General features: G+C 37.8%; 2 long non-coding RNA genes across 2 annotated transcripts; one reads left to right on the plus strand and one right to left on the minus strand.

Moving 5' to 3' along the window:
* Positions 1-32422: 32422 nt before the first annotated feature.
* LOC141553384 (uncharacterized) lies at positions 32423-68284 on the minus strand. The gene is made up of 4 exons (XR_012485441.1): positions 67985-68284; positions 67548-67704; positions 34539-34703; positions 32423-32883 (listed from the first exon to the last, which is right to left on the minus strand). It is a non-coding gene; the product is annotated as an uncharacterized LOC141553384 (long non-coding RNA).
* On the plus strand, positions 65946-94047 carry LOC141553385 (uncharacterized). The gene is made up of 3 exons (XR_012485442.1): positions 65946-66002; positions 93705-93777; positions 93896-94047. It is a non-coding gene; the product is annotated as an uncharacterized LOC141553385 (long non-coding RNA).
* The last annotated feature ends 10698 nt before the right edge of the window (positions 94048-104745 follow it).

Genomic DNA, 104745 nt, shown 5'->3' on the forward strand with positions numbered 1-104745 from the left:
GGCCCCGCTCTAGCCCCCTCGATCTAGACTTTAAAAGCCATTTCCCCAGAAACAAGTTGCTTAATCAGTATGGCTGTGCCTTGTTAACTCATATTTGGTTAAGTCTGTGAGCTATTCCATGTAATGAGAGGCAAACCTTTGTTATCTGTGATGTCTTTATCGTGGTTTTTCCATGTCATGAATCACTACACTCTCCCAAATCTAGTTTCTATTTCTATTTGATACAATCACTTCACAATACTACTTCAATTAGTTCTTGGGTCAGGTAGCCTGGTGGTTATCCTCACATCAGGACATCACATCACATCAGGTTTATGACCCTGTTATCACAAAGCCTGATGGCCCCACTTATAATTTTGATTTATTTCAGGACTGGACAGAAGTTTAGAGATGGAAAAGAAAGAAGGATAGGGATAAGGATTAACATTTCTGGTTCCTGGAATTGTTGGTGTGAGGGATAGAAAATCCTATCCAAAAATGACTACTCAGAGATCACTCATAGAAAAACAGAATTATTTATTAGAATCTCGAGAAGCGGACCCCATCCTGGTCTGTGAGCCAGATTCACAGCAGGAGAGAGCCACTCCCTTGAAGATGCTCACGACTTTTATACATTTCAGACAAAGAACCTCCAAAATCCCACCCTCCATAGGTTGTGATTGGTCATATTTGGTCAGTGGAATGCAGCTGGCAATGTGATTTATAGCTTCTTCTGCCATGTATAGGTTAATCCCTATTTGGGCAAAGGAATGCAGCCTAGGCCTTCACGTGACTGGGGCCTATAGGCCTGATTTTACATTAGCTAGCAGTCTCTGATCAATATGTGCTTAATCTGTAAGTTCTTCACCATACCTTACTCCACACAAGAAGTATGCATGAGAGTCAACAGTTTGTAAAAGAAAGGGGGAAAATGTCTGAAGGAAACAACTCCTTAAAAAGTAAATAAAGCAAAAGGAAAAAGAGATACAAAAAATAACGAGAAAATTACATTAGAACAGGGCAAATGGAATTGTGAGACAGCATGAATCAGTCAAACAAATTAAAAAGAATGAAAAAATGGAAGAAAATGTGAAATGCCTCATTGGCAAGACAGGCGACCTAGAAAACTGATCCAGAAGAGAAAGTTAAAAAGGATTGGCCTACATGAAGGTCATGCCCAAAAAAGAGCCTAGATAGCATTCTACAAGAGGTCATTAAGGAAAATTGCCCTGATATTCTAGAAACAGAGGTTGAAATACTCATTGAAAGAATCCATTAATCTACTCTAGAAAGAGATCCACAAGGAAAACTCCAAGGAACCCTATTGTGAAATTCCAAAACTATAATCTCAAGGAAAAAATGCTGCAAGCCGCCAGATAAAAACAAATGAAATAGTAACAGTCAGGATTACCGAGGATCCTGGAAGCTTCTACGATAAAAGATAGGAGGCTCTGGAAGGTAAAGGACTTGGGGTTACAACCAAGAATTAACTACTCAGGAGACTCAGGGGATGAGATGGAGCTTCAATGAAGTAAGAGATGTTCAATCATTTATATTGAAAAAAAAAAAAAAACAGAACTAAAAAGGAAATTTAAACTACAAACACAGGACTCAAGAGGGAAAAGTACATATATATTAGGTAAAGATTAAACTATTTACATTCCTAGATGAGAAAGTGATTTCTGTAACTCTTGAGAACTATATCTGTCATTAGGGTAGACAAAGAGGAGCATCACATGGACTGAAGATGTTGTGAATGGACTCTGGTGGGGTGACATCAAAGAAAAAGACATAAAGGGGTGGGAAAATGTCTGTACCAGAAAAAGGAAAGGGGAGGTATAATGGGACAAATAGTTCACATGAAGAGGTGCAAAACACCTATTTTAATAGAGGGGAAAAAAGAGAGGGGGAATGAACATTAAAGTTCGAGCTCATCCCATATGAAAAGATGCTCCAAGTCATTATTAATTAGAGAAATGCAAATTAAGACAACTCTGAGATACCACTACACACCTGTCAGACTGGCTAGAATGACAGGGAAAGATAATGCACAATGTTGGAGGGGATGTGGGAAAACAGGGACACTGATACATTGTTGGTAGAATTGTGAATACATCCAGCCATTCGAGAGTACTTTGGAACTATGCTCAAAAAGTTATCAAACTGTGAGTATCCTTTGGCCCAGCAGTGCTACTACTGGGCTTATATCCCAAAGAGATCTTAAAGAAGTTTGAGCTCATCAGTTTTAGTTTTAAGAGGGAATAATTTAAACATTCAGTTGGATATAGAAATTTATTTAACTCTATAAAGAAGTAAGAGGAGAAAGGGGAAAAGAAAAGGGAGGGACAAGATAGAAGGGAGGATAGAAACACTAGGGGAAAAGGTAAGAGAAGGGAGATGTAATTTCTCTCATTTTACCTCCACTTTCCCTTTTTTTCTGGTACAATCCTCTTTCCACTTCTAGTTTCTTTTTTGTATTATAACAGTAAAATCAGATTATACATGCACTCTCTCAAGAGTTTATAGTTATATAAAAAAATACTTTAAATCACTATTGATTAGAGAAATGCAAATTAAAACAACTCTGAGGTACTACTCCATACCTCTCAGATTGACTAAGATGGCAGAAAAGATAGTGATAAATGTTGGAGGGGATGCGGGAAAACTGGGACACTGATGCATTGTTGCTGTAGCTCTGGAATGATTCAATCATTCTGGAGAGCATCTGGCACTATGCCCAAAGGGCTATAAAACTGCATAGCCTTTGACCCAGCAGAGCCATTACTGGTCTGCATCCCAAGGAAATCTACTTTTTAAAGTAGAGAAAAGTAGGATGTACTATAAGATATTTAATATGTATGGGAATGCCTGCCATCTAGGAGAGGGAGTGAAGGGAAGGAGGGAAAAACTCAGAACAGAAGGGAGTACAAGAGATAATGTTGTAAAAAAAAAAAAAAATTTACCTATGCATATGTACTGTCAAAGAAAATGTTATAATTATAAAAATTAATTTAAAAAAAAAAGTAGAGAAAAGGTCCCACATGTGCAAATATATTTGCAGCAGCTCTTCTTCTGGTAGCAAAAAATTGGAAAAGGAGTGAATGCCCATCAATTGAGGAATGGCTGAACAAGTTGTGGTACATGAGAATAACGGAATGCTATTATTCTATAAAAAATGGCGAGATTTACATGAACTGATGATAAGCGAAACAAGTAGAACCAGGAATACATTATACACAATAACAGCAAGAATGTGCGATGACCAGCTATGAAAGGCTTGGTCCTTCTCAGTGGTTCAGTGATCCAAAGGAATCCCAATAGACTTTGGACAGAAAATGCCATCTGCATCCAGAAAAAGAAGGAGACTGAATGTAAATCAACACATGCTATGTTCACTTCTTTTTTCTGTTTTTTTTGTTTGTTTGTTTGTTTTTTTATCTCTCTCATGGTTTTTCCCATTTGCTCTGATTTTTCTTAGCCAACATAATTCATAAAACAATATGTATTAAAAACAAACTGAAAAATAAAAATATATCTCCTAGGAAAAAAGTAAAAATAAAAAGTTCATCGTGTTTCAAATGGAGCTGAATGACTAGCTTTTAAACCCAAATCATTCTGGCTTGCATCGAATGGCCAATAACAACTCCCTAGCCCAATCTTCCACTCATTGTTTAAGTGATGGCTTAAAATGAGTGTAAATAGCAGTTGCTTTCTAGTCTTCCCCCTCCCAGATTGATATTTCTGTGAAGGCAAATTTGGCTCATTTTTTGTCTCAAAAAATTGTCTCAATTTTTATCTAGCCCTTAGTCATTAAACAGGCATTGTTTTAAGCAAACTGAGACTTGGAAAAGAACTTAATTTAGAAGAGCCTCCCCAGTTGTCTTGACTTTTGCCTTGCTTTGATGACTGGAAGAGAAAGTGAGTTAGAGCCGTACTGCCGGAACTGAGGCTTTGCTGCTCTGACTCATTTGGCTAATTCATTCAGGAGTGAAGACATTTCCCTGATGCCGTCATTGGTCCTCCTCTAGAACAAAGAATGGACAAAAACTAAGATGAGAAATTGAAATCAGGGGTACGCGACTTATCAAGGATCACACAGCTTCCAAGTGACTGAGGCCAGATTTGAAGTCAGGAAAATGAGTCTGTCTCAAGGTCCAGCCCTTTATCCACTGGATTACCTAGCTGCCCCCTTTCAGAGGAGAGTTAAAAAACAACTACAAATATACTCCTGAGTTTGGAGTTTGGTGAGGGATGGAGTGGGGAGCACTAAGTGCTGATTAATCCTTAAGTGAGCCAGATGAAAGTAAATTCCCTTTCAAAGAAGAGAAAAAGGACAAGTATATTCTTATTCTCCAAGCATCCTTCTCAACAAATAGTGCCTGAATTTCTAGAGGGAGGGTTTCTCTATCAAGAATTTTTTTTTTAATTTGACATTTGCTGCAAGTGAGACCCCAGCTGAGAACTGGCAGCCTAGACTTTTAATAATAACTTGAAACCCAAGCTTGAAAAACCAGAGAACCTCAGCATAATTCGATAGTGTTATGGAACAAGGATTGGATTTGTCATTAGAGAATTTCAGCTAAAGTTTCATCTCCTATTGGCAAAATCTTGTGCAAATCACTTTTCTTGTTTTAGAATGTATGTGCTGTACATGTTGCCTAAGGTAGTCTATGTGTGTATACCAAGGTGGAACTTCTAAATGCAGCACGAAAAAAAGGCATGAATAAATATCTATGGAATCTCATCCACCCTTCTTTAAGGGAGCTTTGGTTCTTGCCAGGAGGAGAACAGATTAGGGTTATGAGATTAATCCCCTCTGCTCCCCTCAGATAGAGGATACTGGGCTAGAATTACATTGAGCTACTTCTCTAAATATTGCTAACAAATAGGAAGTAAATTTTAGCTTTCAGCTTTTTTCCTTGGTTACTATGCCTTAATGGACAAGGGGCACCCCGGGCTATATCTAAAACTTTGATTCCTCTCCTACCAAATACCAGTTACACAAATACAGTCACACATATTAAACAAAATGCAAACTCACGTGAAAATGGGAAGATTAATGACTTTCTTAACCAGATTGATTTGCTTGAGCTTGAAACACAAAGGAACTAAATTTTAGGTTCTGGCCTTTTTCCTTGGTCACTATGCCTTAAGGGGCAAAGAGCCCCCTGAGCTCTATCTAAAAATTTGATTCCTTTTTTATCAAATACTAGTTACACAAAGACGATCACACATATTAAATAATATGCAAACCCATGTGAAAATAGAATGGTTAATGACTTTATTGATCGTCTTGATTTGCTTGAGCTCCCTTACTAGAGGAGGCCAGAGAGACCTGGGAGTCAGAACCCCCAAACAGAAGGCAGAATGGGTACCCCCTAAGCTAAACATAGCAGAGATCCTTCACAGTGTTCTCTTGTAGAATCTGGCATTGTGTCTGCCCCGAAACTCTCACTCTCTGGGACTTTGGGGGAAAAGCTTGGGAACTCCCTCAGAAAAGCTCTCCCCTGAGAGACCCGCCCAGGGAATCAAGATAAGGTAATTTCATTCTGTTATTTAGGTGGGGCTGATTGAGTACCATTCCTATTTAGCCTGAGCTAGAGATTCCACCCCCATTGAATTGTAAATTAAGAGACATTCAATTCCAAGCTTTTCTATTCTGATTCCAGCTCAAACTGCTCCAAGCCCCCATCAAGAGCAATCCCCAGCTTCCAGCCAAAGCTTTGATTATAAAAAGAGCCAACTCGGGGCTCAGTCCTTGCAGGGGACCTAGCATGCCATGCCATGCTATGCCAAGGACCCGCTCTCCCCTTGGCATAGCAGCAACTCTCTGCCTGCTGAAATGTTGCCTTTCTGCGTTACCCCTTCTTTATCTCTCTCACCTGTTTCCCTAACAAGACTTTATACCTCTCTGTTGGGATTTCTCTTCTAGAAATTTTACTTCTGTCAGACCTTGCCACCAAGGAATTCAGTCTTTCTATCCATGCACAGCAAGGGCTGACTTCCCAATGCCAATAATAAACCTCTTTTACCAGTCTAGCTTTTCAGGTTCGTAAATTCCTTTACAAAGAACCCCTGCGCCAACCAAAGGGGTTCCCCCAACTCCCTAAACCCGAACCTCATCATTCGGGGACACAAGCCCGAACCTCTTCATTTGGTTCCGTGACCGGGAATCGAACCTGGGCTTCGGCCTCTTCACCAGCATCCACAAAACCACTTCAAACTGGCTCATGTTGATTCCCAAAAGAACTAAGAAGTCCCAGGGGACCCTCCACTCCGACCCACTTCACTGTACCTAGAGAGTGTCTTATAATCTCTACAAATAGCCCAGCCCAGTGGCTGACACTGATTAAGCCATGAGGCCATTTCTGAGAAACAACCTAGCCCCTAGGGACCAATAGTCCAAAGTGATCAGGCCATGACTTCCTTGCCTCCCCCTCACCACCAGACTTTATAAACCCTGCTGCCTAATTCTACCCTAAATTCAGTTCTAACTGCAGGTCTGTATCTTGCCTGCCTGGTTAAGAGAAATCAAAGCATGTATTCCACCTGATTTTGTTTGTCTCTCCATAGAATTCTGAGATTGACACTCATTTATCTGAGGAGAAAAACAGACATCAAAGAATTTATACAAATGAGAATATACTAGACAAGACACTGAAGTGAAATCTCATCAAAAGCAAGGGAAAGAATTCTTAATTTAACCCAAGAAGAAATTCCCCAAAGACTCTAGTGCAGTTGTTGAGGGGTGAGGATACCCTAACAGGGATGGGGTCCCCAGGCCAGTGTCACAGGTTTTGTGAAAGAATTCACAGTCCCAGTCTGTGAGCGAGGTTTGGCAAAATGGGTTTCTTCTCACTGAGAGTCTCTTTCTCTCTGTGGGATGCTTCCTGATTAGGAAGATAGCAAATATTGGAGTACAGAGTTTTGATTTTATTTAGCCTTGGGGCTAGAAGCGATCTCCAGATGAATTGAGGGACTAATTTCTAGCTCAATAATGGGATAATTTTTAGGAATTTCCCCAGGCCAGGTGGCTCACCCTCCACAAAGATCAGGGGGACAGAGTCCTATTACATCACAGTGAGCTAGAAACAGGGAGAACTTTGCAGGTTTTTCTGAGAGCATCCTACTCATCATTTCTTATAGAATAATAGTATTCCATCATAATTGATATGCGTGTGCTTCATAACTAAAACTTACATGAGCAAGTATTTGATTTTCAAATTTAAAAAGATGCTTCCTTTTCACACACAAGACTTTGAGTCTTAGACTTACTTCCCATGCCCATTCAAAGGAATATTTCTTTATTCTCAGAAGTCCCTCCATTAGAATCACATTACCACCCTTAGTAGAAAAGTCATAGAGAATTACAGGAAATTCAGACAGGTTAAATAAAACCTGGTCACAAAGTTAGTGTCAGAAGTGGGGTCTGAAGCCAGCATTTCCCTCCTAGCTGATATTAAGCCATTGCTGAGGTAATTTGATGGCGTGACGGACTCAGGAAGAGCTAGATTCAAGTTCCACTGTGATACTAGCTCTGAGTGGTATTTGTGTCTGTGCTTTTGTGTGCCTGTGTGTATTTAAGCAAAAAACAAAAACCCAAAGCAATCCTCCCAGGAAGTGGTAAGCTCTGTTTGCTATGAAAATCACAGAAGTCATTGTGAGAAATAGCTTTTTGCACAGCTGAGAGACTCTGGCGTGCCTGCTTGGGGAATGAACACTTCTTTCCTCCAAAGGAACATGTCAGTAAAGCATCTCATCAGTGTCAGGCATCTGTCTGAGACTTCCTGGACATCATGTTGATAATTGAGCTAATGTGCAAAGGCTTTTCTGCGTGGATTGATAAATTAATGAGCATAAAACAGTTTGAGAATAAAAGCATCTCATCATGAATTCTGTCCTAAAGATCAAGATTTGCCTCTAAATCTGACCATTAATGAGGTTTATTTTGACTTAGAAATTCCATGACTTTGAGCCCCTAGGCCTTGGACAATGAATGGGCTTTGATTGTGGGATTTTGGGTGATAAGATTTCAGTCAAATGAGAAAACATATAACATAGTGGAAAGAAAACTGGATTTGAAACCAGAGGACTTGAGTTCAAATTCTGATCCTTTCCCTAAGTAGTTGTGCCAGTTTCCATTTCCTGTTCTGCCTCAGTTTCCCTAAATGGTCCTGCCTCAGTTTCCCTAATTGTTCTTCCTCAGTTCCTTGAATTGTTGAATTTTCCTCAATCCCCCTGGTTGCAACCCCCCTTCCTGACCGTTAGAACTGAGATTACTAGGGCTGGGACCCTGACCATTATCATTCCATAGGCAGATAAGTTATTTAGAGATATCTTAACATATCTCTTGTTCCAGACTTTCTGTCTCTAGCTAACTACCCCCTTCACTTCCAATTTATCAGAATTTATGGTCCTACCCCCAGCCTGTCAGAACCGAATTGATGGTCCCTTACTGGAAATTCCTGTGCTCACCAGTGTTCGGACTCCACCTCTCGCCTTTGTCTCCCCTGATCTCTGGAGCCATACAAAAATCATTGGAATCTGAATTCTTTGAGACAAAAGTCCAATTCAGGCTGGGGGGACAAAAGGATTCTAATCTGCCCCCCCGAAAATCTCGCCCTCTCAGAAACCCAAATCAAATATTAAAAACTCTCCGATCTCTATCTTGCCTCAGTTTCTCTGGCATTACCTAGTTGGGGATACTTGAGCAGGTCACTTCCTCTCCATCGCTCTGTTTCTTCATTTGTAAAGTGAAGTGGTACTAGATGGCCCCTAAGGTACTTCTAGCTAATAGTCTGTGATTCCATGTTCCTTAGAAATTAATCAAAGGCTTCGGTGTAAAGAAGGGCTTCCCTGTTCCAAAAGGATTGATACATGATTAATGAGCAGTTATTAATGTGCCAGACACAGTAATAAGCTCTCTGAGCGCACTGCTCTCTTTTGGTTCTCTTAGAGAACCCTCATTCTGAGGGAGGGCCCGAGGAATGGCACTTCCCTCCAGACTTTGCCACCCTGCTTTGGTGGCCTTCTCCCTCCCCCTGCGGCCTCCTCTCATTACTCTCACCACCATACCCTTGCAAAGGTACCCCCCACCTTGCCTGCCTTTTAGTTCTTTCTTATGTGCTGTTCTTCCCCATTAGAATGTAAATGCCTTAGGCACATTACAAAGTAAACTATCTTTCTTTTTGCTTATATTTGCATTCCCAGAGCACTGGCTGGCACATAATAAGTGATCAACTATGCTTCTTGTCTTGACTAAAGAGAAAGTCCTCGCCTTCCAGGAGCTGGCTAGGGAAGATCCTATATACATACATGGCATATACAAGGCAAACATAAGGGAACCCTGGATGGGAAGTGTCAACTCTAAAAACAAATAACCAAAGAGTCACAGAGATTATGCAACCTCTGCTAACTCAGAAAAATAAAATGCCAGAGAGCTCTCAGAAGTTGACAAGCACAGTTGATGCTAGGAAATGAAATACAATGAAAACAAAATTTAAAATAGAGATAAGAATAGAAATAAGCAAAAGTCTTCTCTATCCCACTGGAAAAGGGAAACTGGACACAAGTGCCAGGGCCTCCGCTTTAGTGAGACCAAATCCCCATACACAGAGCAGTGATTGCACTGGCTGTAGCCATGACAGTAAGGGTGTGATTCATAGTGGAGCTGTAGGACCGGCTCCTTCAGTCTGAGCTCAGGGTGTGAACCACTTCTAGGACTTAGCTGCATCCAAAGGGTGAATTTGTTGAGGGGTGAGGATACCCTAATAGCAATGAGGGTCCACAGGCCAGGGTCGCGGGTTTTACAAAAGAATTCACAGCCCCAGTCTGCAAGGTTTGGGGCAAAAATGGGTTTATTTCACTGAGAAACTATTTCTCTCAGTGGGCCACTTCCTGATTAGGAAGATAGAGAAGTTTGGGGTACAAAGTCTTGTGGTTTGGGGCTAATTTTCAAATCAATAAGGGGTGGTGATTGTTTCCCAGACCAAAGTGATTCCCAGATCAACTGGAGGTGGGAGTTTCCCATGGGTACCAGGGGAGGGTGGGGATCATTTTTAGGGATTTCCCCAGGCCAGGTGGCCCACCCTCCACAAAGATCAGGGGGACACAGAGTCCTTCCTATTACATCAAATTCAAAGGGTTATTCATAGAGAAGAGCCGATCCAATTCCAATTAATCAATGATGGACAGAATCAGCTACACCCAGAAAAGGAACACTGGGAAATGAGTGTAAACTGTGAGCATTGTTTTTTGTTGTTGTTGTTTCTCTTCCCAGATTATTTTTACCTTCCGAATACAATTCTTCCTTTGCAACAACAACAACAACAAAATTCGGTTCTGCACATATATATTGTACCTAGGATATACTATAAGATATTTAATATGTATGGGAATGCCTGCCATCTAGGGGAGGGGGTGGAGGGAAGGAGGGGAAAAACTCGGAACAGAAGGGAGTACAAGGGATAATGTTGTAAAAAAAAAAAAAAAAAAAAAAAAAAAAAAAAAAAAATTACCTATGCATATGTACTGTCAAAGAAAATGTTATAATTATAAAAATTAATAAAAAACAAAAAAAAAATTCAAAAGGTTATTGTTATGTCAAACTCAAGGCACAGCATGCTTTCCCAACTTGGCTCTGGAAATGGGGAGTCTCCTAATTGTAAAAGAGAGAATTAAAAGGAGAGGCCGCATCTTGGTATAGGGATCCTGAGAAGGCATTCACAGCTAGTAAGGCGGGAGAGAGAGGATTCTCCAAGGAAGACCTCCTACAAAAGGGAGCACTCTGGTCTTGAAGGAAGTTGGTGAATCCAAGAGGCAGAGGAAGGGACCATTAATAAGGAAGGATTAATGTATTTCTCGTACCTCACAAATTCTTAACTCCCTCCACTCAGAGAACTGGCATGTTGGTTGGATCCTCCAAGGAGACTTACGAAATGCCATGGATAAGAATCATAGAGGATGAGAACGCATGGAGGAGTTTTAATGTGTACTTATTATTTGACAAAAGCTGCTAGGAGAACTGGAAAACAGTTTGAAAGAAACTAAATATACACCAACATCTCAAACTGTATACCAAGACAAGGTCAAAAAAGGTTTATACATGTATATGGCATATTATAAGCAAATTAGGGAAACATGGAAAATTTTTCCTGTCAAATCTACAGATAAGGGAAGAATTTATGACCAAACAAGAGTTAGAGAACCATAGATTGTAACACTGATTATTTTGATTACATTAAATTAGAAAGGGTTTGCACAAAGAAAAGCAACATAACCAAAATGAGAAGGAGAGAAAGAAACTGAGGGACTTCATCCAAGTAGTGAAGATAAGCTATTCAGTTGCCTCAGTAACCTTTGATTTGTTGTATGGCTCATATCAGACAAATGTTGATGAAAAAAGTAATTTAAAAAAATGTTCTTTTCACGATGAACTGTCCCATAGCCTAAGTGCTTTGACGTATGTGGAAGTTACTCACAGAACCTCCCAATTTTGGTCAGGACAGAACCCTGAGTATGTTGCCCTTGAAAAATCCAAAGGATTATTGCTTGTTTTAGTCATTGCCATAATCTTGCAAATTTATTTTTATCATATTCTGGAGGAATAGCAGTTACAGTCATTTTTAATCAACAGGATGAAGCTGATGAGATCTGTTTGTTTTGCTCCAACACAGTCCATCAGAAGTGAGTACAATTATTCCAGAGCAGCGAGGGTCCTTTAAACCATTTTTTATATACTTTATGGTTCAGAAACAGAAACTCAATCATTGTACCTGGCATAAGGGTTATTCATAAAATAAGAAATTCAGTATTAGGTAGAGACATAGCAGCACTTTTCCTCTTCCTTTTCTTTCTACAAACTCTGAATACATGACCCCAAAAGAGGGCAAACCCCACAGCAGTGATAAGTCTAAAAGAAATGGAAACAGAGCTGCAAAAAGTAAAAAACTTCCTTCCTATTCCATCAAATCCCTCCTGCAGGTAGGCAACAAACAACAATTTTTCTCTTAGAATACCAATTTCTTTAGCTCCAAAGAAAGAAATATGATGAATGATGACAATATATATTATTTTTACTCTAAAACTATGTGTTCAGTGTGACCACAGTACCTTCCCAAGATTTCATCCCTTTTATGTTTCCCATTAATTACAAGGATCCAGAGTCTCTCTGCCCGATTTCTCCAATGATTTCTGATTGAAATGATGAAAACTCTATCATTCCCATTGTCCAATATTTACCACATTTGCATAATGAGTAATTTTAATAAAAATGTAAAAGATTATAAATAAAATGTTTTCCATTTCAGAGACAGGGGAAGAAGGGAAGGAGGGAGAGAGAAAGAAAATCACTGCCAAAGTTCCTTCTCTGCACTTCTGCCAGCTCCTCGAGGGTACAGAGTCAATCTGGATAACTATCCCAGCAAAAAAAAAACACAAGCAATAGTGTCCAGAGATCAAGGCTGAAAAGGAAAAGCAATAAACAGAGGCTAAAAATGTGATAACATTTCAAAAGAAGGTTCAAGTCACGCAGGGCTCATTGGGCAAGCCTAAAGGAGTGAGCATTAAACCAGAGGAGGGGTCGAGAGAGCCAGAGATGGGAGAAAAAGTGCTAAATGTGGAGTCAGAACATTCTAGCTCAAATCCATCCTGCCTTTCTACTTACCACCTATATCCCCCAGCACAGATAACCTCTCTTCTTCCTCAGCAAAATGAGGGGGCTTAGACTCTAGTTCTAAATCTATCTTCCTAAAGGGCATCCCTGAGAAACAAGCTCTTTGAATGGTAAAGCTAGAATGGACTTTAGAAATCTTTTAGTCCAATTCCCTTATATTTCAGGTAAGGAAACAGGAATAAAAAGGGAAGTGGGTCTGTCCATGTTCATGTTCACATTGGTAGCAGAATCAGGACTAGAATACCAGTCCAAAGCCCTTTTGCAATATATCATCTGGAAGTGGCCCAAACCCTCAGGCTGGTCCCTCCAAGGAACTGCTGGAATCTCAAGGGACTAATAATCACATTATCATTTTGTTGTTGATGCAGTGGAGAGAAAGCTTGGTCTTTGCATTCTGTATTCTCTCATTAAGGTATTTTTTCTATACGGAGGCTGGCAAGAATGAATTGTGAGCAGGAGGTAATTTCTTTTTGTACTGGCTCCATTGTGCTGCTAAACACTTTTTCTTCTGAATGAAGGAATGTCTTTTGTTTTGATATAATAAACTGTCTCCCTGACAATATACCTGGCAGGATCATCTTGAAAAGCTTTTCAAAAGGAGCAGAGATGGACAAATCAAACTAGCACCTTCTGAGAAATAACAACAAAGAAGCTTTCTCCTTGCCCATTCCCATTTAATTGTGGGCTGCACACAGGAAATAAAGAAATAACTTTTCTTCTTTTTTAAACCCAGAGTTGCTCTACTAGAAATCAGAAAAGTTTTCTACAAAAGAAAAGGTTGATGGGGGAGGAGCGTAAGCGCCTCTCTTCTTTTCGCAAGTGTGGTAAGAAATGTCAAATATGTGATCAGTCAGTTGATGTGTTGGCTATTTTTGCTGAAGGACTTTTTCTCTCTTTTTTTTTTAAATTTTTTTCAATGATTGGTTTCCTATGTATCAGAATAGAGAAGAAAACATTTAGAAATAAAAGTGATAGCAACAAAAGATAACACAATTTCAAAAAAAAAAAAAAAAGAAGAAGGAAGAAGAGAAAGGAGTAAGTAAGGGAAGAAAGAAGGAAGGGAGAGAAGGGGAAAAAAATTCATGGAGGGAGGGAAAAAGGAAAAGGGGGGAAAAGGAGGGGAGGGAGACAGGAGAGAAAGAAGTGTAAGAAATGGATGAGTATTTGTTTGTTTTCCACAGTTGTGAAGATTACATTGGAAAAATGAGACTTGAATTGGAGGATTGAAACCCACAGGGACATTCATGGGTGGTCAAAATGGAGATTCTCTCTCCCCCAAAAATGTAAGAATGCAAGCTCCTTAAGGGCAGAGACTGGGTTTTGTGATGGGGGGTGACGTGGCCTGAAATTTAAAAGGAATCTTTTGGTGTTTGCTCCCAACTTTGAATTGTTGAAGCCCCCTCAGTACATTCATGGTCTTTTACCACACCTCCCCTTGTGACTCAGGATGGGGGAAGGGTGAGACTCCAAGTCCCCCTCCCTGTTTGTCCATGTTTTATTGTTGGGGAAAGTTCCCAGGTAAGCTCTGAAGAGCCAAAGGGTAGTTAGGGGACTCCACTTTTGGCTCTTTATAAACTCTCTGAGAACTGCTCATCTCTTCCCTGGACTCCCTGGCTGATGCTGTTTTGGTCAACACTGGATGTGTCCTTTCGAATGAGAAAGAAATAAATTCCTTTTTGCCTCTCCTAAGATGTCTCTGATTGATTATTGGAAAACTGGGGAAGGGGAGCAGTGACCCTTACTACGAGAAAGGAAAAAAGGAAGGAAGGAAGGAAGAAGGAAGGAAGGAAGGAAGGAAGGAAGGAAGGAAGGAAGGAAGGAAGGAAGGAAGGAAGGAAGGAAGGAAGGAAGGAAGGAAGGAAGGAAGGGAAGGTAGGAAGGGAAGGAAGGAAGGAAGGAAGGGAAGGAAGGAAGGGAAGGAAGGAAGGAAGGGAAGGAAGAGGAAGGAAGGAAGAGGAAGGAAGGAAGAGTAAGGAAGGAAGGAAGGAAGGAAGGAAGGAAGGAAAGAAGGAAGGAAGGGAAGGAAGGAGGGAGGGAAGGAAGAGGAAGGAAGGAAGAGGAAGGAAGGAAGAGGAAGAAAGGAAGGAAGGAAGGAAGGAAGGAAGGAAGGAAGGAAGGAAGGAAGGAAGGAAGGAAGGAAGGAAGGAAGGAAGGAAGGAAGGAAGGAAAGAAGGAAGGAAGGAAGGAAAGGAAGGAAGGAAAGGAAGGAAGGAAGAGGAAGGAAGAAAAGAAGGAAGGAAGAGGAAGGAAGGAAAGAAGGAAGGAAGGAAGGAAGGAAGGAAGGAAGGAAGGAAGGAAGGAAGGAAGGAAGGAAGGAAGGGAAGGAAGGAAGGGAAGGAAGGAGGGAGGGAAGGAAGAGGAAGGAAGGAAGGAAGGAAGGAAGGAAGGAAGGAAGGAAGGAAGGAAGGAAGGAAGGAAGGAAAGAAGGAAAGGAAGGAAGGAAAGGAAGGAAGGGAAGGAAGGAAGGAAGAGGAAGGAAAAGGAAGGAAGAGGAAGGAAGGAAAGAAGGAAGGAAGGAAGGAAGGAAGGAAGGAAGGAAGGAAGGAAGGAAGGAAGGAAGGAAGGAAGGAAGGAAGGAAGGAAGGAAGGAAGGAAAGGAAGAGGAAGGAAGGAAGGGAAGGAAGAGGAAGGAAGGAAAAGGAAGGAAGGAAGGAAGGAAGGAAGGAAGGAAGGAAGGAAGGAAGGAAGGAAGGAAGGAAGGAAGGAAGGAAGGAAGGAAGGAAAGAAGGGAGAGAAGGAGGAAAGGGAGGAGAGGGAGAAAAGGGAGAGGAAGGAGGAAAAAAGGGAGAAAGGGAAAGAAAAAGAAAGGGAGAGAAGGAGGAAGGGAGGAAGGAAGAAAATGGGAAGTGAGAATAAAGTCAGTATGGATAAAAGAAAGCTGGGTTTAGAATCAGAAAACCAATTTTGATCTGTTCTTTCCACGGCTACAATCTAAGTGATCTCTGGCAGGTCACAGCCCCTCAGATCTTTCATCTGGAAAATGAAGGAAGAAGTCTTTGGGCTTCCTTACATCTCTAAATGTGAAAAAATAATTCTCCTTACAAACATTTTTTAAGAACCCACAAGTTCAGATTCTGTGGGAAGCCCTCTCCCCATCAGAGCCCTCTATCGGGAGTTGGACCTGTCTGCATCAGAACAGCAAAGCCTCAGAAACCATATCCTTTGTTGAAGAGAAAGAAAAACATGTCATTGAGCACCTGCCTTTGAATGAGCTTCTCATTGTTTAGATTGGGAAGGGACTCCAAAAAGTCAGAGGTCATAGACAGTGTCTCAAAAAGAATTTGCAGACTTGGTCCAAGGGGCAGAGTTTATTGTGATTGTAATGCCGATTGAAGCAGGTTACCTTCCAAAAGGATTTAGCAAAGAACCAGAAGGAAACACATTTATCCAGTTCTTCATGTTAATGCTATGGCCCAAAGACAGAACTGAGGAGTGGTCTCAGGAACTTGGTTATCACTGACCAGCAGATTATGTGTCTGACAGTCAGCAATGTTTGCTATAAAAGTACAGAATCACAGATTGTTACAACAATAGCATTCTAAGGTCTGAGAGACTTAGGGAAGAAATATTAGTATGTTCCTAGGCCAGAAGACTTTTACAGTGATTGATGGACAGATTGACAGAACAATTGCACTCTAAGGTGGGGGGGGGGGAAACCTCGGGATCACTGATTCTAAAGACAGAAGACTTTAGAGTCATTGACAGATTGTTAGAACAGAAGCCCTCTAAGGTGGGGTGGGGGCCACCTCCTTACTGCTGTTTTCTCTAGAAGCTATACCCTATCATCATCACAAGTTATGAGTTCTGGGGACTTATGGAAGCCCAGTGCTTCCTCTGCCACAAAGTGGAAACCCATAAACTATTGTCATCTCACAATTCCTTCTAAAACGCAGACTTTTTTTTTTTTTGAGATCATCCCTGAATGAAAATGTCTCTATGAAGTAGAACATGAATGAGATAGATCAGTGGAAGTGATTAGGTATACCATACACAGTAGTAAATGACCATAGTAATCTAGTGTGTGATAAACTGGAAGGTCCAAGCTTTAGGGACAAAAACTCACTCTTTGACAGAAACTCCTGGGAAAACAGGAAAGCAGTTTGACCAAAACTAACATCTCACACTGTATACTAAGATAAGGTCAAAATGGGTATATGGTATTTACATAAAAATAATATTATAAGCAAATTATTACCTATTGTAATGTTGGAGAAACTGAGCAAGACAGAGATTGGAGAGTATTTAATATTTTATTTGAAAGGGAGAGATTTACTGGGACCCAATGTATCCATGGTTGGTCCCAGGGCTGAATGAGACAATTGTCTCTAAGAATGCAGCCCACATGAAGTTCTCAATGACATACATACACACTCAGATTCAGGGTAGACTGAGGCAGGCTCGGAGTCAGGATGCTGAGAGCCAGAACGGGACTCTGACAGGGTGGGTGAGCCTCCGGAGAGGGATGACATAATCAGGAGGAGGCACCCGGAGATGGGGGGAGGCATCTTGATAAGACGGTATCTGACATTCCGATAGCTTGGGATGGGGAGAGGCATTCTGATATTCTAAAACATAAGGTCTTTTACCTTTATCAAGTATTCTGATAAAGAGAGAGGGGAGGTTTTGCAGGACTGAGAAGTAGGGAAACTGAGTCAGGCCTGAGTCAGGATAATTAGGGAGACCGAGAACTGTGGCATAACACTATCAGATCTATGGATAAAGGAAGTATTTGTGACCAAATGACATAGAGAACCACAAAATGTAGTATTATTTTGATTACATTAAATTAAAAAAGAGATTGCACAAACAAAACCAATATAGTCAAAATTAGAAGAAAGCAGGTAACTGGGGAAAAAAATTAATAGCAAGTTTCTCTGATAAAGATCTCATTTCTCAAATATATAAAGAACTGAGTCAAATTTGTGTCCTTCCCTAATTGATAAATAATCTAAGGATATGGACAATTTTTCATGAAGAAATCCAAGTTATCTATACACATGAAGGGAAAATGCTCTAAATCATTACTGATAAAAGAAATGCAAAATAAAACAACTTGGCTAATATAACAGAAAAGGAAAATGACAAATGTTGGAGAGAATTTAGAAAAGTTCGGAGAATAATGTGTTGTTGGTGAAATTATGAATTGATCCAACTATTCTGGAGAGTAATTTGGAACTATGCTCAAAAGGCTATAAAACTATCTATCCTTTAACCTAGCAATATCACTACTAGGTCTGTCTTCTAAAAAAATAAGAGAAAAAGGAAAAGACCTATATGTACAAACATTTATAGCAGCTCTTTTTGTGGTGTCAAAAAAAATTAGAAACTGAATTGAAATCAATTAGGAAATGGCTGAAAAGTTGTAGTTTATGATTGTGATGGAATACTATTGTGCCATAAGAAATGATAAGCAGAATGGTTTCAGAAAAAGCCTGGGAAGTCTTATATGAACTCATGCAAAGTGAAGTGACCAGAAGCAGGGAAAGAGCAATATTGTAATCATGAATAATTGTGAATGACTTAATTATTCCGCTCAATACAATGATCCAAGACAATTTTGAAGAATTTATGATGAAAAATGTTATCCATTTCCAGAGAAATAATTGGTGCAGTCTAAGTGCAGATTAAAGCTTTTTTTTTAATTCTTTATTTTTCTTGCTTCTTTTTTATAATATGGATAATACATAAATAAGTTTTGTGTGTTTTTTCATGTATAACTGATAGCACAACGAGTGGAGGAGGGGTAGGAGAAAAGGAGAGAATTCAGAAATCAACATCTTTTAATAAATGTTTTAAATAAATAAATAATGTGTTTGGGATTTTTTGGGTTTTTGTAAGTAGAGCATTTTTAAAAGGTGGAAAGTTGCAGTCTGACTAAAGTGTAGATACTAAAGTCTGGGATTTGCTGAAGTCTACGGCTGTGACTGCCTGGGGAGACACTAACAACTATTGAGTTCTAGATTCTAATTCAAAATTCAAAAAAAAATTTACTCAGCAGAGTGGACAGAATTTTGTGCCTAAAGATGGCAAAGATGTTAAGTTTAGATTAATGGTCCCTATTGGTGACTGATAGCTATTCTCATGAAACTTAACAATCCAAGGAGAAGTAGGCTAGGGGAAGGGAGGTCCTAGATAATAATAACAATGCAAAATAAAATGATATTTATATTAAATAAATACAGGAGAAGCAACTAGGTGGCACAATGGATGGAGCACCAGCCCTGAATTCAAGTTCAAATCTGGTCTCAGACACTTAACATTTCCTAGCTGTGGGACCCTGGGCAAGTTGCTTAACCCCAGCCTCAGGGGGGGAAAAATACAAGGTAAGAATTACGTGAAAAGTAAAGATAATGCATGATCCACAAACCTGGTGAATTAATTAAACTCTTCAGAAAACGTGTGGCCATGAGTAACCTGGCAATCCTGGGCCAAGGAGAGTGCCCACCCTTACCCTCACAGCACACCCTAGCCGTAGTCCTGATGTCTCTCCCCTCTCCATAATACCCCTCCCCCCTTCTCCCCCCCCCCCCCCCATCCTCTGGTATTTCTGAACACGGGCTTCTACTTCACAAGACTTGGAAGCTTCATTTCATCATTCTCCCTAACACTTTTGAAAGCATTCATCAAATCTGTGAACAAGCAGAAGGCAAAAAGCTGTTTCCTGTGGCTTTAATGAGATTGTTGCCAGGAAAAGAGCTGGGACGCCAAGCCTTTAGAACACCAGCTTTTGAGCAGGCGTAAAGAAGGGCTCAAGGTTATCATGTCTGTACCTGAAAAGGAGAGTTTCTCAAAGGCTTTCTCTACTTTCTTTGGGCTAAATACGGAAAAACCTTATTTTAATATGGGAGAAGGAGCTCATCCCTTCCTCTAAGCTCTCTCATTAAGAGAGTGAATTGTCATGTTCTTTGCAGCCTCGATGGCCTTGGATTACTTTTTAGTAAATATGGAATCGCTTTCGCATCCCTTCGCCACCTGTTCCACTTTACTCATCCTTCAAAGCTCTGTACTTTATCCTACCTCCCTAGGACACCTTCTATCTCACAGAAATCTAAGTATAGTAGTCATTAAGAGTCTGCAAACTATGCACCAACAACTAAATGCAGTCTATCACCTCTTTTTGTATAGGCAAAGAACCAAAAATGGTTTTAATTTTTAAATACTTTTATTGGATCTAAAAATATAAAAACTCTTCTTAGCTAGGGGCCCTACAAAAGGTGGCCAGATTTTGTGCTCACTTTGATGACTCCTAATTCTCTACAGACCACTTGGGCACATAAGTAATTAAATCACTTAGTTTTATTATTTGCTACAGGTATGAGTTTTCTTTGTGGTACAGACTGTGAGCTCCTTAGGGGAAGAAACTATATTCTATTCTTTCCTGTGTCTCCAGATCATCCAGCTGAAAGCGGCACATTTACTAATACTTAGGAAACACTGAGTCATAGCATCACAAAATCTCAAAATCAGAAAGAGTTTCATGTATCTCCCAGTCTAGTCTCCCACTGAATAAAGATTTTCTAATCCTACACATCGGTAACAAGTGATTATCCATCCCAAATCCAGTTATTCAATTGAATGGGTTATGCTTAATGACAAAAGATCATAAATCATAGAATTGTAGAGCTGGAAAAAAATTTTAAATCATATAGTTATAGATGGAGGAATTGAATCCCAGTGTGAGGAACCTATTTACCCTAATAACACCTAACAAATTTGTGGAAAAGTTAGAACCAGACCCCAGACCCATAGACTGAATTAATGAATTAAAAAGTGCATCTACAGTAATGAAAATAGGTCTGGGATATTTTCATTACCATAAATGCATTTTTTAATTTATTAATTCACTAGCAAACATTTATTAGGAACCTATGACATGCAGAATATTGGACTAGGGAAGGAGGCAGTGTGGATAGATATAAACTTAGTCCTTACCCTCTTGTAATTTAGGGTAATGAGAAACAAAAAATAATAATAATGTACATTATTACATAATAAGTGAAAAAGATTCAAACAAAGCATCATGTGAAATCCCAAGGAGAACAGCATTACCAACAATAAGTTTCAGGAAAGGCTTCAAGAATCAGGGAATAATTGACATTTAAATTGAGATTTAAAGGATAGGTAAGAAATCAATGGAGAAAAAGGAAACCATGGATATAGGAAAAGGCAGGGAGACTGCAAAATACAGAATTTTATCTGTAGGCAGCAAAAGTCCATAAAGTCCATAGAAATAAGTAGTATAAGCTAAAACTGTTAAAGCTGGGTTAATGCCAGATTATGGAAGCCTTGAATAAAAAAACAAAAGAGTTGGAACTTTTATCAATGGGCAGGAGGAAATCATTAAAAGGACCCAAAAAGAAGAGTGAAAAGCCCAGATCTGTGCATAAGGAAGATTATTCTAGCTGAAAGTGATGGATTAACTCAAGGGGATGGGAAAGAGAAAGAAAGACAGAGAGAGAGGAAGGGAGGGAGGGAAGGAGGGAGCAGAGGGAGAGAAAGAAGGAAGAGGAGCAGGAGGAGGAGGAGAGGGGGAGAGAGAAGGAGGAAGAGCAGGAGGAGGAGGAGGAGGAGGAGGAGGAGGAGGAGGAGGAGGAGGAAGAGCAGGAGGAGGAGAGGAGGAGGAGGAGAGGGGGAGAGAGAAGGAGGAAGAGCAGGAGGAGGAGGAGGAGGAGCAGGAGGAGGAGGAGAGGGGGAGAGAGAAGGAGGAAGAGCAGGAGGAGGAGGAGGAGGAGCAGGAGGAGGAGGAGAGGGGGAGAGAGAAGGAGGAAGAGCAGGAGGAGGAGGAGGAGGAGCAGGAGGAGGAGGAGGAAAAGGAGGAGGAGGAGAAGGAGGAGGAAAAGGAGGAGGAGGAGGAGGAGGAGAAGGAGGAGGAGGAGGAGGAGAGGGAGAGAGAGAAGGAGGAAGAGCAGGAAGAGGAGGAGGAAGAGCAGGAGGAGGAGAGGAGGAGGAGGAGAGGGAGAGAGAGAAGGAGGAAGAGCAGGAGGAGGAGGAGGAGGAGGAGGAGAGGAGGAGGAGGAGAGGGAGAGAGAGAAGGAGGAAGAGCAGGAGGAGGATCACCGATGTGGCTATTACAATAGTCCAAGCAGTAGATAATGAGGATTGTGATAGTAAAAAGAAAGGAGGGCACAGATAATAACACTATTATAAAAGCAAGTCCCCTCAAGGCTCAGTCCTTCTCAAGTGCTATTCCCTACAAGAAACATCCCCTCAGTTATTAATATTTACTCACTCCAAGTTGCTTTATATTTATTTATCAGTGTCCATGTTTCCCTTCCGGTGGAATGTGAAAGCAGCTAAAACAAAGCAAAATTTAGCTAGGAGAGAAAGGAAATCCATTTTTGCTAGGGAGAGAGGAAACCCATAATATTGTTTCCAGAATATGAATAAGAAATAGAAAGCGGGCAGGGACCTGAAGCAGAAAGCGTGATTGAGGACAGAAAGGTTGGTTAGCAATGGAGTACTACACAGATCTAAAGGGCAGAATAACAAAAAGAACTGGTATAAAATTTCTCACACTCGACAGGGTGAGCACACTTAAGCCCAGCATGTGCGGTTTAACCATGTAGGACTTACTTCAGCGAACTTTAGCCACACACAGTTCCTGGCCACTACCTGCCATTTCCCAAATAGAAAACAGCTGGGTCTGCGTGGTAGCATCCAAAAATCAAGAAAGACAGAAATCCCACTATTCAATGATATGCAAATAGGCCCAATCACTCTTAACTGTCTGGATTTCAGCCTCTATCCTGGAGCAGTTTGAGGAAAATAAACCAGAAATATTCGTGCTAATCAAAACATGTAAGCTCCCCTAAACAGTCAGGACAGGAAAACTGAGGGAGAATCTTCCTACCCTTGTGCTTTCCTGACCTCAAGGATGACACGAAAAAGAGGAAGGTCGCCTTTGCCCCCAAGGGTGGGGGGAAAAATCACACATCTGTCCAAGCATACACCACACACACACAAAATAATTATTTAAACTTGCAAATATTAATAACAGTTCATTAAATCTGGCCAATTTTGAAAAAACTCAAAATCACAATGGTTTCTAGAAAAAGGAAAAACAAGAATTACAGGTCCCAACCATGGTGTCCTCGTGTTGAACAAAATTTGTTAGAATTAAGTGACTGGATGGGGACAACAATGACTCACTCCCTGGAGATCCTGGTTATCGAATTTAAGCCAAATAACACAAAGTGTGCTACTGCAAAAGAGATGAAGAATAAAAGTTATTAGAATGGGGTGGGAAAACTCAGGGGAAAAACTCTAAAAAAGACGAGGTGAAAGTAGTACTTAGAATCAATGGTCTCCTCCCTGATGTCATGGTGCTCTTGGAGAATGAAGAACAAACAACATGAATAATAAATGACAAGTGTTATGCAATGATTAACAAGCAGGAGGAGTGAGTGGGAAAGGTCGTCCACAGGCAGACGCATATGTGTGAAATCTAAGAGAAGAACAAATTAGATGGAGTGGGACGAAGGGACTATGCTGAGGGAAAATGAGAAATGACACTGGTGGCTGCCTTCATTCAAGTACTCTTCCGTTCTCGCATCAGTGGACTAGAGAGAAGTCTGCGCTCTTGGAAGCTAGGCCAAAATAGCATAAGTGCTAGGAAATCCTGCACAACAGAAAAACCTTCACCTGTAGCTTCCAATATGTCTATTGTTAAAGAATCAGCTTCACGTTTCAAGAGATTTGTCAACCAAGAAATGCTGGTCATCAGATGTGAAATTTTTGTTTACAGAAACTCATAAAAGTTACTTTCTAAGTCAGAGAGAGGCTATTAGTGCTTCAGTGAGGGAAATACCCACAAAAATCAGGTCTCTGGCCCTCTTGAAATGACAAGAGTTGTTGTATAGTTGAAAGAACATTGAAGCTTTGGTCAATGAGCTATGACACCTTGACTTCCTCTTTTTGGTCCGTAATTTCCTCGTCTGTGAAACAAAAAGATCAGACTAGATAATTTCTGGGACCCCTTCAGCTCTGAACTCTTAGAATTTCCTAACTTGGGGTCCCACCAGTCGTATTGACTCTTTGGAAGTTTTCTGCTTTTGAGAACTTCTGACTCGCGGTGATCAGGGGAAGGAAGAATATACCATTATATTGGCATGTTTGTGAGGTTCTATTAAAATATTGCTAAGCCGTATATAAAACTTGCAGACAATTCCATACATTTTAAAATGCATTTTTTTTTAAAAAGCCATAAGGTTCACGTGTATCTGAGACACAAAGAATTAATTTGCTGTGTAGGAAAAACCTCCTCCCTGCCTAACTTACCTCTCTTCCCTTATCAACCCCTTCCCATCATGATTTAAATTCTAGTTTTGATTAGGACACCATGGAAACCATGTTACAGGCTGAATTCATGAAAGGAACACCGCCACAGGGAGATGTTTATAAATTTCACTGAGAATAAATAAACAGGAGAGAGGAAAAGATAGAGAGGAAAAGAGAAAGAATTTCTGTGCTTTTCTTTTCAAACCTGAGTCATTCCTCTTGAATGAAGATGGGAGGCAAAATTGGCAGCCACTGCAGGCTGGGATGAGAGGAGGGACCAAGAAGGGTCCCTTATCCAAAAGTATCTCCTCCATGGTTCTACTCCACTTCATATAATATAACCGCAAGTGGTGGTAGTATTCAGTGCTGGATGCCATACTTTGAAAGACATTGATAAATAGCAGCAAGCCAGGAGACAGTCACAGTTGTAAGGAGTCTGGAAAATATAAGAAAGATAGATAGAACTGAGGATGGAGTTGGAGTGGGAAGGAGGACCTGATCAATCTCATCAAGTATCTAAAGGTTTGTCCCAGAGGGAAAAAAAAAAAAAAGAGAGAGAGAGAGAGAAACTTGGTCCATGTGTTTGCTGAGGCTAGAACTAGAAGCCATAGATAGAAGTTACAGAGAGGCTAATTTTGGCTTGATATGAGGAACCTAGAGCTATCCAGCAGTGAATCTAGTGGTTCATGTGCAATTTCTTAGTGCTCAAAGTTTGTTTGTCTTTTTAATAGAATCGAGATGATTACCAGTGCAAAAAATGATTAATTGAATCCAGACCCCTATTTTATTGCAATCAGCATTAACCAGTTTGAGATGATTACATAGGGGTAGTGATTATAAGTTCTGATAATAGGCCTGTGAACTGAAGCTTGTTAACGAGATTGTTAACTAATTTGTTACGAATTCCTTTTTAGGGTTACCAAACGCAGCATGACGGTAACTCAGTTACATGGAAAAGCCCCTGGTTCTCTCTTTTGCCCCTCCATCCCTTATCTCCTTCTAGTGCCCAATATGGGAAGATGGCACACAGCCAATGAGCGATCTTGTGGCCAGCCTGTAGCCTGCCCTTCTACCAGCCATTGCCCCACGTAGATATTTTGACCTCCCCCCATCAGTCTAACCCCATAAGCCTGATCCTCAGTTTGGTAGGACCTCCTCGAAGGTCAAGATAGGTCTGCTCACTGTCCCATTTGTCAACCAACAGGAGTCTCTATTTTGTGTAGCTCCTCCTGGAGGAGCAAAGGCAAGGCCCGCCCACCAACTAGATTCTGTATTTTTGGTCTGCTCCAACTGTATTGTCTAGCACTATTATAAACCACTATAAAGTGGATGTTTCAGATATTGAGGAAGTACACTCCAGGAGAATAGACCATGGACTTTAATAAAGTGCCATTGACTCAGTGAGGATTTTTCTTGCAGATTGGATAATTTTGAAGATCCCTACACCAATCAGAGATGATGTAGAGAGAATTCTTGACCAGATTACAGAGTTAAACTTTTAATGTCCCTCCCATCTCTAAACTGCTGTGACTTCCTTTCAGTCTTAATGACTTTCCTGTTTCTAAGATCAAAGATGCCACTGGTTCAGGCCACCTGAGTTTGTGGCCTTAAAAGCCATTGTGGAAAAAAGGGAGGAGGGAATATTACAGGTGCTGGCGAAGACTTGTTTCTAAAATCCCCTGATGTGGAGTGAGTTCATAACCACTCAGATATGGATTTTGGCATGGTTTCCAAAACCTGTGTCTTTAGGGGAAATATAAAAAATGAGATAAGAAAGATCTTTGAATATTTTAGATAAGAAAAATGCTTGTTTTTTTTTCCATGATTCAAAGGATTGAATCAGAAAAATTCCAGAAGGGCCCAAGCTCTGATCCTCAATCCCCAAATTGGGCAAATGAGGTCAAAGACCTCCCCTCTCCAATCTGTGTACCCCATTAATATCCAAGAGTCACACATCAATTATGACCCATGTATGCAGCAGCTTTCAAGAACTAAAACCCTAGCAGAAATTTGCAGCAAGAAAGGGGCTCTTCATGGTTCATTGACAATGAAAGGAAAACATGACTCACTCCTTTCTATGCAAGTTTCTTCAGAATAGCCAGCCAACTTCTGAAAACTGGCACATTTCCCTCTTCTTTTCTACTCTGGTCTGAAGCATTATGGCCATCAGACTCCAAAGTGAAGATTCTGTTGGTGGAGAGTTTTTCTAGGTCATCACCACACACACACACACTTTCCCAACTTTGCTACCCATCCTCTGACTACCTCATTTCTTTGATCTCTTTGGACAATCACTGTGACCATGGGTCAGATATCAGGATTCAGTTTGCTTACAGAAGACCATTCAGAGATATTTCAGTGGCAAAAAGGAAATGTAAAAACCTGTTGCCGGGCCCCATCCTTCACAAAGGCTAGAGTAGGAACAGTGAGATTAGCCAGAAATCATTCTCCTGGCTGTGAGAGGAAGTCCCCTGCCTGCCTCCAGAAGCAACAGGTGTCCTTTTTCAGAAATAGCTCCTCAGAATGTAAGCTTACCTTGAGGGAAAAGGAAGAGCTAACAAACTCAGAGGGGAGTTTTGTCTAATTTAAAGTGCCTCTAAGGAAAAGGGTACATCATTATAATTACACAATGCCCTGCTCAGAACTACATGCAGATAACTGTATTCTGTTTCATCACACTTTGAGTCCTGTCAGATTCTTCCTTCAAAATGTGTTTCACAACTGCGTGAACTGATAACAGAATTCAGATAATTACAATTTCTAATCTTGATTCCTGGGAGATATTGCTTCCTTCTCCTTTTGTTACAAAGGTAATGAAATAAAGGTGCAGATTGTTGCATATGCTTTCAGATGTAGTCTGTGTCAGTTAACTGTTCTCTATCACAAGACAGGTGTATTATCAATAGTATGGTGGGTTATCATGTGACAAAGACCAAAAAACTAATAAAATATTTTAAAGGTGTACCTCACACTATTCCTCACTTGTATTCCCACTGCAAATATCCTCATTCTCATCTGTCTTACTGAAATGGCTTCTGAAAGGGTCCCTTTCTCTTTAGTTTCACTTCCCACCAAATCATTCTCTATTTGCTACCAGATGAAACTTTCTAGTTCTTAGATTCAATCTGCTCAAAAATGTTCAATGGAAAAAATCTTTCCAGGGCCTGCAGAAGAGTTCCCCAAGGGATTTGTGTCAGGGGTCCTTGAATTTGGACAGGGAAAATAATGATATCTTTTCAGTAACCTCTAACCGAAATTGAGCATTTTCTTCAAGTATGAATGTAACCAACAAACATCATCCTAAAAAGGTAATTATAGGCTTCACCAATCTCACAATGAGCTCCATGACACGCAAAAAAGTGAAGAGCTATGATTGTCTACAGGATAAAGTCCAAGTTCTTTATCAAATCGCTCAAGGCTCTCCACACTCATTCTTTATCGAGTACCCAAACATTTCCCTCTTTTTCTTTATACTAATTTTCTACTCCATCTAGGTTATTTTTTTTCTTTGTTCCCTGGATATCGTAAATTAATTTACCCTGTAAGACTTAGCCATGCTATTCTTCAGTGACACATTGCAAAAAATAGTTAACTTAGAATCACAGGACCTGAGATTGAATCCTAATTCTTCCACTTTTCATTTTTATGATTTTTTTGCAAGTCATTTGACCTCTCTAGTCTCACATGTTTCCTCACATATAAAGGGAGGGACTTGGATTGAGTAATATCTAAGATCATTAAACTGTGAGCTCCTTTGGAACAGGGATGGATCCTCAATGTTTACCACAGTACCTGGTACATAGAAGGCACTTAATAAATGCTAGTTGATGGACTAATGTGATCTTATAATTCTATTGAGTCTCTTCTTCTCTCCATGTACCACTCCTCTTCCTCCTCCTTTTCTCCTTCTCCTCTTCCTCTTCTTCCTCCTCTTCCTACCACTACTGCTACATACCCCTGACTTATTGAGATCCTACAAGTAATTCTTAGCCCACCTCAAGTCCAACCTTCTCTTAGAGTCTAACTTCTTAAGCTCTGCATCACAACTCCATATAGAATCTTTTAACTACATGTGGGGGTCGTGAAATACGGATATATTATCAGCAAATGTTAGATTTTTATACTTATGTGTGTGCCTGTGTACCCAAGGTACACACATAAAAATGTCTTGGGTGAAAAGGGGTCAAGAGAGAAAAAAGTTTAAGAAACCTGTCCTAGAAGACTGAGTCCTCTCCTGGCTTACGTGTCCTTCAGATGCTTATCAGTCATTCCTCTAGGAGTCTTGCTTCCCCTAACAAGACTGTAATGGAAGGCGGGGATCAGATCTTCTATCACACCTCACGCAGTACAGAACTATATGCAAGCAAAGCATTCCAGGAGCCTGGATCCAGCCTTGTAATGATGGAAATGGTTTTCTTTCTTCTGCATTATCAAAGGAGGTCAGAACAACATCAGAGTAAGTAGATGATGTCCTTTGTTCTCCACGAGGACTAAAATGACATCGCTGTGTTAGAATTGGGCTATAGTGTGTCCTGCTGTGGCTGATCAGACCAGTATCAGCTCAGACACAAACATTTGGGGTGCACTCCCTAACTTTGAGCATCTCACGTTTCTTCTGGGCTAATTTAATTCTTCTTTGCTCATAGAACACGGCACCTTCTCTGACAAGGGCAAGCCATTCTGGATGGTCCCGTGCCAATGTCTCCCATGTCGTACAAGCAATTCTAAAGTTTATTTTTTTGAGGCAATCGGGGGTAAGTGACTTGCACCCACTGTACCCCCCAGCTGCTCCATTTCTAAAATTCTTCAGAGACTTGGAGAGTGTCCTTTTATGGCTTTTCCTGACCATTTAGTGACCCTGTGTGAGATCTCCACAAAACAGTCTCCTAAAATAATTTCTTATAGCTACGGTCGATAATAGACAATTATCAAACAGCTTATGCTACCTCCCTCACCACAACCACCAACAGATTCCATGAAGATTATTGAAGGCTGCATGCACAGGCCGAGACAGAGAAATGTCAGGAGAGGTAGGAGAGAGGCCTGCAGGGCCAAAGAACAGGCCAAGACCGCCCCAGGACTCAGAACTCCCCGGGCCTGCAGGCCCTGTGTAACAGCCTCTGTCTTTGTCTAGTGCAGGATTAAAAACTTGGAGCTAAAAGGGATTTTAGAAGCCATCTAGATGGTGCCATAGTGCCCAACAGCCTGGAGACAGGAACACTCCCTCATCTTCCTAAATTCAAGTCTGACCTCGGATACTTCCTAGCTGTGGGACTCTGGGCAAATGATTTAATCCTGTCTACCCACAATGAGCTGGAGAAAGGACTAGTAAACCGTTCCAGTGTCTTTGCCAAGAAAACCTCAAAAAAGGTCACAAAGAACCAGCCACATCTGAGAGTGACTGAACCATAAAGTTCAAGCTTCTCGATTTGCAGAATTTGTGCCCAAGGTCACAAAAGTGTCCAACAACAGTCAGGATTGCATTCGGATCCTCTGCTTCCAAAGGCAGCATTCTGGTCTCTGTAGCACACAGTACAACCTCTCTACCACTTGCCACTGAAACAGTGGACTCCTCTAGGACCTCACTGGGAATTCCGGGTGTGGACCCTGCTGTGACACTGACTTCCTCTGATTCTGAGCTTTTCCAGAAGATTTTTTCTGAAAAAAACTAATCAAGTTTTATTGGCACCCAAACCATGACTGTTTCCACCACAAGACAAATTGTGTGTGTACTGACTGTGGCCAAGCACATCAAGAGTATCTGGGATGAGTCCTCGCAGACCCACGAGGAGAAGATGAAATAATTCCTTAGGTTTGGGCTTAGCAAGCTAGGAATAACAAGGAGGTGACATAATCAAGGACGGAGGAGACCTCAATATTGTTGGGTTTGGAACAGGAGTGATCAACAATGCAGAGTGTAGAGCAAAGTTTGGGATATTTCCAAAATCTCTGACCTCAATGCTTCCCCCATCTTAGTTCAGATCCTATAATCCTGCGACCTGGACTATATAAGAATGGCTTCTAAAATGGTTTTCCTGACTCCAAATTCTCTTCTCTCTCATCCATCTTTCCCAAAGTTTCCACAGAAATATTACTCACGTACCAGTCTGTCACTGGCTTTCTCAAAACCTTCAGTGTCTCCACATTGCTTATTGAATAAAATACAAACTCTATTCTGGTAAAGTCCTCGACAGTCTCACTCTATTTAACCCATATTTACAGGTTTATTTCACACTACTTTCCTTCACACATGTTACTTGGCAACTAGCTATGAATTTTTTAAGGAGGAAAAATGTACAGAGGGATATACATTTGCTCTGAGTCAACATGCCTGGGGACTAATCGTGACATTTTTAGCTCTTTTGCTCACAGACATACCCAGAAAGCCTGCAAAGGGCCGTTCAGGGGCTTATCAAGCCACTTAAAGACTAAAATCACTCAGAAGGAGTTTCCAAGTCCATCATTTTCTGGTTGGATTATGACCAGGGAATTTTTTCTAACTCTTCTCATGTTTCTAGAAGCAAGGACCTAGGGCGTTCAAAATGCTCTGAAGCTTTGATAAGTCTCAACTTAGCAACACTGAAGAGAAAGAACTTCTTTGCTGCAATAAAACACATTATTAGCTTTTTCTCAATCACTTTCTCCTTGTGTGTCTTTATGAAATGCATCTTCAATGTCTTGAATGATCTTCTGTAACATCCCTTTTTGTTGAAGTCTTTTCTTCAGGATCTGGTGCCATTAATTCTATGAAATGTTCTCCTGTACATCTCACTTACAGGTGATTTTTCCCTCCAAATCTCTCCTGACACTGTTTGATCTTTTCGCTGCATTTACACATTACACTATAATCATCTGAGTATTTTTGTTATCACCATTATCACATTTCCATTAGATTTCAAGCTCTTAGCATGATGAATATGTAAATGTTTAGAAGAATTGCACCTGTTTAACCTATATCAGATTGCTTGCTGTCTAAGGGAGAGAGGGGGAGGAGGGAGAAAAATTTGAAACAAAAGATTTTGCATGTATTTGGAAAAATAAAATATTATTTTTAAAAAAATCTTGAAATCTTTGAGCAATGTTTTCTTTCACTTTTGAATCCATACACTAATCCAATTCATCAGATGGAATCCAATCAAAGGGTGTTAAACAATTCACAAGCATTTATTAAGATCTTTCCATGTGCCAAGCATTTGAGCGTATTAAGCTGAAGAGCAGTCCAGTCCCTCCCAGTTTCTCAAGTCTTCCCTTCAGTGTATTTGATTTCACAGAAATCATATTTTATGGGTAAGGGGAGCAAAGGTTTTGAAAACTGTTTTTGAAAACTGGGTGATTATTATTCAGAATGTCATAAATGCTGAAAAACCAGAAATCATCAAATACTATAATTCTCTTATTTTCTGTATATAAATTCCTTCCTGAATTGTTGACTAAAGAAAAAGCCAATTGTGAGGCCGAGAAAAGGAGGAATTATATGTTTCAGAAAATGTCTCATTTTATACCCAGTATGTACCTATGTTATTTATTCATGCTTTCCAGGTCCCTAAACTGAGTATTAAGAAAAAACTAGATGACTGCAACTCTCAAGCACTAAATAAATTAATATTCATCAAGGTTCAGTCTTTTTGAAAAAGCCATTAGTATACAATTCCAGTTAAGTTAAATTTATTTTGCTTCCAAGCATTGTGACAGTATTTTCACAATATCTTTGCCAAGGAGATATTTTTCTGAGAAATTTACAGATGAAAAACTTTTCAATGAGTTGCTGAAAAGTAGCCAAGCTGAACCAGTAAACCTCTCAGGGTTCCCATTTCCCAAGATATGTTAATTGACATGTTTGCTAAAAAAGAATAGAAATGCTGTGTTCTCTCTCACACTGTGGGTGTCATTGAGGGACGTAAGTGAAGCTTCAAGTCAGTAGCTAAACAGCTTAGGACTATAGGGAGTTATGATTAGGGGAAGTGACCTGTGGGAAGCCTGAATCCATGGTATAATGAGTGGATATTGAAGAATTCTTCTATATTTATGCTTCACTATTTCCAAAAATTTATGATTTCATCAGCATAGACAGGTTATTCTCTCCACCATTCTTCCATTTTCCCTGGTTTGTAAACTTGGTGTGATTCTCAACTATTTATTTTCTCTTACCCTACATATCCAATTATTTGTCACACCTTGCTGTTTCTACCTCTGCAGGATTTCTTACATCCGTCCTCTTCTCACTACTCATATCACTACCGCCTGAGGTCAAACCCTCATGGCCTCTCATCTAGACTATTAATTGGTCTTTTCAATCTCCAAGCTATCTTTGGCACAGTCACCAAAATGATTTTACTTAAGCACAAATCTACTGTTACTCCCCTCATCAATAAATTTCTAATGGTCCCTGTTACCTCTAGGACCAAATATTAATTCTCGTTTTTAGCTACATTTAGTTTTGTTTTTTTATTTTATTTATTTTTTATTGTACAACTATAGCAATCTAGTGTTTGATACATTTAGTTTTTCAAGCCCTTTACAACCTAGCCCCCAGTCTTTTGCTGTGTGTGAGAAAAAGGCAGTTGTTTTTGTTTCTATCAGAAACGACAACGATCTGCCCTTCCTAGGCTGTTTTTTGTTTTTTTGATTAGGTAAAAAAGGTCATTCTTTGCCTCATCTCTTACCTACCCTTAGTACCTGAATGAGCAGTGCATCAGTCAAACTGATTCCTGTCAAACACCTGGATTCAGGGCCATTTCCAGTCATCATGATCTGTATCTGATCACGGCACCCAGATGATTCTGGAGGAACTGCTGACCACAACAGAGGTTCCCAAGAGAGTACTTTGTGGATTAGGGGATGCTTAGAAATTGCAGTCAGAATAGGGTAGGGGTCCAGAAGTTTCTCAAGGATTTCCAGTGAAAATCAACAGAACTCCTACTCCTCTAAGAAAACCTCCAAGAACATGGGGTCATCTAGGAATAAGGAAATATTGGAAGACAATATTATTAGAGATGGAGAAACAAATAGATACCACATTTATTCATTTGAGAAATCCAAGGCATTTTTTTTTATTGACAATATTGACTTGGAATATAAACAGCTTGGTACAATGGAAAGAAAACTCAATTTGCCATAAGGAAAATATGAGTTCAAATCTTCTCTCTGATGCATAACTAGCCCTGACCTCTCACTGTTCTCAGGCAACTCTTTGATGAAAAATGTCAATATTCCTTAGTAGAAAGAGTTTCCTCGTTGAATGTATTACGGTAATGAAATCCCAGAGAAGAATCTCCATCCCCCATAAAACAGTAAATCCACAGATATTTCCATTCCCTTTTCATCTCCTCATGCATGGCTGTGAGCATTCACACTTCTAGCTATTTATTAATAGCCAATTTCAGGCTTTCATGGTGCTCAAATGTTTCAAAAGAAGAGCCAAAAAAGAAGGGGAAGGGGGGAGGAAACTCAGCAATTCTAGAAAGAAATGACATTTAATCCAAATGGTACATAAACTATCAGTGAATTTAGCCCAAACCCAGACTAACTACCAGATGTTTGCAGTAATGTCAGCAGAAGGGGCCAGGGCCCAGTTTGCTCAATAAGTGGTATCTTTGATTAAATAAGACCAAGCTGTATGCTAAAGAGAAATCTCTGCTTCAGCTCTCTCCAATAAACCAGCTTGCAATCCCAACAGGAAAGGGGATGTTTGGAGTTATAATTAGAGATAGTAATGACAAGGATTCAGCATAACAGAAAACATACAAGGACTTGATTTTTTTGAATATTTAGAACAGTCTGTATTTTACAAAAATCCTGCTCCTCTCCCCACTACCTTTGCTGCTCAGTTTCCTACAAATCCCTACCAATACTCAATTGTTAATTTAATAATTGGGGGGAAGTGTGTTTGCAAAAGAAAGAGCCTTCAATTTAGGGGGAAAACAGCAAGGATGACATTAAGTACTGATCCTTGGTCCCCCAGAAGCCACCCGAATGCCCAGAAGTAAGACACATTCTGCATTTATGATTTCTCACTCCCAAAGATCCTCTCTTGTGTCCCCACCAAGCAAAAAAGGAGTTGGGACTGTGTGATCTTGGAAAGAAAAAAGCTAGGTGATAGCTCAATTCCTGTCTGCAAACGTGTAGGAGTTTTTAATAAAGGGGATGCTCAGCAATTGTTCTTGTATATGGAGGATTTAACAAGAAAGGAGCTTAAATTAAAGGAAAGCAGGAGAGATTATACTTACCACAAGGGAAGACTTCCCATTTATTTAGAGAAATCCTTCTCCCTTTTATCCTTCTCATATAATAGACTTTCAATAAATCTAATTCAATTCAACAAGTACTTATTAAGTATTTACTATGTTCAAGCTACCAAGGACACAATAATCAAAAGGAAACAGTCCCTGCCTCCAAAGAATTTGATTCTAATGAGAATGTGCAATATATAAAGATGTGAGTAAACTGTGGTACTTTCAGGAGAAAAAAAGCCCTAACAACTTGTCCCTCCAATTTCCCATCTGCAGCTCTGCCAGGTTTCATCTCCACAGAACAAGATGCCCCTCCCAGGAAAAGCTGGACTTTTCAGATCTCATCACCTGCTGCTGATTCTACCTTGGATAGTCCACACCTTCTCATCTCAGCATCTTCTCCCCTTTGATCGGAGCACTGCATGGTGGAACACTGAGCTCTCCCAAAACTTTCCTTCCCACAGGGCAGGATTTGGACTCTAGGTACCCTTTGGAGCCATCTCCATCCTTTTGTTTGTTGTCTTCCTCCATAAGACTATATGCTCCTTGAAGGCAAGAGTTGTTTCCTTTGATTATTTGTATCTCCATGGCATAGCACTGTGCCTATCACATATTAAGTGCTTCATAAATGTTTTTGAATTTGTTGATTTGAATCTGTAGGGGGTAACACCTTAATTGGCTTTTGAAAAAGCTAAGGATTCTGAGATGAGAACAAAGTGAATTCTAGGAATGGGGAGAGAAGGGGGATGTTTATGCAAAAGTATAAAGACAGGAGATGGAATGTCAAGGTTGACAAATGACTAGCTAGATTGACTGAAATAGAAAATCTGTGAAAAGAGAGCAATCTGAAATCAATTTGAAAAGCCATATCATAGTAGAATATAAATACCAGTCTGAGAAAATTGTATTCCATCTTTAGGGCAATAGAGATCCACTGAAAAATTTTATTTAGATAAGTATCATAGTCAGACTTGAGTATTAGGAATATTAATTTTGCATCTGTATGAATAGAGAGGAATACTGTAAGCTGGGAGACTAATTATCAGACTACCATAATCATCCAAGTGAAAAGCAATGAACACCTGAACTATGAAAATGGTTGTTAAAGTATAGGAAAAGGAACAGATGTGAAAAATGTTGTGGTGAGCGACTCAGAACTTGGTAAATGTTGAAAATGAGAGAGGGAAAAGTTAAAGATGTCTCTAAGGTTAAAAATGTGGGGAATTGGGTGGACTACAACAACCTGAATAGAAATAGAGGGGTTTGGTTGAGGGGTGATTTTAGGGAACAATATGAGTTTCATTTTGGACATATTGAGTCTGAGATTTCTCTGGTACATGAAGAAAATGTTCATCAGGAAAGTAACAATATGAAACCATAATTATAACAAATTTCCCATAGAAGTAGAAAGAAATCACCTATCAACAACAACAACAACAAAATTGAGAAAAAGAAAAATAAACAAAGTTTCTTCAGGGGGGACATCTCCACTTAAGAAGGAGAGAGATAAAACCCTATCAAAGGAGACAGAAGAAGCTACCAGCCACATAGGAAGCCAGATAAAAGAGTATTGTCACAGAAGCCAAGTGAAGAGAAAGGATCAAGGAGAAGAGGATGGTCCAGGAGTCAAAAGCTGCCAAGAGGTCAAATAGACTGAGTGCTGAGAAAAGAACTAACGTTAGCATTTAAGAGATCATTGGTAACCTTGGGAAAAGCAGTTTCCGTAGAATAATGGGACCTGAAATCAGATTACAAGTAAATGAGAAGTCTTCTTCTTAGGAGTTTGTCTATGAAAGGAAAGAGAACTATAGTTTGATAGAGTAACAGGTACAAGGTTAAGTAAAGATCTTTTGAAAAATAGAGGAGATCTAGGGAAATAAGGTAAGAAGTACATAGATCAGCAGCAGCAGAAATGAGGTGGGATCAAAGGAAGAGGCAGAAAAGTTGGCTTTGGAAAGAAGAGCCACTTTTTCAAAATGGAACAGAGAAAAGAAGGGAAGAGAGAACTCATAGCAAATGGCCTATGTTTTCTCAACAAAACAGAACATTGTCCTGTGCTGAGACAGAGGGGCAGGGGCTAGTGAGAAAGTTTGAGGAGGGGAAAAAACAATTTAAAACAGCCCCCTTAAAGAGTGTGATGGAGAATCAAGCCAAAAACAATGAAAGAGTCACCATGCAGCAGCAAGAAAGTAACTGTGATGAAATCATATAAATTTGTAGTGAGCTCAGTCAGCGATTATGTAAATCTACCTGTGTTCAACAACATACTACTGGCAGGAGAGAAAGCAAATCTTAATGCTAAGCAGGACATGCTGGTAAATGCTTAACAACAATCTCTCTGAAAAGGCAGGATGTACTTTTAAGATTAAGCTTCACATTTTTTTCCATCGTATTCTTAATTCCATACAAAACAATAAAGCAATTCGTAGCATTTGCTGATTTCAAAGGTATAAATGCTCACATTAAAATTTTAACAATCAGCTCTCTTGAGCTGTACAAAATGGCACAAGCACATTCCTGGAGCTAATCCAAGCTGGGATTCATCAGGCAGAAGGACTGATAAGACAAAGGATCTGAGAGTAGACCACAAAATGTTATTTATTTATGTGGTTGTTTGGTTCTTTTTCTCAGTCTGTACCTATTTATTAATTACCAGCTTTGTCCCAGACACTTTGCTAACCACTGGAGATGCACAGAAAGGTTAAAAAACAAACAAACAAAAAAATAGTTTTCACTCTCAATGAGTTCACAGTCTAATGGGGAAGACAAAATATAAACAAGATTTTGACAGGATAAATTGGGCCTAACAAGGAAAGGCAAATGTTCTCTACAGATTGAGACATTCATGTCATATGAGCTCTCTGACCCTCTGGCTGACCAGCACAATAAAAAGTGCCTGAGCTAAAAGCTATCAGTACCCCAAAAGAAGGTCATCCTCTTAATGAGGAAGTAAAAATGCACTGCTTAGAACAACTGCTGGGATAACATGTCAACAAATTTCACATTTCCCCAAGCAGGATGCACTTTGAGTCCATAGTTAATATGCTATCCTGTGACAGCTTGAACTTTGAGAGCAAGCATCTGATTGGATCTGCTGGAGCACCGAAACCCTTCTATATCAAAAGCTTTTAAAGGATCAAGGGATGTTTTGACTGCATAATTTGACAATGGTAATTCAGCAGGAACATTCCCCAGTCAATGACAAAAAAACAATCCACACTCTGCCACATCTTCTCCCTTTCCTTATCTGCAGCTTCTCTGAAATAACTGGATGGACAAAAAGTAAGTGGGAAAAGAATGGGTTTTCAAGTAACTTTCCTCCTGGCTTGAAAAGCCTCTTTACCTACACAAAAGATGTTTCTCTCTCAGCAAGTTTCCAAAATACCCCACTTTATTTGTAAAAATGATGTTGTCAAAGGTTACACAGGTATAGCCCCACCCTCATTTGCCATTGTTGACCCAACCTGGAAAACAAAAAGGCCTTAGAGGCAGGGAAAAGACTGCTTTTCCTTGAAGGCTACCCCAGGGTTTTTTTCAGTGTGAAGTAGAAAAAATTTTAAGTCTAAGGGAGAGAATGGATTTAAATCTGAATGTAGCAGGGTCTGTCTAGTTTCTGTAAACAAAAGATTTCCATGGGCTAGATGATAATGTCTAAAACAAATTCATCTTCAGAACTTCAAGGCTGCAAGTAAGAAAAAAGTCAGTTATCCCAAAATAATAAGATGGTAGGTACCAAAGCAGGGAGGTTTTTCTATTGAGGTTAGCAAAGGATCCCAAAAGGTTGGGGTCAGAGATTAGGTCCAAGGTGTCTCAAAAAAATTAGCAAGCTTGAACCTCCAAGTCAAGGGGCAAAGTTTATTGTAATTGTAATCTCAATTGTAATTCAAAAGAATTTGGCAAAGAAACAGAAACAAGAAGACAAATTTATCCCATTCATATCATTGATATGCTAATTTTATGGCCTAGAGGTAGAACTTGTTGTATGGAACTGGGGAAGACCCCTACCCAAAATGACTACTTAGAGATCACTCAAAGTAGAAAGCAGAAAGATTGTTTTTTATAGTACCTCATGAGAGGTGGGCAATCCAGCTACGAGATAAGGGAAGTGCTCACAGAAGGAGGGCAGAAGAATCAGTGTGTGACATGGCCTCCTGGCAGTTACTATTACCAGTCTGTCCTAGGCCCAACAGAGTACCTTTAATCACTGACCTTTGCAGTGTCAACTCTACCCGGCTCGCCTCCTCTGAGGCCTTCAAAGGTCTCTGGCCATGAACTCTTGAATCTATAGCTTAATAACCGGTAGCATGCTCAAGAACAGCCATGTGTAATCTTAAAAACCTTTATTATACCTACTCATATAATGCCCTGACTGATGCCCTGACTTATTGGTTCCCTAGTGAACACCTGGTCTGAAGACCCACGTGTTCTCTACCAAACTCCTTAACAAAAGTCAGACAAAAGTCAGTCTGTCACTTAGCTGCACTTTCTGTGTATGCCCAAAGTGCATTGCTAAGGTAAAATGAAAAGAATTTAAAAATGTAAAACCAAAATAATTTAAAAGTGTAAAACCGAAATAGATTAAAAATGTAAAACCAAAATAACTTAGTAATGTAAAATCAAAATTTTTAAATTGCAAGCAATCACATATATGTATTGCCACATTTTGTGCATATCCCAAAATTCCCTTCTCTTATTTAGAGAAGATCTCGGTGATATCGTCTGTCCAGTAATGACTTGGCTAGTAGGGTTATAAGAAATGCCAATGGAATGGACAAAATCAAATTTAATGCAAAAACATCTAAAAGCAAAATATTCACAAGCCAATCCATAAACTGTCTTAAATGCATGTGAGATTTCTACAATGGAAAAATGGTTGATCACATGTCTAGCTGCTTCTCCAGATTGGAATGAATGAATAACGACCATTGGTCTTAAAACACTAAATTTCAAACCATAAGGGTTTTGTCCTTAAGGAGCAGGAGAGTGAAAAGAAAGATAAGCTGTGTAGCCTTCTGCCATGCTCCTACCTTCCTCTTTAGTGATTTTTAACCAATTACCAGTCCAGCTGGCACATCTAATAGCTATATTACTTACATCTGTTTCTACCAACCTTTTCAGTGGTCTGCCACTCATACAGTTAATGAGAAAAGGACACTCGGCTATGAAAGCTTCAATCCATGATATCCCTGAATTCTTTTGCCTAAAATCAAAGTTTGAATTTCTGATACCGAATTGTACTTCAGCAGTATGAATCAATAAATCTGATATTACTTTTCCTCCTGGGTCAAAGATCACACACTGTCTATTTATTCTAGTGATTAAAACAGCAATTTTCCAAACCATTCTAAACATAAACACTGTTTTATAAGTACTCCTAGGGGGTTGGGAAATCAAGCCCACATGTGGAAGTAGAAAATCCACAAGGTAAGAAAAGGAGTTCCAACTCTCCAAAGACGATCCTAAAGGTTTTATAAGTATAAAACTCCACTCTCTCTAACTGCAAGGTCTTATCCTTGTAAGGTTTCTTAGAAATTAACTGAACTGTATTTTTAAAATTTTTCTGATTATAGTCAATACACCACAATTCCTTTCTGCCTTGGGCCACAAAGCCTACTCCTGTCTTTTGAAATGAAAACACAGAGTTTTGAATGGATTAATGGGCAGTGCTGATGATATTACAGCCCTTCCTTTTCCTCCTCCTTCTCCCTGGGCCCAAGAAGGTGGGACTGAAGAAGAGGGTCAGGAATTGGAAAATTCCCCAAAGGCTGATTTAAAATCCAACCCAAACTTTGCATATAAAAAGAACTAAACTTCTTCTCAATGGAAGGGTTATCAATAAATTCCTTAAGACAATAATGCACAAGGTAAACCAACAAAACGCTAAGAAGAATTTCTCCAACTGAAGTCCATGTGGTTCATTTATTTCCCTCCTTAGCTTCAGCCACTAGTTTGAACTCTTCCTGTTCTAACAGTAGTAACCTAGCTTTTTCTTCTTTCTCTATCTCAACCTGTAATTTAACCTGCAATTCCAGTAACTCTTTTTTAATTGTTTGCCATTCTATATTTAACTCAACTTCTAGTTGTTGCATTTTATACTCTATACTGTCATACATACGCATTAGCTCTAGGTTGCTCCCTTTCTGAGTTATATTTAATGGGTGTGGGGATAGCCTTCTCAGAGCTTGATTACAAGCTTCCTGCTGTTCTTCAGTGGTGATCTTTGTTAAATGATCTTCCATCTGGCTCTTTAACCTATTTATATAAGCATTATGGTTCAGCTGTATCCTTGAGCCTGATCCCAGAGTTACCTGGGTCCATATTGCCTCTGCCTTCCCTCCTAAGTGGCATTTCTACCGGATCTTTCAGAATCTTAATTCTGAATACTAAATATTAATTTTCAAAACCTGATAATTCCTGATGCCCCACGTTCAGGCACCTTTTGTAACATGGCCTCCTGGCAGTTACTATTATCAGTCTGTCGTAGGCCCAACAGAGTACCTTTGACCACTGGCCTTTGCAGTGTCAACTCTACCCGGCTGGCCTCCTCTGAGGCCTTCAAAGGTCTCTGGCCACAATCTCTTGAATCTATAGTTTAATAACCAATAGCACGCTCAAGAACAGCCACGTGTAATCTTAAAAGCCTTTATTATACCTACTCACATAATGCCATGACTTGTCAGCTCCCTAGTGAACACCTGGTCTGAAGGTTCTCTATCAAACTCCTTACCTCTCTGAGCTATCCATCCACTTGGCTCAGGGAGCCAGGTTAAAGAGCGCCAGGTTAAAGAGAGCGACTGCTGTCTGCAGTGGACTTATAAAGGGCCTGTGAGGTCACACACACAGCCAATCAGTGAGAGAGCCATCACTCATTAGGAAGCTATCTCAATATGGACAGGATCCCACCCACAGGGCAGTCTTATATCCACAGAGAATACTTCTGAGCAACTCAATCTCCTGTTGCGCTGTGCCCGCCCATTTAAAGGACCCTTACATCAGTGAATATACACAGCTTTTGTAGATTTTCTTACAAGAGATTATGTCACAAATTAAAGAGCATGGGGGTGAGGGGGTGCATCTAATTGGTTGTTGCTATCCAGAGAGATTGGAATGGAAGATTTCTGGCTTAGGCTTTCAGGATTTAGATTATTGAGACGACAGTGGTCAAGCTAATGGACTAAATACCATTGATTGCAGTAAGTCCATACCATAAGAGTTGCTTCCACCAACTGCCTTGGAAACAGTTATCCCAGAACAGATTGGCATTTGGCAGACATAAAAATACAAAGATAAATTAACAAAGATGACAATCTAGGGAAACTGAAGCATAACATTACACACTCTCCTTCTGAATATTTGAATTATTGAATTACCCCCGCCTAGATTCCTGGGAGGTCTCAGCACCATAATTTTGGCCAACCCAATGTGAAGCAAATAAATCAAAATGAAACTAGAAAATGCAAGGACTTATGGCAAAGGCAAGTCTTTCCCTGACAACCCCAGAGTTATCAATAGTACAAAGGCCTTTATCTCAGCCCTCCTGTTTGAGATGGGACAGTTCACTGTGTTAAGTGGTCTGCAGTCATTTGTGCCTTTAATTCAGCTTCTGTTTATATAGGGAGTAGCAGTGCTCAACAGTCATGCTGCCCGTGTTAGGAGAGGCACTTCAAGTCTATCAGGGACTCCAAAGGAGGGAAAGAGTGGGGCCTGGAGTAGCTCCACCTGTCCCCACTCAGAAGAACAGGAGCTGCTACTAGGATCCAGAAAGGATCCAGATTTCTGAGCAGAATAGTCACGGTTAAACCATGAAGGCAGGCAAACTCCAAACTTTATTTTTTTTTTAATATTTTAATAGTTTTTATTTACCAGAAAAAAATTCATGGGTAATTTTACAACACTGACAATTGCCAAACCTTTTTTTCTTTTTCTTTTTTCTTTTTTTTTTAAGGCTGGGCTTAAGTGACTTGCCCAGGGTCACACAGCTAGGAAGTGTTAAGTATCTGAGACCAGATTTGAACTTGGGTCCTCCTGAATTCAAGGCTGGTGCTCTATCCACTGCACCCCCTAGCTGCCCCCGATTGCCAAACCTTTTGTTCTAATTTTTCCTCTCCTTCCCCCTCCCAGATGGCAGGTTGACCAATATATGTTAAATATGTTAAGAGTATAAATTAAATACAATATATGTATACATGACCAAACAGTTGTTTTGCTGTACAAAAAGAATCAGACTTTGAGATAGTGTACAATTAACCTGTGAAGGAAATCCAAAATGCAGGTGGACAAAAATAGAGGGATTGGGAATTCTATATAGCGATTCATAGTCATCTCCCAGAGTTCTTTCACTGGGTGTAGCTGGTTCAGTTCATTTCTGCTCTATTGGAACTGGTTTGAATCACCTCATTGTTGACAAGAGCCACGTCCATCAGAATTGATCCTCACATAGTATTGTTGTTAAAGTAAATAATGATCTCCTGGTCCTGTTCATTTCACTCGGCAAAACCCCAAACTTTAGCGGCCTAACCTCAAAACTGAAATGTCCTTTGAGAATGCTGAGATACCAATTAAGAAACTGGGGTTACAGGGCTGGAGACTGCCAGTCCCAAGACAGGTGTCTATATCTTGGATATTTCCTAAAAACAGTCAATCAGAGAATAGTCTGCCAGAGAAATTCCAACAGAATAGGGGATTTCAAAGCTAAAGCATCAAGTAACCACACATAAAGTTCCTATAAATCCATAACAGCAAAAGTTACACCATTTAACAATTCCCATCCCAAATCTTAAACACACAGTAGTACAGTTAAAATTTTGACAATAATTCACCAACCACTTTCCCACTCCCCCATATTAGTCCAAATTACATCAGGAGCAGGGGCTATGGTCTCAATCTAAGCTATTTATCTAGGCTGAGAATGGGCAGAGGCTCTCAGTCCATGCAAGGGGTGGGTGTAGCGTGCTGACAGCTACCAAAGCTTCAGATGGGCCGATCCATGTCCCAGAAGAGGTTCAAAAATCTGTAATTGACCAAAATCTAGAACCAAAAAACCCAAATCTAATAAATAAAGGTTAGAACAATCTGAGATAGAAAGACTTGGTTCATAAGACTGCTCCCAAATGTGAAGAGCTTCAGCTATAGTCCCAAATAAATAGCAGTTAGTTCTCACTGTGGTAATTGTCCTCTCATTAGTTGGAAACCTTTAAAAAAAAACCCTTGAATATCATAAACACAATATCCAGTAACAGATAGATGATCAGACTAAATACTTATTTGCCCAAGTATTTAGGATATAATGATTACCTATAGCCAGGTTGGAAACAGCAAGGTATGACATAATTGAATTGCATTAACTTCTTATTGACTTTTGTTCTGATCACAGAAATCAGCCATAGGAGAAAAAATGCAGATATGACTATAACATAACATAAGCAATTAAAATTTAATTTTCATCAAAACAGGATAAAATAACTTTAACTCAGTTTTATTCCAGTCGATTGTCCCACTAACTGACAGAGGGCAGAGCTTTAAAACTCCCAAATGTATTAACTACAAGCCAAGAAATTTTTATATCCAATAACAAATCCCATTAACCAAAGTTTCAGATAATTCAGTTATTTACCATGACCTTATATTGATAACAGTAAGAAATTTATCCCAGAAAGTTCACACAATTCTCACATACCCAAGTAGATGCTTTATAAGTTGAATATTATACCAATCATTTTGCTTTTAAAATATCCAATACACAGAAAAATCCCAAACTACATATTGTCCATAACAAAAACATTTTCAAAAGGACAAAGGCAAAAAACTATTATTCTAGGAGTCCCTTTAAATAATTGGTATCAGTTAAAACTTCCTATTTTCACATAAAATAATCTGAAAAGTTCTTAAAAACATCAATCAAAAAATTCTTACTTTCTCCCAATACCAAGTTTCTCCCCAAGTCTACCAGGCTTCCCGACCTTCTACTCAACTTCCTCTTTCTCTCTTGCTACATACTTTTCCTTCTGTTTCTCTTACTAACATTGTCTCCCCAGAAACACATCCCATCTCTGTCTCTCTGTCACTACCCTTTCCAACCAGTTGCTTCTTTCTTTTTTCCACTGATTTTTTCTTGAAATCATTTGCTCCTATTAATCAATCCTTCTTAAATCACCTTCATTATCATTTTTCCTTCAAAATTTTTTTAAGATTTTCACAGCACAATGAATAGCTAAATAACTCCATAAAATCCATATACATGCTCAATAGAACTGACACAATTTTTTTTTTGTACAAATTGCCCAATACTTCTAGAAAGTAATATACCATCGAAGATACAAACACAACTTACCCTAAGGTAAGCTATCAGCATTTTGTTTAATAACCTATATTTTAATTTGAAGTCCAACCAAATAATTAAAAAAAAAAAGTTTTTCTTTTCAGTTGTAAAGGCCCCAATATTCAAACAATTCTAAAAATTTTGTACTCAGAATAAATCTAGCATGTGCAAAGCAATGGTAAAATTATTTTCCCCAATTTCAAAGTTATTGTACCTCTTTAAATATAATACATTAATTATTATTAATTATATAACATTAATTATTATTATTATATATTAATTAATTAAAATATAAATATAATAAGTTCCCAAAATTTTTAATCAAATGTTTAGCCCTCTTAAACTTTCTGTTTTCTAATTCCATGAAAGCAAACTTGCTAAAAATGATTTTTCTTTCTTCTCCAGGGACAATTTTTTAGAAGCATGCTTAGTTTTTCCCACAGGTCCAACAGGTCAAAGGGCCCCCATGGTGGGCTATTTATCCCTCTTACTCTATTTTTATTCCACCCTTCCAATATCTGAAATTTCTTATTTATGTCTGGCCATGAATTGGAGATGACATTTATTTAATTTTTAGATATGCTACCATTGTGTTAAGTTTCCAATTTTAACACACATACTAATTTAAAGTTATTTTTAAATTAAGCAGTACTTTATTTTGTGAAATTTCCTAAAATCTACCTAGGTAATCCATTCAAACTTCTTTTCTTTAGTAAGTCAGGAGAGTTAAGTGCCAATTTTTTTTGCTTCCTGGCATGATTCCACAAACTCAAGTTCTGATAACAAAGTTATGGACTCCTTGTTTATAGGAGTTTTTAAAGTGATAGCACACTGTTCTTCAGTTTTCTCAAAACTTTCCCAACTTTCAAATCCTTTTCAATATATGTTTTTCTCATTCCTATATGATTAAAATTTCTCATTTCACTATATTAGATTTATTTTCCTCTTCTCTCCCCCTTTCCCACAAAGCTGCTGCAGTCAGTCAGAGGTAGAGGGAGAGAAAGAGAAAAATATTTTTTTTCTTGCACTATCCTAATCTTGAGAAAACCAAAATTAGTCCCAAATTACATGATCAAAGACCAATACATTCCGATCCACTCTGAATGAATTCCAATTCTAACAATTCAGCCTGATATTTTTCTAAGATAAGAATTCTTATCTCTTAAAGCTTGCTAACGTTTAACATAGAACAAAATGCAATTAACAAATGAACAAAATGCAAAGCAGACATACACACACAAACACACTCAGAACTCTATTTTCACCTTTTACATACAGATTTAAGTCTGATATACCCATATAGTCCTGGGAGCATTTTCCCAGTTTTCTTCCCTTTTATATCTGAGAAGCACATCCCAGTCTTTAAGGTGACTCCCAAGAGGGATGTCGACTGGCATTCCCTGACTAACGTCCTGACACAAATTCTTGGATTGCTTCTGTCTCATTTTTCAACCTGGTCTCAAACCAGGTATCGGCAGAGGTCCCCTGTTACCCTCACACCCGCAGGAAAGTCCTTTATCATTGGGGTCGACAGCAGTCCCTCTGATAAAATATTAAAAACCTCTATCTTGCCTCAGTTTCTCCAACATTACAAACCAAGGAGGGCTCTCAAGAATTTGGTTATCTTTTACCCAACCATTCTCCAATTGATGGACATCCATTCATCTTCCAGCTTCTAGCCACTATGAAAAGGGCTGCCACAAACATTTTGGCACATACAGGTCCCTTTCCCTTCTTTAGTAGTTCCTTGGGGTATAAGCCCAGTAGTAGTATGGCTGGGTCAAAGGGTATGCACATTTTGATAACCCCTTGGGCATAATTCCAGATTGCTCTCCAGAATGGTTGGATTCTTTCACAACTCCACCAACAATGCATCAGTGTCCCAGTTTTCCCACAGCCCCTCCAACATTCATCGTTATTTGTTCCTGTCATCTTAGCCAATCTGACAGGTGTGTAATGATACCTCAGAGTTGTCTTAATTTGCATTTCTCTGATCAATAGTGATTTGGAACACTCTTTCATATGAGTGGAAATAGTTTTAATTTCATCATCTGAAAATTGTCTGTTCATATCCTTTGACCATTTATCAATTGGAGAATGGCTTGATTTCTTATAAATTAAAGTCAATTCTCTGTATATTTTGGAGATGAGGCCTTTATCAGAACCTTTAACTGTAAAAATTTTTTCCCAATTTGTTACTTCCCTTCTAATCTTGTTTGCATTAGTTTTGTTTGTGCAGAAACTTTTTAATTTGGTGTAATCAAAATGTTCTATTTTGTGATCAATAATGGTCTCTAGTTCTCCCTTGGACACAAACTCCTTCCTCCTCCACAAGTCTGAGAGGTAAACCATCCCATGTTCCTCCAATTTATTTATGATTTCGTTCTTTATGCCTAAATCTTGGACCCATTTTGATCTAATCTTAGTATGTGGTGTTAAATGTGGGTCCATTCCTAGTTTCTGCCATACTAATTTCCAGTTTTCCCAGCAGTTTTTGTCAAATAACGAATTCTTATCCCAAAATTTGGGATCTTTGGGTTTGTCAAAGATTAGATTGCTATTTTTATTCACTATTTTGCCCTGTGAACCTAACCTATGCCACTGATCAACTAGTCTATTTCTTAGCCAATACCAAATGGTTTTGGTGACTGTTGCTTTATAATATAGCTTTAAATCAGGTACACTTAGACCACCTTCCTCTGACTTTTTTTTCATTAGTTCCCTTGCAATTCTCGACCTTTTATTCTTCCATATGAATTTTGTTGTTATTTTTTCTAGGTCATTAAAATAGTTTCTTGGGAGTCTGATTGGTATAGCACTAAATAAATAGATTAGTTTGGGGAGTATTGTCATCTTTATTATATTCGCTCGGCCTATCCAAGAACACTGAATGTCTTTTCAATTATTTAAATCTGACTTTATTTTTGTGGCAAGTGTTTTGTAATTTTGCTCATATAATTCCTGACTCTCCTTTGGTAGATATATTCCCAAATATTTTATACTATCGATTGTTATTTTGAATGGAATTTCTCTTTGTATCTCTTGCTGTTGGATTGTGTTGGTAATGTATAAAAATGCTGAGGATTTATGTGGATTTATTTTGTATCCTGCGACTTTGCTAAAATTCTGAATTATTCTAAATGGTTGGGTAAACTATGGTATATGAATGTTATGGAATATTATTGTTCTATAAGAAATGACCAACAGGAGAAATACAGAGAGGCTTGGAGAGACTTACATCAACTGATGCTGAGTGAAATGAGCAGAACCAGAAGATCATTATACACTTCAACAATGATACTGTACGAGGATGTATGCTGATGGAAGTGGATATCTTCAACATAGAGAAGAGCTAATCCAATTCCAATTGATTAATGATGGACAGAACCAGCTACATCCAGAAAAGGAACACTGGGAAATGAATGTAAACTGTTATTTTTACCTTCTGAATCCAATTCTTCCTGTGCAACAAAAAATTCGGTTCTACACACATATATTGTATCTAGAATATACTGTAATATATTTAACATATATAAGACTGCTTGCCATCTGGGGGAGGGGGTTGGGGGAGGAAGGGAAAAAATCTGAATAGAAGTAAGTGCAAGGGATAATGTTGTAAAAAATTACCCATGCATATGTACTGTCAAAAAAATGTTATAATTATAAAATAAAATAAAAATTTAAAAAAATTAAAAAAATAAAAATAAAAATAAATAAAAATTAAAAAAAAAAAAAAGAATTTGGTTATCTCTGACGAACAGACAATAATGTTTGTTGACAGATTGTTAGAACAATAAGTTGGGGGTGCGGGACCTCAGGGTCACAGATTCCAAAACCAAAGGATTTGAGAATCACTGACAGATTGTTAGAATAGAAGCCCCCTAAGATCAGGGCACCATAAAATTATTGCTGTCTCCCCTAAAAGCTATATTACATCAATCCAATATCCAGAAAAACAGGTCAGCGATGAGATACTATCAGGATGCAAAAGATAAGACCAAAAAATATGGTATTAAAACAGGCATGAATCCAAAAAAACGTGGATCCAAATGACTTTGGGATTTACAAGAGTAAAATTTTCTAATTTAATTCATTCAGTGTAATAACCATGCCAAAGTTATAGGATCATAGGTTCTTTTGACCCCTGGCAATTGAGGCTAAGTCCACTCCCCCTACATTTCTAACCACCTTTTAGTTTACTGATAACTTCTGGCTTCCATTAATTAGCATTTCCAAGAAGAAACTTTTCTCAAAAGACAAAATGTAGAAAAGTCAGAAGGGACGATTCAAATTACATAAAGTGACAGTTTGCAGGGGCTTTGGGTTCCCGGATGTCTTATTTTTTTGCTTTTGACCTCTTTTGGTTCAGCAACCAAATGGAAAACCTCCTAAGGGAATGGCTAATATGTGTGTTCTCAGGCTGTCTTGGATGCCAGAGTTGCCTACACGTAGAGTCTGGGTGATCAGCAACAGCCAGAATGAAATGGTTTTCCTTGCCTGGATTACCAAGTACCATTAGGGTTTTGCTACCTCATCTATATCCTCCCCCTATTCTCCTAAAACTACAAAAACTTTTTCATGGGTCTTTTTAGTTGGGAAATCTACAAAGTGACTGATTTCCTACTTTATTATCTCACTTAAAGATGCTTTATTCCTCAATTCATGGCTTTGATTTATTTTAGGATTTGTCGTTCCACATTTAGCAGCCACCCCACTATGTGCTTGCCTCTACTGATGCTAATGGGAGTCTCACAGAAACTGTTCCTTTTTGTCTCCTTCCCTTGTGAGCATTAATAAGGTTTTGTTAATAGTTACCCTAGCATGATTTTTTTGCATTTCTTTTGAACTTTCCTGTGTTACAATTGCTTAAGCCCCTAGCTATAGAAAAATTAATGATTAAATTACCCAATGTGTGGGACAGTATCATCTACAAAAACAATCAGAGACTCTCAGAATAAGAAAAAAAAAAAGGGAGTTATTACGACCTTATGAGAAAGGGTATCTTTCATCTGACAAGGTGTTGGTCAGCAAAGAAGTACAAAGCATAAAGTTGGATTAAATATTAAATAGCCTAACCACAAAAGCCCCTCCCCCCCAGGCTGGCTTTTTCTCCCATTGTTCGGGGGAATCCAGGCTTACATTCTAATCAGAGAAATCTAACCTAGAAACAAAAGAATACAAGTCAATAATAATGAACTCTTAATTTAAGTTTCCCTGGAGAACTTATATACAAGCAGATATAATTCAAAACGATCATCAATTTTAAAAGAAGTACTTAAATACTAATTAAAAAACCATCATCTCCTTTAAAAGAGGTACTTAAATGCTAATTAAGAAGTGGTGGGAAAAACAGGAAGGGACAATCACCTGCAACTTTTAGCTATAGCTCTATTTTTTATTAAGTCACAATTAAAGCTATTTTCCTTTGAGAGTGTCTTCACTCAGTTAATTCCACATACCCAGAACAACAGAGATAAAAATCCCAACTCTGCTTCTCTTTGCCATTTTTTAAAAGTTCCTTATGTCAGAACTTGAATCTTTTCTACCTTCACTTACTCTTAGTTATAAAGGAATCTCAGGCATCTTTTATTTCCCAGAGGCTGTTGTGAACCTGCTATTCAATGTTCTACCCCTATGGGGCCCTTCAGGAGAGACTACCTTAACACTCACCCATCTTTTTGAGGGTGAAAATCTGGTTAACATCATCTTATTTCTTTCTGGAGCAGGGAATTGACAAATGAGATTTCCATAAACCCTTCTAGGATTAATAGAGACAATAAGCTGGTGCATTCATTGTGTATGCTGCATTTATTGTAGAATGCTAATCATTCTTAGGAACGGGTTAAAAAACAAAATATGCCTTGGAAGGCTTTTCAGGAGTCACTACTTTAAGCTTCTGGCATGGCCTTAATTAAATTCTCAAGAACTTAGTCTAATTGCAAATAGAATAGAAAGAAGAAACATTCCTCTCCTAATCTAGCCCCAGACTTCTTTCAAATTTCTAGGAGATTAGAAATAAAAGGAACATTTCCCATCATTAGTGACAATGCTTTTCTCTCTCTTTATTTTAAATTGAAATAGAAAGTCGTTAAACTTTGGTCAATAGGTTCATTCACCTTTCTCCTCCTTCTTCAGTATAGTAATCTAACTCTTTGGGGCCTTTCATTTAAAATACAAATTCATCCCCCAAGGCAGCCTCCTGACCAGCCTGAAATCTATTGCATTATTTTCTCCTCCCTTCCCTTTGCCTATCCTCCACTTCTAGGTCAGGGAGACAAGCAGAAGGCTATCTGAACTGCTCTGGCTGGAGAGGACTAAAGGAATAATTCAATTTTCAGTAATAAAAACAAAAAGTAGCCAAGAGGGGGAAGAAAGAATAGTGAAATTGAGAAGGACCAAGGAAAAATGACTGTTAACATTAAATCAGGAGGTAAAGTGGGGCCAGGGAAAACACAGAACTGCAAAACCCAGAGAATAGCTTTTGCCACTACTGTTGTCTCCTGGTTCTGGCCCCAGTCAGTATGGTGACTTAGAGACACATTTGTGAGCTTTTTGTGAAAGCAAAGCTTCCCAGCCTAGGAGAATGTAAGCTCCCAGAAGGTAGTATCCTGATGGTTATATCACGTAGTGGATGCTTAGTAACTGCTTTTGGAATGTTTTTCTTTACCAATTAAATTCAATTGTAAGAAAACAAGAGAAGCAGTGGAACAGGTTGTAGACCCCTTTCCCAAATTAACTAATCAGAGACATCTTCAGGTACAAAGAGAAAGCACTTATTTAGTCCCTGAAGGGAGAGGCCCAGACACACACCTGGGAGCCATCTCAACTCCCACCATGTGCTCTTGAACATGGCCAGCTTCTAGCTTGTCTAGGACTCAAAAGCAAAAGACCGGAGGCTTCTCATTGGATAGATTAAAGGATGTAACCATCCTTGACTAATGGTCATCAATGTTGTCTACCTCCCACAGGACACGTCACTTCCTGCAACTTCACTAACTTCCTGCATCCCAGGGACACCCCCCACCACCACCCTCCTGGACCCAGAGTCCAAAGCCCAATCTCCCAGCTTTGGGAACAGGGACCATGTGACTCAACACTGAGAAATACTTCATCTAATCAGTCCCATTCAATAGTAAGGTAGAAACTGTTAGGAATCAAGGTTGAACCCCCCAAATATGTTGGATTTCAGGCTGGTGTCACAAAGTACCTCAAAAGAATTTGTAGGCTTAGACAATCTCCAAATCAAGGACAAAGGTTTTATTGTTATGCCATTAACAGGCGGCTAAGTTCCAAAAAGGAATATGGACATTAACAAGGGGAAAGACTTCCACTAGGGCCATTAAGAAGGCAGAAGATGCCATGAGCCCTGTAAAGTTCCCAGAGAACAAAAGGAGGTTTAAAAAAAAGCTAACTGAAGAAAATGATTCACTAAAAATTGGAATTGGACAAATGGAAGTGAATGATTCGATGAGACATCAAAAATCAGCCAAACAAAACTAAAAAAAAAAAAAAAAATTTAAATAGAAGAAAATGTAAAATGGAAGATCAAAAAATTAGCCATTGTGATCTTTAGTAACAGGATAATCCTAAAAGGAGTTAGTGAAGACCTGGGTTACAAGTAGTCATAAGAAATATTAGCAGGAAAAGGGTGTAGAGTAGACTGAACTTTGCCTGAGTTCTTCTGGATTTCCCTGTTGGGATTACTAGGTGAGAACTGAGGTTGTCTGGATGGTGACAAGGTGAGAATTCAGGTTTTCTGGACAATTAAAGGTGAGAACTCAGGTTGACTTGATGAGGGGGCAAGCTCATTGGCAGGGGTGGTTCTTCCCAGAAGCCCTTGTTATCCCACGCCCATTCTCTGGAGAGGATAAAAAGAGACAGCACTGGGCGCAGAGCAGAGATCGGCCTGAAGAAGGATTAGAGTTGGAGGAGATTCAGAGCCAGGATTCAAGAGGAAGACTCCTGAATTGCATCAGGCTTGACGGGGCTCTCTGCAGGAAGGGAAGTCACTTCTTTAGACAAGAGTTAACAGCAACTGCCTGGGGACAACGGTTCGTTACAGGAAGAAGAATCTGTCGGAAAGATTTGAGTAGACCAGCAGATCTCTTCCCAGAGAGCGATCCAGCAGTTCTAGAGACGACAGCTCGCTACATTTGGCGCCCAACGTGGGGCATAAAAAATCTCACAATCAAATGCAGAAAGGAAGAAATAGTAAATACATCCTTTTCAGATCATGATACAATAAAAATTACATGTAATTAAAGGACCATGGAAAAATAGACCAAAAATTAATTAGAAATTTAAGTGAATTCATTCGATAACCGGACCCGCCCTTTGGTACTTTGAAGGAGAAGAAAGCATTGAACCATCTTCCCCTTTGAGACTCATTTATTGTCCTCATAAATATCAATAGTAAATATATATATATATATATATATTTGTCCCAAATTGCATAGCAACCAAATTCCTAGAGAAGATAAGAGAGTTGCAAGAAGCAAAACTATACTAGTAGGGGATCTCAACTTCCCTCTATCAGAACTAGATAAATCTAACCTCGAAATAAACAAAAAAGAAGTTAAAGAGATAAATAGACTTTTAGAAAATTAGACCTTTGGAGAAAATTGAATGGAAATAAAAAGGAATATACTTTTTGTCACCATTACATATAAGCTATGCAAAAATTGACAATGTATTAGGGCATAAAAAATCTCACAATCAAATGCAGAAAGGAAGAAATAGTAAATACATCCTTTTCAGATCATGATACAACAAAAATTACATGTAATTAAAGGGCCATGGAAAAATAGACCAAAAATTAATTAGAAATTTAATAATCTAATCCTAGAGAATAAGTGAGTGAAACAACAAGCCATAGAAACAAGCAATAATTTCATTCAAGAGAATGACAATAATGAGAAAACATACCAAAATTTATGGGGTGCAGCCAAAGCAGTTCTTAGGGGAAATTTTATATCTCTAAATGCTTACATGAATAAAACAGAGAAACAAAAGATCAATGAACTGGGCATGCAATTTAAAAAACAACTAAGCAAAACAAAGTAAAAACCCCCAATTAAATAGCAAATTTGAAATTCTAAAAATAAAAGGAGAGATAATAAAATTGAAAGTAAGAAAACTATAGATAAACCTTTAGTTAATTTGATTAGAAAAAGATAAGAAAACCAAATTATCAGCATAAAAAATGAAAACAGTTAATTTACCATCAATGAAAAGGAAATTAAAACAATAATAATGAACTATTTTGCCCAATTGTATGCCAATAAATCTAATAATCTAAATGAAATGGATGAATATTTACAGAAAATATAGGCTGCCCAGATTAAGAAAGAAAAAAATACATTACTTAAATTGTCCTATTTTAAATAAACTAAAAGCATTCCCAGTAAGATCAGGGATGAAACAAGGTTGCACCATTACTATTCAGTATTTTATAAATGTGAGCTTTAGTAATAAAAAAAAAAAAAAAAAGAAAGAAATTGAAGAAATTAGAGTACCTAATGAGGAAACAAAATTATCACTCTTTGTAGATGATATGATGGCACACTTAGAGAATACTAGAGAATCAACTAAAAGAACTACTAGAAATAATTGACAACTTTAGCAAACTGGCAGGATATAAAATAAATCCACATAAAGTATCAATATTTTTATATGGTACCAACAAAGTCCAGCCACAAGAGATAGAGAAATTTTATTTAAAATAACTATAGATAATATAAAATATTTGGAAGTCTACCTGCCAAGACAAAGCAAGAGCTATATGAACACAATTACAAAACACTTTTCACACAAATAAAGTTAGAGTTAAACAAATCTAAACAAGTGTTCATGGGCAGACCAGCTAATAGAATAAAAATGACATTTCTATCTAAATTAACCTACTTATTCAGTGCTATACCAATCAAATTGCCAAGAAATTATTTTGTGGAGTTAAAAAAAATAGAAAAAGTAACAAAATTCATCTGGAAGAACAAAAGGTCAAGAATTTCATGGGAATTAATGAGAAAAAAAAAATGAAAAGAAAGGTGGCCTAGCTGTACCAGATCTAAAGCTATATTATAAAACAGTAATCATCAAAACCATTTGGCTAAGGAACAAAGTAATCTGTGGAATAGATTAGGTTCACAAGGCACAATAGTCAATGACTATAGTAATCTAGTGTTTGATAAAGCCAAAAACTCTAGCTTCTGGGATAAGAACTCATTATTTGATCAAAATTGTTGGGAAAATTGGAAAACAGTATAATAGAAACTAGCCATTAACTCACACCTGACACTCTATACCAAGGTAATGTTGAAATGGGCTAATGATTTAGACATAGAGAGTAATACTATAAGCAAATTAGGAGAACAAGGTTTAGTCTACCTCTCAGATGTGTAGGAAAAAAAGGAATTTATGGCCAAACAAGAACTAGAGAACATTATGAAATGCAAAAAATGAATAATTTTGATTATATTAAAATAAAAATGTTTTGTACAAACAAAACCAATGCAGCCAAGATTAGAAGGGAACAGAAAACTGGGGGGAGGGAAATTTACATTTAAGGTTTCTGATAAAAGTCTCATTTCTAAAATATAGAACCAACCCAATTTTGTAAGAATACAAGTTATTCCTCGACTAATAAATGGTCAAAGGATATGAACAGAAAATTTCAGGTTGTATGGTACGGAAATGGTGAGGGGTCACCATTTAATAAAAAAGCTGGAGAGAGCTCTAGAGAAAAGCAAAGTTTATTGTACATTATTGTGAGAAGGGCGTCCCACTCTTCGAGTAGACTATCGAAGAGAGGAAGCGCCTCCTGTGGGCAGAACAGCACCTTTAATCCCTAACACAAAACGCCCCCTCCCACCACTGACCCTCATCCTCATTGGCTGAGAGTCTTACATTCTAAACGCGAGATCTACCCATGAAATTGAACTTGACCAATAAGTACATAGTTGCCCATATTTGGATGAAATAGGGAGATGTCATAGGAGGGGAAGGCAATGCCCTTTACTGGAACTTCAGAGTCCTTCAGGCCTACTCGAACTCTGAAGTAGATGAAGCCTTACTCGATTTTCACAACTGTCTTGAAAGATCTCACCTCATCTCATTCAAGGTGAAGAAATTAAAACTATTTTTAGTCATATGAAAAAAATGTTCTAAATCCTTATTAATTAGATAAATGCAAATTAAGACAACTCTGAGGTATCACTTCACACCTCTCAGATTGGCTAAAATGACAGAAAAGATAATAATAAATGTTGGAGGGGATGTGGGAAAACTGGGATAATAATACATTTTTAGTAGAATTGTGAACGAATCCCACCATTCTTGAGAGCAATTTTTGCTCAAAAAGTTATCAAACTGTGCATACCCTTTGATCCAGCAGTGCTACTACTGGGCTTGATATCCAAGTAGATCTTTAAGGATCAAAAATGTTTGTGGCAGCCCTTTTTGTAGTGGCAAGAAATTGAAAACTGAGTGGATGCCCATCAGCTGGAGAATGGCTGAATAAGTTATGGCATATGAAAGTTATGGAATATTATTGTTGTATAAGAAACAATCAGCAGGATGATTTCAGAGAAGTCTTGAGAGACTTTACATGAACTGATGCTATGTAAAGTGAATAGAGAACCAAGAGAACATTGTACACAGCAATAACTATATTATGTGATGATCAACTCTGATGGATGTGGCTCTTTTCAACAATGTTGTTATTCAAGCAAGTTCCAATGTTGTGCCACAGTTCTCTTTTAATGTCCTGACCCAGTTTCCCTAATTGTCCTATTCAGTTACTCTGCCTCAGGTTATAACTATTCCCTCTTAATGTTAGGATAAAGGTCTTATATCTTAGACCTTAGGCTAAACTTATTCCCTCTTAATGTTTGATGGGATAAAGGTCTTTATCCATTTTAGACATCATTAGAATATCAGAAGCCTCTCCAGTACCTCCTTCCATCTTGTTATCCTAGGTGCCTCCCCCCATTAGGTCATCCCATCCAGGTACCTCTCCCATTATGTCATTGTTCTTGTTACCCTATAAAAAATCCTGTATCCTGTATTCAAGTCTGGATTCTTTGAGATGATAGTCTCGTTCAGCCTTGGGATCGATCATGGATCCATTGGTCCCAGTAAATCTCTCCATTTAATAAATTCTGTATTGAATACTCTCTAATCTCTATCTTGTTCAGTTTCTCCAGCATTACACCAATAGTCTTGTGATGGAGTCATCCACATCCAGAGAAAGGGCTATGGGGACTGAATGTGGATCACAATATAGTTTTTTTACCTTTTTTTATTATTATTGTTTGCTTGTGGGGGGGGGGGTTCATTTTCTTGTTTTTTGTTTTCCTTTTTGATCCGATTTTTCTTGTGCAACATGATGAATATGGAAATATGTTTAGAAAAATATATTGGATTATTTGATGTCTAAGGTAAGGGAGAAATGAGGGGGGGAGGGAGAGAAATTTGGAATACAAGGTTTTACAAGGGTGAATGTTGAAAACTATCTTTGAAAGCTATGTGTTTTGAAAAATAAAAAGCTTTTTTTTTAAATTCATCAGAAGCCTACTGTAATGAAGGCTTACTTAAGGATAACAAAAGGCCTGCTTATAGATAAGATAATCCTGTTGGATCTCTCCCCTGGTTTGCCTCTAAGAGTAGCTTGGCCTCCCAATTGTATATAGTAATTCAGTTTTTCTCCCTTGTAATGCCTCTCTCTACAGGCCACAGTGCTACCAAGAACAAAAAATCCCATCAGAAACTGCAGATGTAGAGATAAAGAACTTGGGTTTTGAATTTTAATTCTCCCACTTAGAAGCTACATGATTTGAGCAAGTCAATTCATCTCCATGGACCTCCATTTTCTCACCTACATAAGGGGATTCAATTTGCTTGCATCTAAAGTTTTTTCTAGCTTGAGATTTATGACAAATGAGAAAGTGAGGCAAAAAGACAAGTGACTTGCCCAGTCACACAGCTATCAAGTGTCTGAGGCTGCATCTGGACTCAGATCTTCTTGACTCCAGACCCACTGTACCACCTAGCAGCCCCTGGAGAACTAATATTTACTGGGTATATCTTTTGGATCTGATCATAGTTGACCACAGGTAAGCTTCCATTACGAGAATCAGTAGCCAACCCAGTCCAGAGCATCTATTCACTCTATTCACTGACATCTTCCTGGGTCCCTTTCAATCTGACCTAGACCACCAATCGGATGTAATATGATTTTGTGGTCCCCTGATTTTAAGGGGGCTTCTGTTAAATCCTAAATCTTCCGGCTTTGGAGTCTGCCTCAGGAAACTCCCAGAATCTGTCTGATTCTGAATAGACTACTCCTCCATTCATTGCAGTCTGATAATCTGTGGTCACTGATAACCAAATCTCCAAGACCACTCCTCTGGGCCATAGAATTAGCATGTCAATGATAGAGAGTTGGATAAAGGGTTCCTTACTAATTTCTTTTGGAACTTAATCCCCCTTGTAATGGTGTCACAATTATAATAAACTTTGCCCCTCGATCAGGAAATGGGTTCAGGCCTGCAAATTCTTTTGAGACCCCTCGCAACACCAGTCTGTGACCCCAAACTTTTGGGGTCTCCTTCCCAACCTCAACAAATTTCTGCTGTCACTTAATCACCTTCCTTCCTCTTTGATTCTCTCAGCCCCTAATTCTGGCCTATATTAATAGGACCAGTTATTTTAATGTTTTTCCATTTCTAGAAACAGGTTCCTTCCTATTCTCAGTGTGAGAGGCAAAGAATAATTCTTGATTTCAAAAGTCACGATGATACCACTTAGATTCATCAGGCTGAAGGAGTGAGCCAGAACATATTGGTGACTCTTAAGCCATGACATTAGTTTTTAAATGGAGATGATGAAATCACTATTCTGTATGAGGGTTGTCCTAAAGATTACAGAGAAGACTATTCTCTTGACCTTACAGCCACCTCTTGAGTTTTTACCCAAATCAGGATTCTCCAGCTTAATTATTGATGCAACTTGGCTACAGATTACTGTTTGCATCTTGGTTTATTTGTTGAATGAATCTGACTTGTTTCTAATGAATAAAATCATTCTGAGAAAATGAAGATTGACCATAAATCAGATGTAATGAGAAGCAATGTGTCTTATATCACACAGGAAACAGGAAAATGGGTTCAAATGCTGCCTCTAACAAACTGGCTCTGTATCTGTAGACAAGTTGTATAACTTCTTTGTTCCTTGGCAACTCCTAAATACTTTAACAAGTGGCAGAGAAGGTGCTGGACTCACCTTTCCAAAATGTCTCCCTTTAGTCTCTAAGATGGATTCACAGGTTTCAACCAGAAAGGACATTTTTTGAAGAGTAGGTCACATAGTTGAAGGCTATTTTAAAAAATAAATAAATTTATTCATTTTTGTTGTAACCATTTATAATCTATGTCTTTCACTTCACAGACCACTCCTCCCCTTCCACCAATCCACTTATCAAATAAAAATTAAGTTCTTCTTGAAAAAGGAATATAGAACAATTCCCCCACTGGCCACTTCTGGAAATGTATATTTTTCTCTATATTATAATTTGATCACCTCTCTGATAGGAGGAAGAATATGACATTATTTCTCTTTTGGCCCGCTGGTTTAATTTTTTTAATTTTTAAAATTTTATTTATTTTGAAATTCGTGTTTTTCTTGTTTATTTTTATTTAAAATTTAAATACAAAATGAGAAAAGAAAAAACTGTCATGTGTACAAATGAAAACTGGGACAAGTAACCTGAAAGTAAAACTAAGTTAAGGATGCTTTATCCTGTATATGTGCTCTCAGGTCAAGGCCTGAAGGACTATTTTGATGCTATCATGTCCCTGCATTTTTTTCTCTAATGGCTTTTATAATTAGGACAAATGGTCAGTAGAAGCCATGAGCACAAAAAAAAAAAAAAAAAAAAGTGGTCATCATATCCTAAAATAAGTGAGTATAGACCTAATCATCCGACTATGAATCCCATTCACATTATAAACTACAATTACTTGTTGACTGTTTTCCTCCTTCCTATCTTTCCTCATCTTTTTCACCCCATTTACCTTATCCCTTCTCACTCCTTTGTTTTACTTCTACCTGCTTCCTTGTCTTCCTAATTCCAAACCTACCTACCCCTCCAGGAATCCCTCTCTTATTCTCTCCCCCCACCCTATACTCTTGCCCTCTTATTTCTTTCTGAATTTAGAAGACGTTCATCCTGCTCTATAAATGTTGCTCCCTCTTTAACCCATTCCTGATTAGAATAATATTCCAACACTACCCACCCTCCCCCTACTAGCTTCTTCTGTGTTATTTTTTTCTTTTTATATTTGTATGAGATAATTACTTTTTTCCCTTTCCTTACAGTTTTGGCTTTTTTAGAATTACTCCATCATTCTCAGTTAAGCCTATACCTTAATTTCAAACTACCCAAATAATAATGACAATCATTGCTAATATTGTCATAAACATGAAGTAAGCAATTTGACCTTACTGAACCCCTTATAATTGATCTTTAATGTTTATTTTATATTTTTCCTGGATGTTATATGTTGAAAAACCTGAAAATCTTTGAGTTTGTTAAATAACCTTTTTTTTCATTCAGGATTATACTTAACTTTTCTGGATAAGTTACCCTTGGTCATAACCTCAGCTCTTTTGTTTTACAGAATGTAGTTTTCCAAGACTTCAATTATGTATACTTCAATTAATATTCTAAGGTCCTGCAATGTAGTAGCTGCTAGATCTTGTGTAATCTTTATTGTAGTTCAATAATATTTAAATTGTTTTTTTTTTCTCATTTCCAAAATGTTCTCCTTAACTTTAAGCTTTGAAAATTGGCTATAATTTTACTGTAAATTTTCTTCCTGGGATCTCTTGCAGTTGGTAATTGGTGGGTTAGTTTTTCTATTTCTGCTTTGTCTTCTGGTTTTAAATTTCAGAAAAATTTTCCTTGATAATTTTTTTATAATTTTGTATGGTTCTTTTTTAATCATAATTTTCAAGTAGTCTGACTATTATATTATTTCCCTCAATCTGTTCTCCACTTGTTTTTTTCTGATGAGATGTTTCACTTTCTCTATTTTTTTCACTTTTTTATTTTGTTAAACGATTTCTTTGTGTATTATAATGCCATTAGCTTCCCTTTGCCTAATGGTAATTTTCAAGAAATTTATTTTTTCCTTAAGCTTTTGGTTCTCTATTTTCCAATTTGGCTCACTTTCTTTTCATAATTTTCTTGACTTTCTTGAATAGATCTTTTTTTTCCCCTAATTTTTTTTAATCTCTCTTTTTTTTTTTTTCTTTCTTTCTTTTCTTTTCTTTTCCTTTTTTTTCCCTGAGGCAATTGGGGTTAAGTGACTTGCCCAGGGTCTGAGGTTAGATCAGAATTCAGGTCCTCCTGACTTCAGGGCTGATGCTCTAACCACTGTGCCGCCTAGCTGCTCCTCTCTTATTTTTTTTAAAGTACTTTTTAAGTATTTTCAAGAATTCTTTTCAAGCTTGGATCCATTTGATGTTTCTCATTGAAAAGTAGGTGGTGGTGGTTGTTTTTTTAAAAGCACCATTTTTTCCTCTAAAAATGAATCCAGCTCTTCTCTATCCCTATAGTGTCTATGGTTGGTTTGCTTCTCCTTTGCTATCTCATTTTTATTTTTTGTTTCATTTTGTTTTCAGAAACAGTACAAGTTGTAGCCCTAGGTGGGGGGATGATGCCCCAAGCTTCAGGCCCTTCTTCCTGTGATTTCTCATCTCAAGCTCAAGCTTGGGTCCTTCTCTCCACTCCTAAGCCACAGCTAGTGCCCCCACAACTAGCAGTTCCTGATGGCTGCAAGCCACTGCTGTCCTCTCTTCCCCAGAACCGAAACCAGGGACTCCACTGCAGGTGCCCACAGCCTCCAGGGTCCCACTCTCCAAGCGTGGCCTAAAGCCACAGCCCAGGACCAGTCAGCGGAAGGTCCCCCAGCTTCCTCCGACTCAGCCATCAGGTCCCACCGTCTGGGAGATGAAAGCTGCTGAGACTGAGGCTGCCTCCAGCCCAGGCTCTCTCTGGGTTAGCCTGTCTGCTGAGAGGCTTTACTGGGGGACTGCTGCACTTGCAGCCACATCAAGTCTGCTCACCCACCTGTCTCCTTATGTATGATAAGTGAGGTCTGCAGCATGTTTTATTATTCTCACTTTACAGAACAGTGAGGCCACGGGAAAATTAAGTCCCTCGCCCCTCGGGAATGTCAAAGCCAGGAATCCTCCCATAAACCTACTGCTTATGTAGTCTCCTGTACATTCCCTTCTCCCTGTACCTTCCCCTTACTGTGTTTACATACCTATATCCTTTCTTCTGGCTTCCTTCTAGATTTGTGCCAGATGTCTCATTTGGATTTTGAGTTTTACTTTTCCCCCTTCTACGTAAGGAGGATACATTGAGCAGATGATTCCTGTCCATTTAACATTGAACAAAAGCAATAGCAGGAAAATAAGACTAGATCATGAGGAAAATCTTAAATCATTTATAGGATAATGACATTGATTTGTGGAGTGTAGCATGTGGATTTTCTAAACTTTGGTCTGGACATGTAATGCTGGAGAAACTGAGGCAAGATAGAGATTAGAGAGTTTTTAAATTTTATTTGAGAGGGAGAGATTGTGCTGGGGGTGTGCCCCGAGGCTGATGTCTCAAAGCATCCAGCTGTGAATGTGAGGTTCCCATGAAATATACATACACACGGCTCTTAAGCTATCAGGGTAAACCGAGGCAGGGACAGAGTCCAAGCACTGAGGTTGGGAATGGACTATCAATCCGGTTCTGACAGGGTTGGGGGGATCACCAGACATTCTGATAAATTAGGAAGATCTGGAATCATGATGTCTAAGATAGAAGGTCTTTCTCCTTATTTGGATTAAATTTAGGAGAGAGGGGTAGTGTTGCAATCAGGGGGATTGAGGCAGAATTCAAGGAACTGAGGCAGAACAAGTCAGGGAAACTGAGGCAGAACAATTAGGGAAACTGAGGCAGAACAATAAAAGGGAACTGTGGCACAACAGACAAAGACTTTAAACCCATAGGTGAGTTAGCGGCATACCTAGCCCAACTGGTGAAGACTTCTGTCGACGAATGGGCAATGAGAACAACTTGTCCCAATGGCCATAAAGGCAGCTGAAACAGTCTCTGTGGAACTTGGTAAGATGTCAAAGATGAGAGGTCATCCACAGCATCCTGGCCTGTCACCAGTCATTCTGATTTTTGTCTTGCCACTAGACTGTGAACCAGAGTGTGGGGCTGATAATTTGTGCATCTCCATCTTAAATCCAATTCACTCACTAATTAAGACATTACTTATTCATGTCTTTGGTTTTCCTCAGAAACAAAGAACAAATGAAAGCAATTATAAGGAAACCATGTTTGAAAACCTTTAATAACTACATCAATGTTAATTATAACATTACAAAAAAAATTTGATACTAACACTAAAAATGAGTAGAGGGGACACGAACAACAAAGAAAATGTAGTACCCATATAGTCTTCATTCAGACCTACTATGGTCAAAGTAACTCATTTAAACAGTACTTTACAATTTACAAAATGCTCCCCTCAGAATCTGTGATTTTTCAAAGACTGAATTTACTGTTACCTTGATTATAGGGGGGAGAAAATAAAAGATTCTTTCAGCAATTGAACTGTGTCAACAAATGGAAATGAGAAAGTTTAATTTGCTATTTAAGGCAACAACTTCTTTTCTAGATTTCTTTTTAAGTGCCTATTTACTTCAATTACTTTTAAATATTTCAAGGACCTGGGGGTTTGTACATATATATACTTCCTTCAGCAATGTAGGATTTAGGATTTAGCAAATTGTTTTGGTGAGTCCAAGGATCTGTAATCCAAAGGGTCATCCCCTTGGGGTCACCTGGGGGTAACCTTCTCTTCCTTAACTTGACAAGTCCTCAAACAAGACATGTATGTATAACATACTTATAACCCTTTTGTTTGGTAGAACCTATTAGGGCTTGAGCTCTGATGCCCTTATGTTTTAGTAAAGAGTCCATTTATATACAAGTAATTAATAGATTTCTCATAAGCCATTTTTATATGCATTACAATATATTTTTAAAAATTCTTATTGGCTCATGCAACGTTTCCTTCACTTAATTTGAATAACTATATGTGCACTGTCATTGCTATGTTATAAGACACAGATCTTTGAGGATAGAGGAGATTTGGGAATGTTTGTAGATAGTAGGAAATCGCATTGTACTCAAAGAGAGACTGAAGATGAGTGAAAGAAAATAGAGGTGGTAACATGTGCAAAAATATTTGTGGCAGCCTTTTTGTAGTGGCCAGAAACTGGAAACTGAGTGGATGCCCATCAGCTGGAGAATGGCTGAATAAATTGTGGTATGTGAAGGCTATGATTATTATTGTTCTGTAAGAAATGAGCAGGAGGATGAGTTCAGAAAGGTCTGGAGAGACTTCCATGAACTGATGCTGAGTGAAATGAGAAGGACCAGATCATTATATACTTCAATAACAATACTATATGATGATCAATTCTGATGGAAAGTGGCTCTTTTCAACAACAAGGTGATTCAGGCCAATTTCAATGATCTTGTGATGAAGAAAGCCATCTACACCCAGAAAGAGGCCTGTGAGGACTTAATATGATTCACAACATAGTATTTTCACTCTTTTTGTTGTTGTTTGCATTTTATTTTCTTTCTCATTTTTTCCCTTTTTGATTTGATTTTTCTTGTGCAGCACGATAATTGTATAAATATGTATGCATATATTGGCTTTAACATATTTTTACTATGTTTAATATATACTGAATTACTTGCCAACTAGGTGATGCTGTTTGAGTGGTCTAGATTCCTGGTGGGCTAGAGGTTAGTGGCTATAAGAGTATTATTGAGAATCCCCATTGAATTGGCCGCAGGTTTTAGAAGTGAAAGAATTCACTCATTCCCAAATTATTATTGCAAAATGAAAGTTTATTGTTAGATAGAAATCAGTTTACCAAGAGACTGACTTCTATAGTAGCAGATCTATGGAAAAAGGAGTTTTGACTGAGAATGCAGTTCTCAGTGGACAGAAGGTCCTGGCAGTAAAGGGAGCTGCCAAGGTCCATCTGCAAAGATTTTAGTGGATGGAAGCTTATTATATTGGATGTCTTGGTGGGGGCTGGGACAACCGGAGCATATCAGAACCAGTGGGGGCTGGAAGAGCCCAAGTAAGTCAGAATGGGGGCTGGGACAAGCCTAGATCTCCTATTGGAATTCAAAGGGATGCTTTTTGACCAGGATTTGTAATTGAATCAAAAGCTCTAGTATCCAGGATAGACAACTTGTTTGGGGAGGTTATGCCTTAGCCAGGAGGGTCTGGGCATCTGAAAGGAATCACAGATCAATAGGAAATAGTTTCTTAAAGGGACCACAAGGTTTTGCAAGGATTAGTGTAGAAAGTTTATTCATGCCTATATTTTGAAAATCAAAAAGCTTTAATTTAAAAAAAAAAAAAAAGAAAAAGAAAGTAGAGGAACAATCTACTGGAGAAGGTAGGATGATTTGGGATTTCTTGTGCACAGAGAGGGGTTTATCTCAGCAATAAGAGCCACATCTTAACATTAAGAATGCAGTAGCAAACATCCAGAGAAGGAACACTGGGAAATGAGTGTGAACTATTTGCATTTTTTGTTTTTCTTCCCAGGTTATTTTTACCTTCTGAATCCAATTCTTCCTGTGCAACAAGAGAACTGCACGCATCTGCACACATATACTGTATCTAGACTATACTTTAACATGTTTAATATGTATAAGACTGCCTGACATCTGGGGGAGGGGGTGGAGGGAGGGAAGGGAAAAGTCGGAACAGAAGTAAGTGGAAGGGATAATGTAAAAAATTACCCATGCATATGTTCTGTCAATAAAAAGTAATTTAAAAAAATTCAGTAGCAAAAGGAAGGGAAGTCAGATGAAGAAAAGGCAAAATGTAGTTTTCTAGAAATAACCTCAATTTAAAAAAATAAAATAAAATAAGATTCTTAACTGAGAGGATTAGGGGAAGAAGTGCTATTGGAGATCTGTGAAAGGATGAAAAGGTTTGGAAAATCCAGTGTGATCAATGGGATTAGTGAATCAATTTTGTCGTTTAATTGTTTCAGTTATACTCAATTCTTCATGATCACATTTGGAGTTTTCTTAACAAATGGTTTCCCATTTCCTTCTCCAGCTTATTTTATACATGAGGAACTGAGGCAAACAGGGTTAAGTGACTTGCCCAGGGTTACACAGCTAGCAAGTGACAGGATTTGAACTAAGGAAGATGAGTCTTCCTTACTGCAGACCTGGAGCTCTTTCCACTTTGCTACTAGCTGCCCTAGCTGATACATCAGAGGTTTAAAGGATTGTCTTGTCACAATAAGGGTCCAGTTGAGATTATGGTCAGCAAGGTTTCATGACTCTCTCCAGCTTCACACGAGTGAGGGCAGCTGATGGCAGTTACAATTCAAGGCTGAGGTTTGGCAAGTAAGAATTTTAACAAGATAGAGAATAAAGTACTTCACTGTGAAGTCCAAATGGGGAAGGGAGGAGAGTATAGCAGATACAAGGGTGACAGTCTGGGAAAGAACTTAGGGGTAGAGGAACTGAAGATCACAGTTACATTAAAGAACATTTTGAAGCTGTGAATCAGAGAGAGAGGTGTAATGACAACAGATTATCATCAGAAAAAAGTACTTCAGAATTCAAAAATATAGTAATGAAATGTTTGGGATCATATAAAAATGCTCTATCTATTGATGGAAGAAATGCAAATTAAATTATTCTGAGATACCTCATATTAGATTTATTCATTAGAGAGGGAAAATGACAAATGGAGGGAATGTGGGGGAAAAGGGGCATTGTTGGAGGAATTGTGAACTGATTCAGCCATTCTCTAGAGCAATTTGGAACTACACCCAAAGGGCATAGACTTTGACCTAACAATACCACTACCAGGCATATATATATATTTAAAAAAAAAAAAAAAAAAAAAAAAAAGGGTAAAGGACCTGTGTGTACAAACTATTTATAGCAGGTCTTTTCTCAGGGCAAAGATTTGGAAATTGAGGGGATGTCCATCAATTGGGGAGTGGCTGAATAAATTGTGGTATGTGATTATGATATACTACAGTAGTTCTATGGGAAATGATGAGCAGGATGCTCTCAGAAAAACCTGCAAAGTCCTCCATGAGCTCATGCAAAGTGAAATGTACTGTGTACAATGTAAGAGCAATGTAGTGGGATGATCAACTGTGAATAATGTTGCTCTTCAACAGTGATCCAAGTTTACTCTGAAGGACTTAGGATAGATAGAGAGATAGAATGCTATATGAACTCAGATAAAGAACTCATTGTATCTGAATACAAATTGAAGCATACTAATTTTTTTTTTTACTTTTTTATTCTTGAGGGTTTAAAAAAAATGAGTGTTTTCTTTTACAACATGACTTTGCCTTCTCAGTCAGGAAATAGGGTGGAGAGGGAAGGGTGCATTAACAATAACTACATCAGAAATCATTTGCCTGTGGTTTCTGTGCATAGAAGGAAGAGAAATTTCCTCCTTAAAATAAATTCCTGGGAATTTTCCTCGTGGACTTTTATGAGAGCCTGGGGAAAACATTTAAATGCTCTATTGCTGTTTCCCTACAAATAATGATTCTATTAAGAGAAGCTCTGAGGGGTGTTGGGAAGATTAATAAACTAATCTTAGAAAAGTACTTTAGAGTTATCTGATATTGTCATTATTAAATCCAAAGAGTACGAAATGTGACAAAGAAAATAGCGATAATCATTCCTACTCTTTGTCAAATGCCTATCACCCCAAATCACCTAGCAAACAAGCCCACGCTGCAGACGGAGGGGAATAGGATAGTTTGATCTATGAAGACCAAAGATGGTTATCAGTCAGTAGTGGTGTTGGAAAATTGTCAGGCCTAAGCATTTATAAAAGCTGGTATTTAAAATGCACGAATTCAATTGTTGGTAATAGATCTGTGATTAATAGCAGACTAAGTTCTAGAAGTCAAATACCTTGCTACCTTCTGAGCCTCTCCATCATATACCACACCCTCAGCATGAATAGTCAGACCTCACTGATTCAGAGCAGCAGAGAAGGAAGGACCCTGTGATGCCATGGAAGTTCTGGCTCTAGAGCTGGTGTGCTGGTAAATGTTTAACAACCAGTTTGCTAAAAAACAAACAAAAAAAACCCTTACTTTTCTATTTAATCTGCATTATCAACATTTACTCCTTAAGTTTAAGTCTAGATAATCAATAAAATAATAAATCAAACCCTGATTTGTAACACTTATTTCTGAGCTAAAACGAAATTTTAACAATCAACTCAACAGCTGGTTCAAGCTGGCCCCAGCAGGCCCATACTTACAGTCCGGGCTGGAAAGGGAATCCTGCCTTTGACTTTAGGTGAGTCAATCCCCCTTACTTGTAAGGAAAACGGGAAACTGTACCTCTAATGTCTCTTCCAGTTTCAAATCAATGCTCCTATGAATGCACAAGTCTAAGGAGAGAGCCTATCTGTCAAGATGTTAGGAGACCTTGTTTTCCAGAGCTAGCTCCACAAGCAGACTGCTCTCGGAGCTTGGACAGTCCTGGGCACTCCCCGCTGGGAGAGCTCTCAGAATTGTTTCTGGTCATGAAGCTCTGCCACGCATCTCTTTGTCAGGGCTACAATTCACGGCTTAGCCACAGAGGTAAGCAATGAGATCTCCGCCTTGGGCCCCTCCCAGTAGGGCTGTAGCTCTGGGTTCATAAGCCATTTCCCTCATTTTGAAATAAAACTTCTGTACTCTCCTACTTTGTTCTGCTCCGGTCACCAACAGGTCAGGGGCTGGTTCTGTCAGGTTGGCTTATTTATGTATGCATGATATGTGCCTGTCTTCCCATCATAAATATTTGTACATATATATGCACATAGATATAGTAGATATGCATGCATATGAATATATATTTTGTGATTGTATAATTGTGTGCATATCATACCCATACATATATATGTGCATATAGATTATATAGATATATAAATATGTTTTTAGATGATTATACATATGAATATATATTTTATATGATTATATAATTAATGTCCTTTATAATTTTATATATTTTATTTTATTCATTTAAAAACTTTATTCTGAGAATGGATACAGAGTTTTCCTTAGACTCAAAGTGTCTATGCCATAAAAAAGTTAAGAGTTCTTGCTATAAGCCTGCTTTAATGAGTGTATGACAATTTTTAATGATTAAATCTGTATTAAATTGAATTTATATAAATCACAGATTTGCTTTCATGAGTAATTCTGCTGTGTTTGAAGCTATGTTTAGTTCAGAAACTTAAACATGCCTCTCAGCCTTACTTATATTATTTACTTAGTGATTTTATCTTTCACCAATAGAGGAAAGACAAACTAAAAACCACACCAAAATGATCACAAAACCCAACATTAGAAAAGTCTGAATTAATAATAGGAAATAAAGAATCCCAGACCTAGGAGGGACTCCAGAATTTATTTAGTTGGCTGTTCATTCTTGTTCTAGATTGCTTTTTTCAGTTTTTATTATCAAGCTCACATAGCACGAGTGTTATGTTGACTTGAAGAGAGGCAGAATAGATATCTCTAGCCTCTTCTTCCACTCTTCTCCAAGAAAGACTTTTAATTCCTGCCAGGAGGAAAAGCAGGAAGTTGGGGGCAAAGTTTGCCCCTCTGCTCTCCTCTGAGAGTGGGGGTGCCAGGCTAGAATATGTTTACTGACTTCCTTAAATATTATTTATCATAAAATATGATTTTTCATATTCAAGCTGGCCCTTATTTTATTAGTGGGGGAAGCAAGACCCTCAGATTTATATCCAAGGCTTGATCCCTTTCCCACCAAATACTATAAATAAATGTAACAGTTAAGAAAACCTGTTCATTGAATTCAACAGCAAAACAGAATTCATTAAAAAATACATAATGTGAATATTATGGAAGATTATTGTTCTGTAAGAAATGACCAGCAGGATGATTTCAGAAAGGCCTGGAGAGACTTACATGAACTGATGCTGAGTGAAATGAGCAGAACCAGGAGATCACTATACAAACCAACAACAAGCCCATATGATGATCAATTCTCTCCAACATTGAGATGAACCAAATCAGCTCCAACAGAGCAGTAATGAACTGAACCAGCGAAAGAACTCTGGGAGATGATTATGAACCACTACATAGAATTCCCAATCCCTCTATTTTTGTTCACCTGCATTTTTTATTTCCTTCACAGGCTAATCGTATACTGTTTCAAAGTCCGATTCTTTTTGTACAGCAAAATAACTGTATGGACAAGTATACATATATTGTATTTAACTTATACTTTAATATGTTTAACATGTATTGATCAACCTGCCACCTGAGGGAGAGAGTGGGGGGAAGGAGGGGGAAAGTTGGAACAAAAGGTTTTGCAGTTGTCAATGCTGAAAAATTACCCATGCATATATCTGGTAAATAAAAAGCTATTAAAAAAATACATACATACATAAAGCATATCAGAAAATGCAGCGTAAAAGAGTTTGCCCATTGGGAGTGAAGTAACTTAGCTCAACCGTGAGAGAGTCCCAAATCTCACCCAAGAAGAAGTTCCCTTCAGTCTCCAGTGTAGCAAACTGGGAATAGGAACACGCTAGAGACTGCCAGCTCCTCTCAAACGGGCTTCTGCCCAGAGTCAGCATCCTGAAGTGGAGATGACACCTTCCATCTTCTCTCAAAACCAGAAGTACCTGAAGTCCAAAGAGATTCAGTAGCTCAATGATCTGAAAATAACTAAAGAGCTCTCTTCTCTCTGTTTCTATTTCTTTGGTCAGTTCTTCCCTATTCCTGATGCAGGTGCCAGATATTGATCTCTTGGTAGAAATCAACATTTCTACCAAGAAGAAGAGAGCTTCATAGCAAAGGGGTAAACTCAGTCTCTGCAACTTCTACCCATGTCTCCTATTTGTGTGGTTCAGGATCCAAATGGAATAAATTTAATATCTCTTCAATGTGAGCTTTTCAAATGTTTGAAGATCTCTATCATGTATTTATCATTATATTTTATTATAACTAGCAACAGACAGCAACTTAATGCCCCAAACCACCTGAGTCCTTATTTAGTGTTTTTTAAACTTAAAACCAAGTAAGCTACAAGAGCTAAACTGTGAAGTTTGTGGTATAGGGAAAATAAGTTTGCAACCAGGAGAGTAAAGGGAGAAAAAGTAGCTTATTCCAAGGGAGCAGATGGTACCAATTTAATTTCTTGGCCTGCCTAGTGAGAAAGAGAATTCAATTTTCCTTCACCCTTCTGGTCAGTTTCCCAAGTCCTGCAGCTTCTGATAATATAGAATTATTCAGAGAGCATTAATGAAGTGGAAACCTTTGAAATGAAAAGGCTTGTCCCTGCTTCTTTTCTTTGTCACAAGGAGATAAGGGAAAGGGGCATTCCAAGAGCCAGTTCAGCTCATCCTGCCTCCTTACTTCCACATGAATTCAAGGATACCCATTCCTGGATATGGCCTGCAATCCTTTGGTGATAATCGTGATACTAGACTCCGTATGGTATTCAAGCTATTCTCATGTTCTTTATCCCCTACTGCCATTCTCAAGCTTGTCTATAATTTGGGAGTTTTAAAAAAAAATCCAACTTTTCTCAAGCTTCAGAAAATTCATTTGACAATGAAATTGATGTAAACTGAGATCTTTTTAGGGAAAATGATGTAACCATTGGTGGGGAGTGGGGGGTGGAGGGGGGTGGATGTAAACTGTGTCCTCTTTGGGAATACTCTCAGACTGGGAAAAGCAAAGCTTTCCCAGACAAGCCCCTTCCAAGTTAAGTGGTTTCATTCTGTTGGAGATTTTGGTCAAATCAGCCTCTATTGAAACTGAGATCTTTTGGGAGTGGCCCAGATCCCTTCAGGGAGTTCCCAGACTCTGGGAAAAGCCTTCAAACTCCCAGTTAAGTGATTTTATTCAATTGAAGATCTCTGCCAGATGGTCCTCTACTGATTAGTCCAGACAGCTCCCAGCCCCAGGTCAACATTTGCCCATATAACCTGGGTCTGTTAATCCACCTTTGCCAAATTCCTAATGAGGAGCTTTGCCCACTAAGAGAGAGCTTTGCTCTTAGTGAACAATAACATTCCCTTTTGCCATACAGATTTTCAGGTTTGTGGATTCTTTTGCCTTGGATCTGCATCTCTGAGCAGAGGGGATCTCTCCCCCTATTCCCACACCTCATCAAAATGACTCCTACTAACATGTTCAGAGGGGAGGAGCAGTCTCAGATGGGGCCCTGAGGAATCTGGGGACACAGCCCCATTGGAACACTTCCCCTGCTTCTCCCCAGACACATGCTTTCTTTTTTATAGGTTCATAGCCATTTCTGGCACCCACAATTAGTACATGTTTCTTCCATACAACTATTCTCACAATTCAACTCATACCTCCAAGAATCAAGTTCCAGATCTTCATGTATCAATTCAAGTGATGGAGTTTTCAAAATGTGAACTTTCTTACAAATCAAATAGGATTCAGGGGAAAATGAAAGCTGTTTCCTAAAGGAAAGGGAAAGAATCTGTCCTGATTGTTGAACAAGGATCAAAAGAACGGTGACTGAATGTGGTTACTTTGCCCAGACTCTAACCTCCTGGGGAAGTTGTCCCATTCTAGCTCTTCCTCTTACTGAGCTTCTCCTAGGCTGGGTTTGAACCCTTTGTGTTTTAGCTTAACCTCTTGGAGCCTCTTGTCTACCATGTGATAAGCTAAAACCAGGAAGAGTTTGACTCAATCAATGAATATTTATGAAAAACTGACTAAATACAAGACACTGAGAAGATAAAAAACTCTGAAATCTGTCTGCCTAAACAGAGGCAATTTGAAGAGATAAGGTATGTATACAAGGGAAGAATTCTCAAGCAATGAGGCAGTAAGTACCAGATTACTAGTAGTATATGGCTGTCCACAGTAACCAGATTGCAGCTGAATAAGGAACAGCAAGAAAAAAGAGCAGCAACCATAAAAGGACACTCCTCCTATAGAAACTTCTCCAGAGACTTCTATACTTCACTCACCATGGTGCTTGCTGGGACTTAATCTTTGGAGAATAATCTTTCCTCCATCCCTTTCTTAATTGAATTTTTATATATAATTTCTATATATTTACATAAAATATAAAAAATATATTTTAAATGCATAATTGTCTGCATTCTTAATATTAAAGGTCTATAAATTTCTTAAATAATTTCTGTGACTTCAAGTTTGGAGTCTATTTTTATATCATATTTGTACATTTTTCTGTTCACTGGAATCTTGAAGGTGCAATTTCAGAAGGCAGAATTAGAAAGAAAAAAAAGACAGAAGTAGGAGCAATTGGTAGAGGATGAGGAGAAGCAGATTTAGGCTTGATGTAAGAAAAAACATCCTGCGATTTGGAGCTAATGAAAAGTAGAATGGGCTGCCTCCCAGAGGTGGGAGGCTTCCAGGCAACAGACTAGATGAGGGTTGTACTTGGAATCCTTATTCATGTACTAACTGGATCAGACAACAATCACTGAGGCTCTTTCCAATGCCGAGAATCTGTGATTCTATTATTCCCCCAGAAATGGCAAAGAACTCTTTTGATTCATGTGTTAGGACAAGAGTGAGTACACTATCAGCTTTATGAAACAGGAAGAAATGCACAGGAATTTGGGGTGCAGAGAGGGTGAGCAGCACTGGAGTCCATATACTTTATTTGGTTAAAGCAGAGGGAAATTATCAGGTATTCCCAAATTAACCCAAAAAGATTTCATGAAGGAGTTAACTTAAGTGTTATCTACAGAGAGACAATGTGGCTGAGATTGTACATACATATGGTGCAATGGATAGAGCCCTCAGGAAGACATCTTCCTTTGGAGTAGATGAGCTTGAAAAAGTCTATTTTAGCCTTAATAGATTATGAATTTTCCTTGAATATATCACATATCTATGATAGGGATGGGTTCCCTTGCCCTGTTTGCCTCAGTTTCCTCATTTGCAAATTGAGCTGGAGAAGGAAATGCAAACCACTCCAGCATCTCTGCCAAGAAAATCCCAAAATGAAGAGTTGGACAGAAAGCGACTCAACAACAAAATAAAGAAAATCACTTAAATTTCTCTACTTCAAGGTTAATAAAGTATTTTCTTCATAGGTGAGATAAGTACTAAAAGTATTATTAGTCTCATTTTAGAGGCGAGTCAAGTGAGGTTTCAAAGAGTTTGTGTCAAAGATCAGATAATTTAAATGTGTCAGAAATGGGATTTTGAATCTCCTGATTCCAGGTCCTGCTCTTTTCACTACCTCTGATGCCAGTCCAAGCAAACACCAATACTAATCCGTTATCACTCCACCCACACCCATCCCTATCATAGATATATGTTACATTTTAAGGAAAATTCATAATCTGTTAAGACTAAAACAGACTTTTATAAGCTCATCTACTCCAAATTTCACTCTTCTTTTCTGACAGTAAAAGAAGTCACCTTCCCAAAGCCACATAACTAATTAGTGACAGCAGTGACTAGAACTTATATCTTGATTCCCCAGATACTGAGTTGAGGTGGATCTCCTGAAATGAATCACTCATCATCATACCTCCTCCACAAGGATTTTTAATTCAGAGTTTACCTTAGGGAAAAGGAGATTTCCTATGCAAATTAAAAATGTAAAACATAGTATATCCATAGAAGCTAAGCTGTGCGTTCTGTTGGGTCAAACCTGCCAGAGTTGCTACACATGTTAAACATATATGTGAGCCCAGATAAACACGGGCCCCAGTCCATTTTACCAACTGCTTCAGAAATACATAATTCAGATACAAATGAAAAAACAATTTTTCTTTGGATCATTTTCTCCATTGTGTGGGAGTTTCATCAGAAAGAAAAATTGGAAATGACGACTCTAACCGGATTTGATGAACATCTAAATGTTTCATTGCATTATCAAAGCCAACTGTAGTGCGAGATTAATATTCTGAATGTCACATTGATGAGGAAGGAGTTATATTAGATAATATTGCCTCAAAATGGTTAAAATAATTGGGAGGATCAGGTTTAATTGCAGGTGTTCAATGTTAATACTTTATCAAAAAGTAAAGTATTTCAAAGAGCCAACATTCAAAGGTCAGCTGATTTAGAAAAACATCGTATTTTCAAATGTCTCTTTAACAATTGTAATCAATAAAAAGTTTGAAAGTAGAATCTCTGACATTTGGCTAAAGCCACAGATTATATTATCCCTCCCAAATAAAGAGTGTTTGGTTCTTATTCTTTTTCCATAGTACATGTGGTCTGACGTGGGTTTTCTCATTGTAGGGATGATTATTGTGAGCCTTCCAAATTCTCTGACCCCAGGGTCTCTGGCAAAAGTACAAAAAGATGATTTGTAGGAGAGTATGGTAGTTTTTCTCTGTGTATGGTTTGATAGGAAGGGATATATTGCCAAGCCCTCATCTTGCATCAGCATCCTCTTTTGGCTCTCTCAACTGTAAACTTTATCTAAACCATCTTGAAGCTATTTAAATTCATAGATGGCATCACCTCTCAGGATAATGAATTTTAAAAGTTTATTCCCTGATGTGTGAAATAGGATGTTCTTTGATTTATCCTCCAATCTGTTTATAGTTTCCATGAGAGATAACAGGAATGAATGATTCAAGTTCATACAAGGTCATGTTTATCACAGCTTGTCCAGTCTGACCATTGTCACTGATCGACAGAGTCTAGCATTGGGGAGTTCAAGGCTATGGGCAAAAATCTTCAAGAAAGTCCACTCACAGGTAGGATCCATCATCATCATATATTTAAGGAGAGGAATGGAGGAATGGAGGGAAGGAAGAAAGGAGAAAAAGAAAGGAAGAGGGAAGGAGGAAAAGAAAAGAAGAGGGAAGGAGGAAAAGAAGAGGTAAGGAGGAAAAAAAGAGGGAAGGAGGAAAAGAAAAGAAGAAGGAAGGAGGAAAAGAAGAGGTAAGGAAGAAAAAAAGAGGGAAGGAGGAAAAAAGCGGGAAGGAGGAAAAAAGAGGGAAAGAGGAAAGAGAGGGAAGGAGGAAAAGAAGAGGGAAGGAGGAAAAAAGAGGGAAGAAGGAAAAAAGAGGGAAGGAGGAAAGAGAGGAAAGGAGGAAAAAAGAGGGAAGGAGGAAAGAGAGGGAAGAAGGGAAAAAAGAAGGAAAGAGGGAGGAAAGGAAAGAGAGGGAGGGAGAAAGGAAAGGAAAGGAAAGGGGGGAAAGGGAGGAAAGGGAAGGAAGGAAGAAAAAGACAAGCCAAGGTTGGTCATTGGGACATGGAGGTCCAAGGAGGCAAGGGAAAATCAAAGTCCAGAATCAGAACTCTCTATGAAGAACAAGAAGGAATGTAGAATGTGATGCTGAACTCCAGTTAGGGGTTCCTTCAACTGAGCAGGTAGTATTCTATGAGTACATACTTATTTTTATAACTTTTCATTAATAAATTACCATATCCTTCTGCCAATTTTGGCTCAACTACATGGCTTTTATCCCTACTATCTTCATTGAACACTGGGGTAATAATCATAATAAAGCTATTACTTATATAGTTCTCTAAGGTTTGCAAAACACTTTACAGATATTATTTCATTTGATTCTCACAGAAATGTAAAATATAGGGACTATTATTACTTTTATTTTGTAGATGAGGAAATTAAGGCAGAGTTTGTGTCTTGCTCAGGATGTGTCAGTCAATATTTGAAGCAAGATTTTAACTCAGGGCTTCTGACTCCAGATCCAGGACTGTACCAACTAGCTGTCTTGCCTTTGAGATAGACTATAGCGATTTCTAAGTGATCCAAGACAGGTAAGGTGGGCTAATAATGAGTATTCTAGGCCTAAATAATAATTTAGAAATAAGTTGGTAATAGTACAGGGAAACTAGGGTGAAAATATGCTTTTTAAAAAATGAGCAGACCAAATATAAGCTAATTGTCACTAAACTGATGAATTGAATCACATCGAGTCTTTTTGTTTGCAAGGCAATTGGGGTTAAATGATTTGCCAGTGTCACACAGCTGTTAAGTGTTAGCTATGGGAATCCACATTTGAACTCAGATCCTTCTAAGTTCAGGGTAGGTACTCTATCCACTGTGCCATTTAGCTGCTCCCACATTGAGTCATTTAGCAGGAAATCAATTCATAACTATGTAAGAAGGAAGTGTCTATAAGACATATTAAGCAAGGAACCATTGGGGCATCAAATAAGGGTTAGGAAACATAAAACTCAGGGCTGAAACAGACCTTAGAGGTCACCAGGGTCCCCTCACTCCCTCATTTTAACAGATGAGGAATCTGAGCCCCAGAGAGAGACAACTTTGTCCAAGATCACACAGATAATAAGGAGTAAGACTTGTGATTAAACCCAACATTCTTTTTGCTCCTCCAGATTTCTTCTGAGGAGCTGCAAGTGCTGAATTGGAAACTCTCTCCATCCCTAGTCTGTTGGAATTGGCCTAAATCATCTCTTTGTTAAAAAGAGCCACGAAAAAAAAAAAAAAAAAAAAAAAAAAGAGCCACGTCCATCAAAATTTAGTCAGATCTTTTTCAAGCAAACTATACTCTAACTACACTCCTTCATCATGTTCTTGTAAAGTTATTATTTTTTATCCAAAGGCAAGATTTTGCATTTATCTCATTGAGTTTTATCTTATTCAATATGGCCCAATGTTCATGCCTGCTGAGGACTATGTGGATACTCTATCATCTAGCACATTAGCTCTTTCTCCTTTGTGTAATCTGTAAATCTGATAAGCAGGACACTATGCCTTTATCTAAGCCATTGAGCAAAATGTTAAACCACACAGACTCAGATTCCAGACACAACCATACTCAAAAACAAATAAGTCATATTCACAGTCCAGATAGACAGCATTTGCAAATTATCAGCCATCTTGATTTATTGAATCACTATCCTTACCATGAACATGGATAATTAAATGTTTAATGTAATTTGGTAAGAATAATGAGAACAGCACGAGTTATGCAGAGAGTTTAGAAAATCTCTGTTCATCAGCATCAGTTTGAATCTTGGAAAGAGCCCCTTTTTTCACTGGTGTAAAGCTATTTATCATTGTCTTCTAAATGACAGAGGAGAGAAAAGTTATCAGTAGGTGTTGGAAGGGGAAAGAGTTGACAAGATAAAAATTTAGGAAAGAGCAGTATCTTTTTTTTTTTTTTTTTTTTTTTTGAGCAGTATCTTTCAAAAGGAAAAATGCGGTTAGACTAAGAATCCACCAATCATTATTCCAAGAATAATCTCAACTTGACTCCACATCCCACATCCTCCATTCTTTGCTTTTTTGCACATAAAACTAATTCTATATTCCAGATTCACAAGCATTCTTTGATTCTAATTACTCTCTCAGCTTGGGAAACATATTCAGAGTGTGAAATACAACATAACTTTTAACTTGTCTTCCCTGAAAAAAAAAATTCATGTCCCTGAACTGGAAAGGGCTATAGTCTTCATTATTTATTGGAGAAACCTGAAAAAAAAGTCCTGGAGTACATGAATATGTAATTCATCCAGGACCCAAACCCACTCTGGATTTTTTTTTCATTGGAGAAATAATGAGAGTTCTTAAAGAAAAATCTGAAGGTTAGTGAAGGACAAAGACAACATGTATAACCCATCTAGGCCACATGAAATGGGGAGTTGATGTAATTCCAATTTAATTTGACACATGTAAATAGTTCATCTAAGACTTTGGAGTAGGGATTACGACTATGATTTCATTGGTATGAGGAAGCCCTACATGAGAAAACTCCATCCACTACAGACAACAGTACCTTCTTTTGCAACTTATATATAGCTGCTGGGGACATTAGGGTTAAATGACTGGCCCAGGATCATACATTTAGTATTTGTTAGAGGAAACACTTGAACCAGGTCTTCCTGGCTCTATCCATCCACTATATCATGATTCTTCAGCTGGAGAATATGGATGGGGGAGGAGAAACGGTTTTTCTTTTGCCTCAACTCATTCCTTTCATTGTTTAGATTTTAAAGTAGGAGTTTATGGAATGTTTTTAAAGCAAAGAAGGAGCCCTTGGAGACCCTTTCTATGATGGTTCTTAACCAGGGCTCTACAAACTACCAAGTAGTCTGTGGATAAAAATCCATAAGTCCATGGACTTTTATGAGGGGTAGAGGCAAATCATATCTTATTTTACCAGCATCTAATTGTAAACCATCATTTCCTATAAAGATTTAAAAATAGGATGCAGAGGAGGGGTTTATTTGCTGTGCTGCACTATTTAAGGGATCTACAACATTAAAAAAAGATTAGAACCCCTGATCTAGTTATATCCCCCATTTTACAGATGGGGAAACTAAGGGCCTATTTCCCCCAAGTTCCCATCCAGAGCTCTTTTTAGCACAGATAAATTGTTATTTCAGAGAAAATAATGACTACAAATAATTAAGTTTTAAAATAAATAATGATTTCTAAAACTTGAGCAGCATTTTTATGAGTAAGAAAATTGGATGCAAATAGAAACTTTGATTTCCCATCAGATAAGAAACACCTTTGGTTTCTAAATCTATAGTCCACATGTAACTAAACTAGTTGTACTGCTGCCACCTTTTGGTTCTGCTCATTATTAAATGTGTGATGCAGTGACCCTCTGCAAAAAAAACATCTGCCAAGTCCTTATCCTTTCACCTAACAAGGCAAAAAGGATAACGACATCCATGTGTTTATAGCCCTATCCGTAACAGTTTGCCTGTCTTTTCCTTCCCCACCTCATGGAAGCCAACAGGCTTTTGCAAGGAAAGTGACCAGGAAAAATCAGAATTGTTTTTGGCAACATCTCAGACTATTGTCTACACAGGGTTATTTGTTTCAAAAAATAAATAATTAAATTAAATTAAACCAGGCTTGGCTGTTTGAAATGGCAAGTGGACATTTGGCATTTAAAAAGGAGTTGTGCTCTCTGCAGTAGAGTTTGAATGCTTGGCAGATTATTTCAGGAAAAGGCCTCAGTGTCTGGCACCTTATATATCATATGGTTCAGAGCTTCTTAAACTTTTTCTACCTGTAACCCCCTCTTAACCACTAAATTATTTGTGACCCTGGAAATACAGACATATAAAATAGGTATACAAATCAAACATTTACTGAAAACAAATCATAATTTCACAACTCCCCCACCCCATACTCAATTATACAATCCATAAAGAGAATTCATAGTTTAAGAAGGTTTGATATAGTTTATCTTCTTGTATTATGGAGGAAGAATTGAAAATAAATCAATTTTGCAACCCCCCCACATTCAGTTACAAGACTCCATATGAGATCACACACTAGTTAAAAGAAGCTGGGTTTTTCACTACAATGCACTGCCATTAGTTAAAAATGCAACTATTACTCACCTTTTTTGGGAAAATATTATTACTCAAACTTTCATATAATGTATGCCTAAGAACTTAGACAATTTACAAGAATATCATCAATACAAGAAAACAAAAACCAATTAACAAATATTTATTAAGCACTTATCTATTGGGCTAAATTCTGGAGATACAAAAAGAGACAAAAGGCAGTCTCTGCCATGGAGGAACTGACAACCTAAGGAGAAATATATACAAAAAAAAAAAATATATATATATATATATATATGTATGCATGTATACACACACACACATATATAAACATACATATATACATACAAAGTAAGCTAAAAACAGGACAAGTAAAAAATAATTAAAAGAAAGAAAACACTGGGATTAAAAGGGGGAAAGGAAGGCTTCCTGGAGAAGATGGGATTTAAGTGAATTCAGGGAGACCAGCAGTCACAGCAGAGAAAACACAAACAAAAGCCCAGAGAAAAATCATATAGGTAGCCACACACCATAATGCTATACTACACTGATACAATGGTGTTTTTACCTGGCTCTTCCTCCTCTGCTTCCTATCCATAAAGTTTTCAGCCAAAATATAATGTCCAATTTAGGAGTACCAACTTTGCAGTCTGAGCCTTCCCTTATATCTACTCCCTGGAGGTGAGATAAACTTTCTCACAAGAGAAAGTTAGAGACCTAATTAGAGTTAATGGCAACAGCTGCTGAATTCACATCCCCAAGCTCAACTGTGTTCTTTGATTTTTATCATTTATATCAACCAGTTTTATTGGCTTCATATAGACATTGTCACGGACAAAGAGCATGAAAAGTTTCGTTTTTTGGTGTGTCTCAAACTAAATAAATTTAAGAAAACCTTTCTGTCTGGCAATGTGAGTACTTCCATCATTGGAGAAAATGTTTATCAAAGAAAACTTGTGATCTGTGAAAATGTTCTTGTGCATCTTGGTCTTATTGAAGAAAAGTTATTGTTTAGAACAGAGACGGATAATTATGTTTGAAATAAATGAACTAAGACAAAACCAAGAAAATATTGTAGGAATTTATAGTGTGCCATAGCAATTTAGTCCCTAAGGCCATAAACATTACAAATCATATTCATTGAGGCATGGTGAGCATCCTCTCAACATATTTCACATAATATATTGACACTGGCATGAAATTTGGAAATATGAAGGCTTACCAGCTTAAATCTATCTCTGTTTAGAATATTATTCTTTCATTTTTAAATTAAAAATTATCATTTATGTGTCTGTTTCTGCCGACAAACATTCTGACATTTAAGATGCATCATTACCTCTGCATGACTTCTTAACAGTTAATGTACCCCATTATCTTCAGTTTTCAGTCAAGTAACCAGAGCCACACAATAAACCTCCTTCCAAAAAGTCATAATTATGCAGCTCTTGTGTCAGAAACATTTATGATATGAAGAACTCAGGTACATTTCAAGGGATTTTAAAAATTATTTTTGGCTTATAACTCACTCCTAGAAAATCTGGCACAATTTTCAAGTATTAAGTATGTAGCATTAATTAGGAAAAACATACTAAAAGAAAAAGAACAGAGGAGGGAAAAAAGAAATCAATTCATTGAATTTTCATGAGGTCCAAGATATATATATAAAAATTACCAGTCACTTACTGGTCTCAAGTTTGAGAGGAGCCCTCACACCCATAATTCCTGTCTTCAACTTTTACACTGTACTAGTTAGTGATAGAGATGTGGTCATGACATATTCGACTATTTCATTATCTAAATGCAGAATTTAGCCATAGGCACAAAAAGATCAGAAGTAAGAGATAAAAAAGATGAAAAATTAAGCAAACAGCCCAATCTTTACCTAAATGTTAAGAAATTTTGTAATTGGGGACTCAGAGCAAACAAGACTAAATTCATAACTTCTTGCTTAAAATAAACTTCCTGAAGCCAAAGAAGGAGATCAATGTCCTTCTTTGTTTAAAATGTGGTCATTATGATGACTAGGCATTACAAATGCAATTAGCAATTACAATTCTGGAGGAACAATAATGAAGTATGCTACCTACTTTCTCACAGAGGTGATGAATTCAAGATGCAGAATGAGACATATTTTTGGACATGGACAACACGAAAATTTGTTTGCTGCATATTTGTTCCAAGTATTTTATCTGATTATTATTTTTTTGATGGGGAAGAGAAATGAGAGGGAGAGGGACACTACAAATAAGATTCTTCCCCCACCTCCAAAGAAAAAAAGCAGAAGGAAAAACAGAAGGAATCATAGACAAATAGAACAGCTTTTAAAGTTACATGTTGAATTTGTTATGTTTTTTAAAAGAAAAAAATAAAACTTTCAAAATAGAGATTCACAGTTCCATGTATATTCCTCTCCTTCTGTTTCATATATATATATATATGTATATATATATATGTATGAAAATGTTCATTTTATTTGTCATTTTGTTAAGTTCAGAATAAAAAGAAAGTAAAATGCAAAAAAAAAAAAAAAAATGGAAGAGGAGACCAAATGTTATAAGAATTAAATCCATATGTCAATCATTTTCCTGTGCATAAAATATTGTATCTTAAGTCAATCACCTTAACCTCAGGATTTATTTTTTATCATAATTTATCATCAGTCATCTTGAATCAAGGTTGGTCATTGCATTAACCAGAGTTCTTTAGTCTTTCAAAGTTGTATGTATTTACAATACTGTTGGTATGATAATAGTTTTCCTGGATCTGCTTATTTCACTCTGTATCAATTCAGTGCTCTCAATTTTCTCTTTCATTATTTTTAAGGCACAATAGAGGGCTATTGCCAATCATTCTAAACTATATCTATACCGAACCCAGATGGCACTAGAGGAGAAAGTGAGACTGGTGACTTTGCACAACCCACCAGAACTTAAATCCATTTTACTTGCTTGTCATGGCATACCTACCTGATGTCATGAAGAATAATTAAAACCTTTTGTGAATAGAGTTGCCTCACTGTGGACCCAACTGGAACTGTTTAGTTGGGCAACAAATTTTTCTTTCTTCCTTCCTTCCTTTATCTTTCTTTCTTTCTTCCTTCCTTCCTTTCTTTCTGCTCTTGTTGTCTTTCTTTTTTCCTTCCTTCTTTCTTTTTTCCTTCCTTTCATTCTTCCTTTCTTCCTCTTTCTTCCTCTTCCTTCCTTCCTTCCTTCCTTCTTTTCTTTCTTGTCTTTTTTCCTTCCTTCCTTCTTTCCTTTCATTCTTTTTTCTTCCTTCTTTCCTTCCTTTCTTCTTTCTTTCAGGCCAATCCTTAAATCCAAATCACTCTGGCTCTTATTGACTGACACCAATAGTTTCAAAACAGGCCATAACTGCTTATTGTATGGGCTCTGATTCACTTAGAGTGACCATAAATAGCAATTATTTCTGTTTTGCCCAGAAAAACAAAGGATCTATTATTATTAATAAAATCATTATTGTATAATAATATAATATTAATAATATATAATTATATCAGAATATATTATAATATAATGTTTATATATAATAATGTATTATTATATAATAATTACATTTATTATATAATAATGTAATATTTATTATTATATAAAAGAGGCTTTTCTCAATTCTCATCAAGTTTTTATCACTGAGTTTATCACACTGTTTCAATCAAACTGAGATCCATTTTTTTTTTTCCTTTTGGAGACTGAGGTTAAGTGACTTGCCCAGGGTCACACAGATGGGAAGTGGTTTTTTTTTTTGTTTGTTTGTTTTTTTTTTTGGCCAGGTAGAATCTTTTTTTTTTAATTAATTTTATAATTATAACATTTTTTTTGACAGTACATATACATAGGTAATTTTTTTTTTTACAACATTATCCCTTGTACTCCCTTCTGTTCCAAGTTTTTCCCCTCCTTCCCTCCACCCCCTCCCCTAGATGGCAGGCATTCCCATATATATTAAATATCTTATAGTATATCCTAGGTACAATATATATGTGCAGAACCAAATTTTGTTGTTGCTGTTATTGCAAAGGAAGAATTGTATTCGGAAGGTAAAAATAATCTGGGAAGAAAAACAACAAGAAGAAAAAAAATGCTCACAGTTTACACTCATTTCCCAGTATTGCTTTTCTGGGTGTAGCTGATTCTGTCCATCATTGATCAATTGGAATTGGATTAGCTCTTCTCTATGTTGAAGATATCCACTTCCATCAGAATACATCCTCACACAGTACCATTGTTGAAATGTATAGTGATCCCCTTGTTCTGCTCATTTCACTCAGCATCAGTTCATGCAAATCTCTCCAAGCCTCTCTGTATTCCTCTTGTTGGTCATTTCTTACAGAACAATAATATTCCATAACATTCATATACCATAATTTATCCAACCATTCTCCAATTGATGGACATCCATTCATTTTCCAGTTTCCAGCCACCACAAAAAGGGCTGCCACAAACATTTTGGCAAATACAGGTCCCTTTCCCTTTGTTAGTATTTCCTTGGAATATAAGCCCAGTAGTAGCACTGCTGGGTCAAAGGGTATGCACATTTTGATAACTTTTGGGGCATAATTCCAGATTGCTCTCCAGAATGGTTGGATTCTTTCACAACTCCACCAACAATGCATCAGTGTCCCAGTTTTCTCACAGCCCCTCCAACATTCATCATTATTTGTTCCTGTCATCTTAGCCAATCTAACAGATGTGTAATGATATCTCAGAGTTGTCTTAATTTGCATTTCTCTGATCAATAGTGATTTGGAACACTCTTTCATATGAGTGGAAATAGTTTTAATTTCATCATCTGAAAATTGTCTGTTCATATCCTTTGACCATTTATCAATTGGAAAATGGCTTGATTTCTTATAAATTAAATTAAAGTATATTTTGGAGATGAGGCCTTTATCAGAACCTTTAACTGTAAAAATGTCTTCCCAATTTGTTACTTCCCTTCGAATCTTGTTTGCATTAGTTTTGTTTGTGCAAAAACTTTTTAATTTGATGTAATCAAAATTTTCTATTTTGTGATCAATAATGATCTCTAGTTCTCCTTTGGACACAAATTCCTTCCTCCTCCACAAGTCCGAGAGGTAAACTATCCTATGTTCCTCTAATTTATTTATGATCTCGTTCTTTATGCCTAAATCTTGGACCCATTTTGATCTTATCTTAGTATGTGGTGTTAAATGTGGGTCCATGCCTAGTTTCTGCCATACTAATTTCCAGTTTTCCCAGCAGTTTTTGTCAAATAATGAATTCTTATCCCAAAAGTTGGGATCTTTGGGTTTGTCAAACACTAGATTGCAATTTTTTTCACAATCTTGTCCTGTGATTCTAACCTATTCCACTGATCAACTAGTCTATTTCTTAGCCAATACCAAATGGTTCTGGTGACTGCTGCTTTATAATATAGTTCTAGATCAGGTACACTTAGACCACCTTCATTTAATTTTTTTTCATTACTTCCCTTGAAATTCTCGACCTTTTGTTCTTCCAAATGAATTCTGTTGTTATTTTTTCTAGGTCATTAAAGTAGTTTCTCAGGAGTCTGATTGGTATAGCACTAAATAGATAGATTAGTTTAGGGAGTACTGTCATCTTAATTATATTTGCTCGGCCTATCCAAGAGCACTCAATATCTTTCCAATTATTTAAATCTGACTTTATTTTTGTGACAAGTGTTTCATAATTTTGCTCATATAATTCCTGACTTTCCTTTGGTAGATATATTCCCAAATATTTTATACTATCGTCCATTATTTTGAATGGAATTTCTCTTTGTATCTCTTGCTCTTGGATTGTGTTAGTAATGTATGAAAATGCTGAGGATTTATGTGGATTTATTTTGTATCCTGCCACTTTGCTAAAGTTCTGAATTATTTCTAATAGCTTTTTAGCAGAGTCTTTGGGGTTCTCTAAGTATACCGTCATGTCATCTGCAAAGAGTGATAGTTTGATTTCCTCATTTCCTACTCTTAGTCCTTTAATCTCTTTCTCAGCTCTTATTGCCGAAGCTAGCGTTTCTAGTACTATATTGAATAGTAATGGTGATAGTGGGCAACCTTGTTTCACTCCTGATCTTACAGGAAAAGGTTCCAGTTTATCGCCATTACATATGATGTTTACTGACGGTTTTAAATATATGCTACTTATTATTTTAAGGAATAGTCCATTTATTCTTATACTCTCAAGTGTTTTTAGTAGGAATGGATGTTGGATTTTATCAAATGCTTTTTCTGCATCTATTGAGATGATCATATGGTTTTTATTAATTTGATTATTAATATGGTCAATTATACTAATAGTTCCTAATATTAAACCAGCCCTGCATTCCTGGTATAAATCCTACTTGATCATAGTGTATTATCCTGGGGATGATTTTCTGAAGTCTTTTTGCTAATATCTTATTTAAGATTTTAGCATCAATTATTCATTAAGGAGATTGGTCTATAGTTTTCTTTCTCAGTTTTCAATCTACCTGGTTTAGATATCAGTACCACGTCTGTGTCATAAAAGGAATTTGGTAGGACTCCTTCAATCCCTATTTTTTCAAATAGTTTATATAACATTGGAGTTAGTTGTTCTTTAAATGTTTAGTAGAATTCACATGTAAATCCATCTGGTCCTGGGGACTTTTTCTTAGGGAGCTGGTTAATAGCTTGGTCTATTTCTTTTTCTGAAATGGGACTATTTAGACTACTTACTTCTTCCTCTGTTAATCTGGGCAAGCTATATTTTTGAAGGTATTCTTCCATTTCATTTAAGTTATCGAATTTATCAGCATAAAGTTGAGCAAAGTAGCTCCTAACTATTGTTCTAATTTCCTCTTCATTAGTGGTGAGTTCTCCCTTTTCATTTTCAAGACTAACAATTTGCTTTTTCTCTTTCCTTTTTTTAATCAGATTTACTAAGGGTTTGTCTATTTTGTTGGGTTTTTCATAAAACCAACTCTTAGTTTTATTAATTAATTCAATAGTTTTTTTTCCTTTCAATTTTATTAATCTCACCTTTTATTTTTAGAATTTCAAGTTTCATATTTGTCTGGGGGGTTTTAATTTGTTCCTTTTCTAGCAATTTTAGTTGTAAGCCCAATTCATTGGCCCTCTCTTTCTCTATTTTATGCAAGTAGGCCTGTAGAGATATAAAACTTCCCCTTATTACTGCTTTGGCTGTATCCCACACATTTTGGTATGATGTCTCATTATTGTCATTTTCTTGGGTGAAGTTATTATGTCTATGATTTGCTGTTTTACCCAATCATTCTTTAGTATAAGATTATTTAGTTTCCAATTATTTTTTGGTCTATTTTCCCCTGGCTTTTTATTAAATGTAATTTTAATTGCATTGTGGTCTGAAAAGGATGCATTTACTATTTCTGCCTTACTGCATTTGATTTTGAGGTTTTTATGCCCTAGTATATGATCAATTTTTGTATAGGTTCCATGAACTGCTGAGAAGAAAGTGTACTCCTTTCTGTCTCCATTTAACAGCTGGGAAGTGTTAAGTGTCTGAGACCAGATTTTAACTCCGGTCCTCCTGAATTCAAGGCTGGTGCTCTATCCACTGCGCCATCTAGCTGCCCCAAACTGAGATCTATTAAAGACCTTAGCTTAAAAAGGCCAAGATCTCTCACTCCATCCAGGGCCATCTCCAGTTGTCCTGATCTGTAGCTGACCAATGAACTCAAATGGCTCTGGGGGAGAAGGTGAGGCTGGAGACTTTGTACAATCCACCCTGATTTAAATCCAATCTCATGGCATAACCTCCCTTTTGTTATGGTCCTTTTCAAGAACAATTGTCAGACAACAACAGCAAAGCATAACAGTATTTTGTGATATTCACAAATGATAATTTATTAATCTATTTCTCAAATGATGAGTAGCCCCTTTCATTTTTATTTCTTTGCTACTATATAGATCTGCTATAAATATTTTTGGTACCTATGGATCCTTCCCCTCCCCACTTCCTTTGGATGAGGACGGACAGTTTAGTAACATTTGAGACATAATTCCTACTTGTTTTCCACAATGTATGGGCCAGTTCACAACTCCACCTACATTTCATTAATGTTGGTATAACTCTTTTGGAGTAGAGTGAACATGACAGGAGCATATTCTACAAGAGTCCTACCCAGACCTGCAATGCCCTGTAATGTCATGGTTTTCCCTTAAAAGGCAGTGAAGCTGTAGATTGGGGAAATGGGGCTGCTGAGGTGGTTTCCCGCTTTCTTCAGGCATCTCCATATAAAGTCAAGAGGAGCTTTGTCTATTTGAAATAACATTGCATCTCTGCTGAATATACTTTCCATGCCATTGGTTTTTTTGTATGTTTGTTTGTTTGTTTGTTTTTTTCATGCCACTGTTAAATGTTCCACATTCCACAAGTGCCATATGTCATTGCAATCCTAAGCAAATCAACCTGGATCAGGTCTGGCCCTGATGTTTGAACCCCAGGCCATTCAGTGAACAAGGAGACTGAATTCGGTAGTTCTCTGGTGTCTTTAACAATAATGATTATTGTTGGCGTTTGTATTGGTTATAGTGTAAATCCTCAGCTTGGGGGTGAGGGGGAGCCAAATTCTTTCTTCTTCATATTCTCCCTCTAGTTAAACATTTGTTGTCCCCAACAAATCAATTTGGTGAGAAAGAAACTTTTGGGGGAAATTCATGTGGCACAATTGATCAATAATCCAGAAAGTCACATTCCTCCACAAGGATAAAGGTCTAACAGTTAGTAAGCATGGAGATTACATTTACTTCCAAATTCTTCCTCACAAGGTTTTAGCAAAAAAAATATTATTTTGAAAAACTTTTATATGTTACCTCTTGTCTTGGTCCTTGCAAAGTCTTTCCCCAACCCCTAGAAAAATAGTGAAAAGGGAAAAGTCTGGTCCCAGGAAATCTTCCAGAATGTAAAGCTTTCTGCAGGTGAATTATGGACTTGCGTGCAAATAGATGTCATCTCCTCACCCAACACATAAGAAATAAAACTATTTTGTCTTGGTGCCTTTATAATAATAGAGCCTACTGGGCTCAGAGAAGGCTGGTTTGCTCAACTTCTCTCTTGTTACAGTAATCCTCATCCCTGAATCCACAAGTGCAAAATCAGTCTCCTGGGGCAGCATGACATTTTCTTTGGGACCCTACGACCTATAAGGTACCCAAAACTTCTTCTGGAATCCCTCCAATAAATTAAATATTCCAACAGAAAGTCTGAACTAAAAATTTTCAGCATCTCCCTACAAAACTTTAAATTTAGCATCTAAAATTTCTCCAGGAAACCTTGCTAACACATAAGGCAATCTATGAATCTGAATCTATCTAACCCTTAGGATAATCAGACAATTAGAAAAGAAAAACAAATTTAACATGTCACAAAACATCTAGAATATCAAAGAAAATAATGAAAATGGTAAGAATGGAAAGTAAATAATACTTCTAAACCTCAAATTATATTACAAAGCAACAATCATCAAAAACACTTTGTACTAGATAAAAAATAAAAAAGTAAATCAATAGAACAGACCAAAGGGAGAATTGGAAATAATGGAACTCAATAAGTGACTATTCAATAAATCCTCAAGAATAAATTACTTAGGAAAGAATTCCCTATTTGATAACAACTGCTGAGAGAAAAAGTGGAAAATGAACTGGTAAGTAGTTCACAATAAGTTCAAAATGGATATGCAATATGAATATTAAAGAACATGACATTTTTTTAAAAGCTTAGAAGAAACACAGATCATATACCCTTCTCTGTTATAAGTAAGAGAAGAGTTCTGTTTTTTAAAATGTTTTTCTCAAGTACATGTAAAAACTACTTTAAATCTTCATTTTTACAATTTTGAGTTCCAGATTTTCCCCACCCACCCACAATTGAGAAGGCAAGCAATTTAATAAAGGTTATATATGTGCAATCATGCAAAACACATATCCATATTAGTTATGTTGTAAAAGAAAAGATAATAACAAAAACAAAAAAATAAAGAAGGTTCAAAAAAAATTGTATGCTTCACTCTGCATTCAGATTCCATCATTTCTTTCTCTGGAGGTGGTTGACATTTTTCATCACAGGTCCTTCAGAATTGTCTTGGATGTTTGTATTGCTAAGAATAGCTAAGTCATTCACAATTGATGATCACAGCATTGCTGTTATTATATGCAATGTTCTCCTGCTTCAGCTCAATTCACTTTGCAAGTTTTTCTAAAAGCACCCTACTCAAAAAAATAAATCCTTAACAAAGGAATAAAGGCAATTACAAAAGACAAACAAAATGTTGACTATAGGAAACTGAACAGCTTTTGAACAAACAAAATTCACTTAAGGGAAGCAATTAATAAGAAGAGGAAAGATTTGTATCAAAAATTTGGTCTTGAAGAAATAAAGACAATTTGCAAAAATATGACTAAAACTATTATCCAGTATATAAGTGGTTAAAGGATATAAACAGGAGTATCTAGATGGTGGTGGATAGGGTACCAGCTTTGAAGTCATTAGGGCCTGAGTTCAAATTTGACCTCCAACACTTCTTAGCTTTGTGACCCTGGGCGATTTGCTTAACCTCACTTGCCTTATAAAATTTTTTTTAGAAAGATATGAGATATAAACAAACAATTCTCAAAAGAAGTATCATAAACTATTAATAACTATATAAAAATATTCTAAATTAATAAGAGAAACTCAAATCAGAGCAACCTCACAGTTTCATCTCACACCCAGCAAATTAGGAAAGATGAGAAAATGTGGAAATACAAGATACTCCAAAAGTCTAAGTATAGTTTAAAACTATATAGGTAAGTTTTCAATCATTAATTTCAATTATTTCTGATTCTTTCTTGTGACTGTTCTACTAATCTACTTTTCTGTGTTTTTAGCCAAAATAAAATGTTTTTGATATGTGCTGCTTTATATTTTTAAGCTCTAGAAGCTACTGTAGCTTAAGCTGTACAGCTTAAAACTTCATTAAGGCTTTGGGACACCCTGTATTCAATTGTTGCAGAGGTTATAGAAAAACTGTCATGCAAATGCATTGTTAGTAGGAGTATGAATTAATTCAACTATTCTGGAAAGAAATATAGATTTAAGTAAAGTGGCTAACATGTATGTATGATATAGAGATTTCACTGCTTACCATAGAGCTGATCTTTAATAAAAGGGAAGGGTCCATATACTCCAAAATATTCAGAGTGGCATAAATATTTTTTAACAATAAAGACTGGAGGAGAAAGTAGAGGCCTGTCAACAAACTGTGGTATAAGAATATAATGGAATATTACTATGCTTAAGAAATGATGGCTATGATACCTACAAAGAATCATGGGAAAACCTGCATGAACTGAAATAAAGCAAATTAAACACGGCCAAGAAAACAACATACACAATGACTGTCATGTAAAGGGAAAGAAGATAAATCAGAAAAAAATTAATATTGCAAATTTACAACGAAAACAACTTGCTCCCAAAAAATAGTCATGAGAAAATGCCCCAACAATTCTCTTTTGAAGAGATGCATGTGCGTCATAGTTATGGAACATGGCATTTCCAATTATCAAATGTTTTCAGATTTTTCAGTATGTTGATCAGTTTTGCTGATTTTTCTTTTCTTCTCTATTTTTTTTTTTTTATTTCCTTGTTATAAGGATAGTTCTCTAGATAGAAGAAACAGAAGGATATGGGAACATCAAGTGATATAAAAAGCCAAAAGACTTAAATAAAAATTGATTTGAAACACAAGTTCAAAAAAAAAACTTAAAGAGATATAGGACTCCCCCAAAATTGATTGCAAGGTATTTAAAATATCAGGCAAGCTTTATCCCATGGGCATACAGTTCATAAGAACAAGCAGTGTGAACATATATCACAATAAAGAAAGCTTCTATATCTGCTTTAAAATAAGGGGACCAAAATTGGATGAGCTTATATAGTGTGTGTTTGGTAAATTATTAGGTACCAATATTTTAAGGATACAACATCTATATTGCTTTTTTGGGTTCTGTGTGCATAATAGACACAGTAATATAAGAAATTTCAGTACGTAAACATTCAATCAGGCAAAAATTATCTCCAAAAAAGTGACCATCCAACTACAATCTAAAACAAAAGAAAAAATGATAATTTTCCCCCAATAAATTCCCCAAAATATTAGGGCATTTAAATAGGAGAAATTCCAATGTAGAATCTCTCTCCTCAATGCTTTAGCGCTTTGATATCTATGGGAGAGCTACCTCCACTGGTGCAAATTATAACTCAGTTATATCTTATCCCATTTGATTCTTGCCTATTATCTTTCTACAAATCATCCATTGAGAAGCTAGATATTCAGTGAACAAGAGCCTGTCTTCTCAATTCTTTTTGAATTCTAGTTTACCAAGGATAATTATCCATTCTTTTTCATTTGTTACTTGGTCATACATCCTTGGTAGTTTCTTTTACATGATTTCTTATGAGCATATAAAAAACAACTAATTTTTCATTCACTCATTCATGAAAAAATCAACATTAGCAATAAATGGCAGCCTATTTATTTTCCCCTTGCTCTTTAAACTACCATAGATCATCTATATTTTTATTCTTCTGCATAAAAAGAGAAAAAAAACCTAAGAGATTATCAACCTTGCCCAGAGTCTCTGCACTATACAAAAAAGGAAAGCCACCTGCTTCCCAAGAGTAGCAGTTAGAAAAAAGAACACTTCTGGTGTAATGAAAAGAATTATGCTACATCATGAGCCTTTTTGGGTTACAGGGTATGATGTCCTTGGAAGGTTCCAATTAGCTCTTGCAGAACTTCTACCAAAAAGTGGAGATCTCTCGGGTAGGCAATGAGATTCTTTAAGTATGTCTTGCAGAATTTGGATGAGGAGATTGGAATTTGAACTTAAACTTCTAACTTCCCCTCTGCCCACTCAGACATTAGTGTCTAATTCAGGGACTTCCTCTTTATGACAGAAAGACCTATATTTCCTCATTATTTATTCATTCATTCAACAAATATTTCTGCAGCATTCACTATGCCCTCTTGCCAAATGTTCACATAAATATATCCCACTTAAACTCTTCTCTAACCTTTCTCCTTTCACCTTTCTCTCTCTCCCTAAATCCATCACTCCTCCCAATTCCTGCCCAGACTACTGGCATCTCTGGCCCCTAGGACCCTTTTTAGTTAAAGACATTTGTTCCCACTCTGAGAAAACAAGCCTCTAAGCTTTGCCTGAGCAGGAAGGGTCAGAGACCAGGTAGTTTTCCAGAAAACATGGAGAAAAAAAAAAAAAAAAAAGGAGAATTAATAGCCAGAAGAATGTAGGGAAGATCAACAGTCCTATGCTCAGTTTGGGTAAAGAAGCCTTTGTATGTTTTGAGGAAAGAAAAAGTTAGGAAGGGCCTGCAAGATGAAGTCCTTGTACATTCTCAGAGTAAACTGCAACAAGGCAAAGAGCATCAATGTATCACTGGGAGAAGACCTAGTGGTTTTGTATTTTTCCTGTAGGGAAGTTCTAGCTCAGGAAAATATGGTTCACTAATGAAGCTAGATTCCAACCTAGAAATCAAAACAGAGGGGCTCTTGGGAGCCCCATTACCAAGCCTATGGAACTTGGTACCCGGGGTAATAAAAGTAATAGCTATGTGTTCCAGGGCTTAGAAAGCACACTTAACGGTGAGGCAGTCAGTACTAGCACTTTTTTTTGCCATGTGGGGGATTTACGTCCTTCTACACTTCAGAGCACCTTGTACTTTGAAAGTTGGGAGGAGGGTTGGATTGAAAGGTTAAATGATTCACCCAGTCACAGAGCTGTTATGCATTTCCCCCATGCCATTTTTTACAGATAGAGAACGTCACAAAGACTGGAGAAATTCAAACTCGAAAGAAAAGGTGATTTGTACACTATCACATAGCCAGTAAGTATCAGAAGCAGCACTGGAACTCTGGCCTTCTCGTTCTAGGACCAGTGTTCTTTCTACCATGCAACATTGCCTCAGGGGTAATTATTTCTTGTCTTCCTTTCTCTGAATCCAGCCCATCAAGCATTTGTACTGCAATACTATTGGGAAACACTGGAAAAATATGAGAGAGAGAACAATGGGCTGTACCAGACAATTCCTAAGGCCCCTTTTGACTCTAATATGGTATTTCATGTCTATGAAAAAGGAAAAAAAGTCTCTTTACTGAGGAGCTGATATGGAGTAAGAGAAAATAAAAGGAAAGTTAATAATAATAATAATAACTAATGTTTACACAGTACTTAGTAGATACCAGAAACTATAAATATCAAGCATTTTACAATTACTAACCAATTTAATCCTTTCAAGAATTCTGAGAGGTAAGTGCTGTAATTATCTCCATTTTATAGATAAGGAAACTGAGACAAATATGGGTTAAGTTATTTGTCCAGAATCACATAGATAGTGTCTGAGACAGGATTTGAATTTGGTCTTTCTGACTCTGGGCTTGGTCCTCTATGCACTAATGAGTGCTACTAGAATGAGTGCCCTCCAAAAAATGCATAGAAAGAAAATCAGAAAAAGGAAGAAATAGAGACTGCCACACACTGCTCTCTCCATCTTGTGCGTCCAGCTCATTTGCAACTTATACGAATTACACAGTTAGCCCTTTATTACAAGCTATGATCTCACGCTGTTTTATTCTTTAATGTATAGATGTTTACAACATGCAATTCTTATCAAATACATTCTCTTCCTGCTGGTGCTTGTGACATTCAAATATGCTACACTGATCTTGGGATAATTCTGCTGAGGCATTTGCCAACACACACACACAAACTAACGGCCAAAGCCTTCCCCTGGAAATCCCATCACCGGACTGATTACCCTTGCCCTGAGAGGGATATTCTACAAGCATGAGCTGAACTGTGTCTCCGGAGTGTTAAACTCCAGCTTTTGAAAACCCCATTTGGGTATTGCCCTGGACTTCTCAGCTCCACAGTAGCTTGGTGAGACCATTAAGACATACATCTCAGGGCAGCTAGGTGACGCAGTGGATAGAGCACCAGCCTTGAATTCAGAAGGACCCGAATTCAAATTTAGCCTCAGACATTTAACACTTCCTAGCTGTGTGATCCTGGGCAAGTCACTTAATCCCAATTGCCTCAGGGGAAAAACAAAACAAAAAACATACATCTCACCCAATGTTTGATGCTCCTATTCTTAAATCCCCAGTGATTGGAAATCAACTCTATCTAAAGAGATATATAACCAGAGTCTAAAATTTCTATGCAAGTGTAACAGGGACTGGACAATAAGCCCGGTGCTTAAATCTAGTCCTCTAGTCCTTAAGAGGCCACACAGAGTGCTCAGTGTATGCAATTCCCCTAAATGGAAGAGGCTGGGGAACCTGCCTTCATGTGATGGTGTATAATGAAAGTGTCTTGCTCCCTAGCATGAAATACATACACACATTTTTAACTGGTTCCCATCTTTGGGTAAAGAAAAGCCTTTTTGGCTTTTATTGGACCCTACATTCAAAAAAGCCCTAAAAAGCCAGGACTATGTTCCTGTCAGACTTGCACGTATTGGATGATGAGAACAGACTAGTAAGGGCCTCTGGATGAAGGGTTGAGAGTGGGACTTTAAGATTTTCTTTCACCCAGAGCTTCCTCTAAGCCAAAAGTGTATGGTTCTGATATTGTTTTGGGCTATATTACACCTCTGCTTTCCTGCTTTTAAATGAAGAAAACTGGGGAAGGCTGTATACAATCTTATAAGTTTTAAAAGGTCAGGAGAGTGAGCCACCAGGAGATCTGAGAGCAGAGTTCATGCCAAGGGTTAATAAAGGCCATCCAGTCTTAGGATGCAAAAATAAAAAACCCAAGAGATGACCTTCAGAACATCCCAGCAGTAGCTGAGGTGTAGACTCATCCAACAGCTTATGCCACATTTGGACATACACTTAGTAGAACCAATGCTATATAAAAATTGCATTAAATTGTAGTTCCCTCTCCTGAGAGACTGAAGTGGGATAGGGGAGAGAGTGTGCCATATAAGTGTTAAGGGAAGTGTTTTATCTTTAAAATAAACATTCTTTTATTTAAAAAAATAAAGCAATTAGTTGCTGTCCATTGGTTATATGAAAGTAGAAAGTCAGACGGGTTTCTTTCTAAGATTGAGAACCTGAGCCTATGGTATTAAAGAACTGCCTCCCAAACTTCTTAAACCCCAAATTCTTTAACTTAAGCTTCTTAAACTGTGTGTCATGACCCCATATGAGGTGTTGTAACTGAATATGGAGGTTGCAAAATTATGACTTATTATCAGTAAACATTTGATTTGTAAACCTATTTTATATATTTATATGCCCAGGTCATGTAAAAATTTCTTAGGTAGAAAGGTTCAAGAATGACAAGAGTTTAAAAAGCTCTGGTTTAGAATCCTACAGGGTCAATGCATTTAGCCTCCACTGAGAGTAAAGTTACTGTTGCACAATATTAGCATCTAAAAGAGAAGATTTCAGCCTCCTCCGAGAGCATTTCTTTTGCAGCATATTCATGGTTCTGATAGCTTCTCAACACTCAACACTGCATAGACAGTATATTTGATTTTTTTACAATGAAAATCTATGATACATGTACAGGCATGTATATGCATGTGCATGTATAAACATGTATTGCATATATTTCTATGGCATGTAATTCTATTTATGTGCATGCATATATACATATGGATTGTGTATTATATATCTGTATGTGCATGTGAGCATATATATGTATGTGTACATATTACACTATGTGTGTATGCATGGAGGTATGTAGTTATCTACATGTACACATGTATGCATTGTGTCATATGCATACATCTTGACTTGTGTAAAGCACATATATGCCTTGCATGGGCATACATGTGTCTGAAAATTGCTGCGTGTCTGTGCATATGTGTAACATTATTAGTTGCTTGCCCGTGTATGCATGCATGAATATGCAAGTCTGCCTGTGTGAATATATGGGTGTACATATACATGCAAATGCACATATATTTAAACAGTGATTTCACTAGTGTTGGAATCTCCAAGTGAAGAACTTCCCCTACCATGGCAAAATCAAACTTTTCCTACAACTTTTAGCCTGAGACACTGAAAAGTTAAGTTTCACAGAGTCCCACAGCTAGTATATGTTAAAGGCAAGACTTGAACCCAGATTTTTCTGACTCCAGGAATCACAGCATCATACATTTACAGTTGGATGGAAACCTAGGGGCAATCAAGTCCAACACAAATTTTACAGAGGAAGAAACTGAAATTGACTCCCTTCCCTCAAAGTCCAACCCATCGGACAATGCCATTTATAGTGCATTAATTCCATTTATAGTGGTTAAGTGACTTGCCTATGGTCATGGGGATAGTAAATATCTGAAGCAAGATTTGATCTCAGGTCTTTCTGATTACAAATCAGTCTTCTAGCCCCTATACTATACTGTAATTTTATTTATGTAAATATTTGTGTATATTATGTGTATATATGTATATAATTATATTCAACATTTGTCTATATACATGTGTATATGTGCATATACATATATATGTATAAATCTATATGTATGTATGCATTGGGATGCATATATATGTCATGTGCATGTGTATCTTTCTATCTATATATAGAGAGAGAAAAAAAAATTTCAGACTTCTTATGAATATTTTAAGATTTTTTTTTGTTGCTTTCAATGTAACAAATCTAAATAAATTAACAAATCAAGATATATGCCAGCTAGACAGTGTCCTTCTTATGGACCAGAACCACAGATTACACTTTTTTTTCTAACACCACAGAAACGAGCACATACAAAATGTCCAATAAATATTTAGCTGACTTTGAAAAAGCTAGAAGGAAAAAAAATGATGGGACTTAAAATTATATGTCACCAATCCAATTCTAATCCCTTTGATTCAATCCATTTCATCTTTTTAATCCTCTCTTGTCTTCTCAGCTAAGTGATCATTCTCTGAGAGGAGGAAATCATGTTTTTTTCCTAGAGACTGAACCCAATAAGGAGAATATCCTCCTTCCATATGAAATGACTGACAGGGGTGAAGCTGAAGAAGACAAAGCAATTGTTTTCAGCGCTGTTCTTTTTAAACATCCCCATTTGCCAAGCTAATGTATGACAGTCTGGTCTGTGATCTCTTACTTGCCTCCTGAGTGTCTACAATGGGGCCCATTGACTCTGGCTGCAGGATAGAAGTCAAAGAAACATCTCAGACTCGGTAGTTACACAAGTTTCAAATCTAGGTCTTCAACCGAGCACTTTAAAATTATAACTAAGAATAGACTTACATGCTGGTTTTTGTTCCTCCTTCCATCCTAGAAAATTACAAATATAGAACAACTTCTTCAAGAAAAAACAATTGGAAATGAAACCCCCTCTGAGTTTCACCTCACCAAAACAAGGAATGTCTCAAAGCCACTGCACCATGAATTAAAATATGGGGGAAGTTAATTCATTAATTAATGAGCCATATAATTGTCTCAAGTCTTTATTTATTTTTAGTGCTCTTTCTCTCTCTCTGGGTCTGTCTCTGTCTTTCTCTGTTTCTCTGTCTCTCTTTCTATCTCTGTCTCTGTCTCTTTGTTTCTTTTCCCTGCTGTGTATAAGTAAGGAAACTCAATCCAGCCTTGTAAGACTTTAGTCCCTAGAGCAGCTAAAAATCAGATTAGAACAGTTTGAAACATCAGCTATTAGAGCCCTGTTAATTATTATCATTAGCATAACAATCAGAACTTGAAATCTTGAAGATAAAAATTTTCAGGAAGTTTAAATGAAAAGAAATTCAGCAAAGTTGCATAATATTGGCCCTCACCAAAGAATATCACAGCTACAATCACCTTCTTGGAGGATCTCTTGCTGGAGAAGGAACTCCAGATCCCTTCTATAGGAGACAGCTCAGGTGGTACAGTAGATTTAATACATTATATATAGAACCAGGAAGATGAAAGTTCCAATTTGTCCTCAGATGTGTGACTTTAGGCAATGGCCTCTGCTTCAATTTCCTCATCTATAAAATGAGAAAAATATATATTATCTATTATTAAGATCATACATGTTAAAGAACATTAGCAAACTTTGAATGTTAGGATTGTTATTAGGTGAGAAAGTTCCAATTTACATGCTTCAAGGCTTTGCTGACATACTTGACACTGCTGACCACCCTTTTCTTCTGAAAACTCTCTTCTCTCTGGGTTTTAGTGTTTCTCCACCTGTAAAACTGGAGGATAGTATTAATTCTACCAATCCAATAAGGCAGTCGTGAGGAAAAATCACTTTGGAAACCTTAAAGTGCTCCCTAAATGAATTATGTCGTTCATTAGGTTAGACAAAGAAAAACAGAGACAGAAAGACAGAGATGAAAGAGACAGACCCAGAGACAGAGAGAAAAAGAAAAGAGACACGGACAGAGAGACAGCTCTTGTTTTTTTGTGAAACAACCAGAAGGCCACTATCACTGAATCAAAGGGCACATGTAGGGGAATAAGGTGTAAAGAGGCTAGAAAGGTAGGAAAGGATCAATTATGAAAGGCTTAGAATGCCAAACAGCATTTTGTAAGAGCAGTGGAAGGAATCTTCCCAGAAAATGGAATCATCAAAGACTTTTCTCACCTCCCAATCCTGTGTCTCCTGACCTGAAGGTACTTAGGATATTGGATTCTGTGGAAGATTTATATAGGGAAAAAATGAGCAAGTACCTCAGGATGAGAAGGCGTGGAAGAATTTTGATCTGCTTCATTCAGTTGGCAGAAAGTTGATATTATAAATATTTCACAGTATCAAAGTATAACATTTCTTTGTTTCCTCTACCCCATCAGCATGCTCAGTCCGCACTACAAGTAAGTGCATGGAAATTTTGGGAAGAGAGAAGGAGGAGCATTGCTTACAGAAATGTGTACCCTGGGATTATCACGGCCAACAAAAAGCAGTCTAAAGAAGCAGACAAATAGAACACACAAATCAGATTTGCTTATATAGCTCTTTAAGGTTTACAGAGCACTTTTTTCACAACAATTCGAGTTGTAGTACCTAGCAAGATGGGGGAGAACTCTGAAACTGTGTCCCCTTTAATCTTTAAGAGAAGGGAGATTCGGAGTCTTGGACCCTCCTCTGGGAAAGAATATGTTCCCAGACAAGTGAAGTGGTTTCATTGATCTTTTGGGGATGGCCCCGACCCTCTTCAGGAAATTCCCAAGCCTCTGGGAAAAAGCCTTCAAAATGATTTTATTCATTTGGAGATCTGGGCCTGATATTCCTATTGGGTGGCTTGAAACTCCAAGATAAGTGATCTCTTGTCAACTGGAAATCTAGGCCTGGGGGCATTGGCAACATTGAAGGAATCTCATTCAATGGAAGCCCCCCAGACTGCCAGTAAAAAGACAACCCTGAACCCCAAATCTCTGCAGAAGTCCGAAGCAGGATTATGCCTTGCCAAGAATCCTCTCTTCTTGGCACAGTTGCCTGCCAGGACACTGCCCACTATGAAGATGCCCTCTTCTCAGTCATAACCTTTTATTACATTTCTGACAGGACTTTGCCACTCTGTCTTCTTAGCAAAACTGGCTTCTCAGTGCCAATAAAATGCCTTTTTATCCCTTCAGACTTTTCAGGTATTCGAATTCTTTCACACTAGACCTGGGGGCCGACCAGAAGGGATTCCCCACCTCAATTCTCATACCTCTCCACTACCACTAGACCCGAATCAACAAGACAGAGATTTTTATATCAAAAAGTAAATTCCAAAATAAATTAGATGATCTTTCCCAAGGCAATATGGCAGTTAAAATTTGAACTGGGGTCTTTTCCCCCCACTACAAAGTCAATGCTTTTATTTCACAGGAGAAACAAGTTTCATATTTCTTCCCCTCACCAAAAATTATGATTTTTTTCCTAAGAATTGATTTAATGACCAGGCCCCAAAAGGGATCAGTTTTAACATTCACGGAAGTTACTAGACAAGTGCTCTTGGAATCTATCATTGACCCTTTCCTATTTAACATTTTTATCAATCATTTGATGATAAAAGTTTAAATGGAATGATTATCAAACTTGCAGACAACATAGAGATAGGAAAAATAGCTAAAATAGGAAATTATGGAATTAAGATCCAAAACAACATGGACATATTAGGAAAAAAAGATGAATCTAATAAGTCTAATAAAAAAATGTATGGGTAGTCAATCAACAAACAATTGTTAAGTACCTATAATGTGCCAGACTCTGTGCTAGTCACTGAGGAAACAAATATGAAAAACAAAATAGTCAATAAAGTAAAAAGTGCACAGCAAAGAACAGAGTACAAAAAGCCTGGGTAGCTTTGAAAACAATGTGTAATGTTTATTTTTCCTTAAAATGGAAATATATTGTTTTATACCAAATCCTCTCATCTTCTGCTGTATATACGTGGATTTTTTTTTCCTTTTTTCTTTTTATATTAAAGTTTAAAAATAAAAAATTACACACACACACACACACACACACACACACACACACACACACACACGAAGAAAGTAAAATAATCCCAACCATCAAGTAACTTCCATTCTACTAGGGTATAGAGTTAGGGGAAGAGGATATAACATGTTTACAAGCAAGAAAATAAGGGATATAGGAGATGATATTGATAATGATGATGATAGCTGGTATTTATATTATTTTTTGAAATTTGCAAAGCACTTTACTAACTTTATTTTATTTGATCTTCATGGCAACATAATAAATATATGTAGCACCTGGGGGAAGCAGGAAGCTTCTTGGGGAAGAAAGCACTTGAGTTTTAAAAGGAATTTACCATTCTAAGAGGAGGAGCTGAAGTTGGAGAACTTTCCAAGAATGGCAGACAGACTACAAAGACCACAAGAGCAAGAAGGAAGCCAATGGAATGTTGTAAAAAGAACACCGACTAAATTAGTCATATATAATCAACCTGGTAATACAGGCTGGAGTCAGATTGTGAGGGGTTTGAAATGCCAAAGAAAAGTTTATATTTTATCTTAGAGACTAGAGAACCACTGAAGCTTCTTGAGCAGAGCTGTGACATGGACCGATGTGCGTTTTAGAAATATGAATCTAATACTATAACATATCTAACATATATGGAACTGCCTGCCATCTGGGGTGAAGGGAAGGAGGGGAAAATTCGGAATAGAAGTGAGTGCAAGGGATAATGATGTAAAAAAAAACTACCCATGCATATGTACCGTCAAAAATAAAAAGTTATAATTATAAAATTAATAAAAAATAAAGTGTTTTTTTTTTTTTAAATATGAATCTAGTATCTGTGTGGAAAATGGATTGGAGAGAGCTAGGAACTGTGCTAAGCACTGGGAATACAATAAAGACAAAAGATGGTCCTTGCTCTCAAGAAAACTAAAATGTCACAAAAATCCAGGAAAAAGAAAGAAGGGGAAGGGTCAGAATGACAGTGTCATACTCCACAGATTAATCAAGAAGGATAAGGACTGAGAAAGTAGTCGTCCTGGTCACAACATTTTAAGAAAGACATTCACAAATTAGAGTGAGTCCAGAATAGGACAATCAAAAGAGTGAAACAATTCTAAATTATAACTTAAAAGGATCTTTTGAAAGAAATGATGATAGGAAGAAGTGGATTCAGGAGGGAAAGGACATTTGTTTTCAAGTATTTGCAGCTGTGCTCAAGTGAAAGCAGGACTCAACTTGTTTTACTCAAGCACAGATAACAGAGTCAGGAGCAAAAGATGAATATTTCAGAAAGTCTATATTTAAACTCAATATAAGGGGAAACCTATTCCAAAGTAAAACGCACTATCTTGGGAGACCCTGAGGTCCCCCTCACTGGCAGTCTTTAAACAGAAACTAGACAACCACTTGTTGGAAATGCTAGAGAGGGTTCAGCTATCACTCTCCAGTTCAGGGATGAGTTGGATAATGAACTCTGGAGTCCATTTCCACTCTGAGATCTGAAGATTCTAATTCAAAGGCCAAGACTAACAGCTGTTGTTTGCCTGAAGTCATCAGATCTCTGTGTGTGGAAGTATCCTTCTGGCCCAGTCTTTCCAAAGGGTCTTCACAAGACTCCACTAATCCCTATTAAGCCTACCTCCAACAGTCTGTAGGGCTTCATTTGAGTTGGCAAACAAATTTTCCTTCAGAAACTTAATAACTGAAAGACAACAGCTTCCCTACCCGCTAAATGCCATCAGAAATCCCTGAAATTAAGTCATAAAAACTTCATTACAAAAATCATCTTTAATAGCATTTATTAAAGCCACAAAACAGAAGAAATGGATGCCTTGTGAGTAAAAGGATCAAATTCTCATAATATCCTGAGCCTCATTTGCCTTCTAAATCTGCTCCTTTGCTAAATTAATTGATGAACTCTTGAAGAGCCTTTTCCTCCCTCCATCTGAGGCACAGACCTAAGTGGCTGTTTGAATATAATGGAAACATCTGATTAACCAAATTGTATAAACAGCCTGGAGTTGCAGATTGAAAAAAAAAAAGAAAAAGATACTTTGCGATGTCCTCTCTTGGGTAACCAGTAAATCATTGTCAGTGAGCATTGATTAATAGATGGCAGCTTTGCAAGTGGGTGCTGTGCTAGGAAAAATGCCAAATAGATGTATGTGTCGGAAAGAGCTGGACTTGGTCTCAGGAGGACCTGAGTTTGGCTTTTGGCTCTGTCATTTACTAATAATTGTACATTCTTGGCTAAGTCATTTCAACTCTTAAAGCTTCAGTGTTCTCCTTTGTAAAATGAGAGGGGTTTGGACTAGTTGATCTCTAAGTTTCCTGTCAGATATAGTTCTTATGATGCTGTAAAACTCTTCTAAAGTCCACTCATGATGGCCAGGGCTCTGCATTGTGCAACTCTTTTCCAGTCAATGGGAAGAATAAAAGCATAAAAGAATCTCAGCCTGTGGACCCGCAGAGCTTAAGGAATCGAATCTCTCTCTTCCCTCCTCTCTCTCTTCTTTCTCCTCTCCTCTCCTCTCCTCTTCTCTATCTCCTCTCTTGATCTCTCTCCTTTCCCCCTTTCTCCTTCACCCCACTTTCTTTCTCCTATCTCTCTTCTCTTCTCCCTCTCTTCCTTTCTCCCTCCCTCTCTTCCCCTATCTTCTTTCTCCTTTATCTCTCTCTTCCTCTCCCTCCTTCTCTCTCTTCCCTTTTCCTCTTTCCCTCTCTCTCCTCCACCAGAACTGTTCTTTGACAGCAATGGAGATGATAATGGTCTCTCCTTGCCCAGAGGAAAGCCACCTTTCTTGTCTTGTATGCTGTAGCTGAGAGTGTTGGAATTGAAATTAAAGAGACTGCCTCTTATTTTATTACTGTGTGACCCTGGATAGGTTTGGTCCTCTTATTGACCCACAGTTTTCTGCATTAGGGATTTAAGTGAGGATCATAAACTTAGAGGTAGATGGGACCTCAGAGCTCATCATGAACAAAACTCTCATTTTATAGATGAGACATGGGGAGATTGGGGCTTGCCCTAAGGATATATAGTGTCCTGGGGAGGACTTGAACTCAACATCTCTATCTACAGAGCCAGTGGACTATCCAGTGTATCCTTGGAAGGGTCTCTGAGACCCTTTCAAAGCCTGCCATTTCGTGGTCAGGAGCAGGAAAAACTGTAGTTCAATTAAACATTCTGATGAGTCCAGGAGGTATCCTACTTATACTTTTCTAGATGGTGATGGAACCCAACAACAGGGCTTTACTTTACTATAAGATTTGTATAAAATGCATTTGCCTTGCTGCTTACTAAAGGCTTAAATTCCTCTAATGCAGAAAAAGGTTTATCATACAAATGACCTTGGGAAGAAAAATCAACCTAACACTAAGTGGTAAATGCCTGCTAACAGATCCTTTCTTGAGAACTGTTTAATAGTGAAAGAG

Source organism: Sminthopsis crassicaudata, chromosome 2 (assembly GCF_048593235.1).
Source record: "Sminthopsis crassicaudata isolate SCR6 chromosome 2, ASM4859323v1, whole genome shotgun sequence".
NCBI classification, from domain to species: domain Eukaryota; kingdom Metazoa; phylum Chordata; class Mammalia; order Dasyuromorphia; family Dasyuridae; genus Sminthopsis; species Sminthopsis crassicaudata.